Below are 117,421 nucleotides of genomic sequence, written 5' to 3' on the forward strand. Positions count from 1 at the left end.
TTTATGGATGGATGGATGGATGGATACAGATCAGCAGAGTTCAAGTTTCCTCTCACTCTTTAGACTCCTGCCCAGTGTCTCATCTGCTGTGTCCCACAGTGAGTTCCCTGTGTCCTGCACTGGTCAATGGTGGCTTCCTAGAGGAGAGTAGACCTTGGCATGGGATACATACTGAAGATCAGGGAATAAAGATAAATGCTCCACCCCCAGGACTCACATGGGGGCTCCCAGCCTCATTCTGCTGGACTCAAGACATCTCTGGCAGCTGAGATGCTTTTCCAGAAATTGAACGAGCAGTGGAGATTATTGCAGGTTCATTGCCCAGCAGGAAGGTAGCCAGGGATAGCAAGGCATCCGGATTCAATCTGGCCTGTTCATCTGCATATAATTTGCATAGATCCCTCCCCTCCCTGTTTGTTGCCTTCTCTGAGCCCAGCTAAAGGGGAGTTAGTTCTCTCTCATTTGAGTCTAGCTAGGTCAAACTGTACCACAAACAAAAAATGACTATAGCATCTAAAAGGCCTGCCCTTGAACTACTTCCTGCCTTAGGGAAGGAAGTCCCTAATAGGGTCAGGGACAGAGGGTTTCAGGGCTGTATGTATCCAGACATCCCTGTATGCTCTGCTAGGACCTGGCCTTGGGCTCTGACTGATGAATTCACTATTAAGACTCACCAAGCCTGGTACTAGTCAGGCCCAAGAGCCTCTAGGTGAGCAACAGGAGAGATTCAGGAGGCCCCTCCTTCCAGGGCCCACAAGGATGCCTAGGGAGCTTGGAGACACCATGAAACGCAGGCTGTACCGGATGGAGTCTATGAGTCCTAAAGGCTGAATGGACCTAGCTCGGAGCTCCAACATGCCACAAATTTCCACTGTGCAGCTGAGTTCCCCTTATTAGACTCTTACTGATCAGTCTCCTGGGGATCAGCAGCCTCACAGGGAGCCTGTGGGATACAAGACCTTGCCCCGACCTGACTACCTGAGGAGTCACCCACTGGTAACTATGTAAGACGCTGAAGCTAAGGGGCTGCCCACAGAACCTAATGCAGGCAGCAGTCATGGGGATCTGCAGAATCCCAAGGAGGGGCGCTAGGATCCTGATGGGCAACCCAGACAGAGATGGGCAAATGGGACAGTGAGCGTCAAAGACAGGATTCCTTGAGCTCCTGGTGAGGTTACTTCAGGCAGCTCCAGGTTAGATTTCAGCTAAAGGCACATCTGGATCCTGAGCAATGAGAAGGACCACAGCTCAGGAACAAGAGTACAGATCCATGGCAGGCTGCAAAGCACAGAGGCCACTCCGAGCCTCAGGATGTCTATTTGCAGAATGGCAGAGATGCCTGAAGGCTCTTCCCTGGGAGGCAGCATGCAGGCGTGAGAGTTAATAATGCAGACATAGAATAACACAGACAGATGTGGAGGCTGGGTCATGTCAAGCCCCAAGGCTGTTCCTGTTAAGGCTACCATCATTATTTTCCTAAGCACAATTGAGTCTGCTGTCTATTAGTGAGTTGGGTTGGGATGAAGTTCTAGTTTGCAAATCCCCCACTCTGCAGTGGACAGACCCCTGTTGGGACTTTCTACTTCATCTCCTGTGATGACGGAGTCTACAGCAGGGCTAGGAGAGAAGGAGGATGGACCCCCACCCAGTCACATCTTTCACAGCTTGGTGTGGAAGTATATCCCAGGTGTATCGTGATTTTGAGCATCCTGCCATTCCTGGGGAACAGAGATGGAGCAGAGGAGTGGACCAGGAGCCAAGAACCTGGGCTATGAGGTCCTGTAGTCAATACTCAACCCTGCAGGTCATCCGGGCCACTTGCTGCTTCTCTAGAGAGACCTGTTCCTGTCGCTGCTGAGCCCATGAGAACGGAAAATATCCCTCTGCTCCTCTGTTTCTGGGGTCACACTGGGGCTTCATTGCCAGTGCCCTTACAGAGTCCTGGTAGCTATGAGGGCTTAGTAGGAGGTATTTTCAGTGTTGTCAAAACAGAAGGTGTACTGACCCTGCACGCATCAGCTTGGCTTTTTAATTTGAAGAGACAGCAACTGGATCCCGACACAAATGTAAACTAGTAGACTGATGAGTATTTGTGAGCACATACGTTCTGCAGGAAAAGCTGAAGAGAAGGGGGCCCACAGAGGATGCTGTCATGGAATGTGCAGTATCCAGGGAGCAGGGTTAGAGCGGGGAAGACATTGCTACACACAAGGAATTAAGAAATGAGAGTGAAAGAGATGTGGGTCTAGAACCTTTTTAAGAGGAGGGTCTTTGTTTCAGGAGCCTTCTCTTTGTTCCTCTTGTAACGTACTGCTGACCCTCCTCACTGCGGTGTCTCAGACCCTGCAACACTCACGGTGTCTCAGACCCTGCCACACCACAGTATCTTAGACCCTGCAACACTCACGGTGTCTTAGGGGCACACATCTTTGAGATAGCCGTCTGGACTAGGATAGTGGCCCAGGTGTGGATGGGGCTATGATTCCTGCCATGTTGTTTCTCTGGGTGTCCAGGATGAGCCAAACTCTGGGTTTGGACAGCAAGGAACTCTATCTGAGGTAACCTCTCAGTCTTTCTCTTCTCAGCATCCTCTCTCTCTGTCCCTGCCTCCACTTACAAGGCCATTTTGCGCTCTCTCTCTCTCTCTCTCTCTCTCTCTCTCTCTCTCTCTCTCTCTCCCCTGCCTTCCTCCTAGATGGCCCCTTTCTTGCAACAGCTTCAGGTCTAAACATCTTCACAGGCTATGTGACTAGAGGCCTTCTTCAGGGTGCTGAAACCTGTTGTGATTTCCTAGATGGGAATCGGGATTCTGCCCCTGAGACACCATGGGACACCAGTGGTTCTGGTGTTCCAGTCCTCCATCGTCCCTGCATAGAGGTGGAAACATTCCAGATGCATAATGATGCTCCACCTAGAAGATGTTCCTGGGCAGAAGCTGGGAAATGGGACTTCATCCTAAATGTGTGGTGCCTCCACCATTCACAAGGACTCCACTCAGATCTGTAGATTGTGAGGCTGGTGACAGAAAGACCATGAGGTGGGGTCCTCAGGGGGTGACAAAAAAACCATGAGAGCACAACCCTGCACAGGGCCCTGGGGTCCTCATGGGGGTATGCTGTGGCCTTGCCTAGAGAGTGAGGCCAAGAAGTGGGTCTAACACACACCACAGAGGCCAACAGTCAATGTGAAGGACAAGGACACCATGGCAGACACATGCTAAGCCCACTCTCCCAGCTTTGGATGAAGTTATTCAGCGTTCTTTTCCCATCACCAGGAATTGGGTGTGACTTTTAAAACTTTTTGCGACAATAAGTGTAAATGAAATCCAGGGCATTGTCAACGTGTGATGTTCACAGAACTGGGAGAGACAGACAGTCACATATTGGGGCTTCAGAGGCCCCTGCTGAAGTCAGGAGCACAGTGAAGATGCCAGGTGTGGTCAGGCACATTTGGTGACGGTTCTGGAAATTACACAGGACAAGAAATAAATAATATAAACCCAACTAGAATAAACATTATTTATCAATGTTTGCAGAATATGTGACTGTGTACATAGAAAAGCTGAACTAACCAACACTACAAACAGTAAGGACCTAAGGGGAAGTTCAAGACACAGAAGTAAAAACTATCTTCCTTATTAGAAATAGCCAGTTCGAGAATTAACTAAGATTAGACTAAAAAGAGCAGCCAGGCATGACTGTGAGTGAGCGAGCCGTGCTACACTGTGGAGTGTGTGTGAGGATGACGGCACAGCTCAGCTGGGAGGGGCAAAGATGCTGAACAAGAGGGACTGAGGACCAGCCACAGACTTTAATGGAAAGCCTAGCATGAAACAGCTATCCACTCTTCCTGGTACAACCTAGATCTTGTTTTGAGAAATTCATACATGCATCGTGAAAGCCACTACGAAGTCAAAGTCCCAGAAGAGCAAAGAAAGGGAAAGAAAGGAAGAGGAGGAAGAGGAGTAGATCACAGTGACCCGGCTTTAACTGTACTGGGGATGGAGAGTCTGCAAGCAGGTGGGGTAATGATGGTGGTGATGTTGATGATGGCGGTGATGGTGGTGGTGGTGGTGGTGGTGATGTTGCTGAAGATGCTGATGATGATGATGGTGATGATAGTGATGGTGGTGGTGATGATAGTGATGATGGTGGTGATGATGTTGCTGATGATGCTGATGGTAGAGGCAATGATGGTGATGATAGTGATGGTGGTGGTGGTGATGTTGCTGATGATATTGATGGTGATGGCAATGATGTTGATGATGATGGTGATGGTAGTTAAAGTGGCAATCATAATAGGGACATGGATGGCAATAGTGCCTCATCCCAGGAACAGGAGACTTGGTGACATGGCATAGTTCACAATGTCACTTGGTGACATCCCCACATTTCTAGTTCATGGGCCTCGCCACTTCCCACCCCAAGGAACCCTGCTTCCTATGCTAAGTGTCCTCTGTTCGTGGAGCCTTGGCCAGAAAGAGTCAATTTAGTCACAGGAGGCCATAAAGAAGGCTGGTGTGATGATTAATCTCAGTTTCCAACTCTGAGAATGGAGATCATCCAGGAGATGGACATGCCTATGGGGAATTGTCTATAGTGGGTTAATTAAGATGGGAAGACGCACCCACTTTGGGCAACACTAATCCTTTGGGCTGGGATCCTGGATTACATAAAAAGAAGACAGTGATCTAAGCACAAACATCTGTCACTCTGCTTCTTGAATACAGGTACCTCAAGGCCCCGCCCCTCCTCTGTGACTTCCCTGCCATGATGAGAAGGATCCTTGAACTGTGAGACCAAGAGACTCTTTCTCTCTTAAGTTGTTTTGGTCAGAATGTTTTGCCGCCGCCACCGCAATGGGAGAAGTAATGAATACAGCTGGGAACATGGGTCCTCATTCAGGGAAGGAATCCATGTGTCCTCATCCTCCATAGAGTTCTAACCACCCTGGTCTCTCGAGGGCCCCTGAGATTTGACAAAGCCCCTCTATTTTCTCAGGTGCCTCTCGGCCCTTCACACCACCACCCAGCTGAACCTCAGCCCTCCAAGCTCACTGTGCATTTGGGTGTTTGCTTACTTCTGTGATACCCTCCTAAAGTTTAAAAAAAAAGTGCTTTTTCTCCAGTTAACTTGTCAGCTTAATTCACATGTCTCCAGCTACTGGACCTAAGAAGATAGAATAATTTTTTTTTTATCCCCACGGTGCTTAGGTAATAGTTTTTTTCACCTATGTTTCCATCTGCCCACCCACAACCAGTGGAGATGTCTTCACTAACTTAATTCTGGCTGAGGATTGGTACAAGCAAATGCAGAGAGGCAATCTAAGTAAGCCGTTGTCCTAGCAATTTCCATTTTAATGCCTTTCCCCCAGACTGCTTTGAGCTAGGGTATTTGGGGGCCTTGCTGAACTGAGGTCAAGAGGAGACCTCTGGCTGGGATTCAGTGGCACTCTAGGTGATGAGGTCACAGGTGGGAAGAGAGATGACTCAGCCATCTCCAGATCAGCCCTGCCCACAGGCAGGGTCTGAGGAGTGGCCTGTGTGCCTCAGACCATAAGCAGATTGCAGCAAGCACCCAGCTGCCTTTTACTTCCTGGAGTCTGCTGGATTCACTGGGTCTCGTGGAGCAGACTCAGCACACACAGGATGGCTCTGGAGACGCTGCCCACCATTCCCTGGACTCTTGCAGACCCAAGGTCACAGCCTCCTGTTTGCCCAGTCTGGCTCACCAACTCCTCCTCTGTCAAGTCAGCATCATAGTGATGTCTGTGGCAGCACATGGCAGTGATATGGACTGACAGCTTGCCACCCACTCGGAAGCTGCCCTCACTGAGGAGCACTGAGCCTGGCTTGCTGGGATGCTAGGAAGGTGAAAAGGCACAAAGGTCTTAGAGAGGAAACTGAGGCTGTGGCTACTGTAGTCATGGCCACTGTCTACCCTCCTGTGTGGCTTTACTCACCACACCCACACCCCAGACCCTGAGAGCTCCTACTCTAGGTCACGTTCCACCTGCTACCTCCAGTCACCCTTCAGGAGAACCAAGTATCTTTGAGGTAATTTATCACGTGAGGAAAATAATCTTATATCTGCATTTAGACTACTGTTGTCAAATATAGCTGGGTGGTGGTAGGGCGTGCCTTTAATCCAAGCACTCAGTAGGCAGAGGCAGGGAGATCTCTTTGAGTTCAAGGCCAGCCTGTTTTGCAGAGTGAGTTCCAGGATAGACAGGACTACATAGAGAAACACTATCTTGAAAAAGAAAAGAAAAATAAATAAATAAATACCAATACTAAAATTCACACTGAGTATTAAACTTGTAATTTGCATTACAGTAACTCTGTGCCCTGGAAAACAAAGATGATTAGGGCAGCTGAGAGACAAAGAAGACAGACAGCATCCTCCTGTTCATCTCTCAGGCTTGTTCTGGGTCCAGAGCAGGTGCTGCTGGGACTCCAGACAAGGAGCCCAGAGGATTCTTGTCATGCCATGGGCTGGACACCATCACCCAGGCTTCCCAGGCTCCCTGTGGGCTAGTCAGATCCATCATCAATTTGTCTCCGAAGCCCCTGCCCATCTCTGAGGCTACTCTGCTGGCCAGGGCCAGAGTTGCTGCAGTTTGTGAGGCGTCTCCACTGTGTGGAACTCTATGCAATGTGTCTAGGACAGTGGTTCTCAGTCTTCCTAATGCCACGACCCTTTAATACAGTTCCTCGTAGTGTGGTGACCTCCCAACCATAGAATTATTTTCATTGTTATTTCATAACTGTAATGGTGCTACTGTTATGGATTGTAAATATCTGATATCAGGATATCTCACATCTCCACCTGTCATGACCCACAGGTTGAGAACCACTGTTCTGGGAGGTCAGGTACCATGAAGGCGATGATGAAGTTTTTGAAACCTGGAGCAAGTAATCATGAAGCTCTTAAAACCTGCAGCCTCTGGGTCCCAAGACTATGGGCCTAGACCAGGAAGACCCTGCAGGAGGCTGGGGAAGCCCCTGTGTCCTCAACAGGTTGCTCTTCCCCTGTAAAGAACACCTCTTCTCCATGGCCATAACAGCTGAGGGCAGTGCAGGACCCAGGCCTGAGCATCCAGGTGAACAGAGATGTTGGCACGCACTGCAGGCCCTGGGTGCTGGGGTGGGGGTGGGGGGTGTCTCCCACTTGCAGGGCAGAAGCACAAGGACACAGAAGGATCTCCAGTGTTCATCTCAGAAATGCCATTCTCCCTGTTCCCTGCCAATCACATGTGTCTTAGAAACAAAGTCATGAATTAAAACACTCAGACAAGGAGAAGAGAGATGTGCAGGATGCCTGATGAATTAGAGCAGTCATGTGGAAATGATGCACCTGATTTCATCCAGGCACAAAATGATTGAGCTTCTAGGGCTTGTGGATTCTGAGGAAAGAATTTTTTAAAGAGATCAAGAGCTTTGGAAATGCCCTGTCTCATGGCTGAGAAACAAAACACACTCTCCTCAAACCAGAACAAAGCCAGCCCTGCCTCCCCAGACCCTCCTGTCACCCACTGGGTAATGACACCCTTGCTCACAAGGAGCCCCAGGATGTGGTGACCCTTGTAGGTGGAGTTTTCTGTCACACCAGTCAGCTCTATCCCACCAGCTGGCTCTCAAATAACCACACAGAGACTTATCATTAATTACAAATGCTCTGCCAATAGCTTAGGCTTGTTACTAACTAGCTCTTACCTCTTAACACGTATTTCTTATCTACACTCTACTACATGGCAGTACCTTTTTAGTACGGCAAGTTCATCTTGCTTCTTTCCAAATCTCCTCTCGACTCTGTCCTTCTTCATTGCCATGCTCTTTTTCCCTGTCCACAAGTCCCACCTAACCTCTTCCTGCCTATCTATTGGCCATTAGCTCTTTATTAAACCAATGAGAGCAACACATATTCACAGTGTACAAAAAGATTATTCCACAACAGACCCTAATGCCCAAAGTCATTTCAGAGGTACTGCTGACCCCAAACTATTGTGTGTGGTATTGTAAATGAGGCCCCTATGACATCCCCCTGTCTGCTCCCACACTTCCATCTGGTAGCTGAGGCCAGGAGTTGGCTCAGGAGAAGGTGGTGTGTATCAATCAGGGTGGGCTGTATGGAACAGTAGTAACAAGCAAGCCTGTGGGCTCAGGTGTATCTCCTAAGCAAGGTCTCACTGACCCTTACATAGTGACTCAGGGTCCCAGGCTAGACCTTCTGCTGTCTTACACTGGACCCTGACAACAGCACCAGGAGAGAGGAAAGCCTTGGGGGACCCTGACCCTAACCCTAAAATCTAACTCTTACAACTGCAGTATCCAATATGAAGCTCTTAATGGGATGGAGATGGTGTCTCCTCTAAGCCCCCTTGGAGCTGGTTATGACCTTCAGGGGGCAAGTAGGAGTGAGGGATGGTTAAAAATGGCTGGTTCCCTGCAGTAAGGAGCAGGGGTCCTGTGGAGCCAGGCAGGGTTGGTCCAGCCAAGCTAGAGAGGGACATGGGGAGAAGCAGAAGGGGACCTGTCCTTCCTGCTGTGGGAGCAGCTCCTCTTCCAGATGGCAAGACCCAATAGAACAGGGACACCTTGGAGGAACATGGAGCAGCAGCCCCTGGGTCCTCAACCCCATGACAGATTTATCCCAGAGCCCCAGGGCCTCTGTGTCAGCTGTACAGCCTCCTTGGTGCTGGGACAAGCTGGGCATAGATCTGTGTCCCTGAAACTATGCCATTGTTCGCAGCATGGCAGAGGCATCTCCACCAGGGCCAAGTCAGGGCCAAGCCTGAAAAACTGAGTTTGACCCCTGGAACCTATAGGGTGAGCAGAACTCACTCTTTCAATGTCCCCTGACCTCTGCTGGCATGCTGTGGTATGTGCACAGATACACACTAGGGGTGGGTGGGGGCGGTATAAAAAGCTTTAAAGCTGAATAATTCCAAGTGCATCAACAGACGTGGAATTTGAGATAATAGCACCTTACAATGGGGAGATGACCATCTAGAATTAGCTGCAATCACCCAAGGAATGGGCAAGGGCTGTCATGATGTGGAACCAGGACACATAGGTCATCCCAGTGTCCAGCAAAGTTGTTCTACAGGCTCTACAGTGGCTGCCTTTCCATGGCTGCTGAGGTCACTCAGACACATGACTTCTGAACCTGGAAGTCGCGTGTGGGGATGGCAGGGATGATGTATAGGTACTGAAGGTTTAGGCAGCTCTCAGAAATAATTGTAGGGACTCTGTTACTGTGATAGTCAGTGCTCCATCTCAGGCTTTATGACATGCATTGAGTAGGTGTCTTAGTTAGGGTGTCTATTGCTGTAAAGAGACAGCATGACCATAGCAACTCTTATAAAGGAAAACATTTCACTGGGGCTGGCTTACAGTTTCAGAGGTTTAGTCCATTATCATCATGGTGGGACATAACGGCATGCAGGCAGACGTGGTGCTGGAAAAGGAGCTGAGAGTTCTACATCTTGACCCACAGGCAACAGAAAGTGAACTGTGTGCCACACTGGGCATAGCTTGAGCATCTGAGACCTCGAAGTCCACCTCCATGGTAACGCACTTTCTCCAGCAAGGCCGCGCCTACTCCAAAAAGGCCACACCTCCTAAGAGTGTCACTCTCAATGGACCAAGCATTCAAACACATGAGTCTATGGGGGCCATTCCTATTCAAACCACCACAGTAGGTGAAACCAGGGGGACAGGATGCTTACCTTCTCACCTACTTCCAAACAACTCCCAGAAGCCTGCACTCTTGAATCTCTAACTGCTGGATGTTCAATGGGATAGTCTTAGGAGAGCTGCCCTCTACAGAACAATGTCCAGGTTTGGTGGCCAGTGTGACTTCTGGAAGCCCTGCCTTCCCTGAAGAACACCTGGTCTGCCCACACTACCACAGAGGGTACTGCCAACATCCTGGCTTTTATCTTTGTTGTGCTCTTGTCCTTGAGATGCACTTACCCTCTCCAGTCCTCTCTATTGCTCACTTCTAGGCATCCACTGTCCCCAGAACTCTGCTGGTACCCAGGGACATCTGAGCTCACAGCCCCATCCTGAGGGGATCTGAAGAGTGAACATGGCGGTGGAATGAAAGAATGAAAACTGCCGAGATGAATGAATGAATGAATGAATGAATGGCCACTTTCCCTCATCATCTTGAATCGTCCAGTGTCACTAGCAAAGCTCACGGTCATCATTCTGGGCCTCAAGCTTCTTGCTGATCCATCCACTATGAGAAAGTAGCTCTGGGCACAGGGCAGGGACAGTGATGCTGCTAGGCACAGCTTGAGGACATGAGTGAGTGACGTGCCACATCAGTATTTACACAGGTGCCGAGGGACAGCTTGCCAGTGACAATCAAGCTTTAAGAAGTGTGGGTTTCCATATAACTGAACATATTGAAAGGACACAAAGTCTGTAAGTAGTAAAGGGTTGGGAGCTGGCGCTGTCTCCCACGAAGGAAGACTCAACCTCCTTGCTTCATCTGATGGGTCCTCATCACCTGGTTTCCCAGGTGACCTGTGAAACTCCATCAGAACCCTGAGGAGCTGGTTCAGTGTATAAAGCATTTGTTGTATAAGAACGGGGACTGGAGTTTGGATCCCCAGGACCCACATGAAAGCTGGGAAGACATGGCAGTCACCTGTAATCGCAGCACTCAGGAGACAGAGACAGGAGATGTCTAAAGCAAGCCATCTATCTAAGTCCAGCTGGAAAAGCAAGTTCTGGATTCAGAGAGACCCTACCTCAGAAAACAGAGTAGAAAGTGACCAAGGAAGACACCCAACATCAGGCCTCTACATGCACTTGTAAGCACAGCATCTACACTCACATACATGCATACACCCATCTACACAGGAATATGAGTTCACATATGCATGTATCACACACACACACACACACACACACACACACACACACACACACACACACATACACACACACACACACACACACACACACACAAAGAAATAAAAGAACAGCCATTGGTCCTCCCTTTGAGAGGCCGCTGTGCCTCTGTGCTAATGGACAGGAAGTACCAAGAGTTGTAACCTGTGATGAGCCGATATAAAGCATGAGAAGGGCATGAGAGGGCAGAGTGACTGAAGTCAGGCTGTTGGCAGTTTAAGACAGGATGTTACAACTGGAAAGTGTTTGATGTGGTCCCCACAGTAAGCGTGAGAGGAGCTACAGAAGACGCAGGGAGGAAAAGCGGGGTATGTCCCCATGCTGTCAACAAGACAGCAAGGAAGGCTGCAGGAGAGGGAGGGAGGGAGGGGCAAAGGAACAAGGCAGAGGTGAAGCAGCCAGTGGCCGTGCACAGCTGGAGTGTTTCCGTTAGAATTTTTCTTCCTTCTTTCCTTTCTTTCTTTCTTTCTTTCTTTCTTTCTTTCTTTCTTTCTTTCTTTCTTTCTTTCTTTTGGTTTTGGTTTTGGTTTTGATTTTTGGAGACAGGGTCTCTCTGTGTAGCCCTGGCTGTCCTGGAACTCACTCTAGCCCAGGCTGGCCTCACACTCAGAGATCCACCTGCCTCTGCCTCCAGAGTGCTGGGATTAAAGGCATGTGCTACCACCATCACCTGGCTTATTCATTCTTTCTTTTATTTTTTTATTTGCGTTTTCATTTTGCTCATTATTATTGTGACATGTGGTGCAAAAGTCACGTCGTGTGGTGCCTAAGTGTGGGTGCACAAGCGTCCAGGTGCGTGTGTGGAGCTCAGAGGACAAGCTTGGCTGTAAGTCCCCACTGTCCGCTTGTTTGAGGCAGGGTTTCTTTTTTGTTGCCGTGTACACCAGGCTAGCTGCTCCATGAGCTTCCGGGGATTCTCCTGTGTGATTCCCATCATGCTCTAGGAGTACTGGAATTACAGGTGTTCTACCATGTCTGGCTTTGATAGGAGTTGTGTGGATTTGAACTCAGGTCCTCATTCATGCACAGTAAGTACCTTACCTACTGAGCCATCCTGTCTCTTTTGTCTTTTTAAAAAGTCTTTGTGTGTAGCTATGTGTGAAGACACTCGCTTTGGAAACAAGGACATACACAGATTTAAAAGGGAAAGACAGAAAAGTATATTCCATACAGATGGTGACCAAAGGGAGGGCAGAGGGGGCTCCAGGTGATTCAGACAAAACAGACACCCAGGGAGAACCCGACACAGGGGCAGGAAGGACCTAGTATGAGAGGGTTCGGCAGGAGGTGCAATGTGTGAATATGTTGGCACCTGCCAGGAAGGCCCCGATGGATGAAGCATCCTTGGCACCAGTGAGGGGTCTCCTGGCCACGTACCCCAGCAGCAGATTACAGCAGCAACCCCCAAGAACAGGTGGGTCAGCCAGAGAGGCCACGAGAAAACAGAAGCCCCAGAAGACACTGCTGTCCAGATAGACACAGTGCCATGCACAACACTTCTTCCTGAGTCAACAGACCGTCCCCAGGACACATCCCATAATAAGCCCCAGAACAAAGTCTTGCATGTGGGAGAATACCAAGATTGTACCATGTTCCTCCTTCCACCACAGCAGAGGGGGCTAGGAGGATGATGCATTTGCCGATGACACCATCTTACACAGGGAAAACCCCAAACGCGACCATAAATGTCAGGCTGGATGAACAAGGGCAGCAAGACCACAGAATGAACAACGTGTGAAAACCAGCCTTGTTCTGAGACGGCAACGTGACCGGTCCCCAAAGGAAATTAAGCAAACAATCCCACTTTCAATAGCAGTAAGAGAAGGACACACCTAGGAAGGGACTTGGCCAGAGAGATGAGATACTTGACCCTGAAGACTGTAAACACTGCTGAGGGATAATATAAATGCATGGAAAGACACCTTGTGTTGGAAGATTGGTGTTGATAAATATCTGTATTACCCAACACGATTTATATTGTCAGTGCCATCCCTGCCAACATCATAGGGCTCTTTCTTTTTTGGCAGATCTAGAAAGCAAAATAAAATAAAATCCATACAGAATTTCAAAGGACACACGAGGCTCTTTTTTTGGGGGGAGGGAGACATAATTAGAAAATAAAATTCATACAGACTCTCAAAGGACCCCCAAAGAGCCAAAACAGTCTTGAGGAAGAAAAACACGTAGGAAGCCTCACGCGCCTGACCTCGAAAGACCACAAGACTGAGGAGTCGAGTCAGGAGGCTGTGGACATGTAAGTGGACAGACAGACCAACCAGACAAACAGAGAGCATGGAAAGAAAGCCTCACAGAGGTGATGGGGTGACCCTGGAGAGATGTCAAGTTCAGACACTTCTACCCATGGTCCTTGAAAACTCAACCTCCATGTGCAGATGTGAAGCTGGACCCTCACCTCTCACACAACATGAAATATGAATGTGGATGAGACAGATGTGAGGTCTCAGGCCCAGCTATGAAACTCCTTGTGGAAGATGAGAGACCATCTTGGAAAGATGATGGGACAATCTTGACTATGTGATGATGTCCTGGACCTGACACTGTACAGACAGCAAAAGTGACAGCTGATGAATCAGACAGTGACATCAAAGCTTCTCTGTATATAGAAAGGAGGTGGGGATCGTCAGAGGAGATGGCCACCCCCAAGATGGAGAAAATGCCTGCCTGCCATGTAAGTAATTGGGGTTAATCCTAAAATGTATAATCAGCCTATGCCATTCATCAGGAAAAATAAACAAACTACCCCAGGGTAAAGGACTTAAGTAGACACTTCCCTCAAGCTACATAAACGGCCAGCAGACACACTGAAAGGCACTCAAGGTCACCAGTCACTGGGAAAGTGAAAATCAGAACCACAGTGTCCCATCGCCTCACCCCACTGGAGAGGTCATTATGAAAAAGTGAAATCAGAAAGTAACAAGAGTTGGCAAGAACTTGGAGAAATGGGAATGTAAATTGTGCAGCTGCCCTGAGAAACGGTGTGAAGATTCCCCAGAAATCTACAAACAGGCCTGCCTATGACCCAGTCAACCCACTGCTGGACATTTATCCAGAGCCAATGGCAGGGTCTGGAGATTTTTTTATTTACTCATGTGAGCCAAGATCTGGATGCAGTCCAAATATCCTGAGGCTTGAATATGTAAAGATGATGTGGTACACCCATTCAATGGAATATTATACAGTCTTAAAGGAGAAGGAACTGCACAATTATACTTACACAATGTGTCTACAGTGGTCAGACCTGAAGAAACAAAGAATAAAATGTTGTTGCCAAGGACAGGGGCTGGGGGTTGTTCCACGGTGACAGAGATTTTAGTGGGATAAACATGTCCCAGTTATTTCTTATACTCCAGTGTGCACACGGTTAACACTCCCATGCTTCATGGTAACAAACATTTAAGATAATCAATGTGTCTCAGGCACCATGCACAGAGAGAAATTTTAAGCAGGAGTCATGACATGGAGGTTTCAGCCAACAGCTTGGGGTGGTCACAGTCCCTCACCCTAACATGAGCTCTAAAAAGGGTTTTCCATCACTGTTAACCACCATCTGCAGATGCACTTAGCCCCTCCAGATATCTCAAAGTGTGGGGCATCCTCTAGATCTTCTGCCAGAAGCCCTGGGTCCCCTGCTGCCTAATCAGGCTCTGTCCTTGCAGGTCCTGAGACCCATTTTAGGCAGCACCAGAGGCTACTGTCCGAGGTGATTGAAGGGATAGGGGTGGGGAGACACTACCCTTCCCTCAAACATCTCAGAAATCCATTTCTGTGAACTTAGTACTAATCAAGACCGTGATTGCTGAGACTGAGACCCAGTCCGTGGGGCAGGGGAGGATCCCTACTGCGCTGATGACTAGACCCAATATAACGTGAGAGCTGGACCAAAATAGCAGGCAAATGTGCAAGAGTGTAGATTCTCACTGCACCTGAGCCAGGACACTGGTTGTCTTGGCACGTGAAGGGTGGGAGGCAGAGTACCTGTTCCAGGATCCAAAGACCCCCATCCCTCCCTGGCGCCACCAACCTCTACAGTATTGATTTCCTAAGATTCTGTCCATGCCAGAGCTTGGGGCCAAGATCTTCAAAAGCCTCTATGCCATGGCCTTCTGATGTCCAGATACTCAATCCTCTTTTCCCCTCCACCAGAAGCCCCAGGTCTTCCCAGAACATGCTAGCTCTTTGACTTTGGGGCCTTTGCACATGCTCTTCCCTCTCTCCGTACAGCCTACTTCCTTTGGGTGCCTAACAACACGTAACACCCATGTCCCTGTTGCTAGAGTGAGAGGTCACTTCACAGAGGAGCCTCGGAAGAATGGCTGGTTTCTCATTTGTCTTAAAGTCTCCGGAAGTGAAGAGCTGTGGTGGCGGGCGCCATGGCAACCCACCCACAGATCTCCACACTGGCTCAGGTAAAGCCATGAGCTGAGGCTAGTTTAATGACATGCTCACTCTGGGGAATTCAGCACGAAGTCACCTTGAACATGAGGCCAGACTGTCCGGGACTGGAACTAAGAGACCAGTCCCCAGGGGCTGCAGAGAGACAGGAGCTCACACAAAGAAAGACACCCTGTCAACATCTGTGGTCATGGCCACCTCTGTACCCACACACACTCGGGAGAGGGGCAGAGTTGCTGACGAGTGGAACATTATGAGTGGACAGGCTGGTACATTGTGCTGCTCAGATTTTAAAAAAAATAAAATAAGGGCTGGAAAGATGGCTCAGCATTTAAGAGCACTGGCTGTTCTTCCAGAGGACCCAGGTTCAATTCCCAGCACCCATATGGCAGCTTACAACTGTCTGTAACTCCAGTTCCAGGGGATTTGATACCTACACACCAATGCACATAAAATAAAGTTAAATAAATTTTAAAAATAATAAAAGTAAAATAAATACATCAACGGGAGCTGAGGCAGGAGGATTGCCATGAGTTCAAGTCCAGCCTGGGTCATAGAGTTTGGCCACTCCAAAAGGAGAAAACTAGAGAGGTGGTTCAATAGGTAAAAGGCTCACTGTGTAAACACGAGAACCCATGTTCAGATCCCCAGTAGTTCACTAAACAGTGTAGCCAAATAAGTGAGTCCCAGATTCAATGATGACCCTGCCTCAAAAAATAAGGTAGAGTAGCCTGGCAGTGGTGGCGAAAGCCTTTAATCCCAGCACTCGGGAGGCAGAGGCAGGCAGATCTCTCTGAGTTCAAGGCCAGCCTGGGCTACAGAATGAGTTCCAGGACAGCCAGGGCTACACAGAGAAACCCTGTCTCAACAAAAATAAACAAACAAAAAAAAAAAAAACAAAAAGGTGGAGAGCAACCAGGGAAGATACCTGAGTTGACCTCTATCCACCACACAAATGTACACATGCTAAGGAAGAGGAAGAGGAGACAGGTACGTGTCCTGGACACTGTCCCATCAAGCTGGCCTAGGCCCTGGGACACAGTGTTCCCCCCTCAGCCTCCTGCCCCTCCCAGCCTGACTCTCTCTAGGATCTCAAGGTGAATGGAAATAGAGATGGTGGGGAGAAGGAGAGGCCCCAGACAGCCTCAGAATAAACAACAGCACTGTCACCAAGGACGTGGACAGCCACATCAGCAACTTCCTGCTCTGTACTAAGGGCCCCCGGATAGGGCCACAGTTGCCAGCATGGGGCCACCAAACTCCCTCCTAAGAGGCCACGGTGAAGCTGTGACCACTGTCTGCCTTTCAAGGGGGAAAAACTAGATCTGAACTATGCAGTAGAGGTGTGGTCTCCTAAGGCCTGAGACTCCTGTGGCTCTGGAGATGGTGGTTGGTGCTCCCCAGCCCTCTTCCCAACACTCCCCTATACAAAGGCCAAGGCCCACCTGCCCCAGTCCAGCCACAGGACTTTCCCTTCCAGCCCCCAGAACATGATTAGACTCCAGTGCTGAAATAAAGTCATGATTGTGCCATGAACCCGTGACCCCACTAAGCCACTTTTGCTCGATGGAAATCAGAAAGGAAACAGTGTGGCATCCATCAGGGGTGATAATTGCTGCAAGTCCCGCTGTGGGAGAAATGCAGGCCCTGCTAACAGAAGCCTCTGATTGCAGCCAGAGCCACGGAACACTCATCTAGAGCCCACAGCCTAAGCCAGTACTGCACAGCTGGAGACCCACAGCCAGAGGCTTAACTTGTGGCACACACACACACACACACACACACACACACACACACACACACACACACACACACCAGGGCAATCATCACTTCTGCATCTCTGTTCCCAGACAAGGTACCACGCTGCTATAGAGCCACACTGTCTGGTCAAGGATGTTAGAAACCCAAGGAGGATCTCCTCCTCATAAGGGAGGTGCTGAAGGAAGCATTCCAGAAGTGGGAAGGGGCAAAAACAAAGACAGCAAGGAGGTGGCTGTTGGGAGTGGAGCAGGATCTGTCCAGGTGTGATGGTTAATCACTGTTGACAACTTGGCATGCCTGGGGAACAGGGGAACCTCAACTGAGGAACTATCCCCATCGGACTGGCCTGTGGACATGTCTCTGTGGCATTTTCTTAATTGATGATGAATGTGAGAAGGCCCAGCCCATTATGGGTGGTACCATCCCTAGGCAGGCAACCCTGGGCAGAAGAAGAAAGGTATCTGAATATGAGCCTGGAGCAAAGCAGTAAGCTGCACTCCTCCATGGTCTGCATCAGTTCTTGCCTCTAGTTCCTGCCTCCAGCTCCTGCCTCCAGCTCCTGCCCTAGCTTTCCTCAATGATGGACTATGACATGGAAGCATAAGCCAAATAAACCCTTTCCTTCCCCAAAGTTGGTTTTGGTCAGAATGTTTATCATAGCAACAGAGTAGGGGCTGGAACTAGCGCCGGGAGACCCTGCCCTGCCCAGAGCTAATAATGCCTTGTCCCTTCCTTCCATCTTAACTTCCTACATGCCTCATCTCTTCCAAGAGTGCAGGGAGGAAGTTGCATCATACACCTCTCTAACAGACATTCCGGAGACAGTTGGAAAATGGAGTACAAAGACAGATCTCTCCTAGTTTCTGCCCCAAGGCCTGCCGGGCATCATCTCTAACCCCGGGAGACTTCTAGGACTCTCTGCATCTGTCCCAGACGTGTGTCCTCTGAAGGAAAAAAAATAGTTGGCATAACTTTGGTTCCTTCTGACAGTGCTACCTAGTCTTTGAACTCTTGGAGCAGAACGAATGCCTCCAGTCACACTGGAACTCCAGACACTTCCAGAACATTCTAAGAAGTGTTGGAGATGCTCCGGGAGGCGTCACCAGCTTCATTGCCTAGTCTCAGGATTCAGGGTCCTTGCTTGGGAAGGATGAAATGTCAAGGCCCTTCAGGCTGCACAGACAGTGGTCTGTGCCTTAGAAAAGGGGATATAAAAAGAGGGTGGAAACAGGAGTGTGGGGGCACTGAACCCCTGGTGTCTTCTCAGGCTCAAAGCAGTGTGCTGGGATGAGACTGGAGTCCCTGAAAGCTGTTAGGAAAGCCCCAACTGGTAGCTACTCAGGACTATGGACTCTGGGCTACTTTTAGGTGATGAGTGACCAATGAAATGGAACCCAGTAACAAGGTCCCACCTGAGTCAGCCTCCCACTCACCATTCTCCCCATCTAACCTCAACCCTGTTTCCTACCCAACCTCTCCCGGCCTAGCACAGATGAGAACATAGCACTGACCACACCCCTTCCCAAGGGGACAAGTGTTGTTCAGCTTTCTACAGCCCCACTTTGGAACAAAATGTTCTTGTTGTTTACTCTATTGGGGGGGCCCACCACCCAGATCCCAAATAAATCATATATGGAGTTTATTTTTACTTATAAATGTCCAGCCTTAGCTTGGCTTGTTTCTATCCAGCTTTTCTTAATTTAAATTATCCCATCTACCTTTTGCCTCTGGGCTTTTTCCTTTTCTTACTTCTGTAATCTTACTTTCACTCTTTCTCCTTGGCTGGCTGTGTAGCTAGGTGGCTGGTCCCTGATGTCCTCCTCTCCTTGTTCTCTGGCTCTTTCTTCCTTTTCTCCCAGATTTCTCCTTCTATTTATTCTCTCTGCCTGTCAGCCCCGCCTATCCTATCTCCTGCCTCACTATTGGCTGTTGTGCCCGAGTCGAGTCGCAAGACACCCCATCCACCCCACCCCCCATCCCTATCCCACCCCACCCCCACATCCCAAGCAAGACCACCACAGAGCCGATATCCAATGCAAAACACACAAGGATTTATTAATTACAAGCAAGCCCGGGCTTGGTCTGTGTCCAACACTCTGACACAGCGGGTGGAGGAGGACGACCCTGAACTCTCAGAATGGAGGGGTTTTTTAAGGGAAAAAAACGCAAGCAGGGTGGTACACGCCTTTGCATCATAGGATTGGGTGAGGGTGTGTAACCTTTGAATTTACTGGTTGGGGTCCATGTTGATGAATTTTGCAACAACAGTTATCAGAAGGACATTTGGAGCCCACAGATGTTGTTTATCAGGATTGGTTTATGGAAGTGGGCTGCCATGGAGGCTGCCTGGCCTAGCACCAGGTACTGACTGTGGGGGCTGACTCAGTGGCCCAGGCTCTGTCCTTGACTCATGCACACAGCTCTAAGTGGGTGAGGGGTCCCAGACAGTAAACAATTGGCTGAACCCTGAGCAGTCAGAGGACATGCAGAAAGGGAGCTACTTCAAGGACTATGTCTTTTGTTCACGGCCCTCCCAGAAACTGCTTGCTCAAGTCTCAGGAAACTGAAACTGAGGCCTGATCTCTGAGAGAAGACTGACAGCCTGTTATGGTGTCTGCTTGGTCCTTCCATTGGCCCTTCAGCTCTTCATTGGACCATCAGGTGTTTTACGCAGGTAAAGAATCACCGCTTCACACGAGTCAAATAAATGCAACATAAAAGAATGCAACACATCTTTGCATCATTAAACAAATGTCCCACCGCACAAACAAATGTAACACATCTTAAAATAATACTCTACAGACAAGGATCGGGGACTACATCTCTTGGCTTCTCTAGCCTGCCAGAATGGTTGAGCATAAGGAGAGTGGGGACAGTTACAGCTAAGAGGGGCTCGGGTAGTAGAATCTACACTGCATAAGGAGCAGTGGGGGACCCTGGGACAAGAAGGAGGCTTGAGGAACCACTGGTGGAGTGTGGGTAATGGAGAGTGAGCACGGAGATAGGACCGTGAGCTTCGACCTAGCATCCTGGTAAAATGTAAAGTCAGTAAGAGAGCAGTGGTGGGAGGCCTCTGTGTGGACACCGCACCTCTGGTCCAGCAACCCATGAACCCCAGACGGTTCTCAACCGTTACAACTTCCTGAAGACATGTACTGACATTACTCGTGCCTGTAATGCTAAGGCAGGAGGAGTACCTTGAGTTTGAGGCCAGCTTGTGCTACATAGTGAGGTCGAAGCCAGCCTGGGCTACAGAGGGAGACCTGGTATCAAAGAAGAAAAAAAAAAAAAGACTAAATCTGAGAAGAGTACAGATTTGGAGGAGAAACATGGAAGGCCCTGAGTGAGCAATGGTTCCCACAGTGAGCTTGGGTGTAACACAGGAGTGGACATCTGAGCTCAGAGCCGGTAGCTTCCCACCACCACCAGGAAGCTTCACCAAGGGTCTTGCATGAGCACCTGGTTCTACAGTTGTTACCCTTTTATTAATTGCTTTAATTTCCCAAAATAAGGCAGGCCTAAGGCTCAAATGGTGACAGTGAGGAGAGAAAAATCCTTCATTCTTTTGCAGGAGGGTTCTTTTTTGTTTGTTTGTTTGTTTAATTTCTTTGAGACAGGATCTCTCACATAGCCCAGGCTAGCTTCCAACTTGCTATGGAGCCGAGACTGCCCTTAGACTCTTGATCCTCCTGCCTCTACCTCCAAAGTGCTAGATTTACAGGCCTGCACCACCATGGCCACCTTGTGCTGAGGATTGGACTCAGTGTCCCTGATTCTAGGAAAACACTCTGCCAGTTGAGCTGCATTTTCAATAAAGTCTTACTTATATTTATGTGCACATATGTTCATCTGTACAAGTCCCATGTGTGTAGGTGCCTATGGAGGCTGGAACAGGGGGCCAGATTCCTTAAAACTGGAGTTACAGGCGGTTGTAAGCACCTGATGTAGGGCTGGGAACTGAACCTGGATCCTCTGGGAGATCAGTAAGTGCTCTGAACCATTAGCCTTCCCAGCAGCCCTCTGAGCTCCATTGTCATTGTTGTTATTTTGACCTCACAAAAACCTTGTTGGCCTATCTGAAGACAGCATTGATGACCCCATCTGTAAGGCCCACCCCAGAGAGAATGTGTATGTAAACAAGTACACCCAAATCTGCCCCCCCCAACACACACACACCTGTCCACATACATACGGGCATGCACACACACAAACGGCTGCATTTTCACTGCATTTTTATATTACATGATTCTAAATGACTATATTTCAGTGCCCTCATTATTTTTAATGGCTCCATGCCCCGTTGTGAGATGTTCCATAACTTACTTAAGCAATTTCCTATCTACAAGCATTCATCTCGATCTTTTATTTCACTCAGCACGGTAATGAGTGTCTTTGTTCCAATGTCTTTGTATACATTACAGTCTTTTTAATGCCTGCTTGGTATGCAGCAAGCATGATGTACAATCCCTTACAAACCACATCCCTCATTTCCAACACGTACCCTGCCTCCCGAGTTTCTGCCATTCTGAATAAATTTGTTATGCCATGTATCTCTGCACACACCTCTGCTCCCGTTTGAGGGCGAGTTTCTACAAGGGAAGTGCTGGGTAAACTTGTTTTAACTTTAGCTGGTTGGAGCCCATTTCCTGAACCCTGAGTCAGGGCCATCCTGCGTGGTGGTGCATGCAGGTTGTACACGTCTACAAGGGAGAAGAGGGTGAAGGGGAGCCCATTGTCTTTCCCCCAAGGATTCATAAGTCACATACAGTAAGTGCCTTTCCTAATTTGCATAAGGGCACTGTGATTGGTCAGTGCCAATTACACAAGGGCTCTGGTGGAATTATCAAAAGAGGAATCTGAGGTCAGAGGACCCCAGGACACCCAAGGTTGTGTTTGTTATGCAGATAAGGGGGGGTGCCATGCTCTCCTCTCTGTCCTCCCTCAGGGTTGGAGAGGGTGGAGCTGATGCCCAGGACCCTTCTAGTTGTCCTCTTACAAGCAAGCTGGGCCTAGTTTGAGGTCTTCCTTCCTGAAACTGGAACTGTTATCAGGTATTATGGTCTGGATCCGTTATATAGCTTTGCCAACCTGGGAAGAGAAAATCACAACTGAGGAATTGCCTCCCTCGGCTTGGCTTATGGGCATGTTTGTGGGATATTTTGATCGCTAATTAATGTAGGAGGGTCTGCACACTGTGGGCCATGTCATCCCTGAGCATGGGGACCTGTATAATAAAGGTTGCTGAACTTGAAGTGGGGATCAAGCCAGAAAGCAACATTTCGCCTTGATCTGTTTCCCTTCCTGCCTGGTTTGGGCTACCTTGACTTCCCTCGATGATCAACACTAACCTGGAAGCCCGAGAAACCCTTTCCTCCCATGGTTGCTTTGGTGGTAGTGTTTACCACAGCAACAGGAAGCTAACTAGGACAGGATCTGAAGTGTCCCCCACCCCCAAAGGCTCATGTGTTGAAGTTTTGGTCCCCACTGTGGCAATAATCATAGCTAGATCTCTGGCCCCACTGATGGATTCGTAGTTTAACGGTAGGCTATTGGGAGATGGAGAATATGTTGGGAAGTAGGCCTAGTTGGAGAAGGAAGGCCACAGGGAGCATGCCCTTAAGGAATATATCTTGTCCCCACTCCATTCCTCTGTGTTCTCATTCTCTCTCTCTTTCCCTCCCTCCCTTCCTCTCTCCCTCCCTCCATCCTAGACACCATGAAGTGAGCAGCTCTGCCCCTCCCCGCTAATTTTCTGTCTCCCCGCTGCGTAGAAACAATGGACCAAGTAGCCATGAACTGGAACCTCTGAACTATGAGCCCCAGTAAGCCTTTCCCATCTTAAGCCCATTTTCTCAGTTATTTTGTCACATCTATGGAGAGCCACACATCAAAGAAGAAATGTCTGGACAGGATCCCAAAGAAAGCTCTTTGGAGCCAGGCATGCTCACTCTATGACCCCCGACACTGATCCTGAGTTTGAGGCTAGCTTGTCTGAGGCCACACTAGGCCATATGGTGAGATGAGGTGGGGGGGGCAGGGAGTGGAGGGCATACTGGGTCCACTTGAAGACCCAAATGATGATCTTGATATCGGCTCTTATGTAGAAGGGCAAATAAATTCACCAAGGATTTCAGTCTCGAAGACACATTTGACCGAAGACTTGCAGGTCACAGCATCTTTTTCAGCCAACTGGGTTTTTTCTCCTCTACCTCCGCTGTATAAGTAATGGAGTTTCTTTTATGATCTGACATGAATTTAATTCTCTCTATGCTTCCACAGCACAAGCTAGATCCAGCTCTTGTACTGCAGCTAAGTTGGAAAGGGACCAAGGGACTCGTATAATCCCATCTGCAAAAACAGAAGATGCAGCCCTGTGCACAAACGGAGGAGCTCGTCAGAAAACTTCCTTCAGGTGAAAATGAGGTTCCTGGCTTTGCCCTATAAAAGGACTTCTAGTATGAAACAGGGTTGGAATTTATTAAGAAAAGGCTTTAGACAGGGCGGCAGTGGTGCATGCCTTTAATCCCAGCACTGGGCTACACAAAGAGATCCTGTCTTGGAAAAAAAAATTAAGCAGTCCTGGTCAAGGGGTTATCTTGACTATCATTGACCCATCACTGTGTTGGCTTTGGTCTGTCCTGCAAGGTGGTTGTCAGATAAAAGTTACTGGAACCGTGGGGAATCTCGGTTTAACTTTCCTTTCTCATCTGTAAACCTGTAATTCCTTTTTGAGAATCTCAGGGACAAGATAAGGAAGCTCTTTCACAATCAAAACACATCAACTCCCTTTCAACCTACATATAGGAAGAGGTGCCTTTGAAAGGACCAAGCAGATGCCATAACAGGCTGCTCAGTCTTCTCTCAGAGATCAGGCCTCAATTTCAGTTTCCTGAGACTTGAGCAAGCAGTTTCTGGGAGGGCCATGAAGTTCAGCCAGATGTTTACTGTCTGGGGCCCCTCACCAACTTAGAGTTATGTGCAGTACGTGCTTGGCCAGCCAGCCCCCATGGTGGCTCAAGGACAAAGCCTGGGACTTGTGCTGGACTGCCCCCAAAGTAATAAATTGTAACCACCAACCAGTAAATTCAAAGGTTACATACCCTCACCCAATTAAAAGAGAACAGAGATAAAAATAAACCAATCCGAGTTGCACCCGTGCAAAACTCCCCCAACCCCCCTGAAGGGCTTGTGGATTTTGCCTTTAAAAAGCTAGCCACACAAAGAAAAAGCAAGTTCCTCCTGGCCTCACAGTTACTACGAGTGAGTGCTTTGGATCGAGCTTCCCTGCCCGAGGCTTGTAAACAAACAGAAATAAACCATGCTATTGCATTCTGAACCTAAGGTCTGTGGTGGTTATCTTTGGGGTCCCAATCTGGGCATAACACCTTGACTGTTTTGATCTGTTTTTATCCTATCAGCTGGCAATCCTGTCCAGTGGTCCTCAGAGACCACTCTATAGTCTCATTTATGGAAACAATAACAAGTTCTTCAACAATTCTTTGAACAATGAAACTTTAGAAGTCACTAAGCCCATATACATAGCTATTGTGTAGACTGTCAAGGGTACCTCTCTCGTGACAGATCCACACGATGATTTAGTTGTGTTCTGCCTCTTTTGAATATATTCTAAAACATTTTTTCCTCACCTCCGTGTGTGTGTGTGTGTGTGTGTGTGTGTGTGTGTGTGTGTGTGTGTGTGTATTTGGTTTTTTTGGGTTTTTTTAGACAAGGTTTCTCTGTGTAATAGCCCTAGCTGTCCTGGAACTCACTTTGTAGACCAGGCTGGCCTCGAACTCACAGAAATCCACCTGCCTCTGCCTCCCGGGTGCTGGGATTAAAGGCATGTGCTGCCACCGCCCGGCTAGGACTGCTTAATTATGCATACCTCGCCCCTCCTACTTAAACCTAAACTTTACATCAGTGACCCAAAGATGGAGTGGGGTGGGGTGATACTTAATATTGATTGACAATATTGGTTGACAGGCTCTAGAACCACCTAGAAGACAAGCCTCTGGGCATGCCTGGGAGAGACTATCTAGATTAGGCTAATGTAGGTGAGAAACCCCAGCTTAACTGTGAGTGGCACCATCCCATGGGCCGGGTTCCCAGACTTCATAAAAAGGAGAAAGTGAGCTGAGCACAGGTTTACATTTCTACCCCTTCCTGCATCTCAGCTGCTTCTGAACCTGAAGAATAGCACTGGTGGTGAGGGGAAGGAGAACATGTAAGGCGGTTGTTAGGACCCGGAATTTTTGTTGTTGTTATTCTTCTTTCCTGGAGACTTAGAGCTCTCAGAAATCACAAAAAGGAGAGGGGAGGGGGGGGGGAGGAAAAATCATTGTGAAGATTTGAGATAAGCTCCTGTCTCTACCTCAGAAACAAAATTCCCCAGCCAGTGTGCTGCCACTGTATCTGGCACAATTCCATTTCATTCATCTCCAAACTAAGCTGTTAAAATGCCAAGCTAAGGAAGAGAAGCCTGGGGCACATTTCAACCAAGGCACTTTTATTTTAAGGACAGGATGATGGATGTGTGCGGTGGCACAGATCTCTGATTCCAGCACTCAGAAAGCTGAGGCAAGATCAAGGTCATCCTGGACTACCTAGTAAGACCCTTATCTCAACAAAACAGCAAAACAGGAAGTTGGGACTCAGTTGGCTCTGTTATAGCCCCAATAACATATACCACAATGGTTCTCAACCTGTGGGTTGCGACCCCTTTGGTGGAGGTGTCAAATGACTCTTTCACAGGGTCACCTAAGACCCTTGGAAAACACAGACATTTACATTACAATTCATAGCTGTAGCAAAGTTACAATTATGAAGTAGCAATGAAAATAATTTTATGGTTGGGGTCTCCCAAACATAAGGAACCGAGGAACAGTCTTAAAGGGTCACAGCATCGGGAAGGTTGAGAACCACTGACATAAAGCCAGGCATGACTCATGCTTGTAACTCAGCACTTGAGAGGAGGCAGGAGGATCAGAAGTTCAAGGTCATCCTCCAACATGGGGAGAGTTCAAAGCAGGCCAGGAAAAACACAAGACCATGTAGTTATAAAATGTGGCAACACCCGTCTTTTAGCCTGTTTCCCTAGCTTGACTCTAAGCCTTGTGAAAACAGACACAATGAGCTCAGGTTTCTGTGCTGAGCATTACCCATGGAGCTTTCTCAGCCACACCAAGAGGACACAGGGCCAAAACCACACCCTTATGCATAATCAAACTTCCTGGTTTTTTATAGGCCACATATTCTAAAAGCAGCAGCCTTAGCAAACTCCAGGGGTGTGGTTTAATCCAGGTGCCTCTAAAGTTGGTGTTAAACACAAATGAAGGGCTAGGGATACAGTTCGGTTTGCCAAGTACTTGTCTTGTATGTATGATGCTCTGGGTTCCATCTCCAGGACCATATAAACCAGGTGTGGTGGTGTGCCTCCATAAACCTAGCACACAGGAGGTAGAGGCAGGAAGATCAGAAGTTCAAGGTAAGTAATCCTCGGCTACATAACAAGTTTGAAACCAACCTGGGCTACATAATGTTAGTTCTCAACAGCTGAGGAGCCTTTTAACGTATCAAAGCTGATGCTGGCTGCCAGGTTCTCCCAGTATCCCTCAGTCCCTACCTGTTCCAGAGTCCTCTTGGCTGGCATAGTGTAGGCAGAAGTTCCTGTCCCGCAAGCCACTCCCAAGTAACCACACAGAGGCTTAATATTAGTTATAAATGCTCAGCCAGTAACTCAGGCTTGTTACTAGCTAACGCTTACATTTAAATTAACCCATATTTCTATCTATGCTTTGCCACGTGGCTTGGTACCTTTCCTCAGTGCAGCATGTCCATACTGCTTCTCTCTGCAACTGCTTGCTACTCCTCTGACTCCATCCTTCTTCCCAGCATTCTATTTGGCTCTCCCCCTAACCTTATCCTGTCCAGCTATTGGCCAGTCTGCTTCCTTATTAAACCAATCACAGCAACATTTATTCACACAGTGTAAAGGAATATACCACAGCATATCCTGCTTCCTTGCCCTAAACTTCTCCAGCCCTTTTTTGGCCTTTTGGTCTCTTGGCTCTCCCTTCTCCTCAGTCTTCCAGTCATGTCCACTCTGGAGTCTCCCAGATGCCTCTGTCTCTGCCTGTGCTCTCCTTTATATATATAAAAACCTCAACCCCTTAGGAGCAGCCATGTCCTCTTTTTATTTCTTTTTTTAATTCACATGAGACTGTCTCCAAAAGTTAAAAACAACAAGCAATGCTGGAGAGTTTGCCCACTGCACCTGTAGTTCCTATGTACATGTCCAAGTTTATGTACCACTCGACTGTTCCATACGGAGACATTCTAACCTCCTTGAATCAAGACCAACCTACGATTCCCTATCTTCTTGGTAATTTTAGATATCAGAGGTCTCCCGTTGAATCCAGCCAGGTTCCCACAGGATAAAACCAGGACAGTTTCTATTGAGACTTCTGTACCAGTTTATATCCCCACCCCAGAAATTGTTCAAATTAAACCCCATAAATTGTGGGACTTGGCCCGAAGGACTTGCCAGTGGCGGCCTCCAAAGCACAGAAAGACACAGAGGCCACAAAAGCTCAATGTGAGGCACATTCACTGTGCACTGGCTATCAGTGTGACTGAACCCATTGAGGCAGAAAACACTCGTGCAACAAGTTACTTGAAAACAATTTATTACTCACAAATAAGGCCTGAGGGACAGCAAGAAGCCTAGATCTGTGAGTCAGTCAGCCAATGCTCAGATAGCAAGCTGCATGGGGGCAAGAAGTAGCATCAACTACACCAACATGTGTGGTTCCAAAACGCAGCCTTCATGATGTCACATACCTATAGGAATACATGACTATGGTGGTTTGAAAGAAAATGGCCCCCAAAGGGAGTGGCACTATTAGGTGTGGCCTTGTTGGAGTAGGTGTGGTCTTGAGAGAGGAAGTGTATCACTGTGGCGGTGGGCTTTGAGTTCTACTTATGCTCAAGCTCCTCCCAATGTTACAGTTGACTCCCTGTTGTCTGCAAGATGTAGGACTCTCAGCTACCTCTCCAGCACCATGTCTGCCTGCACAAGTCACCACAATTAAATATCCTTTTTAAGAGCGTGGTGGTCATTGTGTCTCTTCACAGCAATAGAAACTCTAATTAAGACAGTGACCTATCGGGGGCCCAAGTCTCTGACTTACAGTGTTAAAGGGCATCTGGTTCCCAGGGAGGGCTTAGATGGAGCTCAAATGGCACATTTATGTGCATATGTGTGCCAAAGAACAGCGGATGTTATTCTCAAGTGTCATCTATTTTTTTTATAATATAGGGCCTTTCACGGGCCTAGAACTTACCAGTTAACCAGGTTAGCTGGCTATGGAACCCAATAGACCAATCTACCTCTATAACCCTAGAGCCCCAGGATTATAAGCACCCACCACTACACCCACCAATTTTTGCATGGGTTCTGGAAACCAAACTCAGGTGCTCGTGTCGTAAGGTAAGCACTTACCAACTGAGGCATCTTCCTAGCCCCAATCATTTCTGAAACTGTGGCTCAATTCCCCAAATGAGGCTGTGTAAGCTGCAGCCTTGGTTCTGAGCACACAACATACAAACTGCACTTCGAGCAGGATCAAACAATACAGCTCAGAACTGAGACTACTATAAGGTAAAAATAGCATTTTTATACTATGTAAAATGTTTTCAGGCTGGGCAGTGATCTTGCACACCTTTAATCCCAGTACTTGGAAGTGAGAGACAGGCCAATCTCTGAGTTCAAGGCCAACCTGGTCTGCAGAGCAAATTCCAGACTAGCCAGGGCAACACAGAGAAACTCTGTTGGGGGGAATGGGTTATTAACTTTTTCATTAAAAAAAAAATCATTAAACCAATTTTAGCTTGAGATTAAGACAAATTTTCCAATTGTCACTGAAGCGGATACAAACATATTTCTGCCCTGTGTACTCTGTATTTACGCAAAGCAACTTTCTCCCCATCATCGACTACTGTCTCATTAGTATGTTTTCTAGTGTGTGTACATGGCCATGTGTGAGCACGTGCTTATGCAAATAGACACGCATGTGGAGGCCAGAAGTTAACATCAAGTGTTTTCCTCAATCACGATCCACTGTTTAAAAATGTGCAGTTATGGGCTGGAGAGGTGGCTCAGAGGTTAAGAGCACTGACTGCTCTTCCTGAGGTCCTGAGTTCAATTCCCAGCAACCACATGGTGGCTCACAACCATCTATAATGAGATCTGGCGCCCTCTTCTGACCTGCGGTCATACATGCTGTATACATAATAAATAAATAAATCTTTAAAAAAAAAAATGTGCAGTTATTTATGTGTGTGTGTGTGTGGGGGGGGTGCTCAGGAACGCTTCTCTCCTTCCATCATGTCAGTCCAAGGATCTAATTCATGCGGCCCATACACATACACACAAAATAAATAAATAAAAATGTAATAAAAAAATTTTTTTTTGAGACAGGGTTTCTCTGTGTAGCTTTGGAGCCTTTCCTGGAACTCGCTCTCTAGACCAGGCTGGCCTCGAATTCACAGAGATCCGACTGGCTCTGCCTCCTGAGTGCTGGGATTGAAGACGTGAGCCACCACTGCCCGGCGTAATAAAAACTTTTAAATGTCAGACTGCGAAACTAAGCAAGACCCTATATCTCAAAACGAAGAAGAAAAGGCAGGGGATATTGCTCGGTGATAAGAGTGTTTTACCTAGCAAGTGCTGAGGGCCTGGGTGCATGTTCAGACTGAAAAGGGAACAAATAAAAATAGAAATACGGAGATTTCTTTCCTAAACAAGACCACTGGTGTTCCGTCCCACCCAACTCTGATCTAATAATCTAGGCCAGATATCAAAAAAAAAAAAAAAAAAAAAAAACAAACCAGAGCCCAGCAGAGCTCACTTCAGTAATACCAGCAACTTAGCTGTGCCAGGATTGCCAGAGTTCGAGACCACCCTGGGTCAGAGTGAGACCCTGCTGTTAAAAACAAACAGCCAGGGCGGCGGTGGTGCACGCCTTTAATCCCAGCACTCGGGAGGCAGAGCCAGGCGGATCTCTGTGAGTTCAAGGCCAGCCTGGGCTACAGAGCGAGATCCAGGACAGGCACCAAAACTACACAGAGAAACCCTGTCTCGAAAAAACAAAACCAAAATAAAACAAACGAACAAACTCTGCTTCCCAGAAGGAAACGACCAGCCGCCCTGTCTCCGCGCTGGGGTTCCCCTCACCCACTGCAGCCCCCAAGCTCTGAAAACGCGCCACCTTGAACATTTACGGCTCACAAGTCTTAGAAACCTTCTGAGTCAGACGGCCAGGACCTAGGCTTCCTAGTGATCTAAAGAACGGGGTGTCGGAAGTGAGCAAAACCCCACTGGCCTCCACTAAGACAGCAGGCACACGATCCCGACGAGATTCCACTTAGCCTCCACACCTCACAGCCTCTCCAGCCGCAGCGGAAGTCGGCGCGCGGCCACAAACCGCACTTTCGCCACAACCTAGGTGGCCACCAAAAAAAAAAAACTAGAAATAAAACTCTTTGTAAAAACACAAATTTCCAACGCAATATACAATTGGACAACGGCAACTAAGGTCTGCATTTTTTTTAGAGGTTCAAGTGGCCCGTAGCTGTGGCGAATCTACCGCGATTGCTACCGGAAGTGCGGCCCTCCTACCGGAAGTTGCGTTTCCTCCATTTTGTGGCCCGCTATGGCGGCTGTGTTGAAGTTGCGACGGGGATGCGGCGCCTTTGACTGAGGGGATAGGCCAGGCGAGGCATCTGGGACGTTGTGCGGCACAGCAGCAGACCGGCCCGGACGTCGGGGACGCTGTCATGTACGGTGCCGGCGGGGGCCGCGCCAAGCCAGAGAGGAAAGGAGGAGCGAAAGAGGAGGCCGGGCCCGGCGGCGCCGGCACTGGGAGCAACCGGGTGGAGCTTCTGGTTTTCGGCTATGCCTGCAAGTTGTTCCGCGACGACGAGCGGGCTTTGGCCCAGGAACAGGGACAGCACCTCATCCCCTGGATGGGGGACCACAAGATCCTCATCGACAGGTCGGTTCCTCCCCCCACCCGTCGACCCTCCCCTCCCTCGCCCGCTTGATTTCGCCTGATGTTGACTTGATGGCCAGGACCGAAAAGGGGGTTTTGCGGAGCCCGGGGACCCGGGGGCCTCCCTGCCCCACGTTCCCCGGCGTCCGGGGGGAGGGGACGGTGAAACCGGTCCTAAGGCTCCGGCCGGAGCTGGCGCCGCGCCGTCGCCGGAGGGATCGACTCTGCTCCCGCAACCCCTCGAGCCCGGGCTGCCGCTAGCGACTCAGCGCGGTGGAAGCTGCCCGGGCCTCCCGCCCGCGCCGTGGGGCGGGTGCCGCTGTCCCTCCGCTCGCTGTGCGGGAGGGAGCCCGGGAGTGCGCTTTTGTTCCTCCGAAACGCCGCACGCCGGAGGCCGTGGGTAGAAGCTTCTTTTGGACCCCGTGAGTTAGCCTGAACCGTCTCTGGCCGGCTTGACTTTCGGCGTCCGGCGAGCCCCTCCCCGCGGTTGTTCGACCATTTGACCTACCACGGTGGTTGGTGAAGTTGCCGTCTGTTGGAGGCCGGTCGACCCCGTGCGGACCTTGCTCTTAGGGGTAGCGTTCTTAGAGCTGGTTTCACTGTTTCCTAAAGCTGAAGGGTGGAGCTGGGTTACCTTTGTGTTGTTTCTTTTCAAATCACACCCACTTGAGGGGTGCTCGGAGTTGAGGGTAAAGGGGCGGGGACTGTGGATTTCTAACGGTGTTTGATTTGAAAAGGATGGCATTACATGATGTGGGTGGTTTGCTCCCCACCTCTCTTCTCATTTTCTTTTCAGTCCCCTTTTCCTTCCCTACCATCCTGGGTTTGGGTATTTGTCCTTCCATTGGGCAATATTGCTTCTGGGGCCAGGACTGAAAGGCTAACTGTGACCAACCAGTAAGCTGTGGAGTGGTTTTCTCCAAGTGAAGGAAACCCATCGTTTGAGACAAGTAAAACTGGATTCTGCAAGGACTTGGAACATGCATGACTGTAGGGATGACCTCTGAGCTGGCCAGAACGGACACATTAATGACCAGTAGGCCTTTCCATTCCTTTACCTCTGTGTTTGGAGACAGATCTAGGAAAAAAGGACTCATGAAGGGAGTGTTGCAGATCAGATGGGCTCTGGATCTGATGGTCCACTCTGCTGGAATGTGCTATGCCTGTGAACCTCGGTTGGTAGCGAGTGAAGTTGCCTGACCTGTCAGGCTTGCTTCCCAGGCACTCCTTGTGTTAAAGTTGGGCAAATGCTGAAGCCTCTACTCCATATGCAGTTTCCATATCATTCTGTGCATGTTTTGAGTTAGATCTCCCAAAACTGGTGGGGAGCAAACACCACACATGTATATGTGTAATATTTGAAAATAATACATCTGTAAGTTAAGGAGGTTTACATCAAAGTAAAACAAATTTTGGAAATTAATAAAATGTAACCATTGGGGTTCCCAGGAATTTTTGGCCTTTTTCCTGTGGTACACTTTTTCCATCCTTAATTTGGTCTCCATTACGAAAGTCAACATTAATAAATTATGCAAACTTTGGTTTGTCACTCCACATTCACTTTTGCAACCTAAATTTGAGTCTTTAAACTCCACTAACTCATGTATTGTCTGGCAATTGTACATTGACAGCATCTCCATGGACTCTTATGTTCAAACCTAGCAGAAAACACTCTTCTTAGTCTTTATTTGGTAAAGTACCCATTGGTCTTCAATGCTGTGTCTTGGTTTTGGGATTGAAAGGTTAAGGGACATCCTGACGCTGCGCCTTTTGGTGGTTTGGCCGTGTTTGCAGTGAACCTCCTTAAACTGCATGTATATGTCACTGTTCCTTTGTATGTGTGTCTCTCTACCACATAACCCAGCACTTCTTTCCTCAGCCAAGTGGCTAGGGGCGAGCCTAGCCAAGATTTTACCTCCAATGGACGCAAGTTTCTTTGGTGAAGATCTCTCCTGAGAGTTCGGGACTAGCAGGAAGAAGCGAGGAAATTTCGCCCGTTTGGTTCTGTCGGATAGGTATTTATGGACTCGGTCTGTGTGAATGTAAGCTGTAATATTTAACTGCTGAGAACAGATACTTTTTTGCAAGTGGCATTGAATGGTTGACCAAAGCATACATGGTAAGAACTGCTAGCAAGGGGGGATACCTTTTCTGCCCTAAAGGATTGTCTGCCTTTAGCTCTAAGTTCTGTTGTACTTGTAGAGAGGAGCTTAGACTTTGTTACAATTACTTCAGCTTAAAAGTAGGTGAGATATGACTAGTCACGTTAAATATAAATCTGAAGCTTTGCAGTTGATTTAATATTTTTATTTCATTATTTTAATTGGTAAGTATGTGCATAGAGTGTCACACCAACCAGCATGGGTGTAGACTTCCATCCATTGACCAGCGTGTTCACATTACAGATACGACGGGCGTGGTCACCTGCATGACCTCTCTGCGTACGATGCTGAGTACGCCACATGGAACCGAGACTACCAGCTGTCTGAAGAGGAGGCACGGGTAGAGGCGCTGTGTGATGAAGAGAGGTATTTAGCCTTGCATACGGACTTGCTTGAGGAGGAGGCAAGGCAAGGTACTGCTCAAGAAAGACTTACTTCAGCCACACCCTTTTAAAATTTTAAGTATTTAAAAAGTTACTCCCATTCATTTTTTTTATACTCACTCTTTCTGATATTATCTTGACAGTACCCAGTGGATTGGAAAAACAGGAGTCTTTGCGTTCTGAGAGGACCTCAGGATAGTTTATATGTAGAACCACAGAGAATTTTCCCAGCTTTTGAGGGCAGACTGGGATTTGAAAAAAACAAAAACAAAAAACAAAACTCTTTAACTGTTCTTCTTTAACAGTATCGTATGAATTAAAATCGATGTTCTTGTCTTTGCCTTAATTATTTTTAATACAGTTCTTAATCCCAAAATTTCCTCAGCAGGAAGAAATTTTCCATAAAAGACGTGTATTCTGCTGTCTGGGTAAACACGTACTGGCAAAAGTACATAATAATAGATACCAAGTGTGCATTTGCAGAAAAATTTTCTCCTCAAAAAGAGATTGAAAAAAGTGTCTTGTATGCTTTACTGATAGCTGTACTCTAGAAGTGTCTGAAGTTTTTCTCAGTAAACGTCCATTTTTGTTAATAAAAGTCTCGTTTTTATTCAAGAGGAAGAATACAAAAGATTGAGCGCAGCGCTGGCTGAGGATGGGAACTACAGTGCTGTAGGCTTCACCTACGGCAGTGACTATTATGACCCATCGGAGCCCACGGAAGAGGAGGAACCTTCGAAACAGAGAGGTGAGGGGAAGGGAAGCCTGTCCTTGTGGGCACTGACCACAGTACTACAGGGGCACTAATGAGGTGCCTTCTGCTCGAACAAAGCTGGAAACTAGCAGATGGATTGTGAGTGGCAGTGGAATGACAGTGGTGACTTTGACTAGCTGCCTGCATTAGTTCCTCTTAGGGCGGGTCTCACTGAGTTCTTCATCCTGGGGTCCATGCTTCTGCAGTGAGCACACACTCTTCCTGTTTCAGTCATTGTTCTATTGCTGTGAAGAGACACCATGACCAAAGGAAACTCTACGAAAGAAAGCATTTAATTAGGGGCTTGCTAACAGTTTCAGAGGCTTAGTCCATGATCATCACGGCAGAGAGCATGCAGGCAGGCCCTGGAGCAGTAGCTGAGAACTGCATTCTGATCCATAGGCAGAGAGTGAGAGACTCTAGGCTTGGCATGGGCTTTTGAAACCTCAAAGCCCACTCCTAGTGACTCACTTCCTCCAGGAAGTCACACCTCCTAGTCCTCCTAACGCTTTCAAATAGCGCCAGTTCCTGGTGGCTAAGCATTCAAATATATGAGTCTGTGGGGGCCATTCTTGTTCAAACCACCACACTTTCATGGCTTCAATATCCATTCTGGGGTACTGAAAAGTCAGTTTTGCCTAGGAATCATTAGTGTCCATCTCTTTCCTGTGAACCTCTGCATAGCACAGAAGTGTCCAGTGGAAAGACACCTGAGGGGCTTGTTACACTAAAGAGAAAGGCAAGACTGTTAATATAACATTAAAGTTTGAAGCTAGTGCCCTCCCTAGGCTACTGTGTAGACTTTGAACATAAAAACAGTTTTATCAAAAACTCCAAGCACTTGAAGTGTAAGCAGAGTCCTTGGTCACTTCGGTGAGCCCTGAGAGCACCATTGTCACATAGGACATTCTAATTAGCTTTTGTCAGTAACAGTGGCGTGAACTTCAGACATTAAAGATAGCTCACTGACAATCAGGATGTTCTGTTTGAAGAAGAGCAAAACCTTTAACATTGGAAAGCCGTTCAGATATTCAAAATAGGAAACTGGATCACATCCTGCAAAGACTTAATGTCAGAGCTAAATCTGTTCGTGAACGTGACGTGAGATCACAGCTGACTATTCCAACAAGGTGCTGTCCACCCTTGTCCTGCAGCTGCACGAGCCCTACTCCACCCCATCCCACCCACTGAGTGGTGTAGCAGAAGAGCAGGCAAACAGGTGCATGCAGGCTTTCCTTCCTGATCTGGTGCTAGCCACGCTCATCACCTTATGGGCAAAATATTTCATGCACAACTGCTGTGTGGACTTACTGAGACTTTGCAAGTGTAGCTGGGACCCGTGTTGGGAAAGGCAATTAAGGAACCACCTGCATACTGTGCTGTCTGTCCTCGAGAGTGTGTGTGTCCTACTTTTTTTTTCTTCAGGCAGGGTCTCACTATGTGTTCCTGGCTGGCCTGGTCTGCATCTCACTATATAGACCAGGCTGGCCTGAAGTTTGTTTTGAGTGCTTTTGCTTCCCAAGTGCTGGCTCCTACATTGGCTTTTGAACCTAACCTCCCTCAGAGGTTGTAATGTGCTGGAAATCTTACAGGTCTCAGAACTATAAACCCATTGACTTGTCTGGACCACATTATTTCTGCTCAACTTTGATTTTTGGTGTTAACTAAAGAATTTTGAAATACAAAGAGGCTGTGTATTTTTTTCAAGAGCACAGCAACTATGTTTAGAAAGCAGCACTGTATTCCTAACATCTTAGCCAAGCCCACAGGCCAGGTACCAGGTGTTTGTAAAGGCAGTTTTATTAGAACACAGTCATGCTCCTGCCTCATCTGTTGAATGCTTGTGCTTCAGCAGAGTGGAGTGGCTGGGGCAGAGCCTGTGGCTGCAGCTGGCCCCTCTACACTGTTTGCTGATCCACTGATCTGGGCTTGGGTCTGTTGCAGCTTAGTACTGAGCAGAGTGATGAATTCCAGTGTGGCTTCATGGGCTACCTCTCACCCTGTGTTCTCCTTGGTATTTCATGATGTTCTTTTCTTCATAAAAGCATGTTCCTAGCACTGAACTAGTGAGCTACATCCCCAGCTCTTTTTTTCCTCTGCCCGTCCCATTTTGAGATGGTCTCACTAAGTTGCCCAGGCTGACCTTGAACTTGTACTGTAATCCAGAATGACCTTGAACTCTTGATTTCCCCCTGCCTCAGTCTCCCTACTAGCTGGGAGTACAGGCTTTTGCCACCAGGCCCAACTGATTTTTTTTTTTTTTTAAGTAATAGAAACAGGGCTCATCTGAAACTTACAACCTGACATTTGTTTTAGCTTGTGCTAATTAGTAAAATACTATAAACTCAGTAGGATTCTGTTTGGGACCTCTACCACTGATGGCAGAATTCAGGGTCACATATTAAGATATTTGGTTTTCTGAGCCAGAAACATGTCTAAATATTTTTTGACTTTCCAGATTAAGTATTCTTCTTCTTGCTGAGTGTTTTCAACCTTCTAGCACTAGCTGAGAGCACATGTTTCTGTTTCTGCACCAGATTCCCCATCCCCCTTTCACAGCACACTGGGCAGCCTGGTTTCTTCGTCTTCAACTGTCACAGCTTTTCACCATTATACTGTGTTTAACATTTTGGGTGACTCTGGTTTTGTATAACAATGATTGGTCATTTTTTTGTCATTGTTTGGTTTTGTGCGGTTTGTTTGTTTGTTTGTTTCAAGACAGGGTTTCTCTGTGTAGCCCTGGCTGTCCTGGATCTCGCTCTGTAGCCCAGGCTGGCCTCGAACTCACAGAGATCCACCTGCCTCTGCTTCCCGAGTTCTGGGATTAAAGGCATGCGCCACCACCACCAGCTAATGATTGGTTTTTATTTCATATTTTCAGTGCAGTTTTTCTGTAAATAAAGGCCTATATAAGAGTAGAATCTATTTAGCCATCTGCTCCAAAAGCTCCTTTATTTAGTATGTCTGTGTGTATGGACACCTTACCACACAAAGAAGAGGCTACTCCAAATCACTTGTTTCATTTTTGGGTGATAGAGTAAAGTGGTGTTTTCCCTCACGCCCCTCATTCCCAAGGAGATCTTGAGAAGCTAAGTTGCTCCTTGGTATTTGCGATAGGAAAGCTCTACACACCAGTGTTTCAGATCCTTCCAGTCCCACTCTTGAGTGACTCCTGGAGGTGAGCACAGCAGCAGGGTTAGTGCTTCAGGAAGTCTAGGTAGCAGGGTGTGTCTGCTCTCCTGCTCACCTCTGTTCTTAGTGGGCAACAAGGAAGAACAGTGGGGCAGTGGGGTCAACATCTCCTGCCTGGTAGGAGTGCATCGTCAGCTTGGATCTCATTGGAAGAAAACACTTGAGTGTTTTGCCCTGCTGAGGAGCCAGGTTTAGAGCTGCAGCTTGCTGATGTCCAAGAGGCTGCACTGTGTGCAGTGGGGTCTCTCACCATGCAGCTCAGGCTTGGCTGGAACTTGCTGTCTAGGTAGCTCTAGTTGACCTTAAACTTGTGACCCACCTGCGTTTTCTTCCTGGGTACTAGGATTACAGGTTTGTGCCACTACACACAATGAAGATGTTATGTTTGTTTCTTTCATTTTCTTTTCTGGACTAAAAATCGTGTAGATGCTGAAATTCCTTAAAGTGTTGCTTTCTAAAGTTTTGTGCTGGTTTCTGTACATTTCACTATGTGCTTTTAAGCTGCTGAGCTATCTCACTGACCCTTGCTATGTACTTTCAAATTGGTAATCATGGGGCTGACAAGATGGCTCAGCTAATATAAGTGCTTGCCACCAAGCCTGGCAATCTGAGTTCAAGCCCCAGACCCCATGTGGAAGAACTGACTCCCACAGGTTGTCCTCTAACCTCCACGCACATGTGATGGCATGCTCGGATGTGCACTCACACACAAAATAGTGTAATTATAAAATGAAGAAACTGGTAACAGTTCGGTTAGCTATTGAGGTGTGTTTGATATGTTAGAATTCAGAAAAAGGTGTAGTGTGTGGGACCTTGTCCAGTTTTTAGCAGACAACTGTTAAATGAACCACAATTAAAAAATAGAAATGGAAAACATGCATATGATTACATTTTTAAACAGGGTGGTTTGCTACGTGGAGACAGCTTGGTTGTTTTACAACTTGGTGATCATAACTAATTTTTCTAGACATTGATTATCTTGTGTTACTATCTGGGATCACAGAAACAGTTGGAGGATGCTTTTGAAGCCAGTTAATGCATCTGTACAGAAGGGTCTGGGAAGGGCAAGTGCAGCTCAGTGGTAAAGAAAGCCCTGGGCCCCATTCCCAGCATGGCAAGAAAATTGCCCACTCAGCACAGGACAGACTAAGATACTAGGTCTATAGAAATGTCAGGAGGGGAATAAGATTTTAAGAACATTCATCAGGGAGCTAAAGAAGTGGGCTGGTGAGTTAGCATTAGTTGCACATCTATGAGGACCCATGTGAAAGCTGGGAAGCAATAGTAAGAGTATCTGTAATCCCAGCACTTCTATGGGAGGTGGAGTAGAATGAGAATCTCTGCAAGTTTGTAGGCCAGCTAGCTTGAACACTGCAAAAACAACCAAGAACCCCTATCTAATGGTTGAAGGAAGAACTGATACTCAAGATCAGCCTGCGGTGTCCATATGCAAGCTGTCAAGCCCATGCCCACATTTACACACACATACGCCATACATGTGTACACGTAGAGCTCCCCCCAAAAGTAAAACAAAACAAAACAGCAAAAAAAGAACGTTTATTAAGGGTCTGCTAAGCCTTAAGCATTCTGCTCTGGGGAAGGTGGCCTGTGAGTTAGCCCCCTTACACCAGGGAAGTGAGCTGGAATGTACTGAGGCAGACATGGAAAAAGATGTGAGAGAAGCATATGCCCAGAATCCCAGGGTTCACAAGTCCCCAGGCTGGATTGCAGATTGCCACCTGCCCCCAAACACATGGTCCTGTTGCTGTAGCACCACGACCAGCACCTCTTTGGAATCCGTGAAAGGGGTAATCAAATGTACTGGGGTAGAGCGGGAAGCTGGAAGGGGTTGTGGGAGTGGTGGTACAAAGGTGCAAAGTCAGGAGAAGTCCATGCTGTAGCATTGCCTGCTGCTGGTGGGTCATCGTGCTGCAACCCTTGATTTCCCCTTTTGTTTTCACAGAAAAAAGTGAGGCTGAGAACTTGGAAGAAAACGAAGAGCCTTTCATTGCCCCCTTAGGATTAAGTGTCCCGTCTGACGTGGAGCTGGTATGTGTGCTTCTTCACAAGCCTTCGCACTGGGGTGTGTTGCTGTTCTTGGTGGTACGTGAAAGCACAGTAAAACGCAGCCGCTCTTTAGATGCTTTGTGCTGCAAGATTATTTGTGCGTTGTAGGAGAAAGCACAGCCCACTCACCTCTGAAGAAACATGGGTGCCGGTTGTGGTGGTGCACAACTGTCCTCTTGGGATTGGAGAGGCTAAGGCAGGAGGATCTCTAGTTCCAAAGCAGTCTGAGCGCTCCAAACAGGGACCCCATCTCAGAAAACAGAAGTGGGAGGGGGAGTGGCTGGAGAGATGGCTCAGTAGTAGATTACTTTCTTTCCTTGCAGAGGACCCTGGTTCAGTTCCCAGCAGCTATGTCAGGGGGCTCACAAGCACCTGTACTCAGTCCCAGGGGATCGCATACCCTCTGCCCTCTGCAAGCTCCTATACACATGTGGTACACATAACCTCATACACATACACATACGTACATTTAAAGAGCATACACTTTAAAACAAGAAAAGAAGAGACAAGGGAAGGAGAGAGTGAAGTTCAGCATCGTGAAGGGCTCAGTACACCAGTGAGTTGTGTTGTCTGTGTGGAGTTCTGCGGGGATCGCTGTTCATCAGCCAAGTCAGGACTGGGCTGAGATGTTGCTGTCTGCATACAGTTGTGAAAACAGTTGTGTTCAAGGCAGTGTGGTGCTCAGCAGTGCCTGGTTCTGGCTTTTTCTAGCATGAACTGTGGAGGACTTGCTCTTTGCCTGACATTCACTGGCCATTCTTGGGTCCATGTGATGTGTCCAGGCCAATCTTCCATGGATGAGGAAAACAGAGGTAGAACTTTGGTTTTTTTGTTTGTTTGTTTTGTTTTTTTTTTGTTTGTTTGTTTGTTTTTTTTTTTTGGGTTTTTTTTTTTTTCGAGACAGGGTTTCTCTGTGTAGCTTTGCGCCTTTCCTGGAACTCACTCTGTAGCCCAGGCTGGCCTCGAACTCACAGAGATCCGCCTGGCTCTGCCTCCCGAGTGCTGGGATTAAAGGCATGCGCCACCGCCGCCCGGCTGAGGTAGAACTTTGTGAATACACCTATCTGTCTGTTGAGGTGCCAGTTTGGTGTTTTGTCCAATAAGCCATCTTGTCAGACCCTTTTAAAATTTGTTTTGAGACAAAGTCTCATGTAACTCAGATACGTAGCTGAGATTGGCCTTGAACTCCCAATTCTCTCTACCTCCACCCCCACCAAGTGCTGGGATATCAGGCATGTGCCTCCAGCCCAGCTTCTCTTTCATGTTTGGAAAGAGTTCCTAAGGGTTTATGCTCAGGAACACATGCTTTCTTTGATGTTATTTTCAATCAGTGGCAAGTGTCAGAGGTATAACGGTTCCAGGTTTTGTGCCTGGCACCGTAGACACCATAACCCACCTCCAGTGACAGCACCTCTGACGCCCTCTCCCCCCTTGGCCACACTTAGTTCAGCATGGACCTGAGGTTCCTCCTCTTTTCCTCTCCTGCACCACATGAGGGAATGTGGGGCCTGGCTCCTCCTTTGACATCTTTTACAAATCTGTGTAGAAATTTCTGTGTGATTACAATCATGTTTGCATCCCTATTTCTATATTTTGATTGCTTTGCTACAGTTAGAGCTGAATATATTTCCCTGAAGAGCTAATGTCCTAAGTATTACATTAATACATATTCTTGTTTTTTGAAGATTCATTTTTAATTATGCATATTTGTGTGGGGGTTTGTGCACATGAATGAAGATGCCCACGAAGGCCAAAAGAGGCTGTGAGATCCTCTGGACAATTGGCAGTTGGGGGTTGCTCAGTGTGGGCGGGTGCTGGGAACGGGTCCCTGGAAGAGCAGCAAGAGCTCTAAATGGATGAGCCATCTCTCCAGCCCCATATTCTTGTTTTGATATATACTGTTTCTGTACATCCCAAAGCAGACTATTCTGCATCAAAGGCCCATTGAAATTGAGTCTTAAAAACCATTTGCTGCATTACCTTATTTTATACTAAATAATTAAGATTAACTATGGATCCCATGCCCCCACTTTCCCAATTTGGGTTTTTTGTTTGTTTGTTTGTTGTTGTTTTTTGTTTTTTTGTGTGTGTGGTTTTGGTTTTTTGAGACAAGAGTCTCTCTGCATAGCCCTAGCTGTCCCTGGAATTTACTGTGTAGACCAGGCTGTCCTGGAACTCACAGAAATCTGCCTGCCTCTACCTCCTGAGTGGGATTAAATGTGTATACCACCACACTTGACTGTTTAATTTTTTCATTATGTGTATTGGGAAGGGCGCATTGTACACGTGTGCAGGTGCCTAGGGAGGCCAGAAGAGGGTGTCAGATTCCCCTGGAAGTAGAATATAGGCAAGTGTGTGAGCCTGCCAGCAAAAGTGCTGGGATTTAAACGGGTCCTCTTCAAGAACGATATGTGCTCTTAACGCTGAGCCGTCTCTCCAGCCTTCCTACCCCATTTTTTTGAGATAGGTTCAATTTATGTGTGCTAAGTTGACCTTGAACTTGTGATCTGTTTCTTGTGTCTTCCATGTGTGAGGTCTTTTGTGTGTCCATGTATTCGTGCAAGTAAAGGCTGGAGGTCAGCCGTGGGTGTCCTTTTCAGGAGCCATTCACCTTTTTTCTGAGATAGGGTACTGCACTGGGACCCAGGACTCACTGGGTGGGCTGTCTTCACTGGGTGAGATTGGATGGCCTCAAACCCTGGGCATTCTTCATCCTGTCTCCCCAGTGCTGCTATTGCAGGCACATGCCACCATGCCCAGCTTTTTCCACTGAGTGCTAGGAACTCAGGTCCCCATGCTTGTATAATCAGCTCTTCATCCACTCAGCCTTCTCCTCAGCCCTTTTGTTTCTGACACAAAAAGGTTTTGTAGTTTTGTTTTTTTTAATGTCTGTTCGGATAAAAATACAAAGGTACAGTATAATGTTGATGGCTTAGTTACTGTTGTAAGATTTAACAGCTGTGTAGTCTCAACGTAAGCATCACTAAGCTGTTTAAATAGTTACCTTGAACCCACACACAGTTAAGGGAGCCTTGTTCTGTTGCCACAGTTCTCCAGTATCAAGGTTTGAGAGGTCCCTGAGTCCTTGGCTGAGTGTCTGGTTTGCTTCTCTCTTTCTCTGTCTCTCTCTCTCTCTCTGTCTCTCTCTCTGTCTCTCTCTGTCTCTGTCTCTCTGTCTGTCTCTGTCTCTGTCTCTCTCTCTCTGTCTCTCTCTCTCTTTCTCTCTCTCTCTAACAGTGTCAGTATCTTATTCTTCTCAGTTGTGGCTTTGGGCATTCTTGGGTAAATCATTAAACTGTCGAGTGTTGATGGCAATGTACTGTGTAGATCATACAGCCTTTGTGGTGTTGATGGGGAATGAGAGGGGGCAGTGTTGGCAGCAGCACTTCTGGTTGGTGACTAAGCAGGTGGTGGGTTGGTTACATGCATGAGTGTTGCTGTGGCAGTTGAGGAGGGGGGGATCCTGACCTGGAAGATTGAGTTAGGGGTTTGGTAAGGAGGCAGGTGCTCTCAGAGCTCTTGGTTTATATTAGATGTTGGATGCGAACCTAGTGAACTCAAGGTCTCTGGGATCACTGCCTGCTTCCTGCTGCATACCTGCCAGCCCCTGGTCCAGCCCCTGGTCCATGCCTGCTTCTAGACTCAAGCTCCTTGGATTTATGTTTTTGGTTTTTTGTTTTTTTTTTTCTAGTACCTTTATGGGTATGTCTCTTTGCTCCAAGGAAAGAAAAACAGAAAGACCTGTTTTTCCTCCCAGTATGTATGTATGCATCATGTGTCCCAGCACTCACCTGTCCCTTTCCAAGTACCCATAACCCTTTGTCTCGCCCTGAGTCCCACACATCAGCTAGCCGCCTGCTTTGGCCAGCTCTGTTTCTCTGTGGAGCCCGGTAACACGTGGGGTGAAGTGCAGAGTCCTTTGTTCAGCCCATCTTCTCACCCTCTCCTCACTCCCAAGACATTAGAGATGGCAGACATGGGTGTCTGCACTTAGCATGATGTTCCTGAGTGGGAATGTCTGCCAGGTCTTCAGGGTCCCATGGGCTTGCCTGTGGGGCTGGCACTGTCTTTTACTGGGTTCTGCCACCCACCACTGGGCAGGCCTAGGGGCCCAGAAGTTTTAGCAGGCCTGTTAGAACATGTTTCTGGAAGAGTACACTGGACAGTGGGAAGGAGAGGGGGTTTATTAGATGCTATGTGCAGCATTTTAGTCTGTTATGGGACAGTAGCGCTTCCTGTGGAAATGCTGTGTCCCAGGCCTGAGCCAGGGCATCTCTGTGCTTGTTTGTGTTTCTCCCTTGGAAATCCCAGTCACTGTGAAGTAGGAGAAACCCTGGGCTCTCAAGCTTGGCGCTCCTGAGTGTTGAATAGCTTTGTTGTTATCTATTTATCTCTGTCCTCCACCTGCGGGGGCTGCTCCAGCACTGGGGCTTGTGTCTGTGTGTGATTCTTCAGGTAAAGTCCTATGTCTCTCTTCCTTTGTGTCACAGGGTTCTGAAGCTTGGTTTCAGGGAGCTCTTTCCCACTCTTAATTGATGGGACAGTTTTTGCTGCTCTCCCCCCCCCCCCCCCCCCCCCCCCCCGCCTCCCAGCTCCTCTGGGGTTTTGTTTGTGTGTCTGTTGTGTGACTAATTGGTGCTTATTTGGACCTATGGGCAAAGTGAGTGTTTCTTTTCTTTCTCAGTGGGACAATTCACAAACCTCTTACTAGTTACTGCCTTCCTCCTGAACTCTTTTACTGTTCCACTTCTGAATCTATCCAGAACTACTCAGAGCTCTTTGGAAATCCATCCTTGTGGGCTTCCTGACCTGTGGCTGTCACTGTCCTACTTCCCAGTTCTCAGTCTGAGCTCAGGACCAAGATGATGGAGTTTCCAGGGAGACAGACTCTCAACACAGGACTTAGATGTAGATGAGACTGAAGAACATTTTCCTTCTGCTGTGTAGGTTTTGTGACATGCATACTTAACATGTTTGTTAGTTTGAGGTTTTTGTTTGTTTGCAGATGGAGGGGGCAGGTGTTTGTTTCTTTGGGGCTCATGTGTGATTATTTAGTGCCATAGTTCAAACTCAGGGCCTCATGTATGCTAAGCATGTGCTCTGCCGTTGAGTTTTACCCCAGTCCTTATTAACTATTTTTGTTGTTGTTTTGGGGTTCTGTTTCTTGTGACGGGTGGGTTTGTTTGTTTGTTGGTTTGTTTGTTTGTTTTTGAGATAGGGTTTACTATATGGCCTTGGCTAGCGTGGAATTCATAGAGACCCTGTCTCTGCTGAATGCTGCAATCAGAAGCATATACCACATGCCTAGCTTACTAAGCATATTTTAAAATAGTACTCTATGATGGCCTAAAATGAAAGAGAATGTAAGATCTGCATAGTAAAGATGCAGAGAATGCTGCCTTAGTTTCTGATACTGTGATAAAGTACCCTGACAGAAGCCACTTCAGTGAGAAAGGGTTTATTCTCACTCACAATCCTGACAGGAAAGTCCAGGTGGCAGGAGTTTGAAGCAGTTCGTCACCATTCCTAATCAGGGACAGAGAGGGGTGAATGCATGCTGCTGCTCAGCTCCCTCTCTCCACTTACAGGGTCCAAAGTCCAAGCCAGGGAATGGTGCCACCCTCAGTGGGCAGGTCTTCCCACCTCAGTGATGAAGATAATCCCTAGTAGGCATGCCCAGAGGCCCATCTCTCAGATGATACTAGATTCTGTCAAGTTGACAGTTAGAATTAACCATTATAAATGGCTTTGTCCAAGAGAAAGAGTTTTTATTTTATTACCCTGATAGCAGATCTTAAGGTATATTCATAAGATACTTTGGGGCTGTGTCAGCAGGTGAAGCATTTACCATTGAGCCCGACAGCCTGAGTTTTATTCCTGGGACCCATGTGGTAGAAGAGAACTGACTCCTGCAAATTGTCCTCTGACCTCCACAAGAACACACCCAAACACACAGAAAATAAATAAAATTTATGTGACCATAGTAGTTGCTTTTACGTCATCGAGGCCAACAAGTTGACCTGGTCCACTAAGAGCCTGTGTGGTGAAATCGTGCCTGCCTTTATGGGTCATGCTGAAGTGATCCTTGATCCTTGGCATGTTTATAGAATGGACTGTTTTACAACTGAATCTTTGTGTTAAGCCAGAGCTGGTGAAACTCTGGATCAGGGCCCATGTCCCACTCAGATTTCCTTTAGCATGGAACCTGGTGTAAACATAGAACCAAATAATTTAAACTGTAAACATTGCTTTTGTTTCAAAAAATGGTTTATTACAATTCATTTGTTTGTTGGGGCATTGGGGCACCATGCACCACTGCATGTGTGTGGAGGTCAGAGGACAGCTTGTCGGAGTCAGTTCTTCCGCTATGTGGGTTCCAGGGATTTTTTTTTTTTTTTTTGGTTTTTCGAGACAGGGTTTCTCTGTGTAGCTTTGTGCCTTTCCTGGAACTCGCTTATGGAGACCAGGCTGGCCTCGAACTCACAGAGATCCGCCTGGCTCTGCCTCCCGAGTGCTGGGATTAAAGGCGTGCGCCACCACCGCCCGGCGACATTTCTCCTTTTTAAAGTGAGGAGACAGTATTAATTAGAACTAAACTTGAGAAACTAAACCACTTTCATTTTATAAAGGATGAAGTCCTGAAGTTACATAAGCATCTTGAATTGGGTGGGGGGCGGCGGGTGTTGGCGGGGATTGAGACAGGGCTTCTGTGTAACAGTCCTGGCGGTCCTGGAACTCTAGCCTCAAACTCAAGCGATCACCTGCCTCTGCCTCCCCGAGTGCTGCGATTAAAGGTGTGGACCACCACACTAGGCTGCATCTTGAATTCTTAACCATCCATCCTTAGTGTGAATAATTTCCAGTCTTTTTTCCATGTAGTTTTCTCTTTCCATGTAGTTAATCTCTTTGCTAACATTAAAGATAATGTATATTTGTTTATTTGTGGGTGTTGGGAGCACACATGTGCCACAGTACACACAAGTCAGAGGACAGCTCTCAGAAGTTATCCCTCTCCTTCCACCGCATAGATTGGGAACTGAATTCAGGTTGTCAGACATGGTGTCAAGCATACTCACCTTCTGAGCCACCTTCTAGCCTTAAAATGTCTTGCTTCTTAAATTGGGACAGTAAAACCAGGCTGTTTCTTTTAATTAAATCATGTAACTTTTATGCCCACACGCGCGTGCGCGCGCGCACGCGCGCACACACACACACACACACACTCACACACTCTGATCACATGACTGTTTTCCCCTAGCCACCAACAGCCAAAATGCATGCCATCATCGAACGCACAGCCAACTTCGTGTGCAAACAGGGAGCGCAGTTTGAGATAATGCTGAAGGCCAAGCAAGCACGAAACTCACAGTTCGACTTCCTGCGATTTGATCACTACCTCAACCCCTACTACAAATTCATCCAGAAAGCCATGAAGGAAGGACGGTACACGGTGCTGGCAGAAAACAAGAGTGAGGACAAGAAAAGTATGTGGATCTGGCCTGGCTTCTAGGGTGGGGAGGTGGTCCGGGAGTGTGAGGGTACCGTTCTCAGAGGATCATGACTGAAATTAAGGCTTGAAGTCTTTTAGGTGCCTGTGAACTGCCGATGAGTCCTGCCGGCACACCATGCTCAATCCTTAGTTCATGTTTTTACAGAGGGTTTGAATACAGTTAATATCGATGCCAGCCAAGCGGTCAACTAGGCTGGAAATGTTTCCTCCCAGTTTGGCAGCTTAAAGTCTGCAGAGGAGGCACTTTCACTCTCCCGTGTGTGTACTTGCATCATAGTGCATGGGGCAGGAAGTTAGATCCCACACATTCACAAAATGAAGACGCTGCCCTGGTCCTGGCTCACCTATGGGAAACTGTTTCTCAAGTGTCTCCACTCCACATTCTTAGAAAGCCAGTCATCTCCTTTTTGAGTGACACCCAGGGGCAAGTCTCCCTAGCCAGGTCTTCCCATCCTTCAGCCTTGCACCTCCAGGGAAGCACCCTGGCACAGAGCTGCACCTCCAGCCCTGCCCAGCTGTATAAGTCTTACCTGCACATCAAATCGATTCCACATGGATGGTGGTTTGGGGTTTTTGCTATTTTTTATTTCTTTCCTGTTGGTGATGTTTTGCTTTCATGAATAAAGAAGGTTTTTGCCCTTTTTGAAAATAAAAACCTATTACAGCACTCCAGTAAATGCCAAAGGGAGGCTGTGAGGTGGAGGAGGTGGCAATCTTTTCTACTTTTTTCTGAAGAGCCTATGCAACATAAGGAATATTCCCCCATGGGCTTTGTGTGCCACACTTTGTGTGCAGGACTCTGTCCATGTCTGCTTTCAAGTGTTTCTACACTCATTGTAATCATCCCTTCCCTCCTTTCCCTCTCTTCATTCTCCTCCTCTTCCTCTCCCCTCCCCTTCCTATGTAGACCCCACTGCCTCAAATTCAGGTCCACCTGCCTCTAGCTCCCATGCGCTGGGATTAAAAGCATGTGCCACCATGTCCAGCCTGTGTCTCTCTCCTTTAAAGTTTCCTTATTTATATTGTGTATATGAGCCCATTCAGGCCATGGCATGCTTTGTGGGGTTCAGAGAATGGCTTGCAGGAGTCAGGTCTCTGCTTCGACCATGTGGATTCTAGGGATCAAACTCACTGAAAAAAACAAGAGTTTGTCTTTTTTTAACTTGATTTATCTGTTTGTTTGCTTAAGTTTTATTTTTTTTTTAATATGACTGGGCAGTGGTGGCACATGCCTTTCATCCCAACACTTGGGAGGCAGAGGCAGGCAGATCTCTGAGTTAGTCTACAGAATGAGTTCCAGGATAGCCAGGGCTATACAGAGAAACTGTCTCAAAAAACCAACAAAAAGAAAAAAAGAGAGAGATTTATTGTTTTATTTACATGTATGACATGTATGCGCTTGTGTCTTTGTGAGTCTATGCCATATCCGTTTGGGTACCTGTGGAGGCCAGTGTTTTGAGTCCGCTAGAACTAACGTTACAGGCAGTTGTAAGCGCCCAGTACAGGTCCTCAGGAAGAACAGCAGATGCTCTTAACTGCTGAGCCATCTCTAGAGCCCCATGTTTAGTTTGGTTTTTGAAACTGTGTCTCAAGGAGCCCTGGCTATTCTTGAACTCTGATCCTCCTACTTCCACTTCCCAAGTGCTGGGATTAATTGCAAGCATCTGCTACCATGCCCAGGAGACTCTCTTTAAATATGATTTTAATGAGCATATTTATAGAATGTGGTGATAATTTAATGCATGTAAACAATTAAACTAAAAACCAAAACAAAAAATGTTTTGAGATACAATCTCACTATGTAGCCCAAGCTGGCCTGAGACTTGTAGCTGTCCCCCTGCCTCTGCCTCTCGAGAGCCGGGATTGCAGGTGTGTGCCATCATGCCTGATAGCCAACATCTTGAATTCAATTTCAGAGTTGGGGGCGACCTCTGACAATGAAGACGAGGATGAGGAGGAGGATGGGAGTTACCTGCATCCGTCTCTCTTTGCTTCCAAGAAGAGCAGCCGCCTGGAAGAGCTGATGAAGGTCTTTATCTTCTCACTAGGCTGTGTGTTCACACTGTCACAAAATTGCTGCTCATTTACATTTGGAAACACGAAGCCTACCATTTCCTGTGGCACAGCTGTGTCTTGTTTTATCACTGAGGTGTCTGCTTGTCTGTGTTCCATGTGGTGAAGAATCAGTTGTTTTTCTATGTCCCCACATTGCAAGTCACACAAGCAAAAGATTGTTGTTTTATTATAGGAGTAGTGTTGGTGAAGACTTAGAGGCTGTTTTGTTGTGTAGATTGGAATTTAGGATTGGATTTTCTAGGCTTTTTAAAGGTCTGCTTAGAAGCCTTAGTTCCCCTCATAGACATGTCCTAACTATGTGCTTTTGCCTCTGCTCCCTTGGCCCTTCCCTCATCCTTATGAGGAGACCATCACTTGCACACTCTCCCTCTGCCGTTTGTGATGTAGAAGACAGAATTTATGGGGTTGAAGCGTGGTTCTCCACAGTCACAGTGTAGTTGATGTCTGGGAGGAGTGGCTCTTGATTGACGGGAGGTAAGAGCTGTTGATGAGAAATCAAGACCCAGTGAGGAAGGATAGAGTTTGAAGTTTTATGTGAGTTTGGATGCCTACACTTTGAGTAGCTGTCTGGTCTTGACGCTCCCTTGCCCTTTGCTTAGAAGTTGTATGGAGCAGAAGCCTGTTCCTCTGGTACTCTCAGCCAGCCGGAGCACCTGGCCCCAAGTGGACAGGACCTGTGTGTGTGTGTGTGTGTGTGTGTGTGTGTGTGTGTGTGTGTGTGTGTGTGTGTGTGTCCAGCCTAAATAACAGTGGCTAGTGGCAAGAAAGTTGTGTTTGGGAGTGTGTGCTCACGGATGGTGGCATGCTCAGGGGAAGGACGGAGTATGGTGGATTTCAGAGGCGCAGGGGCAAAATTATAGGAGCCATACTGGAACCAGTAGGCCAGCATTGAGCAAGCAGCTTCAGGGAAGTGAGCACACTCTTGTGCTCAGGTGTGGTTCTGACGAGACTCTTGTGATCCTTGGACACATGCTTGCAGTTCTGCCTCCATGACCTCCTGGCTCTCCTGGGTGTTTTCAGGGTCTGACATAGTGGCTCTGCCTCTGCAGTGGCAGCAGCTCTCACTGTGTCTGGATATGTGCTGGCTTTCCCTAAGGCGTATCCACAAGACTGTGAGGTTGAGTCTCTCAACAGGAAGTTTGTACATGGTTCGGAGCATAGAAAATGCTAAAGTCAGTATCTTCTCTGTCCCTAGCCCTTGAAGGTGGTGGACCCAGATCACCCCCTAGCAGCCCTTGTCCGTAAAGCACAGGCCGACAGCTCTGCTCCAGCCCCACCCACTGCAGATGGCACACCTGCACAGCCCTCCCAAGTGGAGTACACGACAGACTGTGAGTACCCCGAGTGTCTTGTTCTGTATCAGCTTGCAGTGTGTGGAGCTTTCACTCCAGACCTCCCTTGTGGGCCAGGAGGGAGGTGCCTGGAGGGCATGTTTGCCTGGCCTGTGGCTCTGTATTCCTGAAAGAAAGAGCCAGGCAAGGGCAGAAAAGTAAGCACCAGCCAACCCCACTTCCCAAAGCCACACTGACACCTCCTTTAGCTCATGATTGGCTAGAGCGGTGGAGGCTGGGAAGTGACACCTACAGTTCAAAACTGCTGCGCTAAACAATGCACAGACAGACCTTGTTAAGAATGGGAAGAGCAGAGTCTGGGTAGACAGCACAGCATTGTCTGTCCTGGTGCCGTGAGAATTCTGTTATCGGCATCAGATTAGGCACAGTTTTGCTGAGAAGAACAGCAAGCAGGGATGGGGAAATGTGGGGTTGCCTGTCATGATTGCTTAGCATGTACAGTCATCCCTCTGCTTCTACAGGGGTTGGTTTACCACCACCACCACCACCACCCCAACAGATAGTAAAACTCCTGGTTTCTCTCACAACCTCTAGAATCCTGTCTGGAGAACTTGGAGTACACTGTGAAGGCTGTGTGAATAGTTGTTATGCTGTGTTGTTCAAGGGTCATGACAAGGAAAAGTTCGTGCCTGTTCAGTACAGGTGCAACTTTCCCCCTTTGTGTTCTGAATCAGCTGCTTGAACAGTGGGTATGGGACCTAAGAATATTGAGAGCTGGCTGTGATGCGCAGGGGATTATGTTCTTCTGGACTCTTAGGACTGCTGCTCTCTTACCTTTTTAAGCACTTGAAGCTTACTAATTGAAGAGGAGCACTCTGGAGAATGATCCAGAGTATCTGACCTTAGGTTCAGTGTCAGCTCTCACTGCTGCTCTGAGGCTAAGCATTGTGTGAGTGTTGTGTGAAAAGAGGAACCTTCAGCAAAGAAGGGTCTGCCTGTGCTGTGCCTACCCTGCTGCAGACTCCATTCCTCGAATGGAGCTCAGTGACTGGAGCGTGGGTCTTGCACTAAAGAGAGACAGAGCTGCCATTTACCGAGGATGGACAGTCTTTACCTGTGCCAGCTCTTCTGCACTTCTCTCCACACAGATGTGGCATTTTGATATAATAAAGTGACAAGACTGTAAAATTCAGTTACTTGCCAGACGTGGCACAGGCCTTTAATCTTAGCATTTGGGAGGCAAAGGCAAGTAGATCTCTGAGTTCAAGGTGAGCCTGGGCTACCATAGTGAGACCCTATCTTTAAAAAAAAAAAAAAAAATCAATTTCTGAGTGAGCTTTGTGAGCATAGCCCTAGAAAACCTAGGCTGGGACTTAGATCATTTCTTTAATGATCAGATTGAGCGACTTCAATCTTGAGTGCCCAGTCAGAGAGAGCTCATGTTACAGGGCTGTGTGTTCCGTGTCCTGGTGTCACATCCCACAGGCAGCCATCCTGCAGCCTTCTGGAGATTTCTGCTAGCTCAGGCACACACTTAGGAAGAGATCCATGTGCATAGCCTGCCTATTTCCCATGTCCTGTGTAGCCCCAGGGAAAGCTCATGAATGACCTAATCAGTGGCAACAGGAGGCTCTGCCAAGCTGTCTGGTTGCACTCCAGAGAGAGAATGGGATGCTGCCAACCACGCCCACCTCATCATGCCTATTTCCTGCTTTTCTGGCTTTTAAGTGTGTATGTGTGCATGCATGTTCATGTATGCATACCCTCGTTTACAAGTGCATGTGGAGGCTAGAGACCGGTGTTGAGTGTTCTTGATTGCTCTCTACTTATTTTTGTGTATGCATAGGTGCGTGTGCATGTGTGTGCGCACACGCACGCCCCCGAAAATGTTGGGTTCCTCTCTGGCCGAAAATGTTGGGTTCCTCTCTGGATTGGATTCTCTCCACCTTACTTTTATCTTAAGACAGGATTGCTCCGTGATTTAACTAGACCGGTTAGCCAGCGAGCCCCAGGGATCTGCCTGTGTTTACCTCCCAGGCACAAGCCGCAGCTCCAGCTTGTACATGGGTGCTAGGAGTCCAAAGTTAGATCGTCATGCTTGCATAGCAAGCACTTTACTGACTGAGCCCCCATCCTGCCCATCCCCTGCATTCCTGTTCCAAGACTATCTTGAATTTGCTTGAATCAGATGCATTGTCTATTCATGTTCCTGTGTCTTTTTATAGCCAGAGAAGAGAGCAGTAGAGACTGGGGGTGAGGAAACTGATTCTGTCATTAAAGGGTGAACAGTTACACATAGAGGTCAGCAGTGGTACAGTGTGCACACAGACCCTGTGGGCCAGGCAGGATGGTAGAGCAAGCTGACTCATCATAGCTGCTTTGTGACTCATCATCCGCAGGCCAGTGGGAATAGTGGCCTGAGGCAAACTTTGACACTGTAGCTTGTCAAAGGACCATGCAGATTCAAGACAGGGCCCCAGGGCCTCAGAGTCCTTCTTGGGGCTCTGAGGGAATCCCAGGCTTGCTATGTTCTACTTGAGGCCTAGTCCTGCTTACACTGCCCTTGACCAGAAAGGACATCAGGCCTCAATGAAGCCCTGGACACAAGGAAGAATGGGTTGTTTAGCTATCTGAAGTTTGTAAGAACAAACAGATCTACGTAGGGTTGATGGGTTTTAGATAACGTTCCTGTTATCAGCTATAAAGACCAGAGCCGGGGAGGGGGAAAAAAAAAGAAAAAAGAAAAAAAGAAAAAAGAAAAAAAAAAGACCAGAGCCACCAACCCAGCCTGCTGCCCAGGATCAAAAAGATCATTGAGCATAGCAGGTGGACTTGCGGTTTTACAGCAGAGCCAGGCCAGTGGCTAGAGCCTAGGATCTGTTTCTCAATGAAACTGCTCAGAAACCATCAGAGAAGTCCCAGCATCCTTGGCTGTGGGACTGCTGCAGTTAGGAACAGCCTTGCTCTCTCCGGGGCTCCAGCTCGGCTGGGTACCTGCCTGAAACTCTCGCCTCCCTCTACTCTTTCCCTGTGAGTATCTGCACCAGCTTGTTGGTCTTGTCTTGTGGTGCTGTAAGCTGCCAGAGTTGCTTGATTCCAAATCTCTGGTCCATTGCTGGTCATTCACAGCAGCCCTGGCTCTGCTCAATTAGGCAACACTTGGTTTGTAGCCAACCATTAGTACGGCACTTACGAATGCAGCCAAGTAGAGGAAAACCAATCACAGCTGTTGGTTTTAGTCCTTTTGTGGTAAATTCATCCATATATAGCAATTAGGTTGCTTAAGTGTTAACAGGAAACTGCTGGGGCCCTGTGCAGAGTGTCACCAGCCTTTTTCCCTCTGTACTTTGCTTATTCTCAACATTTTTTCTTTTCTTTATTATTAGTGTGTGTGTATGATGGAGTGATGCACTTTCACATGCATGTGGAGTCAGCTGTACCCTTCTGTGGGCTCTGGAGAGAGAACTCAGTTATCAAGATTGCACAGTAAACACTTTACCCACTGAGCCTCTCACTGGCCCTTATAGTCCACATCTTTCAGATGTGTTTTACTGTTAACCTTTCAAAGGTTTGATAATGATTGTAATGTTTAGAACATCACCTACAGACAGTGGCCTGTGACTTAGTCCTGTGTGTATCAAGTCAGATCGAACACATCTTCAGAATTCCTTCTTTCCCACAGAAGCAGAGATGGGTGGGATGAGCTCTTGCATATGTGTGACTGACTGCCATCATTTGTTAACCTTGCTCCTGCCCTCAGCAAGTGTCCACCAACTCTTAGAACTTAGCTGACAGGATAGGGGCAAGAGGCCCTGAGACTTTGGGGTCTTGGGCAGCAATGTCAGGACTCAGTGCAGAGTGAGTATGCCTGGTTTCTGTTGCACTTGATTCAAAAAATAGGTGATTGCTTGGTGTGATTCCTGCATAGGACCACAGGGATACGTTGAATTACTATTTTGCCCCATGGTTTAGTAAGATTGCTACCTTTGGTTCTTATAAAGAGAATGAATTTGCCTGGCTGTTAAAGGGGCTAACACAAAGGATTGTTAATGAATATGAAAGCGAAGTGAGAGGCAACTGTGGTCAAGGGGTGGGTGGGGATCATGACGATTGTCCAGGCTCATATGTGCTCTCCTTACTAAGCTGGTCCACTTGGTGTTTGCTGTACTGGTATTCCAGAGGATATTGTACTGATGTGTTAACCAGCCATGGGTCTGTATGTGTAGATCCCCTTGTGGATAAAGGTCATGCCTGACCTGCTGGTACAGTGCCCTCTTGCTTTATTCCAGGGATACACAGGGCTCTCAGAAATGGTTACTAGTAACTTTTAAAACATTAAGAAGGGGACTGGAGAGATGGCTCAGTGGTTAAGAACACATATTGCTCTTGCAGAGGACCTGAGTTCAGTTCCCAGCACCCATGTCAGGTAGCTTACAATGGCCTGTAACTCCAACTCCAAGGAACCCAGCACCCTCTCCTGACCTCTGCAGTCACAAACACATATAGAAACAGACATACATACACACATAAATAAAAGCAAGTCTTAAACCATAAACCTGATGGCATACACCATTAATCCTAGCATCTGAGAGGCAGGCAGGTGGATCTCTGTGAATTAAAGCCTCCTGGTAGACATAGGTCCAGACCAGCCAGGGCCGCAGAGTGAGACCCTGGCTGCGGGAGTTGCTCTACTTCTGCAGGCCTTGGTTTTCCATTTGTACACATAGAATGTTAATTTAGTAAGTTCCGAGTGAGACATTGAAGATAGCTATTTTCATAGCACTTCAAGATTCTACATTGTAATAATGGTCAAGTGAAACTTAGGGTGGTGTGTGGAGATGGTTTCTTCCTTTCTTACTCTCCCTCTCTCTGTTTCTTTTTCCTAGTAAAAAATTTCCCTAGTTATCTAAACAATAGTAAGGCCGAATATGAGAAATTTGAAAAGAAGTCTAATATGGGGGAATATATCCTAACAGATAATAAACTGTTATTTTGCTTTTGGAGGCCCATGAAATTGTTGGTGCCATAAACAAAATATGTAGTGAAAAGAGGTCTGAAGATGGTAGTTGTGGATCTGAAATCGGTCTCACCATCACCATGCTGACCATCCCTGAGTGCTGGGCTTGGTCTTTATCCTTTTAACGTGTGTGTGTGTGTGTGTGTGTGTGTGTGTGTGTGTGTGTGTGTGTTGGGCATAGGCACATGCTACAGCACACGTACGGCATGGCGGTGGGAGAGGCACTGTTGGTTCTCTCCTTCTACCTTCGCAAGGGTTCTGGGATCAGACTCCAGTGGCCAAGCTTGCAGGGTGAGCAGGCGTCTCCCTGTCTCACTGGCCCACATTTTTATTTATTTATTTATTTGTTTGTTTGTTTTATGTGCTCTTCTCCATCCTTTCAGCTCTGGGCCACAGCGGCTCCTTGGACTCCAGCAAAGCAAGTTGCCCCATTCCTCACTCCAGCTCCATCCCTGTCCAGGTTTTTGTCCTGGGAAGCAGGTGCCAAGTACTATGGTACCGCAGTGTAGGCTTTTATTTTGTTATTTTGAGGCCTCAATAGTTTTTCCCTCTCCTGTAATTGCACAGAGCTTTTGAAAGCACTTGGCTTTTTATCCAAATTTGCCAAAGCATTCAACTTTATGTTCACAGAAACAGCAATTCTCTTCTTATTCAAATTGTGTGTTGGCATAAAATTTAACCAAATACACAATTACAGTAAGTTTAACTAAAAAGAAATTGCTTAAGAGAAAAACCGGTAAGAAGCAAAATCTCACTCTTCCAAAGAGGAACCCACCTTGCCTGGTGTGTCACGGCACGGCTGCCTGGTCAGGTGAACCACGGCCGCTCAGGGAGCGCTCCTACAGTCCTAACACAGAGCGGCCAGCCCCAGCTGCCTCTGCAGAGGGGAGCAGAGGAGCGCCTGCAGGCCGGCACAGCCAGGAGTCCTTGAAGAGGGGCGGGCATCAAGAACAGTGTCTGGGAAACAGAGCCAGCTAGAGTGTGCCGATGGCCAAGAGCTGACTTGTGAATTCAAGAGCCAGATGGGGGAGGTTCTCAGCTAAGGAGGAAGAGCCAGTAGTCACCACTCGATTACATCCATGAATGGAGGTTTGGGTGTTTGTTTGTTTGTTTTGTTTTTTATGAAACTAATGAGAAAATGGGGGAATATTTAATGTACAAATAATTTTCACAGTTAGATGGGAAATAAGTGACATTTCGTTCGGAAATTGGTACAAGTAACTCCGAGGTGAAAATGACTGTGCTTCCTTTTAGAGGTTCAGCTCAGCTGCTCCCCAGCCACTGAGTAAGGGCTTACCTAGGAAGGCTCCACTGTGCATCAGGGCAGAGTTGGGTTGGAGGCTACTGAAATATTCTACTCACAGTCCTGGGCATCTTAACGAAAAGGTCTGAATGAAAAAGCAGACCTCACTGAAGCAGAGAAGAGGGAACTGACTGTCTTATCGGTGGGATTGTAGGTGTGAGCGAGCAGGGTGAATGGCTTAAGTGTAAGAATCTAAGCTACACATCCCTTGCTCCAGTGTATCCCCATTAGTCTCCAAGGAAACCCATTCTAAGTAAGACCAAAGACTGAGGTCGTTTACTAGAGCATGGCAGGAGCTGCATGGCTGTTTTGCTCCCCTGTCACCCCCCCAGGCACTGGCTTGATGTGAGCAGAGTTGCTTGCACTGCTGTGGGGCCCACAGAGTGGGTGGCTTCTGAGGAAGAGATGCTGTGGAAGAAGCCCGCCTGAGGTGGAGGGGAGGATGTCTGTGTAGGTGTTAGAAGGTGCCCGGTGCCATTGGGACCTGGGAGAAGGATGCTGAGGTGGAGTAGTGGCTGCTTTACCTGCCTCTTTCAACAGCTGCTTGTGTTAAAGTGGTGTGGACCCTTGCCAGCAGACATGCAGGTTTTTGTTTTGTTTTTTTGAGGCAGGGTGTCATGTAACCCAAGCCTGCCTTAAACTCACTGTTGTAGCCAAGGATGGCCTTGAACTTCCTACTCCCTGCTTCCATCACCAGCTAGGATTGCAGGCATGCACCATCACACTGGTTTAGGTGGTGCTGGGGTCAAACCTAGGGCTCCATGCATGCTAGAAAAACACTGTACCACTGAGCCACATCCCCAGCCTTAGGTGTTGAGGTATATATGGTGATTATTTAGGGTTCCACTACTGACCAGAGTGAGTTTATCACAGCTGTGACGTGGATGTACAACCTCAACACTTCCTCCACAGCCACTATGGTCTGGGCACACAGCCCGGTAGTCTCTGCTAGCAGAGCTAGAGGCTCTGCTCACCTTGTGGGGTTTACCCAGCAACTCAGAAGACACCCAGGCTCCTTGTGACTCACTTTCCACTAGTTTTCCCGGATTGGGCAGCCTGTGAAAAAGAACATCTAATTTTTATTTTACACAATTTTTTCTAGAAGCTTTTTAAATGTAGGTGTATAAAATTAACAATTTCTTTTATTTCTTAGCTTGATAGTGAACCATTTTTCAAGCTCTATTCTATATTACTTTGCTACTTAGCAATAAATCCTTGTAGGAGAGTATAATAAGTAAATTATGCAAGAGGCATTAATGCTGAAATACTGTCCACTGTCAGAGCCAATAATGCTTTGTATAATGTTCTATAAAAAGTAAAGTATCCCTGGTGACTAAATTTTCTCCGTGTACACACAGGATGCATCTGCCACGGCGTTCTTGTAATTGTAAGGTCAGAGGACAGTTTTGTGGAATCAGTTCATCAGGCCTTTGCACAAGCAATTCTACCTACTAAGCCGTTTCCCTAGCCCTGTCGTAGTTTAAATTGTGTTACTACTATATTTTTAAATTTTTGTGTGTGCTCACATGTGCAGTGTAGCACCGACAGGAAGGTCGGAGGACAACCTGTGGGGATCAGTTCTCTCCATCCACCATTGTGAGTTCCAGGGATCAAATTCGCTTGTCAGACTTGGCAGCAAGCCTCTCTACCCACTCAGCCACCTCACTGGTCCCTATCCCAGTGGTTGACAGTTGGTCTGCTGCTGGCTGTGGCATTTTCTTCTTTAGGTAGTGTAATGTTAGTCAAAGGAGGTGGAAAGAAGCAAGGAAAGCTCTGTGATTCTTGGCATTCGCGAGCATCCTTGATGAGGCTCAAGCCCAAGCAGCTACCTCAACAACAGAGGAGAGGGCTGAGCCAGCTGCACAGCAAAACCCACAGCGTGGGTTATGGTGGGAAGGAGATTTTACTTGAGCTCAGCCGCAGACTTGGATTTCAGCTCAGTGCTGAGCTGTAGGTACAACTGGTCACCACTCAGGAAGCCAGCCCTGAAAGAGCTCTCTAGTTCACAGTAGAGATCTGGAGCTCTTAGGATGTAGCTCAGAGGTGGAGTGCTTGCATGGTAGGCACAGGACCCAGGTTCAGTCCCAACACCAGTAAGGACGGGAGGTAAGTTACATGTTTTTGTCTTAGAGGAAATGATCCCCCATGAAATCATTTTCTTCCTGGGTTTTCTAGCTCGGTCATAAAGCACTGGCCCAGCGTGTACTGAGGCTCTGGATTCATGTTCCATTTACTCCTCCCTGATTCCTAGTTTTTGTTAAAAGTATTGACTTCATGTTGTGAGATTTATGAGTAATGTGTGTCTTCTGTCTGTAACTATAATTCCTGCTTGTAAACAAGCCTTAGTTCTGTGGCTGAGTGTTTCCCCTGCACACTGTCTCCAGTTAAATTCCATATTTGATTCATCTCTTGTTCGTTTTGAGTCTCATAAGCTAGCTTTTTGCATGGGCTCTTCAGAAGTTCATAAATTCTTGCATAAATGAAAATCAAATGCCCACTGGTACCTGGTCACCAGCACCTGGTGGCTGCTGTCTGTACTTGGAGCACTCAGGAAGCAGAGGCAGGAAGGTCTTGCTTTTGAAGTCAGCCTGGTGTATGTAGAGAGCAAGACTGTTTCATAAGAAGGAAAAAAGCCAGTCTTCAACCTTCATACAAAAGAAGATCATATCTGGGTCTGGGTGTGAGGTTTTCAGATAATGGTTTCTATCCCTCAGAACTTTGCGAACCAGAGCCAAGTGTAACCCTTAACACCACAGAGAACCCTGGGCAGGCAGATGCTGGCATTACTGGTTTTCATCTGCTGGGTCTGATGCTGTTCTCTTAAGTTCTTTTATGATCGAAAGTGCTTGTTGCCTTTTAACATACACAGCAGCACAACATCTACTGAGCCACACTCACCTACAACATAGTGGCTCAGCCCTGTTCTCAGGAAAAGGCTTCCCTACCCACTAGCTAGCTGTGTGCTGTTTCACCTGAGCTCCAGGGGAATGCCACTACCTTAATGTCAGTCTGCAGTTCCCATGTGTGCCTTCAGTGTTGGTTGACTTTGTTTACTGGCTGGTGATCTGGGCCTCCTTTTCCTGGGAGTGTCCTGTTCCCTGGCTGTGGCTCTGCCTCTCATTGGCGTCAGGTGATTTTCTGTCTCTGTGGCCGAGCTGTTGTGTGTTAGTGTCACAGTTGGTTCTGTGCCAGTGTTTCAGTCCTCTTTCTTAACTGGACAGTGGGACTGGGGCCAGAACTTCCTAGAGATCAGGAGTAAACATTTCCAGCTTCCAGGGTCCTGCATGTCTACCAAGCTGCTCACCTCTGTGACTGTCATATGAAGGTGGCCATAGGCCATAGACAAGATAACTGGGCAACAGTAATATTTTTATATGAGCCAAGAGGTAGAGGTAAGAGGATCACAAGTTCTGCATGAAACACTATCAAAGAAACAATACAAACCTCTGTGTAGCCACCAGGATTGGAGTGCCATATATTTTCCATCTTGTAAAACAACTATTTTGCTTGGTTTTTTTTCCCCTTTAAATGTTTAAATATATAATTGCAATTTTGCTTCTGGGTCCTGTAAAAAAAAAAACAACAACAGATGACAAGCCCATACTGACCCCTGAGTGACTGACAGTGTCCTGATTTTCTCTACATCCTGACACTGGCCTTAGAAAAACACATCCATGAGAACTGACAGTTTCTGGCAGCAAGCCAGGCTACAGTGCTTTAGAGTGGTTCCCAACCTTCCTAATGCTGCAGCCGTTTAATACAGTTTCTCATGTTGTGGTAACCCCCCACCCCCATCCATAAAATTATTTCATTGCTGCTTCATAGCTGTAATTTTGCTACTGTTAGGAGTCATAATGTAAATATCTGATATGCAAGATATCTGATATGTGAATCCTGTGAAAGGGTCATTGGACCCCCCCCCCCCCCCCCCAAGTGGTCACAACCTACGGATTGAGAACCGCTCCCTTAGAGCAAGCCTTCCCAGGCAGTCACCTGCAGGTTTGTCTGAGTTACGCTTTGTGATGACCTCCTTATGGAACTGGCTACATTGTGGATAAAAAGGACTGAGTGTAGCTATGGTGCTGGAACTCATGTGCCCCAAGATTACCAGCTAGATTGTGCTGAGCAGCTGCAGGAGGTGGCTGGGAGTGTGTTTCCTGAGCAACTGCAGGACCTGGTGACGTACACTGTTGACATAGCTGTGGATGTGTTTCCACAGTTGAGTGGATCACGAGGACTCTGATCTAACAGAAGTTAGTCATTCCCTTGATGGACTCGTAATGTGACAGCATTATTGTGAGGGATGAAAAGTAGAAGATAGAGCTTTTGAAGGACAGGGGTTTGCCCTGGCTTTCTGTAGTCCTTTACTTCTGATTTGCTATAGTGTGGACTCTGAAACTATGAGGCAAGCTAGCGTCATTCCTTCCTTACAGTCAGTATGTCTGGGACTTTGGTCACAGTGCTGCAGAGTGACTAATTCAGCACAGCATTGCAGTGAGGACTAGAGCCACGAGAGTGTCAGGGACACATGCACCATCCTGACAGTGCAGCCACTACACATCAAGAGAGCAGAGAAGAGTGTGAGACCAAAAGTTAGGTGTGGTGGTTCAGCCTGTGCCTGTGATCCCCGTACTTATGAGACCAAAAGTTAGGTGTGGTGGTTCAGCCTGTGCCTGTGATCCCCGTACTTATGAGGCAGATATGCGAGGACCGCCACAAGTTCAAAGCCAGCCTAGCCCACAGATCGAGACCCTGTCTCAAAACAAACAAAATCAAGAAAGTCATGGTTATGGGACCAAGAAGAGCTGTTACTCCTCTGACTTCCCCTGCTTTCAGAAAGACTGACACTTCCAGATACCAAATGTAAAAAGCATTTTAACCAGGGTTTTTTTTTTTTTTTTTTTTTTTTTTTGGTTTTTCGAGACAGGGTTTCTCTGTGTAGCTTTGCGCCTTTCCTGGAACTCACTTGGTAGCCCAGGCTGGCCTCGAACTCACAGAGATCCGCCTGGCTCTGCCTCCTGAGTGCTGGGATTATAGGCGTGCGCCACCACCGCCCGGCCTAACCAGGGGTTTTTTGTTTTGTTTTGTTTTTTGTTTTTTGTCTGTTTGAAGTTGGCTTTCTGAAACAAAACCTGTGGTGTTGTGAGACAGAAAAGTGTTTCTGTGGAAAGTGCCAAGATTGCAGCCTTTGTCCAGGGTTGTGAGCCGAGCCAGAATGAGCTCCATCAACCCACGCCTGCACAGGATGTGTGGTGCAGAGTGATTTGAAGATGTTTCATGACAGGGACACCAACCCCGAACCTAGTTAGATGAGGGTAATCCATGAAGAGTGCCAGTCTCCTCACTAGGACATCTGGGCTGCTGGAAATAACAGTTCCTTGCCAGCAGCTTCAGTTCTGTGGACATGGACATTTGGAGCTGAGCGTATTAGCACACACGTGTCTGTATCCTAGCGGCCAAGAGACTAAGGTGGGGGGATGACAAGGTCCCAGACAGCCTCTGCTACAGAAAGACCCTGTATAGAAGGGGGATGGCCAGTTGTTTTCATTTCTCACATCTGCATCTTGTCTTCAGTTCTGCCTGTGGGTACACAGCAACACAATCTGTGCCTATCTTTATTACATTTTCATTGATTTTGTGTATCTGTGTGTGTGCTGGTATGGGTGTGCCATAGCATGAAAATGGAAGTCCAAGGACAACTTGGAGGAATCCAGTTTCTCCTTCTACTGAGTAGGGCTTGGGGGTCTAATTTAGCAGCAGACACTTTTCCCCACCAAGCCATCATTCCAACTCTCTAGTATCTGTCTTTCTACAAAGCTTCCCTAACCCCCACTCTTGGTCTCAAATAGTGAGGTAACTTGTCTAAATATCCATGTGTCAGTTACCCACAGGAATACGTTCTAAAGATTGCAATTTTAGGAAATTTTACATCATGATGATACTCTGGAATGTGTTTGCATGCGATTTTATTCTTATTTCCCCCTTGTTATATGGAGCCCTATACACTTCAGTTATTAAAACTCTGTTGTGTTAAGATCCTGCCTTTTCAGTATACCATTCTTCTTGGGGAAACACTTGGTATTGGTTGTTTGTTCTGGCACTTGCACGAAATGTTTTATTGTTAGCTTTATGCGGAAAATTCATCAGTTTGTTTGGGGTGACAGAGGAGGTGTTACAGAAATCAATAAGAGCCACTAGCTGAGGGCAAAATAGATGGGTGGGGAGAGCCAAGTCAGGAGGGATTAGCAATCAAGCCAAGATTGCTGGTGGTGCTTGCTAGCTAAAAAACTGACTAGGAATACGCCAGAGGGTTGTGGGTCTGGGAAGATGAACTCTGGACACTGCTGAGATCTTGTCGTTAGCTGTTAGCAATAGACTAGTGCACCAGCTTTCTTTCTTTCTATCTTTCTTTTTTAATTTATTTATTGTGTACACAGTATTCTGCCTGCATGTGTCCCTGCAGGCCAGAAAAGGGCACCAGATCTCATTACAGGTGATTGTGAGCCACCATATGGTTGCTGGGAATTGAACTCAGGACCTCTGGAAAAAGCAGTCAGTGCTCTTAACCACTGAGCCATCTCTCCAGCCCACCAGCTTTCTTAAACAGTAGCAGAAAACCTTCCCAGTCCATTCTGCTGTTCTGTCTGTCGACAGTCATCCAGAGGCAGTCAAGTGCTGATTCAGAGGATCGCCAGAGTTGTGTCTGCTTTCAGAGTGGATTGATTTGTCCTGGGTAGAAATTCCCAAGTACAGCTGTGTTTGCCAGCCTGTTCCTCCTCAATGCTGTGTCAGCAGCCATTGCCCCATACATTTAATAGATGGCTTCTTTAGCCTCACCACTGTTTCACCAAGGGTCCTGATCCCATGGCTTCATCTTGAAAACTGTCATGTTGTTCAGATGACTGACCCTGTCCATTGCATGTACTGCTGAGTCTATAATGCCCAGCTGGCTGACACAAATCCATATTTAGCAAACCAGTGGAGGACAAAAGGTCACTGAGAGGGAACATGGAACCGTGCCTAGTGATCTAGGCCTTAATACCAGCTATTCAGGAGGCTGAGGAAATGTAAGACCAAGGCCCACCTGGGCCGCAGAGTGAATTCCAGGCCAGCCTGGGCAACTTACTGAGAACTTGTTTCAAAATAATAAAGGAAGAAATGGGAGATGGACATCTCAGTGGTTAAGGGCACTTAGTCTGGCCGGGCGGTGGTGGTGCACATCTTTAATCCCAGCACTCGGGAGGCAGAGGCAGGCGGGTCTCTGTGAGTTTGAAGCCAACCTGGGTTACAGAGTGAGTTCCAGGACAGGCTTCCAAGCTACACAGAGAAACCCTGTCTCAGAAACAAAAAAAAAAAACACAAAAAAACAAAAACAGAAACAAAAAAAAGAGCACTTAGTCTGGAAGCATGAAGACCTGAGTCTAAATCCCCAGTACACACATAAAAGCCAGATGTGGCTGCACATGCCAGTAAGTACAGCATGGGGTTAGAAATTGGAGGATCCCAAGAGCTCACTGGCCCGCCAGCCTAGCCAAAATGTTAAGCTTTTAATTTTGTGAGAGGTCCTGTCTCAAAGCAATAAGGCAGAAACAACTGCTCTGGCCTCCGATAACCACATTCTCACATGCATGCATCGCACACATACCACACGCAAAAATAGATAGATAGATAAAGATAGATAGAGAGATAGAGATAGATAGAGAGATAAAGGGCTAGAGAAGTGGCTCAGTGGCAGGGTACTTGCCTGGTACACACAAGACTCTTTGTTTAGTTACCAGTATTGGGGGGAAAGTGTCAGTAATAATGCATCCTCTTTGCTGTGAGCTCAAGAATGTGATGAATAGGGTAGGATGTTCCTCATTTCTTTGATTATAATTAGTATATGCTCAGTTTTCGTTTTAATTAGAATAGGACATATCTATACTTTGAAAGTCAAGTGCACACTTGTTATGAAAGGTGTTTGCTCTCCGTCTCCCAGTGCCATTGTGGGCTCCAGGATGACTTGTAGCATCGGTCTCTAGGGTTGGGTAGGCCTCTACCTCCCCTTGCTGTGGCTATACCTCTGTTCCTCCTCATCCTGAAGTTAGGTGCTCTGAGATCTTCCCCTGTGACAGACAGTAATCTGATTTTACTCACATGTGTCCCTCAAGCTTCCTCATGCCCAGAGTTCTAACACTCCAACCTATGATTTCTTTTGTGGTTGCCTTACACCTCTAGAGGAACAGAACTGGTTGAAAGTATGTGTGTGATAATGTGTAATCTAAATAATCTGAAAGGATTCAGTAGAGTGACTTGCACAGGAGTGGCTGGGTAGTCCAGCAGTTGCCCTCAGCCTGCTAGAGAGAAAGAGAACTTGGTACTGCCGAATGCATGTGGCTGGATGCTTCAGCAATCAGTGTGGTGCTGAAGACCTGGAAGATTCCAGAGTTCCTAGTCTTCGGTATATATTGGAAAGCCAAAGAAGCTGGAGTCTGATATCAACAAAAATAGCAGTTGCAGCAACATTAGCGTTAGATGAACTTACCAACAAGAAATGAGGGAGGGGGGAAGGAGGGGGATGTCAAGAAAGATGGGTCAGCAGTTAAAAGCACTGGCTTCTCTTCCAGAGGACCCAGGTTCAGTTTTAAGCCACTTGTAAGTCCAGTCTCAGGAGATCTAACATCTTCTGCCTCTGAGGGCACCAGGCACACTGGTGCACACACATACATGTAGGCAAAATACCCATCTATATAAAAATAAATAAATCTTTTAAAAGAGAAATGAAGGCAGACAGGCAAGCAACACTGTTTTGCCTCAGACATCTTTATCTATCTGGTCTACCCATTAGAAGATGTTGCCCACTTCGTGGATAGTCGCCTCTCAGTTAATCCTTCCTGGAAATGCACTCACAGGCCTCCCAGAGGCTTGTTTCGTATTTGACTCTGTCAAGTTGATTGCCATCAAGTTAACAAGATTAAGCATCACAAGTCCACCCCTTGTCAACTTGACCCCCAGCATTTTATATTATGCTTAATTTCCAAATGAAGATAATAACAAAGTCATAACAACCTGATGAGACAGTATACTATGTACAACTGAAAACATATCAGTTCTTCCCCCGGAGCAGATAACAAAGTCCCTTGAAGAATGCTGTCTTCAAGGTATATCCCATAACTTAAATATGATACATAGATCAACAACATTTAAGTGCTGACATTTTCTTAATGTTATATGGTAACAGAATAGGAAAAGAAAGAAAACGCAAATATCTGCTTATTAATATATGTGTGTAGATCCAGGAACATTTTAACAATGTAAGACAGAAGCATGCATGACAGTTACATTCCTCATGTCTATGGTTGGTCACTTGGCCATAGTGGTTTATATTTTTCTACTACCCAGTTCATATACTCAGCAGCCCCTGGATCTTTACCTGTGGGGGTGACCTGAAACTCCCTTTATAATACGAGAAGGCTTAGAATTTTCCTCCTCCCTGCCTCAGCCTCCTGAAGGTTCTGCTTCATTTATTATCTTGCCTGGATCGGATTGTTAGAGTTTCTTAATTACTCAGAACATGGTCATACCAAGAAAGACCCTACTCTTCCGTTCCTCCATTGCAGCCCAGTTTCTCCATGATGTCTGGATTAATCTTTTCTACTAACACTGGAACTCCTTTCTTAGTCTGTTGACTCAAAGCACATCAGGAGCCTGAGTGGCCAGGGGAAAGTCTTAGCTTCCAATTTAATTGAATCCATGTAATGCTTCTTGTACCTCCTAACAGAAGCACTCCTTCCTCTGGAACCAAGACATCTAGGCTAGCAGAACGTAAGATTGCAGCAACAGAAAGCAAAATGTAGCTTGTGGGCCCCTAGGGGTAGTGGTGAGTGGTACCATGCCCATTTCTTAGATCCTTAGATCCATGAATCCTGGACACAGGAGAAACTACCATATTCTGAACACTGAATCAGAGCACATGCACTCTTCGAAAGGACCCTGCCACAGCCTTTCAGGCTACTGCCACCTAATTGGTCCTGTAGCTGTATCTTTAAAAGGCCATTCCACCATTTTGTCAAACAGCTGCTTTAGGGTGGCAAGACCAGTGGATTCCAAGAATGTGAACTCACTCACTGCCACACTTCGAGTATGAAATTAGTTCCTTGGCACTCAGCATCAGATGTATCTTAATCAGCCTTGGCAAATGGGAGTCCATGTTGTTGATCCCATGCATAATCTCCATCTTTGTTATGGTGACCACTTTGTTCGTGGGTCCAGTAGGCAATGACAAGAATGGTCAGGGAAAGGAGTTGACTTCTGTCTGCAGAACAGGCCATCCTACTTGCTTGTTGACCTCCTCTACTGATGTCACCATTTGACGAGCATTTACATAGGACACAAGTGTCTTTGCTTCATTTGAAGAGAGTATTTTCCTCTTCTCCAAATGTCTTTCTCATCAATTTTCCAATCATGCTCCTTCCAAGTCCCCAGCTATTCATCCAAACCATTGGGTATGGCCTACAAGTCACTGTATAATTGCACATCTGTCCAAATAAAGTGTATATGGCCAGAAAGATGACTTACTGAGTTCAAGGTGCTTGCCACCAAGCCTGATAACCTGAGTTCGATCCCCAGGATCCACATAGTGGAAGGAGAGAACTCTCTCTCACGGGTTGTCCTCTGACCTCAGTGCACATCAGTAGCGTGAATGCATAGAAAGAAAGAAAGAGAGAGAGAGAGAGAGAGAGAAAGAAAGAAAGAAAGAAATTAATAAAAAATTAAATAAGTGAGTAAAATAATATTAAAAATTACAACTCTATGTTTTGCCCCAAGTTGTACCTACACAAAGATTTTCCTTCACTGTCTTTCATGGACTCTTGTCCTCCTCAGAGAGCGTCCAGTCACAGAGCATCCGTCATGAGACAGTGCTTGGGGACAAAGGCACTGTTGCAGGAATAGGAATCGTAGGCACTGGGGCACCTTCTTTGTGTGACTTTAGCCCTGCTTGGACTCAGTCATGTAAACACCACTTTCAGTTGATGATGGACTGCTGCTTTGCTTGTTCAACTTTATGGCTTGGTAGGTAGTGCCTAGCCTGTGATGGTTCAAGCGATGTGGTAACTTGGTAGCCCACTGTCAAATACTCAGTTTCCACTAAGGCCCAGTAGCAGGCCAAGAACTGTCTCTCAAAGAAAATTGTTGTCTGTAGGTGACAACAAGACCTTGCTCCAAAATCCTGGAGGTCTCCACTGTGATTCACCTGCGGGGCCTTGCCAAAGATTCCAGACACCACCCCTATCTACCACTGACACCTTAAGTACCATCAGGTTGGCTGGATCATACAGCCCAAGTGGCAGAGCAGCCTGGACTTGTTACAGGGATTTTTGTTGTTTTTTTGGTACCACATTCTGGTGCCACAGTCTGGATTAGCATGTTCTTTTGACAAAAGAGTACAACGTGTATGTTACAAAAGAGGATTCACTAGACTGGCACAGATAGGTCTGGATAGTCCCATGATAGCTGTCTGCCCACTGAAGAGTCTGAGAACCAAATAGGTGCACAGTCCACAAAGCAGCTGGATGCCTTTGCAGTCCGAACTGAATCCTGGGAGAATCCTGGGGACTTACTGGTCTTTTGCCCATGTGCAAGACAAAGAACCTGGAGTCACATGATGGCAGCAGTAACAAGAGAGTTGGATGCACTCACTAGCAAGCAGCAAAGGCAGGCAGCCATGCTTTTTCCTTTGGACCTCCTCTTCCTATTTGGTCTGCTGCAGGAAGGTGCCACCTACTCTGAGGGAGGGTCCTCTCCCCTCATTTAATCCTTCTTGGAAACACCCTTACAGACCTACCAAGAAGATTAATCATTTTAGGTTCTGATAGTGCCGTCTCCCAAGCCTCAGTGACTGCTGCTGAAGCCGAGGACAGCGAGCAGGTCCGTCAGCCAGTGTGCACCTGTGTGTTGACTGTTGGTAGCCGTTCCCAGCCTGCACTTGAGTCTGGGGCAAGCCTAGGCTTGCTTTCCTGCGGCTTCTCCATCGCTTGACTAGGTTACCTCCTGTATCTGTCTCTTTGGGGTCCTTGTTTTGTTTGCTGGGGCCCATTCTCCAGGAACTTTCCACAAGAGACTACACAGGGAGGCATATTTCTTATTGTAATCCTCGGATATCTGAGAATGCCTTGGCTCTTGCCCTTACTGGATAGGTAGTGGGGTGGACCTCAATCTGGTATCGATGTGTTTTCCGTCTAGTTTTGGAGTGTTCTGTGGTACCACTTCCCATCCTTGGCCTAGGCTGAGACTCCTTGTTCTCTCTTGTACAACTGGTACATTCACTGAACAGCGTGTCCGTGCCAGTGCTATGTCAGGAATGCCTGGACAGAGTCCTTCCATTTGGTACTGGCATTCTAGAGAACAAGACAGATGGTAAACAGTGAAGAGACAGCAGGCCCGCATCTGCACTTCTGCTTTCCATGGGATCCATAGTCTGAAGATACTCGGTGGAAAATTCCAGAAATAAGCAATTCCGAAGTTTTAAATTGTGCACTGTTATGAGTTGCGTGATGAGATCTCACAGTGTCTCAGTCCTTCCCACCCAGACTTGAATCATCCCTTTGCCCAGCTGATCCAGGCTGGGTATGCTGCTTCCCGCTAGTCACTTAGGAACTGTCATCATCTGTTGTGTCAGGGAGTTCATGTTCAAACGACCCTTTTCAAGTAGTCTGGCACTTGTACATCCTTGTGCCTAGGCCACCTCGTGCCCCACCTGTCACATACGTACTGCTTCGTCTTCTGTTATCCCAAGAAGGATGGGTGTGCACAGCACAGTGAGGTGTTGGGAGACTAACCCTCCTCCCTTTACTTCCGTTCCGTGTGTTACTGTAGTAGTTCATTCCATTGTGGATTCTGGTGCCACTCTCTTACTGGGACTGATTTGCAGTTAAACTCTACGGGCGTGCGTGTGTACTAATATACAGCCATTCAGGGCTCAATGCTGTTTGCAGAGGCAGATGTTCCCACAGTAGTAGGCATACAGCTGATTCCAGCTAAGAGTTCTGGGAAACTCAATCAGGGATTGACCAAAGACGTAGAGAAATCTGGGATGAGCTGGGGTGGTTCTCACAGAGGCCCCAGAAGAGGGGAAGAAGGAGCTCTTGGTGTGCCTCCTAGACAGAAACTTGTCTGAACACTGGGCAGAGGTATTGCCATGAGATCCAGGAATCTGACTGGAGACATGATATTTCCTCAACCAGACCTGCAGGATGAAAAGGTATAGATGAAAGCCCAAGACGGTTCTGGACACAGTTGGATTAGAACATGTGTGAAGTCTTCAGATCACAGTGCTGAGTGGACAGTTCTTAGACGATGCAGCCCAGGGAATTGTGCGATCATCAGAGAAATAGAAGGCAAAGCTGTTGACCGTAGAAAAGGCTGAGGAATGCCTGCCAGTACAGAAGGAGGTGGAAGGGCATGGCATGAACGACACACAGCCTCAGGGCAGAGTCAGAGTGGCCTGGCACCTGACCTCAGGGTGCATCACCAGGGACAACCAGAGGATAGGTCACTGCTGCCTCTCAGGACTCAGCCAGTGACCTGTGAGCTTTGGAACACCTCTCCGTTAGTGTCCTGGGCACGTCTTAGGAAGGTCTCAGGAAAGCTGTGGTGGTCTCCACACACAGCTGTGCTCAGACAGTCAGCAAGAGTAGAAGGGCTCTGGAAGATGATTGGACAGGGTTGGGAGAGTGGCTGCCTCACACACAGAGAGCCCTCGCTTCCGTCTCCGGCACCGTATAAACCGAGTGTGGTGACACACACCTGTAATTCCAGCGCTGGGGAGGTGAAGACAGGATGATGAGGGTTCGGGGCCATCCTCCACTATAGGGAAAGTTCAAGAACAGAGTAAAGGATGACTAGGCAGACCCCACCAGCTTGCCTTGGGTTGTTTTGCACATAAGCTTGTGCGGAGCTGGAGAAGTGCTTCTGAGTGGGCCTCCATGTTAGCAGCTCACCTTTCCATGGTGCTGTCTAGATGGCTTGGGTACCTGCTGGAGTTTCTCTCGGTTCATTTGGTGTGGGGTTTTGCAGTTCTCATGAAGTACATTTATTGGCATAATGTCACATCATATTTTCACTCACTTAAAAACCCAGTCCTGGTCAGGCATGGTGGTGTGTTCCTGTAGTCTTGTCTCCTCAGTAAACTGAGGCAGGTTGCTCAATTGAGCCCAAGGCTTAGAGGCCTGCCTGGGAACAGAGCAGGACCCCGTGTCAGGATGGGGAAACAAGCAGTACCCTTGGAAAGTTCAGTATAAGGTGCTGCGGGCAGCAGAGACCTCTTGGGGCATGTCCTGGGGGTCGCAGCCTAGCATTGAAGAGCACAGAGGGTTCCCTGAGCCAGGCACCTGCTGGCCAGGACTCCACTACCCAGATCTGTGGTGTAGGGTCACTTTTTTTTTATAGTTTTTGTTGTTTTCTGGGGGTAGGTTTCATGTGTGTGAGTTTGGTGGTGCTGGGGGGGGGGGGCGCAGAAGAGGGGTTATATCCCCTGAAACTAGAGTTATAGGTGGTTATGAGCTGACCAGTGTGGATGTTGGGAACTGAACTTGGGCCCTCTTTAAGAGCAGTGTGCTCTTATCCACTGAGTCATCTCTCCAGCCCCCTCTTTCTTGTAGTAACATCTTGTCTTATTTAACTTCGTAACTTGCTGTATTCTGTGTGTAACTTTGAATAATGGTATGAGTTGTCTTTGAATGGACAGTCCAGTAGTATTAAGTACGCTTACATTGTTACTTGACTGATCTCTGGTACTCTTTTCATCTTGTAAAATATGAAATCTTAAGTCATTAAGTGGTTTGAAATGGAAACAAAGTTTTTGCAAAGTTAATACAAACAATACTTGATTAGTGGTAGTATTAAGTTTTTTGAAAGAGTCTCCCAGAAGGCTTTAAAGTAAGATTATAAAATGTCAAATAGTGTATTTGTAATTTACATAATAAAATCAGAAAATCTGTATGTTTGTGGGGCGTTTTTGTGTGTGTGTGTGTGTGTGTGTGTGTGTGTGTATGTGTGTGTGTGTGTGTGTGTGTGTGTGTGTGTGTGTGTGTGTGTGTGTGTGTTCTTGACTTGGTGTGGTATGGCATTGGTACAACCAGCTGCATGAGAACCTGTGTCCTGGGGTCAGCTGGTCACAAGACTATAGGTTGCTTGAGCCATAGACTCCGCTGTTTCAGAGTGTGTAGCCGAGGAGTCTGAGCCAGGACTGGGCCAGTGTGGGCTATGATCACTGGACAGTATTTCAGCTCTGGCTGATTTGAGAACAACACAGCTAAGCTCTGCTCACTGAGTGCATCAGGAGCCGCCCAGAGCTGTTTTTGAACTGTGGCACTCCTGGGGCAGTAGCTGGCCCACAGTCTTAGCATTGCAAGGAATTACCACAGGTGGATGGGCTCCCACCTCTGCCTGAGCTGTGGAGGGACTTCCAAAAAGACTTACCAGAGAGTGAGGGCTTGTGTGCTTTTGGGGTGGCAAAACCCAAAAGTCCATGGGGCTCAAGTGTGCGGGATGAGTTAATAGGCTCGAGACCATTGAGAAGCCTGGCTCTCCGGCCATTGTTGGGACCTTGCATTGCCTTGGCGCCCCTGACGGGAAAGGTTTGATCCAGCTTCCTCCCTAATACCTTCCCAGCCCTGACACTGCTGGAGATCTGGGAACAGCAGTGTGGAGAAGTGTATGCATGGCCGTAGCATTGGTCTTTTGAATCTTCGTAGTGCAGGACATGGGGAACTTTATGCCCGTACACCACCACCTCTGGAGTCCTTGTGAGGTCACAGAAGTGTTTTCTCTGAGGTGTGAGTGAAAGTCCTGGGCAGTGTCACATGAAGCAGGGAGTCAGGGAGGCAGGTAACAGCAGATGTCTCCTCTCCCTGGGTCTAGCCTCAGTCATCTCTGTTGTGCCCACTCTAAGACCAGGGTTTTGCAGGTGCCCTCAGATCTGTTCACTGGACAGTCTGTTTTGGGCTTTGCTGTTGATTAAGTTGTGAATAGTGATATTCTGTCCAGTATTATCAGGTGTTTGTAGGGGTGGGTCTCCGAGTTACTGGATTGGACATCTTAACACAACATCATGTTCCTTGACCAAACAACATGCTCAGTTGTGCTCAGTCCTGGGAAACAGAGACTCCAGTGAGAAGATCTCTCTTCTACCATGAACGCCTCCCTGCCAACTGTGCCATCTGCAGAGATGTAGTGGGTGTTCCTGTGAGCAGAGGTGGAAAAGGCACCTGGCCACATGCCCCATGCAAATATTGGTTATACTGTTCCTGGAGTCTTACATGTAACACTGAGCTGGGATGGCACTGGACACTGCGTGTGTGTGACATGCCTGATAAAAAGCGAGTCAAACCACAACTATGCCATCAGCATGGGGGGATTACACATCTTCCCAGGCTGAGCTGAAAAGACATCTCCTCCCCCCTGGGACATCGGTACACCACTGTGATGTTTATCTCAGTAGCAGCCGTGTATGGCCGAATCCACAGTGTTTCACTGTGTCACTGTGTTCAGATGAACAAGTGGAAATCAGTAAGTTTCCCTCATTCCTATCCCTAATGAAGAGGAAATTAGTTCCCTATGTAGCCATCATTGCTAAATGAAAACCCCGTTACTTCATTGAGCCTTCAGTGCTCAGTGCTGGTTTTGAACATTTTTTAAAAAGATGAGTGGGCTAAAGAGTTGGCTCAGCCATTAAGAGTCCTTGCTGCTCTTGATGAGGACCTGGCTTCAATTCCCCGCACCCATATGTCAGGTCACAAACTCTATATCTCCAGTCCTGGGCATCTGACACCTCTTCTGACCTCTGCAGACACCAGGCATACACAAAACACTCATACATACAGATAATTAACCAAATCAATCTATTAAAAAGTCTCAAGAAGATGGTACCTTTCAGGGCTGTGGTTAGCACAGTAGGCTGCTGTGCTGGTCTTCGTGCAGAAGGTGAGCAGGAAGCTGATACCGATCGCTGTTGATTATAGGAAAGGTCAGAAGCAGCTACAGAGACATTGGACTTCTGAGCTGAATACAGTGGCTCCATGCTGGGCATGTGGATGGTGCCGTTTCTAAAGTGAACAGTAGAGTGAAAAAAGCAGATTCCAGAAAATGTAGTCAGTGTCCAACTGAGCACGGGAAAGTTAGGAGTTCACTCACTGTGAGCACAGGTTACCCGGCCAGCCATGTGGGAAGGGGACTGTCCATCAGTTATCCCTGCAGAGAGGGGTTTTCACTCTGCAATTAGAGAGGGCTTTCCCCCCTGCCCTTCCTGCACAAAGGAAGAAGGTGGGCTTGTCTACAGGGAGTGTTCCTGTGCCTGTCTTCTGTGCACTTGTCCAGGGTGTGAACCTAGCAGAGACACAGAAGCAGTGTGGTCGGAGTGGGCAGAACTGATGCTGCCCTGGGCCAGGGTCTCTCTCAGAACCATTTGCTGTCCTGTTGCGTTAGTGACTGTCACATTGCTGTGATCAAATACCTGATAGGAACAACAGAAGGTGAGAGGTGTTTGTTTCACCTCACAGTTTCAAGGCTCTCTCTCATCCCTTGTGGAATGTGCGAGCCTGAAGCAGAGGCTATTCACATTGTGATTGTACAGGAAGCAGAGAGCCAGCCAGAGCTAGGAGCCAGGGAATAGCTATGAAAATCTGCTCCTAGTAAGATACTTCCAGCCAACCAGGCCCACCTCCTAAAGGTTCCACAGCCTCTCCAAATGACGCCATAAGCTGGGAGCAAGTGTCTAAAACACAAGCTGGGGAGGGACATTGTAGATTCAAGCTGTGACACCTGTCACTGGCCTCCTGCTCACAAAGCATGTTTCTTACAGCAACTGTGGCAGCCATGTACTACAGCTACTACATGCTGCCAGATGGCACCTACTGCCTGGCACCACCCCCACCTGGGATCGATGTGGCCACTTACTACAGCACCCTTCCTGCTGGAGTGACTGTGTCCAGCTCACCTGGTGTGACTACCACTGTACCCCCACCTCCTGGGACCACACCTCCACCCCCCCCAACCACAGCTGAAACAAGCAGCGGGGTTACCTCTACAACCACCACCACAAGGTACGTGTGCTGCCTCCTCAGCGTGAAGGTTGCCACCGCACACCAGTGTTCTTGATCTGAGCTGCATACGTGTGTCTCCATAGTTAGTATAGTTACTATTCATATATTATTACCACACACCTGGACTCGAAGCTTTTGGAAAGCTGAGGCAGAAGGATCAAAAGTTCAAGGCCACCACCTAGCAGGGTCAGGCTATCTCTGAGTTCAAGGCCATCCTGATCTGTACAGTGAGGTCTACACCAGCTGGAGATACACAAAAAAAAAAGTTCAAAACCAGCTAGATATTACATTACAGGTGTTTCATACCTGTAATTCTGGCACTGGGGAGGTGGAAGTAGGAGGGTCAGGAATTCAAGGTCATCTTCAGCTGTATAATGAGCTACAGGGCAAGACCTTATTTCAGTACCAAAAATGGTTCTTAAGCAGTGAAATCTAGTCGTGCGTAAATGTGGCTCTTGGGCGGCATCCCATATCTGCTCCTTAATTCTGGGCTGCTCTTGTGCAGTGTGTTGATACCTCAGTTGGGTAGTAGTAGGCAGAGTCCAAGTGAGGTGGACTGAACTTGTCCAGCTTGTAGGGTTTCATACAGTTGGTGAGGGGAGGGCTCTGTTGGCCACTCCTTGAGATCACCACTCACACAGTTGGCATCTAGTGTAAAACCCAACGATGGCAGAAGGACAGGAGTGCTCAGCACCCCGCAGAGGGCCCTCTGTGTGTGTCTCAGGGCTAATAGAAAAACTTGACCAAAGCCCCTCCCTGTAATTCATGCTGTGAAAGTCAAGTGTGGGCTAGGGTTTCACTCAGAAGTGGACCACTGGCCTAGCGTGGAGGAATTGGGGAATGACATCTAGGGCCACATTGCTGAGAAAGTATACACAGAGTGAAGGATGGAGAGCCATGCTGGTCAGCTGTTTTTAATGACCGTTCCTTGTTTTGTCCTCAAGAAGTAGCTCATAGTTAAAAGGGAATGCTACTTAGGAAGAAGAATGAACCTGTCTCTGGAACTTCAGACATCCCCACTGTCGGTTCTATTTTGGAGATAGGGTTTAGCTGTGTAACCCAGGCTCCAGTATTGGGCTTACAGGGTGCCACACACAGCCTCCTGCATTGTCACTCTGACAATGGTGCCCTGGACCCTGTTTGTGCTCAGGAGCTGCCTCTATTAGGTTAGAATAAAGCCCCACTTCTTGGCTATAGACCAGCAGTTCTCCACCTGTGGGTCTCAACCCCTTTGGGGGTTGAATGACCCTTTCACAGGGGTCCCATATCAGATATCCTACATATCAGATATTTACATTACAATTCATAACTAGCAAAATAACAGTTATGAAGTAGCAAGGAAAATAATTTTATGGTTGGGAGTCACCACACCATGAGAACTGTATTAATGGGTCATAGCATTAGGAAGGTTGAGAACCAGTATGTAGACCAAGTCTTCCTCTTACATGGCTGAGCCCGACAGGACCCTCCAACTGCCATTGCCAGGCTCAAGCCACGCTGAGGTCAGGGTTGCTCATCAGCTCTTCTCCACAGTGCGCTTGCTCCCGTGGCCATCATACCCCCGCCCCCTGACATCCAGCCTGTGATTGACAAGCTGGCAGAGTACGTCGCCAGGAACGGCCTTAAATTTGAGACCAGTGTTCGAGCCAAGAACGATCAGAGGTGAGGTGAAGGGGTTTAATGTTGGGCTGGGGTGTGGTTCAGTGCCATTGTTTGCCTGGCGTTCATGACTTTCTGAGCTCAAGCCCCCACAGTGCAAAAACTCAAAAAATTGTAAGCATGTCAGATGTATGAGATTTGGGGGTTTTGTCTGGCATTCTTTAACTCCTGTCACTATCCTTTGTGCTTCCATCTTCCCTGGAGTGTCTTTAGATGGACATGTTTTTGTTCCTCCTGTTGAATCACTTAGAGTTGGAGAGGGTTTTGTTGTTTTTATTGTGCAGTAAAAATGTAGGTGCTTGAAAGGCTGGAATTCACCCTTTTCGAGGCTCCTCATCCCCTATCCCTGGCAGTGTCTTTAAACCATGGACCTCATTTTACCTGTGCTGTGACCCTGGAGAACAGCTTAGCCCTCCGCCGGATCGATTCACATGTTAATGGATGGAGCAGGGCTGGAGCTCTGTAGAATCTCTGGAGTTGTTGGGATGACCAGTGTCTAGATGTCCGGGACAGTGCAGGCCATGTGGGAAAGAAACCCCGAAGCCTGCGTGTGGTCATACTGAATCCTTTTCCATTCACAGGTTTGAGTTTCTCCAGCCCTGGCACCAGTACAACGCCTACTACGAGTTTAAGAAGCAGTTCTTCCTGCAGAAGGAAGGAGGCAGTAGCACACAGGTATTCACTGAAGGTGGGGAGGCATGAAACAAGCTCTGATGACAGTGCAGATGGACTTCCTGCTTGCTTATCCTCAAGTCTACACTCTGCCTAGCCTCTCCCTTCAGAGGGGAAGCTGTCACCGCTCGCTCATGCCTTGGTCACCACTTGTCCAGCGTGTTCCAAACAAAAGACACTCTCTTCAAGCATCAGAGGCTACTTTGGACAGTACTGGGGAGGGGAGTGGAGACATGGCCTCTTGTAGCTCAGGCTAGCCTTCAGTTCTTGAGCCCTCCAAGTGCAGGACTCTCAGATGTGCCATTGTGCCCAGTTTACGTTGACCACTTTGTAGTGCACCTCACGGAGCATATGCTGGAGCTATCCAGCCCTCCAGGGGTAGAGCTGGGCCTTGGCTATCCCAGCACACAGTCCCTCTCGCACAGGTCTCTTGCACTGGGAGTGCTTTGTCCTAACACTCTGGAGCTTATTCTGCGAACTGATTGCTGAAACTGAAGCCGCTCACTCATCCATAGTGAGTGGGGGAGTCTATTCTGAAGTATTTTCAGTAAACCAGCTCCAAGGAGAAGGCAGTCCTTCAACTTTTAGTCTCTCGAGTTAGAAAAAGAAAGTGAGACTGGGGATGTAGTTGAGTGGCGGAGCACTTGCCTAACCTACCAGAGGCCCTGGGTCCAATCCCTGTAGCATGCACACACTTGAAAGCACCCAAGAAAACCTCAAGTCAGAATTTGAAATGTGGAAATGCTGTTTCAGGTGGTTTGGGAGATTGTTTTGATGTGTGTTTTTAGAATGACTCACGTAGCACAGACTGGCCTCTACCTGTTTGGCCAGGATGCTCTTGAACTCCCGGTCTTCTTGCCTTTACCTCCTGAGTGCTGGGATTATAGGCTTGTCCTGTGGACGGTACTGACACACCAAGTGATCGTCATGTGACAGTGCACAGTGATGTCTCTCTTTCCAGGTAGCATCAACAGCTGAAGAGGCTTCCACAGAAACCGCTGCTGAAGAGTCATGTGAAGCTGGAGAGGATGGCACTCCTGAGGGTATGGCAGAGACTGGGGGAAGAGGCAGCGGGAAGAAGGAGGCTGGGTCCAGCAAGAGCACCGTGGACGGGAAGCTGGTAAAAGGTGCGCTGTCCAGGTGAAGCCTAGGCCTCGTGGGCTTCCCACCTCAGGGACAGGACTAGGTTCCTCAACCATGAGGGCTCCTTGGGCTTGGCTTCTGGAGCTGCTTATTCGGGCATGCTCACCTTGTCCTGCTTCCAAGCATGGTGTTTGGAACCCTGTAGATGCAAGCTAGTCTAAGTATTTACCAGCTTTTAGCCTGTTCTGAGCCATTTAGTGGACATGTTTATAAATTTTCAAATAATATTTCATCCTCACTCAGACCCAGACCTTTGAAACTGTTGAGTTCTTTGTGGTACTGGGGACTGCACCCACAGCTCACCTGAGCAAGTGCTCTCTGCTAGGTCAGCTCCAGGCCCTGTGCTAACTGTTGGGATGGACTTTGTCTGCTTTGTCCAGGTGGCTCCCTTGAGCACTCTTGTCAGGCAGGGCTGTGCTCACTCACTCACATCTGCTTGCTCTCCTTGCCCTGGCCCTGACTAGACGATGGAGTCTAGCAGGACAGGCGTATGTAAGTGGCTGGTGCAGTCGAGAAGACAGGAGAAAGGCTACTTGAGGCTGCTTAGCAGCGCTCTGTGGCAGAATGTGAAGAAGCCGGTACTTCACCTGCTGGAAAAGAGCCTGCAGAAAAGGATGGTGTGTTGGGTGTTGAGGGATAAGTGAGGTCCCTGCTTTGCTATGGTGGCAGGTGGCTCTAGTGATTCAGTCTGGAGAGGTATACTGCTCAGCATCTGGGGCTTTGCTTCCCCTGAGGCCTGTGGTGACTAGGGAATGCCTTATTTAGCATTGGCTCTTTGAGATTAAAGACAGAGGGACAGTTGGGGGCCTTGGGTGGCCCAGTGGCCAGCGCAAGAGTGGCGGCAACAGTAGAAGCACAAGCCTACAGCTCCTGACTAGAAGAGTGGCAGCAGACACGGGCAGCAGTCTCCTGCCTCACCTAGAGCAGCCTTCTGGGAGGGCTCGGGGGATGGAGAGGATTCATAAGAATCCGGTTATCGCCAGCAAAGCGCTGTTAGAAAGTCAGGTGACCGGCTACCTCCTGCTCTCTGAAGTAAGCGGAGGCACAAGCAGAGCAGCAACTTCTGCACTGGAAGCCGTTTGAGATGCTGTCCCATGCTGGAAGACAAGCAGGACAGTGATCCAGGACAGCCACTGCCAGCAAGGAGAAGCGGGGAGGCTGGGACAAGCTAGGGGACATCCACTAGGCAGCTGTCATCCAGGAAGCACCCTAGACTGGTCTTGCCTGGAGTGGCTGCAGGGCCGCAGAGAAAGGGCTCCAGGCCCAGCTGCTGCACCAGCCTGCCCACCCTGGCAGGAGAAGCCTGAGATGTGAGCCAGAGCTGCATAGTGGCTTTGACACACTCCTTCCACAGACCTGGAAGACAGCCCTGCTCCTCTGCAGGTCAGGACGGAAAAGCACAGCCCTGCTGAGGGCCTGAGATTCAGAAGACAGCAACTGAGCCTCTAGCCCTAAGTATCAGCAGCTTCTTAGGTCTTTATGTTCAAAGGAGTTGAGGATATTATACAACTTAGGCTGCTGATAATCTGCAGCTTCAGAAGACCGCTCAGAAATACTGCTAGGTTAAGCATGATGAAATCACCAGGGTCAGACTGACTAGAAGACAGCCTCGGAAGTTCTCAGAAATATCAAAGGAAGGGACAGGTGTGGAAGAAGTTCACCCAGGTATAAACAGACAGACTTCTCTCTGAAGAGGTGAGAAAGCAGGTCGGTGCATCATTTCTCTGTACATCTGAATGCCAGAACAGGAAGACCTGTAGGCGTATCATCACCCTGAAGTCCTGAGTCCACAGAAATAAGGACAGTGAGACTGTCAAAGAATTATTATGGGTTAGGGCATAGCTCTGCAGTAGAACACTTCCCTGGATTCTATTCTCTATACTGCTCGGGGTGAAAATGTCTTTCCAAAAAAGACAATAGCATTACCTGTTTATGTTTTTAAACAAACAAAAAAATTAAATGAACATTGAACTCAAGAAAATAGGATGTGAGTGGGGTGCAGTACAACATGACCTGGGTATGTTCAGTCCTTGGCATGGGGGGACACACAAAGAGCGGGACACAGGATGGAAGCCCAGCCAGTAGTAGCACAGGCCTAGAACCCAGCACTACAGAAGCTGAGGCAGGATTTCAAATACAGACTTCCTGACAGTGAGAACCTCTCAAAAACCTATAAAATGCTATAAGAAAAGCAGAAACCAGGGAATACAAATTAAAGGAGAAACTACTGAGAAAGTAATTTTTTAAAAGACCAATAAAATATGTTGTGTGTACTCAAGAGAAAAAGAATACAGATATGAACACAAAGTTGTAAATCTTTTTTAAAATGCACAAGGATAGCATGTTCATAGCCTTAAGTGGAATGACTCAAGTCACTGAAAAATACCATTTCAAAAAAACAGAAATTGCCAAAATTATTTCAAGAAAAGAAGAGAAAGAAAACTGACAGATTTTTAGTCTGGCAGAATTTAAAATATTGGTTAGTGAACAGCCTCTAGAACCAGGCAAGAGGCCAAAGCAAATTAAAGGCTGGCTTAATTTACCCTCAGTCAGTAGAGCTTCTCCAGGGCTTATGGGAGACAGAATTAAGAAGCTCTCAGAGCTCAGCGATCTATAGACCTCAGCACTTAGAAGCATGATGTTAAAATATTAAAATGGAATCCAACTGTGCACTAAAGCAGTGACAGGAATGAATGAGCAGTGGTCTTGTTCCGGGGCCCTGGTGTGGCCTCTCCGTCACCTGTCTGCAAGCAGACTTCCTGGGTCTTGTCTCAGTAAGCGCTGAGAAGGCATTGGTACTTCTGTAGCTTAAGTAGTTAATACTAACTGAAGCTGGACGGGTAAGCTCCACTTTGACTCTTCTTCCACCATGTGTGTCTCTGGGATTAAACTCGGGTTGTCAAGCCTTGCAGCAAGCTCCCTGCCCACTGAGCCATCTTGTAAGTCCCCTCACTTTTTTTTTTTTGGTTTTTCGAGACAGGGTTTCTCTGTGCAGCTTTGCGCCTTTCCTGGAACTCGCTTTGGAGACCAGGCTGGCCTCGAACTCACAGAGATCCGCCTGGCTCTGCCTCCCGAGTGCTGGGATTAAAGGTGTGCGCCACCACCGCCCGGCTAAGCCCCCTCACTTTTAAAGTGTTAATAGACTCAGGAATCTAACAGCAGTAATTCCAAAAGGTCAGTGTCTACATGCAGTCAGTGTAGGTAGTGCAGGCCCATGATCCCTGCACTGGAGGAGAAGGCAGCAGGAGGATCTGGAGCTCAAGGCCAGCTTTGTGAACCTCCGTGAGACCTGTAGAGAGGAAGAGGGGGGAGCAGGGAGAGAAGGGAAGTTGTTGTTAACATAGATCATCTTAGAATCAGAATTGAAGCCAGAAATCAGGCTTCCAGGTCTAGGGAGCAGAACCAGAATGAAATGAAAAGGCAATGACAAGAAGTTGGAAGATAAAGGGTTAATGTCCTTTCATATATAAAAAGCTTTTCTGGGTCAGAAAATGGACTAAGGGCATTCTTCAGAAGAGAAAAACACGTGGCTAGTGTGCCAGGTTTCTTCTAAACAAGATGCTGGGGCTGGAGAGCAAAGGCCCTGGGTTGGTTTCCCAGAACCTACAGAGTGGTTCATAGCCATCCATGACTCCAGTCCTAGGGGATCCAGGCATGCACATGGTGCACATACATAAATGCGGGTAAAACATTCGTGCATATAAATAAATTGAAAACAATTAAAATTGAAAAAATAGACTTTTTAAAATTAGTATCGGGCTTGAGGAGACAGCCCTGTGGGTAAAAATGCTTGCTATACAAGGGTAAGGACCTGAGGTCCCATCCCTAGTACCTACTGTAAAGTCAGAGGTCTGTAACCCTAGTGTGGGTTGAGGAGGAGCAGAAACAGGCTTCCCTGAGCTCACTGGCCAGCCAGGCTAGCCTTCAGGAGATACGAGTTTCAGTGAGAACTCTTGTGTCAAAAAACAAGATGGAGAACAACAGAGCAAGACATCAACCTCTGCTTCCTACTCACACAGGTGCACTCACTGCACACACGTGTGCACATGAATGCACGACAAGAACAACATATAGTAATTAGTAATAATAATAATTACACTCATCCAGGCAAAGTGTCAGGCACCTGAATTCCCAGCTACTCAGGAGGTTGAGGCAGGGGAATCCTTTGGGCTCAGGAGTTCAAGACCAACCTAGGCAACATAGCTAAGAGCTAATCTCGAAATACACATATATATGTATACATATATACACACATGCAGCTATTACCGAGAAGTGGAGAAGGAGCTATGAGGCCATGGCTGTGCCTCAGGGAGGCACTGCTGGACCCATCCTTGAGGGTCAGATGTGTCAGAAGAAATGGATCCTGCAGGCAGCAGGCAAGGATGTCCATCTCCGCTTGAGCACAGTACAGAAGGGCAGATGTAGCTGGATCACACAACGTATGGGCCACCTGGAGAAAGAACTTAGGATCAGTGTTAATGTACACTGTGGTGTGCAAATTGTGTAATCAGAATGTTCCAGAAGAATTCCCAGGGCCTTTGGCTGGACTGGTCAGGAGAAGCTTTCTGACCTTGGACTCTTGGTTCTCATCAGGGCCATGGGGCATGGGGCACCTGATACTCCCATCATCAACACTTAGTGAGGCAGGACACCTAGACACACAGGTTAAGTGTTTCCTCTCTTTTTAAAATGTCCTTGACCCTCTGCTTATTAAAGAGACCATATTACTACAGGCAGTAAAGGATTTGTTTGTTCAACTTGGCTTTCTCTCCCCTCCCTCCCTCCCTCCCTCCCTCCCTTCCTCCCCCCCCCCCCCCCCCCCTCTCTTTGTTGTTGTTTGTTTTATTCGGTTTTTCTGAGACAGGGTTTCTCTGTGTGTAGCCCTGCCTGTCCTAGAACTCACTCTGTAGACCAGGCTGGCCTCAAACTCAGAGATCCATCTGCCTCTGCCTCCCGAGTGCTGGGATTAGAATGCACCACCACCACCTGGCAAACTTGAGTTTTCTTAAGGAAACTTAAGACATGTACAAAAACAGCACATGGCACAGTAACCTACATCACCTCACCAAGTACTCACCGCCACCTTCAGCAGTCGGCCCTTGGACTGCATTGTTCTGCATCTCCGTCCCTGTCCTAGATTCCACTCAGAATCTGCTGCAGCAGATCATCATCATCATGGCATTAGCGTAGACATCTTGGTTGTATTGTGAAAGATGAGGATTTTGGTTAGTATTTGATCAGCATGACAACATGAAGCAGTTTCAAAGTACACTCTGCCGCTTACCATGTGTGGCATGGAAGTCTGTTCTCCTGGCTCGTGGGTATTAAATGGGGTGTGTGTCACAGGTATAAATTCTCTTTAGCCCACACGGGGGTGTGGAACACAGGAATAAGTCGAGGAGACCCTCAGCCCAGCACATGGCCAAGTGGCCTGCTTTGAGAAGCTTGGGGCTGGGGGCACCGCAGTAAATCACAGCCCTACTAGAATCTGTTTCCCACAGCTCACCTCACTCAGAGGTGGCTTTGTTCAGTGCACTGGAGATGGCCCTTCAGTGTAGCTTTGTGATACCCGTTAGGAATGAAGGCCATAGCGTCTGACTGCATCTGGCTGGCTGTTGTGAGTCACTCAGCATAGTGAGTAACAGAGAGGCTCAGTGTTGACGAGCAGATAGACGGAAGACTTTGTCCTTTAAGGCCTTTGCATGTCTCTTGAAGTGTCTAGGTGTTGGGGATGTATCACTTAAATTTTTGTTACACATTGAAATGTTTGTAATAGGTGTAGACTGAAGTCTGGCAGGATGCTTGTCATGTTCACCAAATAAAGGAGTGAATTGTGTGTTTGTTTTGGTTTGGATTTTGCTTGAAGACTAGGTTTTTGTTTGTTTGTTTATTTTTTAAAACATAGTTGGAGACTTCTAGGTAGAGTCATGTCACATGCCTACTCATACCAATCCAGCTACAAGCCAGATTCTTATAAAAAATGTTTTTGAAGAAAAATGGCAGGCTAGCAAGATGGCTCAGTGGAAGCACATGCCACCACTTCTGCCAACCTGAGTTTAATGCCCACAGCCCATGTAGTAGGAGAGGACTGATTCCCAGTTGTCTTTGACCTTGACGTGCACACGTTAAGTAAATAAGTAGATGTTTACAAGTTTACAGAAAGGAACATGACAAGAAATTGACCATTTAAGACTAAGATGACCACTCCGTGTTCAGCAGGTGTGTCTACTGTGACACCACCACTATGCTGCCCACACACCCCAGTCTGATGCCTTGCCTGGAGCATTTGAACAGGACTCCTTTAACACTGCAGAAGCCCTGCCTGTAGACCCCCCCCCCCACCCACCCCCCCCCCCCCCCCACACACACACACAGGCTGTGCCTTCACCACAGATGCCATCTGCCCGTCAGCCATCTCTCTTGTAAGTGGCCTCTGGTGCCTAAAAATGTGTCATTGCACTTCTCACCTCTTCCCAACAGCTTCATTTGCACCAATAAGTTTTGCCATCAAGGCCAAAGAAAACGACCTCCTTCCTCTGGAAAAAAACCGAGTCAAGCTGGACGATGACAGTGAAGAGGACGAGGAAAGCAGGGAGTGCCAGGAAAGCACGAGCAGCGCGGCCAACCCCAGCCCAGCCACGGCCCCACCCTGTGTGGTTGTGGAGGAGAAGAAGCCCCAGCTCACCCAGGAGGAGCTAGAAGCAAAGCAAGGTTTGTCGACAGCTTTTCAAGTTCTTGAAAGAAAGAAGACAAATGTTAAGATTTAGTGCTAAGCCAGAAATTCTAAGACTGCGGCGAACCAAAGCCTGGAGCCATGCTGGAGCGTTCTGAAAGCCCTGTGTGTGGTGCTGTGTGGCACTGCACTCCTTAGCTTGATGCAGCGCCCTTGGCAATCTGTACTCAGAGCAGCTTAATGCGCTAAGCGGACGGCTCTAATGGAGACGCACTTTGTACTTGGACGACAGCCCCAGGGTGAGACACCAGGCCTGGACTCCCAGCTCCAGTTAATGCACCGAACTGGGAGAGGCCCTTTGTCGAAATGTCTCTCAGCAGAACCATCAACCCTTGAAGATGATGCCTGCCAGAGCTGATTTCTCAGCCCTGGCTCATCTTCATGGGTCACAGCATGGCCATTAGCATGTGGGGGACATGGGCTGGGGCTGGAACTCTGGTACAATGCTTAGCATCTTGGGGACATCTGCACCTCCAAAATAAGTCCTATTCCATAGTGAAGTGGTTACTTCATAAATGCGTTTGTGCTTTGACCTATTCTAACTGGTTTTCTTACATTGCATTTTCTAGGTATGCATGAACAGACCATATAGCACTGAGTAAAGGATGCTCTTGGAGTCACTGTCTTCCAGAGGAGAGCATGTCCTAGGCCACAGTTGTTCTCCCTCAGTGTACTTACAGTCACACTGTGTGTTTAAGTTTGCACTCTGTGAGCTCAGCAGTTTGTCATGCCCTCTGAACTAAGACACTGCCCACAGGGCGTCATTCAGTGCATCATTCACCCAGACACTTGGAATGTATGGGGCTCCTGTGTATGAGAGCCATTCTGCAATTACAGCTTCTACCCTCATGGAACCCCTTCAGCCTTGCTGCCTTTGAGAGTAAAGTGTGCATCCCCAAAAATGCCATACTAAGTTTATTTTCTCAAAATTTCACCCTGTCCCAAGTGTCTACCTGCTCTGAGGGTCGCGTTGAAATGGCAGTGTTGTAGGTCCAGAAGGTGCCTGTGAAAATTAGAAATAAAACACTGTTGCAGACTGCCTTTCTTGTTTTCTGTAGCAAAACAAAAGCTGGAGGACCGTCTTGCCGCGGCTGCCCGGGAAAAGCTGGCCCAGGCGTCCAAGGAATCCAAGGAGAAGCAGCTTCAGGCTGAACGGAAAAGGAAAGCAGCTCTGTTCTTACAAACCTTAAAAAACCCTCTTCCGGAAACCGAAGTCGGAAAACTTGAGGAGGGTGCTTTCAGTGTAGAGGTATGTAGAAGGATGTCCCGATGGCGTGCTTGGCTTTATAGTCTATGAAAGGAGGTTCTGGGCTGCTCTGGCCGTGGAGCCCCAGCCTGAGTCAGATGCCAGCAGCCCAGCACCTGCCTCCAGCGTAGTCACAGGCTTTGCTGATGGCTTTGAGTCTGTGAAAAGAGATGCTGGGACAGTTAGTTACCTGTAAGTACACCAAAGGCAGTCTTGGGTCTCGGAACACAGCTGTGGATCCTGATCAGGAAGCTCAGCCAATGGCTGCCCTTGCAGGGCCTCGGTGGTTGCCACCACGTCGTTGGGCTCACACGAGGGCAGAGATCTCAGTGCCAGCACCTGTGTCTGCGTTGTTGTAGTTAGGGGAAAAGTAACTGCGGCCACCCTTGTCTTCTCTGGGTGGCAGCTGTGTGGTAGAGCACTGATGTGTGGGAGGTCCTGGAGAGCCCAGGCAGCTCCTTCCTCAGTGGTGGCCTTGAACAGGATCATTACATGGGACCTTGGTCCTCTTGGGTGGAGGGATGGGAAGCAGTCCCTAGCACCAGGAACCCTCAGTAAACGCTGCTGCCAGCAGCACTCTGTCATTAGTGACAAGTCTGCTCGTGCCTGTCTAGACCTGGTCAAGGAGCCCAGGCCAGATGTGTAGCCGCTAAGTGCTCTGCCCTGAGCTGCATCCCCAGCCCTGGGTCTTTTCGTCTAGATTCTTGAGAGCAGGTGTCTTTCAAGATCTATTTTTTTTTTTTTTGAGGGGGGTTAAAATATACTTCATGGGTGTCTAGGAATTCATGAAGGAGTTCCAGAACATTTTAGAAATAGGAATTTTCTAAGTAAGAGAACTGGCAGTGCAACCACTGTCCCAAGGCTGAAGGACGACACAGCTGGAGTGCAGACCCCCAGGCTGTCAGCAGAAAGTTGTCCCTCGGTGCTGCTGCTTTTTTTTTTCCTTCCATTTTTCTTTATTAAATTTGCTACTCACCCTACATACCACCCGCAGATCCCACCTCCTCCCTCCTCCCATCTCCTAGCCCTCCCTCCCAAGCCACCCCACATCCCCCAAATCAAGGTCTCCCATAGGGAGTCAGCAGAGCCCGGTTCACTGAGCCTAGGCAGGTCCAAGCCCCCTCGGTGCTTCTTAAGAGCAGTTAAAAATGGTCATTTAAAAGTCTTTCTGGGGCTGGCTGGAGAGATGGATCAGCAGTTAAGAGCAATGATTGTTCTTCCAGAGGACTTGGGTCTGATTCCCAGCACCTACATGGTGACTCACAGCCATCCATAACTCCAGTTTCTAGAGCTTTGACACCCTCTTCTAGCCTCCACAGACACACACATGGTGCATACTTACAAGCAAAACACCTATACTCATAAAAAAGTAAATCTTGAAAAAAAATTTTAGTGTCAGCTGGGCATGGTGGTTCACACCAGTAATCACACTTGGGAGGCCGAGGCAGAATAATGGCCACTTTTTTTTCTTTTTCTTATCCTAAATTCTGACTTGGGGGTGGAGGTGCTTTAGAGGTTCTGATTTTGGTTCCCAGCACCTGTATCAGGCAACTCACAGCCTCTTGTAACTCCTCCAGAGGATCTGATGTCCTCTTCTGGACTCTGTAAGCAGTTGCACTCACATGCCACACTCACATACAGATACAAACATATGTACATGATTTAAAAATTAAAATGGTTAGGAAAGATATAATAACCTCTCAGGCATGCCCCTGGAATCCCCATACTTGGCCTAGACCAAGACCTAGAAGATGGCCTAGACAGCATAGTGAGACCTTGCCTCCAGGTTTATGTCTCCAAATATCTCTTACGCTTGGCCTTCATCTTGGTTTCTGTTGCTGTGAAGAGACACCATGACCACGGCAACTCTTATAAAGGAAAACATTCAACTGGGGCTTGCTTACAGTTTCAGAGGTTTAGTCCATTGTCGTCATGGTAGGCAGCATGGCAGTGTGCAGGCAGACCTGGTGCTGGAGAGGTAGCTGAGAGTTCTGCATCCAGATCGTCAGGCAGCAGGAAGAAAAAGTGCCACTGGGCTTGGCTTGGGCTTCTGAAACCCTGAAAGCCCACCCCCAGTGACACACTTCCTCCAGCAAGGCCACACCCCTCAATAGAGTCCCTCCCTGTGAGCCTTTTATGGGCCATCTTCATTCAGACTTCTACACTCGGCTCTCCTCATAATACAGAAGAAGCCCTTTGCTCCTGTTTGCTCTTGTTGGAAAAGGGAAGGGGGCTGGAAGTCATCCGTTCTCTCGCCTCAGCCTCGCAAGTTCCAGGGTTGCAGGCATGTGCCACTATGCCTGGCTCCTTCACCCTTCGAACTTTAACTGTATTGACCCTTATAAGTGCCGTTGGAGTCTGCAATGAGTGTGGTTAAAGGCTGTTCTCCACCTCCTGGATGTCTAGACTGCTGCCTCTGTGTCCACCTTGCATGTTCTTAGTGGTCCTCTACTCAGGCTAACCTTTACCCTGTCCTTCCCAGAATGAGCTTTTCAGGGACGTGGCAGAACATAGCAACCCCACTAGGGCACTGTGACCCCATTTTCCAGAACCCCACAGAGGTGGACTATCTTCTGGTCCCTCACACAAGGCCTGTTCCTGCAGAAATGTAGGACAAAGTACACACAGCTCAGGGCAGCCATGAGGTGCTGTGGCCCAGCTGAGGGCAGCCATGAGGCACTGTGGCCCAGCTGAGGGCAGCCATGAGGTGCTGTGGCGTGGGGTATGCAGGAAGGAATACAAGAACTTGAGTTCTGTAGCTATGGAAAGACATGGGCAGCAAGGAGAGAAACCTTAAACATGGGCCTGCATGGGTAGGGATGTATGAAGCTTGACCGGATCTTTTATCATTTGTACAATGAACAAAGATACTCATTAAGACCCATCTGCAAACCTCTAATATAGCTCAGTTGCTGGATTGCTTGCCTGGAATGTGTAGGGTCTTAGGTGTTGTCTTTGACACATTAGCACACCCTATGAATCTAGCACTTGGGGGGGGACGGGGTTTCAGAAGTTCTGGGTCATCCTTGGTTATGGCAAGTTCAAAGTCAGCCCGCACTACATGAGACCTTATCTCAAAGTGAGGCTGAAGGTTAGACAAGACAGTATAAGAAAGCTCAGTAGGTAGAGATGCTTGTTGCCAAGCCTGATAAGCGTGAGTTTGATCCCTGGGACCCACATGTGAGAAGAGAAAACTGACTCAGTAGTTGTCCTCTGACCTCCACACTCCTAAACACACAGAAAGACAGATAATATATAAATAAAGAAGTGTAATTTTAAGAAATATGTAAAGCCTCTGGGGGAGTGGGGGGTGCTGCACACCTTTAATTCCAGCACTCAGGAGGCAGAGGTGAGTGAATCTCTGATTTAAGGCCAGGTTGGTCTACAGAGTGAGTTCCAGGACAGCCCGGGCTGCATAGAGAAATCTTTTCTCCAAAAAGAACAAAAACAAAAAGTAAAAACTATGTAAAGCCATATCTGCAGATAGATAAAAACAAGTCATGGTTGCAAGATTGCCCCTGCTGGCAGCACCACAGTGCTGAGCCAACCTGTGTCTTCTCTCAGTGACTCCATTCCTGTCTGCCAGCCTTGGCCCTGTCTATAATCCATGGATGTTTGCCTCTGGATGGTCTGCCTGGCTGTCTGTCCACAGGAAGATTATCTCAGCAGAACTGCTTCAACAGAAAGGAAACATGAGGAGCAGATGGGGATAAGTGTCTGATTGCTTTGAAACAAGTCTCATAATAAAATGACAGTTTATAAATGATAGTCCAACCCAAAATGTTGTCACTATCAAGAAACTTCCTAAGAGTCAGGCAGTGGTGGCACACGCCTTTGATCCCAGCACTCGGGAGGCAGAGGCAGGCGGATCTCTGTGAGTTCGAGGTCAGCCTGGTCTACAGAATGAGTTCCAGGACAGGCGCAAAGCTACACAGAGAAACCCTGTCTCGAAAAACCAAAAACGGAAAGAAGAAAAGAAAGAAGAAAGGAAGGAGGGAGGAAGGGGGAGAGATAGAGACAGAGACGGAGAGAAAGAGAAACTTCATGGAACAGACTGCCCTTGACTTTGCTGAGTAACTTGATGTGCACTCTACCCACAAACGTTGACACATTTTCCCAGTTAACCACATAGCTGTAGACGAGAGTTCTTACAGGCTCTAAAAGGACGTGAGATCATTTCACAGGTGTACTACTACATCTGTCAGAGCCTAACTCAGCCAGCTCCTCAGGATGGGCAGGTTTCCCCAGGGTGGCATTCCACCATGCACATGTACGTGGTCCTCTTCTACATGATGCTCTGCCCAGTGCCATTTTACATATCCATGTGTGATTGTAAGTGACATAGTGACATAGAAAAGTATTACTGGGTGGATATGGTGGAACTCACAGAAATTTGCCTTTAATCCCAGCACTTGGGCAGATCTCTGTGAGTTCCAGGCCAGCCAGGGATACATAGGTGAGACCCTATCTAAAAGAAGAAAGAGATGAATGGTGCACTAAATTTTTAAGCAGTCTGTATGATAGCTAAGACTATTGCATCAATGGTGATAAGCCTGTCTATGGTTGAGCTAGCGGCCTAAGCACCTGGGAGCTCAAGGAGAAGCTGAGAGCTCGCTCTCCTGTCTGACAACTGCAGGTAGCCATCTGGCCTCAGCTCAACCCCTGTACATTCTGTAAGAATCAATCGTGTGCAGGGATGCTAATCAGCTGCCAGAGTGGACCCGAGTGATGCAGGAAGGCTGGGCCCTCCTCCCCACAGCTGCATGCACGCCACTGCTGTCCCCATTCCATTCCAGGGCTCCCAGACATCTGGGGCAGTATGGGAGGCTGGTCACACAGATCATCTTCCTTGAGTTTTTCCATAAGCCTTACTGCCAAATCCTCCAGGTACCAAATGAGAAATCTTCCATTTGTGGCATTCGATGACTAGTTAAACTCTTTTTCTTGAAAGGCCAGAGGTTTGTTTGTCTTTTGAGACAGGGTCTCACTATAAACCAGACTAGTCTAGAATTAATTTTGTAGCCCAAGCTGGCCTCCAACTCAAAGCACTTTTCCTCTGTCAGCCTCCCACGTGCTTCGATCCCAGGTTTGACCCTCCCCACCCAGCAGGGAGATTCTGTTTGGATAATCACTGCAGTGTCTGCATTTTAAGTGTTGTCGTTCCTGTTGATATCCACACATTCACTTATGTTTCCAGGACACCAGTGTCATGCCCTGTCCTCTGCTGGTTGGAGGCAGAACTCTGCCCCTGTTAGAGGTGAAGCCTCCAGAAAGGCCTTCAAGCAGATGCAGAGAGCCACCAAGAGAAGAAGAAAGAGAAAAGAAGAAGAAGAAGCACAAAAAACGGTCTCGAACGAGGTCCCGCTCCCCCAAGTACCACTCGTCTTCCAAGCCCAGGTCTAGATCCCACTCCAAAGCCAAGCACTCCCTGCCCAGTGCCTACCGGACAGTGCGGCGCTCGAGGTGGGTGTGCAGGCGCTCATGCCCTCCTGCTCCTGTTCTGCCCTACCTGCTGAGCCTCCTTCTGGCCCCCTGTAGAGCCAGCAGAAGGTTTAAAGTGAGCACAGTGTTCACTAGGCTGGTGAAACACACTGGTTGTGTGTGTGTGTGTGTGTGTGTGTGAAGGTTTAAAATGAGCACAGTGTTTACTAGACTGGTGAATGCACTAGGGGTGTGTGTGTGTGTCATCCTGCAAATCCAAAGGAAATCTTTCATTGTTTAGGCTTCTTAAAGCTTACCAGCCACTACAGGTTAAATGATTTATTTATGCTTCTTATCTCTGCATAGCTTATTTATACTTCACTCTTCACTCAGGAGGTGGAAGCAGGAGGATCTCCAGTTCAAGGCCAGGCTAAACTACACTAGGCTCCGTCAGTACAGTTTGTTGCACAGCATGAGGAGTTAGCCGGGCCTGGTAGCGCGGGCCTCTAATTCTAGCACAGGGAGGCAGATACAGGCTGGGGCTCATTGTCTTGCCAGCTTAGCCTAATCAGCAAAACCCAGGCCAGTGAGAGACTGTCTCATAAAATCAGGAGGCAGAGGCAAGTGGATCTCTCAGTTCAACGCCAACCTATATAGCAAGTTCTAGGCTAACTAGGGCTAGTGAGACTAGTCTCAAAAATCAAAACACAAAAAACTCACAGTGAATGGCCGCTGAGGAATAACACCCAGCCTTGCCCTACGGCCTCCACATACACACACAAATAAAACAAGTTGCCAGTGGTGGCACACACCTTTAATCCCAGCACTGAGAGGCAAAGGCAGGAGGATCTCTGAGTTCAAGCCTTGAGCTGGTCTACAGAGTGAGTTCCAGGACAGCCAGGACTCCACTGAGAAATCCTGTCTTGAAAAACAAAACAAAGTTATCCTCTCCCTCACACCAAAATTTTTGAAAAAGGAAATTGTGAGTAGGTGTGGTAACACATGCCTGTGGTCCCAGTGCTTGGAAGATGGAGGCAGGGGGATCAAGGCATTCAAGATCATCTTCAGCTAGAGAGCAGATTTGAGAACATACGACTGCCTTACAGAGAGTGGGGATCATTTGTCTAATGGTTTACCGGTTATAAAGTGAGCCTGACACATGTATTGAGTTGTAGAAATTTGTAGGCTAGCGTGCTGGGGTTCTTTTGTGTGAATGAGCTTTCCTATGCTGATTGCTTCTGAGTGTGAAGTGGTCCAGCAGCCCTTCCCACGCAGTCTGTGTTGAGGTGTTCTGCAGAGTATCTGCAAGGGAGTGTAAATGAGGCAGCTGTGTGGATCTATTTCTTCATCTCAGCCTGCTGCCTCTCCAACCATCCTACCAAAAAGCCCTCTTGATAAGGAGCCAGGTGTTGAGGAAGCAGTTTAGCATTTCTGGCAACAGAATTAGTAAACTTGAACTTCAGCGGTCCCAGAGCATACCCCTTAGTGTTAAAAGGTTTGAAAATGAAGTTCAGCAGTCACTAGTGTGAGAGAGATTCAGTACGCCTGTCCTGTCTTTAGCGCTCATCCTGCCGTGGGCATCCATGGTGTCCCCTGGACTCTGAGCCCTCACACACCCCGAATTCACTCCAGGTACACATCTTTCTTCTGGGATGATGTCAGCACTATCCATAGACATTGGTGTCCTGTGTTCTTATATGTACTACGTACATTGGTCTCTGGATACGTCCTTAAAAGCAGTGTGCTTTCTCTGTCTATCCACACCAAGCCCAGGGTTGACAAGTGTCTGAGAGTGAACCTTTGGTTCTAATTCTTGGAAGTTCAACACTTTTTACCATTACTGTGCACGTGCAGAAAGCTTGCCATTTCATGATTAAATGAACAGTTTTGCTGTCATGCTTTAGATTTTTATTTACTTTTTTTAAGCTCCTAGAATTTGTGTTACAGATCCAAACAACACAGGCAGTAGCAATCCTTCAGCCTCATTCTGGCCAGTCAGTTCTCCCTAATTTCCTCTACTCTAGGGGAAGAACAGTTCCCTCATGACTCCCAGGCCTTGAGCCAGTCGAAGCAGACACCCATACTAACCTCAGTGTGTGGTAGGGCAGACTGCCACGGCCCTCTTCCCTGTGCTCCATCTGTCTAGCTTGTCCCTGGGCTGTAGTGCTGTTGACCTGGAGTGCTCACCTAACCCCTGCATTGTAAGTTCCTGGCTAGAGTTAACTGTAGTCCTTACCTATAATGGACTAGCTTATTCTGTATGTTATCTTACCTTTGAAAATGTTTTTAAGTTTGCAATAGACTTAGATTTGCATAGTTTATACAAGTACATTATTTATAACACTTTATATCTTCAGTGCCTACAGGTCCAAGGAGCAAAACCCTACTCCTTAGTGTAACTATCAGTTAAAAGACAAAGTGAAGCTGAAATTTTTCTGACCATTATTTCTTCTGATGGTAGGCCACCAGTTTTATCTTAATTTGACCTTTGGTGAAAATGTTTCACAATGTCAGCAGAGCTGGTTATTCTCAAAGCTCCCCAAACTTCCTCCTCAGTGGCTGAGGTGGGATCAAAAAGATGCTTTTGATTAATTTGGTTAAATAACTCACATAATTTTTGGCATTAGATAAGTCGGTCTTTGGTGTTTGATTTTATAGTTTAGATAAAATATCAAGAGAAGGTCCAGCTTTGCTGCAGAATAAGCGAGTTGATACTGTGACCCACCTTCCAGCTGCTCTCTGCCTGGACAACACCCCAAGAGCTAGAACATGGCCCCTGGAAGCTGCTGTCCTTGGCTGCACATGGACCTCACCCTCTGGCCTCCCTTTGTCCTCTTGCTCTTGCTCCTGAACACAGAGGCTCTGGCTCTGTGGGGTGGACTTGTATTTCCCCAAGCTGAAAGCAAAACTGCTTGCCCAGTCCAGGCCCTGCCAGCACTGCCATTCCCAGGATCAAAGCCATTTGAAAGCCATGGTTATGGCAGGTGCAGTAGCCATGCCTATGAGCCCAGCACTCAGACTGAGGCAGAAGAAGGGAGGATGTCCAGGGCCAGTCTGGTCTTCATAGTAAGACCATATCGTAAAGACAGAAACAAACAAATAAAATGCTGCAGTTGTGGCTGAAATGGGATGGCAAGCTCCATGCTACGTGCTGCTGACTTTGCAACCACAGTGCAGAAAGTGCTGGTGATACTGTCATTATTTTGTCTTTAACTATCTTTTCAGGTAGAGTAACCCATTGCCATGGTAACATCTACAATAGGACATACTAGACTTATTTTTCAGGCCTGGCACAGCCTAAGTGGTCATTTTTAAATGATGATTGCTAGCTCAAAGTAAAACACTGCAGTTGTTGGCATTCTCCTGTGGTAGCATACTGAAACTGAAGTGCATTGTCTTCTCTATTCTAAGTGGTTCTGGTCCCATATAAAATGCAGGACAGTATGACGTTCCTTTACTGTTTAATGTGCTCCTAGGGCCGAAACCGCTTACTCAATATGTCCAAACTGTAGGTGACTTTGGATCTGCAAAGGCAAGTTCTTCTTAGCAAAAACCTTTAGTCTCATACCACCACCAGTGCCTCAGGAAGCATAGTGGTGTGAGGAATTGGCGTCAGCACTGACCCAAGTGTAAGACTTGTCCGCGGGTGTTGTTCCTGTTCTCACTGGTGCTCTGTCAGCTTCAGTCTTCCTGAAGGGAAGCAGCAGGCACGCAGTTGAGTCCCGTGGAGTGGTTTGGGTGGTACTGAGCTAATGTGTACCAGTGGCGCCGGGAAGCTGCTTACTCGTTACCTTCTGAAGTCAGATCCCCTTAGTGTCGAGGTGTTCAGCTGAGGGGACACCTCTCGGGCAGCCCGACGGTGTGGAGGACATGTGAGATAAAGACATTTCTTTAAGGGTAACTCCATAAATCCCTTCAGCGGGGGAGGAGTGCAGGCTAAGGAGACTTGTTTGTTCTTGCTAGTTTGATTTAGCATTCAGTAAGAAATCTGGGTGTGGTGGCACATGTCTTTAGTCCCAACACTCAGGAGGCAGAGACAGGTGGGTCTCCGTGTTCAAGGCCAACCTGGTCTACAGGGCTAGTTCCAAGACAGCCAGGGCTGTTACACAAAGAAACCCTGTCTTGAAAAACAAAACAAAACAAAAAAGCAAGAAAGAACTTGTGCAGGCAAAATTGAGGTTCTATAAAATTGAGGTTCTATTAGTTTGAAATTGGTGAGTCTTTACAACCCATTTTTCAATGTAAACTATGTACTAAACCAGAAAAGGACATTTAATCCCCCAAGCCTGCTTCTTAAAGGAAGAAGGAGGTTGGTTGGAACTTTCTTTGTGGTGGCACTCCCCATACGGGCGTGGGACAGCAGTTTTATGTTGAGGTGACCTGTGACCAAGCTGGGTAAGGCTCAGGTGCCTGCACTTCCACAGTGCCAAGCCTGTGAATGGAATGAACAGAAGGTGACGTGACCCCAGTCCAGTTCACCTTAACACCAGTAGCCAGTTCCCACTGGGTTAGATCCAGAGCCTGGCTGCCAAGTCACCTGTTGATGCCCACAGCTGTGAGAGAAGCCCGGGAGCAGTGAGGAACAGACACTGGCCTTCGGACGGTAGTTTGGAGTTTGATCATTAAAGTCCTGCCTCTCAGAGCAAAGCATTGTGGTTGTTGAGGAAGGGATATCTTTGTTGCACTATGCCTTCAGTTTTGAATTGAGACCGGTTTGTCTTCTTTAAGAAGGCCTGTGGTGACATTGCACTACAGATTTACTTTTAAGCTGAGTTTCCTGGCTCTTGCACTGTCCTGGCATCAGTATTAAGAGCCTGGTTAACAAAATTAAAAGCATTAAGACTTACTTAATTAAAGTGAAGCCTAAAGAATTACTGGCTGTTATTTGCTGCCCTGTTCTGAGCAGGGCTTCCTTCCCAGAAGGTTTGAACTCTACTGGGAACAGCCATGTGCTCCGAAGAATTCATAATACTATTAGCCACTGCAAAACAGTATTGTACTTCAACGTTCTGAATCTGCGGGCATTAAAAACTAACTTATTTTTCCTAATTGTTGAGTTTATTGTAGAATTCTATGCTAAGCATCCATAGGTGCTAAAGCTTTGAGTGAGCGGAGCTTTCTCACGGCTCTGGTAGCACCCAGCCCGGCACATTTCATTCTGAATGTGAAGTATGTGCCTCCAACCGCAGGCCCTCAGCCTCCCCAGGGATCTTGAGTGTGGAGCCTTGTCCCAGCAGCTCGGCAGTGGCGGCAGCACAGCAGGAGAGTTATCAGGCAGCCTCGGCCTCGAGCACCTTTGACTCCTGGAGCTCTTGTGAGGGGAAACCTGGTAAACCGTCAAGGTGTCTGACTGCCCCCACCTCTGTAGCCTAGGGAAGGTCTGGGGAGGCACACCACCTAGACCGGCCCTGCTCATGGGCTCATGGGAGCCAGGGTGTGACCAGAACTTGATTCCTGAACAACTGTGTGTTGTTTTTATTGGGAGGGCAGAATTCATTGTGCTTAGAATGGTTCAATGAAGAACTTTTTCCAATGGTGGAATCAAACTGCTCTCTTTACATTGTTTTTGAGTGGGTTGTCATGGAAACAGAACAAAGAGAGGAGTTTGGGTTTGGTAGGGTTTTTTTTCCCCCTAAATTTCTGCTTATTGGAGATTTTCCTGAAATAGCAAATGGACAGAGAACTAAATTAAAAGTCTCAAGCCTTCATTGAGGAACCCTCTATTAAGGACCTCTACACTCACAAAGGGGGAGAGCGGTCTGAGGGTCTCTCTTGCCGTATGTGGAGTATATCCTGGCATGAATCAAAGAAAGATTAACAGATGGTTTTGTGTCCATGAAACCTCCCATCAACTTCAAGTAGTCAGTCTGTCATGAGGACGTCATGTTCTGAGCAGCTGCGGGGTTTAGGCTTCAAGCCAGTGGGCCTGCAGCGTGGTCCTGCTGCCTCCTACCGTATAGCCTGAGATGGGTGACAGGAGGAATGGCAAGGTGCAGCCTGCAGGCCTTGGCCAGAGTCTCAGCGCCTTTCCCTGCCCGAGGGTAGGAGCAGCTTGAGTGAGCTGAAAGCTTCAGGCCGTGAGTGAGCACAAGGCAGAGCAGGGAGGAGCAAGCGCAGCCTCCTGGAGCCCTGCGCCTTGCAGCAGCGCAGACGTGGGGGGGAGAGGTGCTCTGCCTCTGAGCTGGTTTCAGTAGGGCAGGGCCCACCTGAGCAGCTTGTATCTCAGACAGCGGCCTCTCTGGCCTCACGCTAGGGAGGTGCACACCACATAGACCAGGCCTCAGCCAAGAGCTAAAGTCTGCCTTGTTCTCTGTTTAGGTCACGCTCTCGGTCCCCAAGAAGGAGAGTGCACTCTCCTGAGAGACGACGGGAGGACAGGAGTGTCCCCACTGCCTACCGGATGAGCAGCAGCCCTGGAGCCAGCAGGAAACGGACCCGGTCCAGGTAGGCCACCCTGTCTCACAGGGACAAAAAACTATGTCTGAAGTCTTGGTGTCACCTGTGTGAAACAGTTGTAGGTAACTTCAGTGGTAATGTCTTCTCTGGGAGCCCAGGCTCACCTAGTAGTGGATACTGTCTCTTGGGGCAGTGGGTCACCAGGAGCATGTGGGAATCCAGGGCACAGTTGTGTCCATGCCTTTGGAACCCTCACATGGCTTCTGCTCTGGACCCTGTTTTTTCCTTAACAGTAGCCCGGGGCCCTTGCTATCTCCTCTGGACCTGCCCCAGTCCCTCTGTAGGGACTGTTACCTGTCTGTAGGAAACAGGGGGGTCAATGCTGAGAGTACGAACTCCTTGTCTCGGTGTCCTGCTTTGTCTCCAGTAATGGCCACTGGAGACTAGGTGGTAGACAGTGTTGAGCAGGGCAGGGAGGAGGTCAGCCAACATGGGTATAGAGCAGAAGTCCCAGCCACTAAGTTTGGGCCTGGCCCCTGATAGCCAGGGATAGCCCTTGAACCCTGTAAGCCGCAGCTTCCTGGCACTTCCACCTGGTGAAGCCCTAACCTACCCTGGCCTCCCCTGGCACGCTGGGGCCCTGGCACTTTCTCTGGCTCATCTCTAACTTTGGAAAACCTCTCCACACTCTGGTGCCGGCTTCTGTTCCTGTGTTAATCACCTTTCTGTTTCTATAGCCCTGTTGCTTTGGGTCAGTGCTGGGGCAGTGAATTGTGGTAAGAGCACATGTTAGGGCCAGACCGTTGCCTCATGACCAGGAAGCAAAAAGGAAGGGCTGGGCCATGTTACCCTCTTCAGGGGCATGTCCCCAGGAACCTGCTAGGTTTCCACTAGGTTCCTCTCTATGGTCCTAGTTCCTCCCTGAAGCACCACTCTGGGGACCAGGTGTTTTGTGTGTAAGCCTTTGGGAGACGTTTAGACAACGTGGGTGCAGTGGGTGTAGCACTCCATGGGAGCCATGTTCCCAGCATGGGTGCAGCCCTGGAGCACCCTCCTCTGGTTCTAACAGCCAGTGTCTCCTGGTGGATTTCTTTAATTCCCAAGTGGACAGGAGTCATCAGACCTCTATCTGTCAGGGGACAAAAGAGCCAGAAAGGCCAGAATTTTTAGGAGACAGACCCTGGATTACAGGTGAACAGTACACATCTGGGGCCCCAGCTGTTGCCCACAATGCTAACCATAGGACATGAGCAGTGGCCACAGAATCCCCTCTCTGGAGGTGGCCTAAGGTGGAGCAGCACAGAGCGGCCTGTTAGCTAGCTGGTCATTGGGAAAAAGAGATCACTTTCTTTAACCTGAAACCAGCAGACAGGCTGGAAGGTGATGGGAGTTGGCAAAGGTTTCCAGTACAGGTTCACATTTATAAATCACATCCGGCCTTTATCATCCCACCAGCTATTGCAGCATGTAGAATTCATCCTTAAGCAAGTGCTCTAACATTTGAAAATGCATCCTCACCTTTGGTGTATGTAAAGGGCATGGTCTAAAATTAATTCTTACAGCACAGGATCTCTCTCAACAGAAGATTTCCTGCTTTGCCCTCAAATTAACCTTTGCATTCAAAGGAGATGATGGGAGGTGGTGGTGGAGGGGCCAGTGTCTGCAGTGCGGGGGCAGCTATCCCCGTCTTAGGCATCAGGACCTTCTGCTGGAGCACTGTCATCCCAGAAGACAGGGAGAGGCCTCTCGGCCGAGCACTGCTCCAGGAGCAGCCACTGACTGCACAGCTGCTAGCAACCGCACTCTCCGCCACAGACCTGGGGCTGCTCCACTTGCCATCCAGCACCTTCCGTCCCGTGTCAGACGCTCTCCTCCACCCTTCCATCTCAGCACATGGGTGGGGTCTGCTTTAGTCCAGTAGCCTGTGCTGATTCACTGATACTTGGGTACGTCACCCAGATGGAGGGGCCTGCTGCTGCTCTCATACAGCACAATCTGAAGCAGTTTCCTCCAGACTGATTACCACCCGCTAATTAGGGTGGGTTTTTGTTAGTTTGTTTTATTTTTCAAAATTTCTCTGTGTAGCCCTGGAACTAGCTCTGTAGACTAGGCTGGCCTTGAACTCACAGATACCCGCTTGTCTCTGCCTCCCAAGTGCTGGGTAAAGGTGTGCACCACCCCACCCAGCCCACTCACTAGGAGTTTCAACGTGGTACTGAGAGCACCCACACACATTCGGTCAGCAGCTCGCTTAGCTGCATGTCCTCTCATGCTTCCCTCTGTCTCTGTCCACTGCCCTTCCCACGGGTGTTAGAGTCCAGACCAGCGCTGCAGAAGGCCCACAGGCAGGATCGTGGTGCTCATCCTTGGAAGGAACACCAAGTACTCTGGAGATGCATCCTTAGTGATGCTACACCTGGTCCCTCAGCTAGAGTTGCCTCTGCCTCCCTGAACAAACAAGTCACCTTCTAGGGGACCCTGGGAAGGCATGTGAACGCTGTTCCGGCAGTCCTCTGCCATGTTAGTTGGGATGGCAAGAATGGCTACTTTTTGGTCCTGTCTTTTCTGTCATTAGCTGGCCCCTCCCTTGGTAGCACTGCTTTGGACATTGTTGACTGTACATTTTCCTGTCACCTTAGTCTGTCTGATTGTGACAGACTCCCGGAGCCTCCAAGCCAATTGTCACATTGTTCTGACTCTGGCTGTGCTGGTCTTCAAACACTAGCCAGCTTCTCTGTACAAATGTCCAGGCTCTGCTGCCTGGCCGGCCCCAGCTCTGGGGCCCACCCTTTCTCTCTGTTACTCTTCCTTTCCATTTTATGTTTATTATTTGTGCATATGAGTGTTTTTATGCATGTATGTCTGCATCACGTGTGGTTGGTGCCTGTGGAGGCCAGAAGAAAATTGAGGTTACAGACAGGTGTGAGCTGCCATGTGGGTGCTGCAAACGGAACCCAGGTCCTCTGGAAGAGCAGTCAGTGCTCTTAACCACTGACCCATCTCTCCAGCCCACCCCACTTCCTTTTAGTGAAGGTTTGGAAACCAGGATCTAAGCCTGCTGCACATTGTTAGTGAGATCCGGTAGACAGGGCATGGCAGTGCCCACCTGTGGCCAGCCCTTCAGCACTCAGGTGGAGAAAGAAGAGTCAAGAGTTCAAGGTTATCCCCAGCTACATTAGTTCTTGAGACCCTCTCTCAAAAACAACACAACAAAATTGGCAAAGCATGAAAGCAAACAGCAGCATCAACACACGGCATGTGTGTGCATGGTGAATCGTGTTTCAGTAGAGTGCACAAGACGGCACCATGGTCACCAGGATGTCTGCTTACTCTCCTGCAGTAAGGAAGGAAGGAGTCAGTGGGAACGGCTTCTTGCCGTTGTGTTCCCTGTGCAGAGCACGGCATCTGGCCAAGCATCTGAAGTTAATGACTGAAGGTTCTCACCGTGTGTGAAGTGGTGCTCATTCAAGGTGAACTTGGAAAATGTACAAGATGTACGTTACAGTCCCCTCAACAACCAGGAAAAACATAGCTGAAAAGCATGGGCGGGGGGAGGGGGGGGGGTGGCAATGGCAAGATAGCTCAGTGGGTAGAGGTTCCTGCTGCCAAGCCTGACATCCTGGGTTTATCTCTGAAACCCACATGGTGGAAAACAGAACTGACGCCCACAGTCTGTCCTCTGACCTCCACATGTGAGCCTTGGCACATATGCACACAAGTGTGTGCACGCACACACAAAACAAGTAAATACAATTTTTTTTAATATTTATATGAGATGAAGCCCAGGGGTCACTGGCAGACACCTCTAATTCCAGCACCCAGGAGGCAAAGGCAGCCTGGTCTCCATAGTTCCAGGACAGCCAGAGCTACGTAATGAGACCCTGGCTCAAAAAAAAAAAAGTAAGTAAATGAACAAAAGCCAAGAGACTGTAAAGTATTTAAAAACCCTTCATTCAAGAAAATAGAAGCTCAGGAAGAAAAAGAAAACAAATGAGGCCAAGAGAAGGTGGATGGGTAAAAATTTGTGTGAAAAATTACTCTAAATGTAAGCGTGTCAGACAGATCTTGGACCTGTTTATAAAGTGGTTTGGGGGGACTTGGAGGCTTGGGCAGTGCTGGGGATGAACCCAAAGCCTCTCGAATGGCTAAACAAAACACTCTACCATGGAGCTGTACCCCCACACACCCTAAAGGAGACACTTTAGGGTCAGGGCTGTCTCTCCGAGGCAGGTGTTTTATCATCAGGATGTGATGGTCAAAATGTGTGCAAAATGGAACCATAACACTTCAGTCCTCAGAACAGAAACAGAATAAAGTGCAGCAGACGGACAGACAGCAGAGACACAGCCACAGCTGGCAGCCCAAAGGCACACCTGCTTTTAAAATTGAGGCTCAACCCTGACCAGGACAGTCGTGCTCTGTGTCATAGCATTATCCCTTACCACAGTACAGTGTGCCGCAGACCTGTATCAGTATGAGAAGCCCCAGGAAGTTTGCGGCATGCTTGCATGTCCTCTTGATGAGAGAAGTCATCACTGGAAAAGTCTGAAAGTGTGGCCTTTCTCGTGTGCAGGGTACCAGCTAGGAAGGAAGCCACTCTCCGTAATGTTCGCAGTATACTACAGAAGAGCAGATGTGTAGAAACAGGGTCCAGGTTATCTTAACAGTCTGGGGAAGAACAAATCAGAGGCAGTGCAGAAGCAAGGAAGTGATCAAAGTGAGATGAGGGAGACCTTTGCAAATAAAAACAGCAGCCTAAGGAAGGAGACTGTGGAAAATGGTCAAAGAATTGGCCATTCTATGGTTAAATTAATCAGGCAGGAAAGGCCTGCAGACCTATAATGGATAATAAGGGAATTCTGACTCTATGAGAGACGGACGGAGTCCCAGACTGACACAGGAGAAGGACATCATTTGATCTGTTCCTTGTCTATTGGGAAAATCCAGTTTAGGAATTGGAATTTACAGTCTTAGGACCTGGCTTCCAGCTCCAGACCAGTTTTCCCTGTGAATCTAGAATGCAGGAATGATGAGGTAACCACTCAGGGACCTTCTTAGCAGGGAGAGGCAGCCACTTCCCACTCACCTCTAAGACCACGTGACTAATCCCTATGTCAGAAAGGATTCTGCACATTCGTGTTCACAGACCAGTACCCCGAGAAACATGAGCTGCTCCTCAACCCTCTAGCAAACTGGACTGCCCACATCTGCTCTCCTCTGCAGTCTCTAGATCCAGCCCAACCCCAGCACACTTGCTAGGACTTCTGGGCAACTGACAGACAAACTGAAACAATGGCAGGCAGAGAAGTAAAGTGGAGGAGTTTGACCTGGAGATACCCAGATCCTGATAGACACCACAGTCAAGCTTTGCGGTAAAGCACTGAGCGGCATGCAGCATCCTTACAGCCACACTGTGGCCTGACCTGTGGTTAGACCGCAGCACTGAGGCAGTCAGCAGGAGCATCCTCTAGTGGAACCTGCTCAGCCCACTGGACCCTGGGATGAGAAAGAAGAACCTGCAGATGTTAGTTCTATTTCGATCAGCTGTTGAAATGTAAGAGCCAGAACCAGAAAACAGAATGTGTGCCTGAGACTCCTTAAGATGTTTAAAAAACAAAACCAAAAAACCCTACTGTGTTGAGGAGACAGCCCTGTCAGTAAAGTACCTGCCACACAAACAGGAGAACCTGAGTTCCATCCCCTGGCGCCACACAGAAAGACAGACGTGTGGTACGTGCTTGTAATACCAGTATCGGGGAAACAGGCAGGCAGGCCTTGAACTCAGCAGGCAGAGTTCTACACAGTAAAAGACCCTGTCTCCAAAAAACCAAATGGATAGCAGCTGAAGGACGTCTGAGGTTGTCTTCCCACATGTGTGTACATACACACCCTCGAGAACACAAAAGAAGACCCTACCGATGGGAGGAAAGTGTAATAGTCAGTGTCATTAAAGTCAAAAGCCTGCTTCCAGGGGCAGTTACAAAACCAAGTGCTTGTTCTCCCAGTGAAAAAGACGCCCACAGTGCCTGTCTCTGAAGTCCATGTGAACACCGGAGGCCACCGACTTCACAGAGAACCACGTCAGCAGGGTACACTCAGAAGGATGCTGAGCATTGGCAGTCAGGGTAAGGGAGCCACAGCAGGTTTCTGCTGCCTGCTCACTGGCCTCACTTAGAATGAGCGGGCGAGGGTGCTCACCAGCCAGTCCTCCCAGCTGCAGGCCTGAGGCTGCCTCCTAAAAACAGCTTTAGTTTCTCACAAGGTTACAGTGCACCTGCCGGACTTCACAGCTGCTTTTCTCCCCAGAGTGCACTGGGGATGTTTGGCCACAGAAGCAAGGAGGTGTGAGGTTAGCAACTGCATGCAGGACAGTGCTACTGTTAGTGTAAGAGCATGTGGGACACGCCCACGTTTACAGGTGACATAGAAGCACTGCTGAGCCCCGCACAGTGGTGTGGGGCTTGGTTCCTCCAGAGCTGAGTGTGGAAGGTGGCATAGACTGAAGTACACCAAAGGGATGTTCCAGAACAACAGCCGCAGTGTTGCTTTGGTCACTCAGCAACAACACAGAGGACCCAGTTGCAAAGTGCACCTCAGCAATTTCAGAAGAGAGCAAACTGCTTTCCTCCAGCAAAAGCTTGACTTCTTATGTGAGGTCAAACTGTTAAGATTAAATCAGGGCTTCTGAGATGGCTCAGCAAGGAAAGGGCTTTACTATGCAAGCCTGGCAGCCTGGGTTTGATCCCCAGGACTTAGGAAAAGGTGGAAGGAGAGAGAACCATCTACAGAGTCATCCTCTGGCCTCTATACCTAGGCCTCTCTGGAGGGCAGAGGGCTGGGTCAGGTTGGGAAGGGCCTTTGTGTCTCTGAAAACCAGATGCCTTAGAGCTGGGTCCCTGGTGCCTGTACAAGAGAAGTGGGTGACGGTGACTTACCAGGGCTCCCATAAAATGGACACACTTAGAAAGATAGGGCCGAGCAGGGAGGCTGCCTGGTGGTGTCCTGCAGCCCAGGAGGGAGGAAAAAGCTCTAGGAGTCAATGATAGATCTGCAGGGAGTAGATCTAAGAAAAGATACTGCATGTACCAAGTCTCCGTGTGTGTGTGTGTGTGTGTGTGTGTGTGTGTGTGCGCGCGCGCGCATGCGCGCGCGCGCACGCACACCTGCCTACATCTGTACATGGTAGAAAGAGTGAGGCAATGCCAGAACCTTCAGAAGGAGTGGGACGGGGACTGGTGGCCTTGGCAGCCCTGTCCTGTGGTAGGAACAGGGCACTGGTCAGAGCTGAGCTCACTGTGTGCAGCAGACACATGCAGAGCAGGCCCAGACTGCCTCCTCCTGAGTTATCTTCAGATGAAGCGGGTATGTGCAGGATTTGGCTGATAATTTCCTATCTTTTGGCATGAATGAGAAAGCAGTATAGACTTTCCTACAGGGTGCCCTTGGTAGTTATCTTGGTATTTTCAATGCAAATAGATTGTTCATTGTACAGTAAATGCCAGACATTTCCCCAGGACTAAGCTTCCCCTATGGAGAGGCTTGCTTCTGGATGGTTCTTTTAAAGCTCAGTACCCTGTGGATATACAGACTCTGTTGGCTGAAGGATTACAGCTGTCTAAGGCATGTACATGAGCTGGAAATATACTTAGTGGTAAAGTCCTTGCCTAGCACGCGTGACACCCTAGATTCAGTTTGCCAGTACTACACACACCAATCCTGGTGGTGCATCCTGTAATCCCAGAACTTGGGAGGTGGAGAAAGGTCATCCTACAGATGCTACAGAGCAAGTTCAAAGCCAGCCTGTACTATATGTCTCAAAAAGAACAAAAAAGCCCACGTGTGTGAATGGGCCCTTGAAACAGACAAGTGCAGACTGCCCTCTTGTCACACTGCATGTGCCCTGACAAGAGCATTTCCCTTTCAGAAGTCCCCACGAGAAGAAGAAGAAGCGGCGATCACATTCTCGCACCAAGGCCAAGGCCAGGTCCCAGTCAACATCCCCGAGCAAGCAGGCAGCACAGCGTCCCTCAGCCCACTCGGTCCACTCGGCCAGCATCTCTCCTGTGGAGAGCCGAGGTTCTTCCCAGGAGCGTTCCAGGTAACCATAACCTCTGGGCGGCTCTCAGTGGGAAAAAAACAAAGCGGGGCAAGTGAGGCCTGGGCAGAACCCCCCACCATTGTTTCTCTGGGAATAGGGGACCACAAGTGACCTGAAGTGGGTGACCTCAGACAGGAACGTGTGGGAGCACCTCCCCCGAATCCATGCCTTCCCGGGCGTTCAGATACCTTCCGTGGGTAAAAGAGCTCCTGAGGCACCATGCAGAACTCAGTGGGTCTTGGTGACAAGCGGTCTCAGGAGGCCGTCCCTGCTGGAAGTGCATCTAACCAACAATCCGGCTTTGAAGTCTGGGGAATCGAGAGTCCAGGGCTGGCCATGCAAGGACAAAGTCTGCATTCTTGATAGGAGCTTTTGTCAGCGTGAACAGGGCATACTCAGTTCAGACAGGTCCATGGCCACGCCATGAGGAACACAGCTCACCTAAGAGCTCCACACCTTGAGGATGCCATCCCAAGTGAGTGTAGGAAGCCCCATCACTAGGACATGGGCAGCGTCCACATCTGCAGAAACTTTCTATGTGAACCAGGAATCACTTGGGCTGTAGTTCTGATCTCCCTGGCCTTCCTGATAGGTGCCTCCTTCATAGGCCTTCTCTTCCCAAGCGTTGCATAATGTCGATGTTAAAGTGTGAGTTCAGTTCACTTTATAAAATGGGTATAAAAATACACGTTCCTGGGATGGCAGGATGGCTCGCTGGATAGAGTACGTATAGCACAAGCATGGGGACCTACAGTTGATCCTGCATCCATGTGAAGAGCAGGGCACAACAGCATGCACCTGCAGTTCCTGCAGGCTGAGGTGCAGACGGGAGAATCCAGCGCTGTCCAATCCATGAACAACAGATTCAGTGAGAATCCCTGTCTCAAAAAAGAGTGGAGAGCAATAGAGGAAGACACCCAACATCAGCCTCTGTCGCACACGCACACACAACGCGTTTCTAAGCTTGTGGATATTTTAAAGTTAGGTCTGGAGTGTAGCCTTCAGATTCGTGAGTGTGTCTGAACCTCCGCTTTTTCCCTCTGCATTAGGGGGGTTTCTCAGGAAAAAGATGGCCAGATCTCCTCAGCAATCGTCTCCTCTGTGCAGAGCAAAATAACTCAGGTAAGATGGGAGTGCTCCTCTCCTCTTCATCTCTTACAATGGGGCCCCATTTTTGTTTTCTTTGTGCTCATTTTCCTTCTGCCCCTTGTTTCTCCAGTACTGACCCAGGTCAGAATCTTGGGCTGGTCACCTGTTGACTCAGGGGTTTGAGCCTTGCCACAACCAAGCAAAGCACTAAGTCAGAGCCCATGAGGCAGAGAAAGGGGAGGAATCACTTCCTGGGGAGCCTCGTCTTCCACAGGAAGTTCATGTCCTCCTGGGGTTGCCATGCTGTGGAACCCGAGTCTTCCACAGGTGACTGACAGACACATCCTGGGCCCTGCATGTACCCGAAGGCCACCTGGGGTCCCAGCTATGAGAGGTTTGTGACAAGACAAAGGGTTCCTGTGGTCCCTGTGCAGCATGGATCGGGTTGACAGCGAGGCTGCTGGAGGCTGCCTCCTGTCCTCACCTTGTCCTTCCAAGCCTGGTTAGCAGGAGGCTGAGATGTCCCTCTGTGTCTCCCCACAGGATCTCATGGCCAAAGTAAGAGCAATGCTCGCAGCTTCAAAAAACCTGCAAACCAGCGCGTCCTGAGATGGCAGCCCGGAGCCCGTCCCAGGCAGAGCATCGTGCGCGACTGTGGCCACCGGTGCTGGGCTTCGGCTCAGAGAAGCCACAGCCCAGGCGGAAGCTGAGCTGCAGGCTCTGTGCTGACTACGCACGGCCGCCAGCTTCTCCAGCCCGACTCCCTGAGTCAGTCGGTGGCTTTTGTAAATTTTTGGTGACATTTTCCGTTTCAGATTTTTGACCAGCAGTCTCTTACCTGTATATTTGTAAATATATCATGTTTCTGTGAAAATGTATTATCAAATAAAACGGGAAGAAACACCTTTTCTAGCTAGCAGCTGGGGCAGCTTCTGCTTTTGATGTGTCTGCCACTTAATGTGTGTCAGCATGTGGGGAAAACGGGACTTCCCTCCAGTGGTGGCTTCTCTCTCTCCAGCTGGGGAAGGGGAATGCTCTGAGATAAACGACCTCTGTCCCCTGCGGGCCTCTGCCAGGACAGTCAGTCACGAGGTCCTCCTGACGTTCTGGCTCTCAGCTGCCCCCAGGAAGATGCAGGTTTGTGCATCCCTCCCTTCAGGAGGCCTTTGCTCTCAAAGTACTCACGTGCAAAGCACTCAGGGTCCCGACACCGACACCGGAAGCGAAGACCTGCTGGCGGAGGCTGAGGTCAGAGCCCTGCTTTCCTTCCTAACACCTGAATATCCCCGGGACTACTCTGTGTGGGTCCGACTTCCCTCTCAGGTCCTGCCGTGTGCCTGACCAGAAATGGGCTCCTTCCCTCCTTACAGTGGTCCTGGCTCTTCTGTCAGGACACTCACAGCCTCCAGAAGCTGGTGGCGTGGGCAGGGAAGGTGATGGGAGTTGGTGACCCTAGAAAATGGGTGTCCGTGAGACATGGCCCCACAAGCGCTGCTGAGCAGGCAGGACCACCACCTGCCTTCGAGGCACCTGCTGGGCTCCTCCATTCCATATCTGTGCCAAGTATGCCTTGTTGTCCTCACCGGGCTGGTGGCCATCTCTGTGCCTCCCTCGGGTAGGTGAGGTTATACCAGTGCCCGGACCCCTGTCTCCCCCCCTCCCCCCCCCCCCCCCCTCCTGCATGGCGTCAGCTCCAAAGAGTGACTTTTATAAACATACGGGCTGAAGACGTCCTCAGAGGGCTTTGTGACACTGAGCGTGCCTGATCTGAGTCTCTGGTTCCCACGGGGCCACTCCTCCCTGGCCACAGCACAAACCTCGCCTGCCTGCCGGAACCACCAAGGACTGGTAAGTCTGGAGAGTGGAAGTGCTGGCCGAGTGCCAGTCACTGGCACCTGGTGACTCTAGACCCTTACAGTAAGTCGGGTGGATGCAAGGGGCTTGTTAGTTGTGCTTTGTGTGTTTGTTGGGAGTGGACAGGGTCTCACTACGTAGACAAGCTGGCCTTGAACTGTTTTAACTTTTTAAAGGATTTTATATGTGTGTAGAATTTTTCTTTATATTTACGTACTGTGTGTTTGGCCTCTAACTCACTATGTAGTCAAGGATGACTTTGAACTCCTCCTGATCCTCCTGCCCCCCCCACATTCCAAGCTGCCAGGTGTGCACCACCTTGCCAGGCTGAAAAGGGGCTCCTTTTCATTTCTTATTTTTTAATGATCAATAAAATGAAGTGGCCAGCCTGGTCTACATAATTCCAGACCAGCCAGGGCTGCATAGTGAGAACCTGTCACAAAAAAAAAAAGGTAGGGGTGGGGCTAGAGAGATGGTCCAGTGGTTAAGAGCACTGGTCATTCTTCTGAAGGACCCAGGCTCGATTCCCAGCACCCACCTGGCAGCTCCCAGCTGTCTCTAATTCCAGTCTTAGGTCTTCTGGCCTCCACAGGCACCAGGCACACACATGGTACATATACATATACTTACACATATATGCAGACCAAACACGCACAAAAAGTAAAGTGATTTCTATGTTTTAAAAAACTGCAAGTGTTGGTGTCGCTCTCCCATGCACTGCTTGCTGGCTGTTTCCTGCTGGGCCGTGCTCTGCAGTCTCTGTTGGTGTCAGGGTAGCATCTCGGTGAGCAGGGCTGCTGCTCAGTGCCAGTCTGTGGTAGTCCGTGTCTTGTGCCTTGGTGTTCAAGTGCAGTCCCCTTTCACTGCTGTGTCACTTTCCACTGCGAAAGTCCTGGGCTTGTGAATCAGGATTAATATGTCAACAGGGAAGGTGTCATCTGGGAGTCCATGTCAAAAGGAATGCGAATCTATCTCTCTAATGTACCTGTTCTGTCATGGGAGGGCACTAACCGGTAGGTGGTGATGACTCGTGCTCTTCTTTTGGAATTCTGTGTGGGATTCTGTCAGCTCATAACTGAATGAGGAACTTCACAATATCTTTGTTTTGAGATACCCAAGAAGCCTAGGGTGATGCCTAGGTTCAAGCGCTCGGCACTAAGGAACGTGTGGGTTGTTTTTGTAGAACTTGAGCAGGAGCCCAGTGGCCTCCTCTATAAACAGACTTCAAGCCAGGCAAAGCCCCTTGAGGACAAAGCTGTCCCCTGCCCACACCCCTCCTTTCTTTCTGTCCTTGTCTGTAAGGATCTGATCCAGGCTCTCGTGGCTGTAGGCTACCGACTATCCCCATGGTGAAGCCACCTCCCACTCTCCAAGAGAGTATACATATTGGTGGCCCTGCCAGACCCTGCCAGCCAGTGATACCTGCCCTTTCAACTGATCAGGGTTCAAGTTCAGGGGGCAGCTTTCCATGGGCGTAACCAGCACCACTATGTGTCCAGTGGGAATATTCAGCCTCAGAGGAAATAAGGTGCTGTTACCCAAGAAAATGCAAGGAGGCTAGGTACAGACACCCAGGACTCACTGCACCCCAGAATAGGAGGTGCTGGGTCAAAGGGCCTGTGTCTCCAGCTCCCAACCCCGACACCCCCGTATCCACTGAGGTTTCAGTCATCTTAGACTGCAAAAGGTCTGCTGAAGGACAGTTTGCACCATTTCACTTCAGCAATATGAAAAGTTGCTTTAATTACAGGCTCATACGCTGTTCAGCGGGGGCAGTTTAGGGAAACATGAACATCAGAAAGCAGAAGATTTGAGAAAGCATTCGGAGGGCTCCCCACTCACCCACATCTCACACAGCCTGTGTCCTGCCCAGGACCGATCACATGGTGATGAGGCCCTCACCAACCTAGAAATGACCCCAGGTTCCTTCCCTTCTGTGTACAGCCGTCTTCCTAATTCAAAAATACATGCAAAACCAGAAACAAATGGATAGCGGCTACGCTGTAGGCCACAGAACCCCTAGAGCCGTCCTCGGCTTCTGAGGATGCCTCCATTGTCTGCATGCAAATCTCCAGCTCCAAGAACACAACACCTGGCAGCCAAGGGCTCCGTATATCTAGGGGAGGCCTCACTGTACTGGCCATGGCCTCTGCTCAGTTTTACCACCACCAGCCAGGCACATCCTTCTCACAGAAATGCCTTAAGGGAGAGATGAAAAACACAGCAGCCTCGGATTTGTGCACGCCTCAGAGAACCCCAAGAGGCCAGTGGGAGGCCAGTGTCCAGTCAAGTCCATTGGCCATCAAAGCATTCCAGAGGGATGCAGAGCAGTGGGCAGGTCTCAGGAGTGAAGGGGGGCACGCACAAGTGACACGGGGCAGAGGTGAGGGAGAGAGAGAGCAGTGGTGGGGGTGAGGGGTAATAGAACACCAGCTCTGAGCCCTCAGCAACATTAGCATCCAGTGCCCAGACTAGCCCCTGTGTCCATTTCCTAATGATGGGACTCCTTGAAGAACTGGCTAGCACCAGGGCTGGGCAGGTAGGGCATGGTGGAAGCCAGGCTCAGAAGTGCCCGAAGTGACTGACATCTCCGGTGGGTGGGGCTTACCAGAGGAGCCAACTGAAGAGCCCTCACAACCAGAACAACATAATTAACACCGCATTAGATTCCAGCGTGAGTCAATATCCGTGAATCCATGCTGGTGCCCATAAAAGACAGCAAAGTAAATGGGAAAGAGACAAATGGGGAGCACTCATCCTTCACGTGGACACCTACTGTCCTCAGGTCAGCTCACAGCCAGAGGGCAGATGGCCCTCAAACCCAGTTGTGTATCACTTAACAGCGGTGTGGGCTCAGTCATTCGTCACCCTATGAACATCACCGAGCATGTTTAAGACAGCTACAGCATCACTAAGCAGCAGACTCGTGGGACCACTTGGGAACTGCTCCTGCACCCTCCCCCAGGCAGTGCCCTACCCCCTCCACCCCCCAACCCAGGGAGTATGCTGCAACTCCTTCCTGAGGCATAGACCCAGATGAATAACATCACACTGCACAGACACGAACACCCTGACCAGGTGATCAAGGCCACCGCCCTCCACGGTAAGTCACAAGACAGGGTTTCTCTGTGTAGTCCTGGCTGTCCTGGAACTCACTCTATAGACCAAGCTAGCCTCGAACTCAGAGATCCACCTGCCTCTGTCTCCCAAATGCCGGGATTAAAGGGGTGTGCCACCACCGCCACCCTGCTACGTCACAGATTCTCGCCCAATGGAATATAGATTCTGCCATGATTCTTTTTCTGCAAACTCATAGACAGAAAAGCATGGAGTTGGTGGTGAGAACAATAGGAGCCAAGTCCCAGACAGTCCCAGACAGTCCCAGACAGTCCCAGACAGTCCCCCAAAGTAAGTCTTGAGCTGCCACGAGGAGGCAGTCACTAAACGTCATGTCCTGCCTGGATGAAATCTTTGGACAGGTGACATTAGGGGAAACTTGGTTGCCAGAACCATTTGTTAAATCTTTTGATTTTCTTTGAGGCAAGGTCTCACATAGTTCAGGCTGATCTAAAATTTGCTATGTGGCTGAGGCTGGCCTCGAACTCCTGATCCACCTGCCTCTATTCCCCAAGTGCTGGGATTACAGGCATATACCACCATACCCACTATTGGTTAAATCTGATATAAGGGCCTTCAAGTGCCCATGAGCAGTGGCAGTGTAAGTGGCTGTGGTACAAGTTGGTGACAAAGCCTGGAACACGCTATTCTGTCTCCACAATATCTCTATGACTCTAAATACTCTAAATTTAGAATCTTATTGTAAAAAGCCAAAAAGCACATGAACACAAACTGCACATTCCAAGGCAGTTTCCCAGATGAGACGAGAGCACGGCCCCACACCTATCACCCACGTCATGGGCGTTCCAGAGTCACCTGACCTAGGCTTCATGAGTGCATTGGGAAGGCTGGGGTCGTGGCTTGTCTGAGATACGTGGCCTCAGTCCCACGTGAATGAGGCAGCCGTGGCACTGTTGGCAATGTGCCTATTAGACATCGTTCTGCCTCAGGGCTCCCATGATTGGGCTTCAAAGCTGATTTCCAGAATGTCTTCTGATTGATATTTGCTTATTTCCTCTACAACAGATAGCTGTAGCTGGGGCGGGGGGGAGAGGGAACACAGAACACTTGCAGAGGCAGTATTTATACATTGACTTTAATAAAGTCGAGAGGGCAAGACACTTCCTTTCTCATTATTGTTTGGAATGAATAGGTCTAGAATAACATGTTAAGAGATGTACGAATGTGATGGCTACAGTTTGGGGTGGAGAGACCAGGTACCTGGGTGGTAGGGAAGGGAGGCAAGGCATTAGATTTAGCCAATGGGTTGGAAGGCCTGCAGCTTGCTTCTTACCAGGGGTGTCTAGGAAACCTGTGAGAGATCAAGCTGAGGCCAGTGCTGGGACAGTGAGGACACACAGCAGCCAGGAGGATAGAGGAGGCAGAATGGGCCCCAGGACCAGAAACAAGGGGAGAACTTGCAGGGTGCCCAAGGGTATAAGAAGCTGCTGAGGGGATAACCAAGAAAATGAAGGGGCATAGTATGAACAGAAAGGGTAGACACAAGCCACGTGTGCATCCGCAGCCATGTGGGTAAACAGGATATGGTCCATGTAGACAGTGGAAAACTATTCAGCCTTTGGTTTGGTTTGGTTTGGTTTTGCTTTGCTTTGTTTTTGTTTCTTGAGACAGCATTTTTCTGTGTGACCCTGGCTGGCCTGGAACTTGCTCTGTAGATCAGGATAACCTCAAACTCAGAGCTCCACCTGCCTCTGCCTCCAATGTGCTGGGATTAAAGGCATGTACCACCACCTGGCTTATTCAGCCTTAAAAAAAAAAAAAAAAAAAAAAAAAAAAAAAGAGGAACCTTGACACTTGCCACAGTGTGGCTGGACCTTGACATACTCAGTGAGACAAGCCAGCCACAGAAGGACAGAACCTGCAGCATCTCAGAAACATGAGAAACCCGGAGCCAGCAAGTCCATAGAGACAGGTTGGCCGATGCCAGAAGCTGAGGAGTCGATTTTAAATCACTCAGTGAGGTGTTAAAAACCTTAGTTGGGAGACTGGAGAGATGGCTCAGTGGTTAAGAGCAGTTGCTTTTGCAGAGAACCTGGGTTTGATTCCCAGCACCCACAGGGTGACTCACAGCTATCCATAATTCTAATTCCAGGGGATTCTATGCTCTCTTCTGACCTCTTCAGGCACCAGGAACACACATGATATGCAGACGTATGCAGGCAAAACACACACATAAAATATTTTTTTAAAACCTTAGTTAGTTGGATGGAGGAATGGAGGAGTTTATGGATGGGACTGATTCTGGGCCTCAGTGGGTTGACAGCATGGGCCAGGTTCAGTTCCCAGCACCCACACGTAACTCCAGAACCAAGGAGTCAGACGCCCTCTTGTGGCCTCCTCAGAGATCTGCATGCTGCTCCCGGCTCACATAATTTCATGCAGGATCTCACACATACACACATAAAATAAATAAATATAAATCTTTTTTTAAAAAAAGTGTCAGGCATGGTGGCACACGCCTTTAATCCCACCCTTCAGAGGCAGGGACAGGCAGATCTCTGTGAGTTCAAGGTCAGCCTGGTCTACAAAATCGAGTTCCAGGAAAGACAGCTGTTACATAGAGAAACCCTGTCTCAAGGAAAAAAAAAAAATGTTGGGCCATCAAGATAGCTCGGCAAGTGAAGGGACTTCCGCACAAGCCTGACAACCTGAGTTTAATTCCCCAGAACCCACACTTTGGAAGGAGAGAACTGACTCCCACAAGTTGTCTGCTTATTTACATACATGTGGGGCCCCAAAGAGTAACCAGGGCAGAACGCCAGGAAGCATGACAGGGAGAAGGGGAGGGGTTGGAGAGCAGAGGCTGCAGAAAGGCCAGGGAGAATTCCGGGCTTCTGTGAAGCCTCCAGCACCAAGGATTCCCAACACACAGGGCCTGAGCTCCGCAAAGTCAGCCACCAGGAAGCTGAAGTCTCAACCCCTTATTCACGAACCCTTGGAAACGGTGCCCGCTGCTCACTGCTGCTGGAAGCTGGTTACATCAGGTGCCAAGTGTCAAGACTGCTAGTGGTGAAAGCCCAGAGCGATTAGCCTCCAAGCTGAGAAACTTGAGTCTCTGGCATCTGAAGCCTGGAGCAATAGGCCACCCGGCTCTCAGAAGCTGTAAGCCTCTCTCTGGGTCTGCCAGTCAAGAGCCTAAGCCTCGGGAACTCCAGGGCTCAGATCTGCCCGCACTGGGGCAGACTATCATGATTCCTGTCAGGGGAGAGGAGTGGCCAGCTGGGTGCTAACAATGGCATCACCAGGCTCCCACCTACATGTGCTGAGATGGGCGAAAGGAAACACTGGCTCCAGTGGGGTCCACTTGAAGGTAGAGGCTGCCTACTGAACCCATCCCCACTGTACCCAGAGCAAGACCTGGCGTTACCAAACTACTGAGCCCGATAGATATCTCTGCCCTCTGGGGCTGACGCCTCCATGAGCCAGGCAGTGAACAGAGGAGGCCCAGACAGATGGCAGAGGGGGAGAGCTGTTGGGAGTGTGAATGAGGCAGCATTAAGTGAATGGGTGCCAGGGGCAAGGGATGCTTTTTAGAGATGAAGCAAGAATCATTTGCAGAGATCTGAGGCACAGAATCATAAAGGGAGACCACCCCACACAGAGAGCAGACACAAGGGTCCTTCAGCAAAAATGCATCTGGAGAAGATCGGGCGGTGGTGGCACACGCCTTTAATCCCAGCACTCGGGAGGCAGAGGCAGGCGGATCTCTGTGAGTTCGAGGCCAGCCTGGTCTCCAAAGTGAGTTGCAGGAAAAGTGCAAAGCTACGCAGAGAAACCCTGTCTCCAAAAAAACAAATAAAAAAATAAAGGTGTGTGCCACCACCACCGCCCGGCTTTTAATACACAAAACTGTAGGCCAGGTTGGCCTGGAGTTTACCATCCTCCTGCCTCTGCCTCCCCAAAGCCTGGGATTTCAAAACCCTGCTACCATGCCCAGCCTCCTCGGCTTTTATCAAAACACTCGACCATGGATTGAGGTCCCCTGGACAATCCCCGGTGAGCTCATCTCAAGGTCTTTAACTCAATTATACCTGCAAAGACCGCCCTATTCAAGGCATGCATGGGAGTGCACGCCTGAAATCCCAGCATTCAGGAGGCTGAGGCAGGACAGAGTCCTAAACAAAAAAAGATTCCTGTCCAACTAACAACGTGTCAAGTGGACATTCGCCATACTGTAGGAGCCTTGGAAGAAATAGGCAAAGGCACCAGATGGAGTTGGCAGAGTCCAGGACAGAGTCTGAAGCCAAGAGCCTCTAGAGCTACCCATGCGTGAAGCCATTTTCCCAGCTGAGTAGCATTTCTCTGAGGTTCATTCCCACACGGGGACATCGTGTACATGCACGGGAGGGCCAGAGACCTCGATACAGACAAGAGACGAGGTTCGGAGCTTTGAAGCCGATCTCTCAAAGAGTAACTACAAATGTTACGTTCCCTCTTTTCTAGTCTACCAGGTGAGCACAAAGCTTCTCGAGAGGGACCGAGTTTTCTTCTAATGCCATGTGATGTTAATGTCATGTGTTAATATTGTAAACTCGACAGGATCTAGAATCACCTTGGAAACAAGTCTCCCAGCACACCTGCGAGAGATTACCTAGATTAGGTTAGCCTCTGGGCTTGCCTTTAAGGGATTATCTCGATTAGGTTAATTGAGATAGGAAGACCCATTTTTAATTGTGGGCAGCACTGGGTTCCATGGGCTGAGAGGGAGTGGTATTGAGTCTGTCTGTTCCCCATAGCTTAGCACCCCAAGATGTTACTATCTTGTTGCTGGATGGCTGGGTGCCCTCTCTGGGCCACCAGCCCTCTAGGGCTTTCTCACATCTAGGTCCTAAACCCTAACACACACACACACACACACACACACACGCACGCACGCACGCACGCACGCACACGCACACGCACACCACTCGAGCGCAAGTGTTTGTGCTGGAAAAGATGACCCATCTCCAGCTGTCACTACAGCTCTCCCAAAACCACCCAGATCCTG

The 117,421-nt window shown here is 48.3% G+C and overlaps 1 protein-coding gene across 7 annotated transcripts; it reads left to right on the forward strand.

Moving 5' to 3' along the window:
* The first annotated feature begins 30,790 nt into the window (after window positions 1-30,790).
* Sfswap (splicing factor SWAP) lies at window positions 30,791-108,358 on the forward strand. 7 transcript variants are annotated; one of them, XM_052755525.1, is made up of 19 exons: window positions 30,791-31,152; window positions 33,555-33,724; window positions 34,311-34,442; window positions 39,604-39,689; window positions 46,966-47,191; window positions 49,134-49,246; window positions 50,489-50,624; window positions 74,745-74,985; window positions 76,519-76,647; window positions 77,226-77,319; window positions 78,278-78,443; window positions 84,940-85,170; window positions 86,251-86,441; window positions 91,636-91,901; window positions 97,049-97,201; window positions 98,178-98,303; window positions 106,180-106,353; window positions 107,403-107,475; window positions 107,986-108,358. In XM_052755525.1, exons 1-19 carry the CDS (start codon window positions 30,935-30,937, stop codon window positions 108,049-108,051), a joined length of 2,991 nt encoding a protein of 996 aa, XP_052611485.1. In that variant the 5' UTR covers window positions 30,791-30,934; the 3' UTR covers window positions 108,052-108,358. The 7 variants fall into 7 exon arrangements, with proteins under 7 accessions (XP_052611485.1, XP_052611487.1, XP_052611488.1 ...); XM_052755527.1 differs by having other exon boundaries at window positions 78,278-78,359; XM_052755530.1 differs by having other exon boundaries at window positions 31,035-33,164; window positions 33,555-33,677.
* Window positions 108,359-117,421: the final 9,063 nt, after the last annotated feature.

This window comes from Peromyscus californicus, unplaced genomic scaffold (assembly GCF_007827085.1).
Source record: "Peromyscus californicus insignis strain IS unplaced genomic scaffold, ASM782708v3 Scaffold_2__1_contigs__length_46816999, whole genome shotgun sequence".
NCBI classification, from domain to species: Eukaryota; Metazoa; Chordata; class Mammalia; order Rodentia; family Cricetidae; genus Peromyscus; species Peromyscus californicus.

Coding starts and splice junctions, on each gene's coding strand:
- Sfswap (XM_052755525.1), top strand. CDS start 30,935: ATGTACGGTGCCGGCGGGGGCCGCGCCAAGCCAGAGAGGAAAGGAGGA. Junction 33,725..34,310: donor TGAGGAGGAGGCAAGGCAAG/GTACTGCTCAAG, acceptor TTTTTATTCAAG/AGGAAGAATACAAAAGATTG. Junction 86,442..91,635: donor AGGGTGCTTTCAGTGTAGAG/GTATGTAGAAGG, acceptor TTATGTTTCCAG/GACACCAGTGTCATGCCCTG.